The 144,179-nt window shown below is 38.0% G+C and overlaps 1 protein-coding gene and 1 non-coding gene across 3 annotated transcripts; one reads left to right on the top strand and one right to left on the bottom strand.

Annotated features, from left to right (window-relative positions):
* Positions 1-25,895: 25,895 nt before the first annotated feature.
* On the top strand, positions 25,896-139,651 carry LOC149812122 (putative cyclic nucleotide-gated ion channel 19). Of its 2 annotated transcripts, XM_089993641.1 has the most exons (14): positions 26,861-26,977; positions 27,101-27,242; positions 28,309-28,809; positions 67,569-67,745; positions 70,834-70,932; positions 71,884-72,024; positions 78,430-78,678; positions 85,183-85,449; positions 98,091-98,236; positions 98,484-98,561; positions 134,995-135,124; positions 136,707-136,953; positions 138,491-138,687; positions 139,302-139,651. In XM_089993641.1, the coding sequence occupies exons 3-14, from the start codon at positions 28,312-28,314 to the stop codon at positions 139,404-139,406; spliced, it is 2,334 nt and encodes a 777-aa protein (XP_089849767.1). In that variant the 5' UTR covers positions 26,861-26,977; positions 27,101-27,242; positions 28,309-28,311; the 3' UTR covers positions 139,407-139,651. The 2 variants fall into 2 exon arrangements, with proteins under 2 accessions (XP_089849768.1, XP_089849767.1); XM_089993642.1 differs by lacking the exons at positions 26,861-26,977; positions 27,101-27,242 and adding an exon at positions 25,896-26,194 and having other exon boundaries at positions 138,491-138,653.
* LOC149812123 (small nucleolar RNA U3) lies at positions 115,485-115,700 on the bottom strand. The gene has a single exon (XR_016428672.1). It is a non-coding gene; the product is annotated as a small nucleolar RNA U3 (small nucleolar RNA).
* Positions 139,652-144,179: the final 4,528 nt, after the last annotated feature.

Genomic DNA, 144,179 nt, shown 5'->3' with positions numbered 1-144,179 from the left:
ATATTTTTAGGATTTAATCATGTTCATAATCATATTAGGATGCTTTAGGTTTAATTTTGTGCTCATTTGATTTCATTTAGTGCATAAAACCTAAGTTTTTACCAAAATCTATTTCTAAAAACCCTGATTTCAAGGCCATAGTCTTGCTATCGGGGGGCAATTTGGTCATTTGACCTAAATTTCGAAATTCCTAATCCTAATTTTCATATTTTTAATCATGTCATAGCATATTTGGTTTGAGTTTATTCCATTCAAATTTCAAAACTTGCATTTTATCAAAATATCTTTCTAAAAACCCTAATTTCAAGACCATAGTCTTGTTATTAGGGGTATTTTGGTCATTTTGACCCCAATTTCGAAATTTCATATCTTCTCTTTCATATTTTTTCAATTTTATCAATTTTGATTTAAGGGAATCATGGAAAAGGCTTATATCTAGCAAAATCCAACAATTTCCTGATATTGTTGGATAAATTTAGAAAAGCCAACATATTTTCATTAACAAAGTTTTCTAGTTTTGCAGGTACATTGAAGACTTTATTTTTTTCATGTATTTAAATTTCAATAGTGATGTAACTTGTAATTAAACTTTGGAATAAGAATTTACATTTCCTGCTTAGCTTAGGCAGCATTGCATATAGTTTTTTTTTTATAATGTTAATGTGTGATGGATGATGATTCATGCATATTTTTACAAATTCACCATGGTCTACACGAATGGCACATGCACTAGCTTTTATGAAGTTTATAAACTTGGTGGAATTCGTATTTATGGCCATAGTCAGAATATGAATGATACTCAGATTTATGATCTTCACATTAGCCACATTCAGCCTACACTCTTAGGCTAACTTCAAAAATGCACTGCATTTCTCAAAAATACAAAAAGTATTTCTCAATTCCTCCAATCCATATTCATTCATCTCATGCATTTGCCAACTCCAATTCAAAATCCAAGTCAAGGAAATTGAATTCCTCAAAATCTCCTAAGTCTTATAGCAAAAATCGATTTTCCTAAAAGCATTGAATTTCAAAGAATATTTCAAATATTTCCCAAGTTCCAAATTCAAATTTTCTAAGTTAGAATTTCAATTTCCAAGTTTGAATTCAGAGAAACCAAGTCTCTCAGAGTCTATTTTCACTAAATGTCAAGGATTCCTCAAAATCGATTTTTATTTCTCTCAGAAGTATATTTCAAATCCCAATTCACGATTTTCCATGTGATACCTATTCTAAATATTTCAATCATTCAAAGCAAACATCATGTTTTCAAAATGTGCATTTTCTGAAAATTCATAGCACATGCCTGATTCTATGTGCATTTAGAAATTAGAATATGATTTAGACAAGTTGAATAGAGTGGAGCGTAAGATTGATCATTGGTTCAATTACCCCTGTTAAAGGTGGCAGGAACGGTTGAACCTCGTACCGACAGGCGAGTCCCATTCTACGAAATTTTCCCGCATTTTAAAAACGGAGGCGAGTTGTTTTCAAAATCTTTTTCAAAGGTCAGTTTGATTCGCAAAAGTTAAAAAATTTGCGATGATAACAGAGAGGCAAAACAAAGAAATTACATCTAAGACCTTATGAAAAAAGTATTTCAGAAAACCTCTAATAAAGAACAACTTAACCTAAAAACCACCTATTCTCAACACTCCCCCTCAAGCTGGAGCATAGATATCTATCCTGCTCAGCTTGTCACATCATCTGGAGAAATTAGGCCTAGCAAGAGGCTTTGTAAACATATCTGCAACTTGGTCTTCAGACTTTAGGTATTTTGTAGTGATATGACCAGCTTGAATCATATCTCTTACATAGTGACAATCAACCTCAATGTGCTTTGTTCTCTCATGAAAGACAGGATTGTTTGCTATATATGTTGCCGCTTTGTTATCACACATCATGGTCATTGGAGAAGAAACCTTCACCTGGAGATCATTAAGAACAGTGCGAACCCATATCAATTCAGTAGTTGTTTGGGCCATAGCCCGATATTCTGATTCTGCACTCGACCTGGAAACCACATTTTGTTTCTTACTTCTCCATGAAATCAAGTTGTCTCCCAGAAACACACAGAATCCTGTGGTAGACTTTCTATCTACTACAGATCCAGCATAGTCAGCATCAGAATAAGCTACTATCTCCAGAGTTCCACCTTTCTTGAACAGTAACCCCTTTCCAGGAGAGGATTTTAGATATCTGAGAATCATTATGGCTGCATTTCAGTGTACCTCAGTTGATTTGTCCATGAACTGGCTAACTTTGCTTACTGCTAAAGCAATATCGGGTCTGGTCACAGTTACATATAGTAACTTCCCTACTAGGGAGCGATAGCGTTTGCTATCAACAGGTTTTGACCCTTCTTCAACCAACTGAACTTTATGGTCCATGGGAATATTTGCTGGTTTAGCTTCCAACATGCCTGTTTCCTTTAATAAGTCAAGAACCTACTTCCGTTGAGACAGAACCATCCCTTCACGGCTTCTAGCAACTTCTATACCCAGAAAATACCTGAGTGAACCAAGGTCTTTTGTAACAAAGTGTTTGTGAAGATGAGCTTTTGTGGCTTCAATAGCTTTCACATCATCTCCTGTAAGAATGATGTCATCCACATATACTACCATAACAACTATGCCAGAGCTAGTTTTCTTTATAAAAAGAGTATGATCTGCTGCTGATCTGTTAAAACCAAAGCTTGACATCACTTCAAACAACTTTTGAAACCATGCACGAGGACTTTGTTTCAAGCCATAAATTGCCTTTCTCAATTTGCACACCTTATGACACTCCCCCTCAACCTCAAAACCTGGAGGTTGTTGCATGTAAACGGTCTCGGAGAGATCCCCATAAAGAAAGGCATTTTTCACATCTAATTGACACAAGTTCCAGCCATGCTGAACAACTGCTGAGAGAACAAGACCGATGGTACCCATCCGTGCAACAGGAGAAAACGTTTCAAAGAAGTCAATTCCATATGTCTGGGTATATCCTTTCGCGACTAATCTGGCCTTGTACCTTTCAATAGAACCATCAGATTTGTACTTCATTGTATATACCCATTTACAACCAACAATGTCAGCATCTGCTGGGGAATCAACTAGATCCCAGGTATGCTGAGATACCAAAGCTGTCATTTCTTCTTGCATAGCCATCTTCCAGCGAGTATCAAGTGCTGCCTGCTGATAGTTCAGAGGAATGGTTTCAGCAGACAAGGCTGAAATAAAAGACTTCATCTTATGTCCAATTCTGGCATGGGAGACAAAATGAGCTATGGGATATAAGGTGCATTGTCTTGTCCCTTTTCGTAGAGCAATAGGCCTGTTATCATCATCCTGAAGAACACTATTGTCAGTAGAACTTACCTCAGGAGAAGAAGAAGATGAAGGCTCTTGCGGAAGTGGAGCTCTACGCACATATACCAATGGAGGATTATTAAATCTGGAAGAGGATGAAGTTTGGTTCGGTAAGGAGGGCACAGATTCCAAAGGAAAAGAAGGTATAGGTAATGGAAAAGACTCAGCTGGATCAACCTGCAGTGGAGAACCGGAACTAGAGTAATATGGAGAGGATTCCAGGAAAGATACGTCCGCACTGACATACTCTCGGCGAGAAATAGGATCATAACATCGATAGCCCTTCTGATTTTTCGGATAACCAATAAATATGCATTTTGTAGCTTGAGCTGCTAATTTATCACGATCAGGGCCAAGTTTATGAACAAAACAGACACATCCAAATATTTTTGGTGAGAAAGAAAAAAGTGGGGCATTAGGTTTTAGGATATGTAATGGAATTTGATCACCCACAGAAGACGAAGGCATGCGGTTGATCAGATAGCAAGCAGTGGTAATCGCATCACCCCAGTATGACGCAGGAACATTGGATTGAATCATAATGGTCCTTGCAACATCAAGGAGGTGCCGATGTTTTCGCTCAGCCACCCCATTTTGTTGAGATGTATAGGCACAGGAAGTTTGGGGTTGGATGCCATGATCTTGGTAAAATTGTAACAGATCTTTTTATTTAAACTCAAGAGCATTATCAGTGTGAACAATCTTGACAATAGATTCAAACTGAGTTTTTATTTCAAGAATTAGGGATTTGATAAGACTTGGAACTTCAGATCGTTCTTTTATTAAAAGTACCCATGATAACTTAGAGAAATCATCAACAATAACAAGATAATACCGACACTGAGTCCTAGTAGGAATCTTACTAGGACCCCATACATCTGCATGAAGAAGTTCAAAAACTTTATTACTCGACTGACTCTGACTCAACGGGAACGAACTTCGATGATGCTTGCCCAACTGACATGCTTCACACTGAAATGATGTGGTGGAAGGAATCTGAGGAAAGACCGACCGAAGCTTTGACAATGAAGGATGACCAAGACGACGATGCCACTGAACAGGGCTGAATGAATGGTCTATTGCAGCATGAACAAAACCCATTGGATAATGTAGGTAGTAAATTCCATTTTCTTCATAGCCTCCACCAATCTTCTTCCCCGTCAGCAAATCCTGAAAATGACAACCCATTGGATCAAATATTACTCTACAATTTTGTTCTTTTATAAGGCAACTAACAGAAAGTAAACTTTGAGGAAAGTTTGGAGCATGAAGAGCATTTTTCAACTGTAATGAGGAGGATATAGAAATATTTCCCTGACCAACAACCGGGGAGGAGCTCCCATCGGCTAATGAGACTCCAAGTTGAGCCTTAATGACCTTTAGATCTGAAAAAACACGAGAATTTCCACACAAATGTCTGGATGCACCAGAGTCAATAACCCACTTACTATCATTCGGATGGAGATAATTCCCGGTTGAATAGGCAATACCAGCTACAGGAGAACTGGAACTCAAAGGTCGGAGAGCAATCAACTCATCATATTCCGCACGACTAAGGGTGATACTACTTTCATTTGCAATGATATTCTCTTGTGCATTAGTTGCCTCAATAGTAGTAACATGAGCTTTAGGATTATATGACTTTGATGCAGAAGAGATTGGCCGACCATGCTTATCCCAACAACGATCTTCTAAATGTCCAGATTTTCCACAAAATGTACATTGAAGCTTTCCTCTGCCTCCCATACCACGTCCACGTCCTCTGATATTCTGAATATTTCCACGGCCATAACTAGATGGGGCAACAAGAGCAGATGTCTGAGTCACAGGCTGAGATTGTGGCAGAGATATCGCAAGTCTACTTAGACAATTGTAAGCGTCAGCAAGAGTGGGAACATCTGAACCAGTCAACATTTGAACTTTTGCAACAGAAAAATCTGAAGAGAGACCTGTAAGAAAACGAGCAACCATGGTTTGTTCTTGATGATCCTTTTGCTTCGAGCAACACAAAGGCCGGTGAGCATTAAGTCTTTCAAACACAGCTTTGACAAAGGCATAGTACTGGGCCAAGGTCTGATCTCCCTGTTGCAAGTTATATATTTCCTGTTCGACTTGTAGGACACGACTCACATTCGTTTCTTGTGAGTATGTATCACGAAGATTGTCCCACATTAGTTTGGCTGTATTATAGTAGATCAATCCATCTGCAATATGGGGTTCGACACTGTTCATGATCCATGACATAACTATGTCATTATCTTCATCCCAAGTAACATATTTTCCCAATTTCTCAATGGGTTTGCCTTCCAACAAAATATGTTTTCGACGATGTCCAGATACCGACATCATAAAAGTTCTGGACCACCTAGCATAGTTGGTTTCATTCAACCTAACAGAAGAGCCATACGAGAAGGGGTTGGCAAACGCCTTATACTCCCCAATATGTTCCATTTTGGAATCACCTTTCGACGTTTCAGCCATATAAAAAAAAACTCACTTGAACAACAAGTGTTCAAGGGAAAAAAAATTTCTTCAACTCAGCAGGAAACCACTCCTACTGTTCCACAAAATAAAGATCAATCCAGCAGGAAATCACATTTGCTATTTTCCATGACAGAAGAGTAACTTCAACACTCGACACAACAGGGAGTTAAAAAAATAATTCCAGTTGCTGTAGTTACCACAGAAATCCTGATCCTTGCTGCACCCAAACACATCACCACACATGATAGAATGCAGTCGCAAGACACAATGTTAACTAAACCTGTTGTTCTTCAACATATACGACATGACATCCAGTAAATATCACACAAAATCAGCTTCTGCAAGAACTCAACACTTACGGCCACACAAAAAAAAATTTGTTGCTCCCAAACAGCAGGAACACACTTCGACGAGGATTCAGCACTCCCGACAACAGAAAAAGAATTCTGTTATTTCCACCCATCAGGAATATCCTTCGACAACTTATGAACCAAAACACAACTCGTCATAGCAGCAGCAAGACTCGGCACCACCAGGTCGCAGCAAACTCCCAACAGCGTAGGTAGTCACGAGGAGAGAAAACAAAAAAAAACAAGGAGATACGACACCCACAATAGGCATCCACGACGAGCACGAGGAGATACGACCCCCACAGCAGGCATCCACGACCAGCAGATGATACGACACCCACAGCAGATGATACGACACCCACAGCAGGCATCCACGACCAGCAGAATGCCCAAAAAAAATATTTAAAGTGCTGACCTGATTAGAACATTACTCAGCGTGATCGAAGTTTGATCATGATCATGAAAGCCTCCATGAATCGACTGAGTTCTGGTAGAGCACGATCACACTCCCACTTCACAGTCGATCACGTTTCCACGATCGACTGTAGCTCTGATACCATGTAGAAGATGAACCGAACCTGAGAGAGGGAGAGAGAGAGAGAGAGAGAGAGAGAGAGAGAGAGAGAGAGAGAGATACAGCTGAACAAAGAAAACAGAAAACTCGATTCCTCATTAGGGCTTCTCTCTATATTTAATAGAGAGAGGCAAAACAAAGAAATTACATCTAAGACCTTATGAAAAAAGTATTTCAGAAAACCTCTAATAAAGAACAACTTAACCTAAAAACCACCTATTCTCAACATTATCTAAGGTGTCAAATTCACCACTGATGAAGGACAAAGAGATAGCCAAATACTGCAGATATTATAGAGTTGTGGGTCACGACATTGAGGACCACTTTATCCTAAAGCACATCATCAAAGACTATTTAGATAGTGGAGAGTTGTTGGTCAATGAAGAATAACCAGAGTCGAGCAACAATGATCGCACCACAAAAGAAGCAATTCAGACTTATGAAATAAGAGAAAATTGGTTCTTCAGAAAATATATGAAGTAAGGGCCATCTGACAATGTGGTAATCTATGATCCACAAGTTCTTACATGCAGTAATTATTCCAACCCAATATCCCTAGTTTTCCAAATCTACTACCAAGGAAGTATGAAAGTACAAGGAAGACATGCTTCATGGGAGAATAAAAATATTTCAAGAGAGTTTTCTCAGATAAGTGTGATTTGTCTAAACTTACGAGACAACAATCACATTAAGGTTCATCTCCTAACATCCATCACAGAAGAGGATGACCTTTCTGTACAGTCTCCATTGTCTAAAACTAAAGGGCAGATTGACATACCGACAGTTCGGCTGAAGTAGGAAATGATCTCATTATTTAGCTCAGTCATGAATGTGGCACCTTTTAGTTTGGGCCGAGTGTCAGCTAGAGACTTCTCTAAAAGGCCCAAAGTCTTCATACCCAAATAAAGGATTGATGACTACTACCTAAAAAGTCATCTCATGTATCAACATATACAAAAATATGGTAATAGAGAGATAATTGCTTTGCACAAAGAGTACCAATATTTTGAAGGACTAGAAAAAAGTCAATAGAGTATAAGAGAGCCTCTCCCAGCAATGCCAAAAGTGATGACCCAAGGTATAGGCTACAAAGGACCTGAACAGAAAAGGGGCAAAAGAAAAAAGATCACATGAGTTCTAAAGGATCATTTCAAAAAAGAGCCAACTGTCATTAGCTTAATGGAGAGTCTGATTGCATATGAGAACACGGGATTGACACTTTTTCTACATCAACTCAAACAACAATTTGAGTCCTTTCATCTCTCCTTCTAGAAAAGAACAGCGTGCTCAGAAAAGGCAACCATATGTCATGGCAAAATCATAATGGTATGGAGGAGGAAAGACCTACATAAGTCATCATCCCATGGCCCAAAGTATGACTTCAAAACCTGGATCCTATAAAATAGTCTTTTAAAAAACAAATAACAAATCAAAAAACAAAAAATCCCCAAAAAATGATTTTTTTAAATAAAAAAAATAAAATATTTTAAAAATCTAAAAAAATAAAAAACACAAAGAAAATTCAAAAAGATTTTTATTTTTAGGGTCCAAGCTATCCTCTTTTAATTGCAGTATCATACTATTCCTATTGATAAGACTAAGAAAGCTTTTGTCAAACCTCTTTCTTTGGTTTTTCTAATAATTTTCAATGATGTCTTTCTGTTGAAATCATGTGTGAGCATATCAAAGGAGTTTGAACCTATCTGAAACCTAGCGATAAGTCATCATAAAGTCATCTAAAATCCAAATCTCTTAGGCAAGAAGGGACCTTTAGCAGTCAAGCATACAAATAGTCACTCTGAAACAGTTCAACCTCGTTTGACGAGACCTAAGTGGTCACTGACCCAACCTCATTCGGTGTGACCCAAAATGGACTTCACCTGTCAGTTGTCTTGGACACTGGCTCGACCTCATTCGACAAGACCTATAACGGTCTTCACACCACAATTATCCTTGAACTCATCTCACCTCATCTGGCAAGACCCTGAACAGTTTTGACAATCTAGTTCACATTGATTCTAATAGTCATAGGAGGATGATAGAGCTTCATTATGATGCTAGGCATATCATTGAATGATCATTAAAGGTCAGAGATCTTTTCTCAAAATGGATCCAACTCTCTTCAAGATGGTCCTTCATATAAGCATATCCCTACACACGAGAGTCTATTATATAGATTTTAATTCTTAGAGAAAAATAAGGTAGTGATACAGTGACGCTAATAAAGTTTAATCCAAAAATTCTAACTCATGAGTCTATAAAGATGAATTATAAGGGCATAAAATTATTATCAATACATGAATGTAGATCCAATAAAAACTCACCTAGGCAACCAACTCTCCAGGAAAGAGGTTGGGTGTTAATATCATCGATGCTAATTTGTTTCATAAATTGGCCTCCTGAGGAGCCATTTCTTTTAACTCGATAGGAAAAATATTGAAAATGCATGAAAAATGAGAAAAATAAGAAAAATGCAAAAAGAAAAAAATACCAAAAAAGAAAAATCAAAGTACAAAAAAACAGTAGTGCATTTAGGTTGACACCTACTCTGAGCCCATGGCGAGGTGGCAGGCTCTGATCATGAGGTTCTCTTAGGGGTAGATGTTAGAATAGAAAAGTGTGTGCTAGGAAAAAAACAGTATTTACTTCTAGACCTATGATAAGGTGTTAGACTCCAATAATGTGACTTTTGAAGGCAGAAGTTGGATAGCTAGGGGTACCCTTCATAGATCAAGAAGTTATGAGACCCATGGTTGTCAAGCTTCAAGTCAAAGGATGAAAAAAGTAAGGAATAAACTCTTTTTGAGCTAAAAACAAAGACTTCAAAAAACTTATCTAGGTGTAAGAGGTGTACTTGAATGCATTCACGTCAAACTCTAATTCTTTAGAGTTCAAGCCTTAGTGGGAACCATTAGACTTAACATGAATGCCTTGATACCTAATTCCATATCCTTATAACTAGTCACTTAAGAAAAACAAGGTAGAATTAGAAGAGAAAAATAACACCTGAGTGTCGCTATCTTAGACCAACCTGAGAGGAGGAAAGTCTAAATTATAGGAATCTCAAGTGTATAAATCAACTTGCTAAGAAGGTTTTAATTTTTGAAAAAAAAAGCAAAAAACCCTTGACTTTATATGATCAATAATTTATAGTTGTTATAGGCTATCCACTATACTATAAATGCATGAGTCTTACTGCATATCATAAAAGTTCAATGCATTCATCAAAGAGTCTAGACAAAGGGATCCTGAGTCTAAGAAGTACACAAAAATATATGCCCTCTCTTCGGTGCTACCTTACCAAAGTATGCTTTACTCACCTCACTGGGGCAGAAAGTCTTACTTTTAAATTGATTAACTTAGGAAGGGTATCTTCACCGTAAGGCCTTACTAAGGCATCTAGTAAGGCCTTAGTAAGGCCTTACGGTGAAGATACCCTTCCTAAGAACCCTATCCATGAGCCCACAAGAGGTGTAGGACTCTTGATGTTTGTCTCCACAAATTCTCAAAAGAAAATCATCAAAAGACATCAAAAATCAAAATGAGCCTAAAATGCATGAAAAGGAGCTACATTCTTCTTATGCTACTCATGCCTGAAGTCCAATATACTCTCTCTCTCTACTATAAATAAAGTGGTCTCTGAACTGGTCTGACTTTGTTCGGTGAGACTCATAATGGTCTCCACTTTTCACTTCTTTCCTTTTTCGACATTGGCACTGAACTCATTCAGCAGGACCACCAAATGGTCTTAGTAATCTAGTTGTCCATGCACTAACACTAACCTAGTTTGTAGGAACTACCAAATGGTCTTGGAAATCTAGTTGTCCCTACACTAGCACTGACCACGCTCTGCAACACCACCAAATGGTCTTGACAATTCAGTTTTTCTGACTCTAGCACCGACCCCGCTCAGCAAGACCACAAACAGAAAAACTTGGTTCACCTCTTGATATTGGCCCGACCTTGCTCGGCGAGATCACAAACAGTTTCAAAAACCAAGTTGTTCCAGCACTAGACTGACCTTGTTTGGCTGGACCACCAAAACGGTCTCGATAACTCAATGGCACAAAAACATGTCCAGTCTCCACATGTGTCTACTTCTTTGTCATAAATCAAACCACATCGATTAATGCCAAAGAAAGGCATGTGGAAACACTTCAATTTTGAACATGTCATTATAAAATTCTGCTAGCTTAAATTTTTTGGCTTCAAAATGGCATCTTCTAGACTTTTATTTAAAATATCAATTAAACTAGAGGATCTTAGCTTTCTAACAAGCTAAAAATCAAATCAATATGATATCAAAGTAGGAAATTATGACAAAAACAATGTAACTTGTTCACTAAAAATCTTGTTTTCAGGTAGGTCTACTTTGAGTGTATTTTTTACTACCAAATTTTTGAATTTGGTTTTGCACTTAAGAGATAAATTAAAGTTGGGGATGTTATCTTTACAACACATCAACGGTGCCTCAATCAGACATTTGGATAGAAAGTTATGGTGAAAACAAGTTACCATGTCATAATGGATCTGAAGTACGACCTGATTTAAGCGTGGAGATTTAAAATTACATTATCCAATCTATAAGAAACCTCTAGAAACCTCATCCACATGTGCCATTTAGATAAAAACTTCTCAAAAGCCTATTTTTGTCTCCTTGGAGCCCCCCAAAAAATAGAATCTTATCCTACTCAAAGTCCAATCTCAAGTAGAACTCTTCTTCGATGACTCATTCTTCATAAGGATAATAACAAATTCATTTGGGTTGGATTCAAAGTCAGTAATCCCTGAATCCATATCCCATGAGAAATTCTTATAAATAGGGGTAGCCCTATAGTCTGATGGATTAGAAAATTTGCAAATCTCATACCTAAGTGTTGGCCCTCGAGTAGAAGCATACCCAAGCTCTGCCTGCACTATGCTCTGAAGCTATCAGAGAACCATCGTACCTATGTAGAGGTGCTAATGGATGAAAAGGAACATAAAAACTAAACGAACCCTCGAGTATGAAAAAAAATATACTTTTCAGATCAATTTGTCTCTTTTTATGTATTTATTTATTTTTATTCATTAACACATACATATTTTTTTATTTTATTGCAACTTAGCATTTCTCTGTGGTGTGATTCATGCTACAAAAATTGATAAACTTATTTGGACTTTACCTTTCCTTTGGACAAAGGATAGTCAAGACTTGAATACGGCGTCCCCACATCTTTCAAAAGAATTTTGGGTAAGACAAAACTTTTCCAACTTCCAAATTTTTATAAACATATACCCAAGCTCATTCTTCTATATCTTCATTTGATTTTTGGTTTTATCTTTCAACATTACCCTCAAGTTGGTGAATGAAGATTAATCATGCCCAACTTACTAACCAATTAGGTAAATTGGTCTCAACTAAGTGCCTTTACAAAAATATTAGCTTGCTAATGCTTGTTTGGAACAAACTTAGTAGATATTAACTTTTGCTAAAAAAATTTACACAAAATGACAATCAAGCTCTATATATTTAACGGGTTCATGAAATACCAAGTTTGCTATAATCTGTAATGTTGCTTGATTGTCACAATATAAACTAGTTGTTTGAGAATGAGGGCATCTCAAGTGATTAAGTAAACAACCATGTGACTTGGCTAATACCTACTACCATAACACGATACTCAGCTTTTGTTGAGGATCTTGATACACATGGTTTGTTTCTTGGTTTTATAGGCGAGGGTTGTCTCCAATAAAGGTACAAAATCTTATGGTAGAGCAATTTATAAAATGGACAACTTGCCCAGTCTGAATTTATAAAGCAAGACAACTACTTATCACTAATGTCATGTAGTAGGATTTCTCGCCCTGGTGCATTTTAGATATTGAAGAAGTTTCATGGCTGCTTCCTAGTGTGCATGTCGTGGTTCCTGCATAAATTGGCTTAAGATGTAGATTAAAAAGGTAATATCTGAGCATATTATGTCATATACGTAAGTCGCCCAACAAATCTTCTATATTCAGTTGGATCTTTAAGGACTTCCCCTGTATGGTCCAATTTAAGATTTTTCTCCATTGGTATCTCATAGGGTTTGTGATCGAGATATTTGACATCTTTTAAAATCCCTAAGGTGTACTTTCTTTAATTGAAAAATATTCTATGTTTAGAATGAGCAACTTCTACGCCTAAAAAATATTTTATTTTGCCAAGAACTTTATTATGAAAACACTTATCCAAGAATCCTTTCAAAAATTTTATAACTTCTTCATCAATTCCTATTATAATGGCATCATATGCATAAACAAACACAAACATTTGTCTATCTTCTGATATCAATACAAACAAATAGGTTGCTAGAGATTGTCTAAAATCAACATGTTTAGCATTTGAAAAGTTAGTTATTTTGAAGCTTGTCTTATGCCTTAGACTTATTTAGTGTCTCCCCCTCACCTGAATATTTTGGTGGCAATTTTATATAGATTTTTTTATTAAAATTGCCATAAAGAAATGCATTATTTACATCTAATTAATGTAATTGCCAATAGAATTTGGTGGCAATGAAAAGTAAGCAATGCATAGTAACGAGTTTTGCTACCAGTGCTAACGTGTCATGAAAATCTAACCCTTCTTATTGTGCATAGTTTTTATCTACCAACCCGGACTTATACTTCTCGATAGATCCATTAAATTTGTATTTGCTTTTGAAAACCCCTTTTGATCCAATTGATTTTGTTCTTCAAGGTAACTTGGTAAGAGTTCAATTATTATTTTCATCAAGAGCCTTAATTTAAGCTCCCATGGCCTCTTTCCACTTCTTATCCCTTAAACCCATTTGGTAATCTATTGGCTCTTCATGCGAGGAGATGGAAACAAGAAACACTTGGCAGGCTGTTGAAAATTAAGAAAGAGAGCAGTGGCGAAGAGGAAATGATGTTCCCTTCAACTTTGAGGTAGTTGTATATGCATAGAGTGCAGCATAATCACATTGATAATCATTTAGGTAAGTTGGTCTTGATGATGTGCCTAGTTGGATTCATTTTGAGCATTCTCGTGACATGGTTCAATTTCATTGGACTCAGGACTTGGTTATAAGGAAGGTTTAGCATGATTAAGAAATTTCTCATCAGTATTAGACATCTTCAATGTGTCAAGAAGGTTTTGATCTTCGTTCACAAGAATTGATAGGACAGAGTCATGGACTTGGTGATTGATGGACAATTTAAAAGGAAATATTTTTTTCATGAAAAATCATGTCACGGCTCACAAAAATAAATTAAGCTTCAAGATCAAACACTTTATACCCTTTTTGACCAAAATGATATCAGACACTTCTATAAGCGCAAGCATCAACTTTGAGCTTAGAGTGAATATTGTGAGCTAGACACCAGCAACCAAAAACTATCAAATGTTTGTAGTTTAGTTTTTTGTCATAAAAGACCATGACTTTTTCAGTTTTTTTTACCCAATTAATAAGATAGACTATAGTAAGAATGCATTCTTCTCAAAACTTGATAGGCATATTCAGCACAGATGCACAAATACTACAAGGCTTTTAAATATATATATTTATATTTTTTCAAAAAAAAAACTTGAGAAAGCAAAAAAAATATAGAAGTCATCTTTCGACCTAAATTACTAGAGTTGTGAAAGACAAGAAAGTTGACCAAAAGGATGTTGCAACCTCGTCAGAATGTTGCAAGATGAATTTTACAGGAATTGACACAAAGGAGAGAAGGAAAAGGGTTAGGGTTTTAAAAGAAAAAGAGTTAGAATTCTAACAAGAAACAAATAGAAAAAAAGAACCACAATGATTCTATATATGAATCAGAAAGCATACGAAGGTGAGAACCTTCACAAAATAACATTGAACATGATTTGTAAAGGTCATACTATATTTGTGAATGTACGTTATGAGTATTTAGTTAAAGGAGGTTCACAGATTTTGAAGACATTCACAAACATGGTTTTTGAAGGTCATACTATATTTGCAGACGTACATTGAAAAATATAGTTAAAAGAGGTTTGCACATTTTGAGGACATTCACAAAAATGATTTGTGAATATCGTATTGTATTTACGCAAGTACTTCAAGAGTATTTAGTTAAAGGAGGATCACACATTTTGGGTGACATTCACAAAAATGATTTGTGAAAGTCGTACCATATTTGCGAATGTATGTCGGGAGTGTTTAGTTAAAGAAGATTCGTACATTTTGGGTGACATTCACAAAAATAAATTGTGAAAGTCGTACCATATTTGCAGATGTACATCAAAAGTGTTAGTTAAAAGAGATTCACACGTTTTGGGTGACATTCACAAAAATGATTTGCGAAAGTCATACTATATTTGCAGAACAAAAATATTCTAAAAAAGTCAAGAAACAAAGATTTTGGATACGGAAAGAATTTTAGCAAATTGTGAGGCATTTGGAAGAGAGCATCATTTTGTTATTTTCTATTTATTTAAAGTTACAGCAAAAAATGTGACCTGTCTTTGAGCTATATTCGCAACTCATGGGGCTGAAGTGAACACATAATAACCATTTTTGGTTCCACATGCCCAAAGTTGAACACAACTGAGCATTACAAAACTGAAAGCAGTGCTTGCTACAAGAGATCGCTCCCTGACAACTCAGTTCCACTCATCCTCTATGTCATCCCATCATCATACACCATCTGGGGTCTCATTGGTGCAAGTTATTTCAATCAAATCCTGACCCTATAGATGAATTCAGGAAAAATGATTTAGGTCACAGTTCATCATCCGACGCTTCACACATATCAATTTGATAGAAAATAACCTTTGAATTCTATTGTTTGACACACAAAATATAAAAATTTTAAATTAACAAAAATTGGCATTTTTATTGTCGTTAATTTTTGAACTACCAGAAAATCCTATACACAGGTCAGATTCTGGTGATTCAAATGCTGACATTCACTAAACTAGCCATGTAGATCACATGGGTCAAATTTGATAAAAACAATTTGCATCAATGAGATCCCTAGATGGGGTGCTACCATAAGGATGACATAGGGAATGAGGGGATCCAAATTGGCTCTTGGCCCTTCTTTCTCTTTCTGATGCGAAACGCCTCTTCATATTCCCGTCCAGGGAGTTCATCGGGTATTGCTCCAGCGCAAGGACTGCCTACAGACTACAGCAAACAATGTAAGTCACTTCCTTGAGCTGGCTTATCCATTCTCAACCCTATTCCTCTCTTGGACATGCAAGAATAAATTCCCACTGTTTCCCCCTCCAGTTCCCCAAAGTTTCAAACCCAATCTAGGACACGTGAGAAAGATGGTTCATTTTCATATGAAAACGGTTGTTCTAGTCTAGCCTTATTCGTGAAATACCAAATGTCGTTTTATTATTTTTCTTTTGGGGATTGAACATCCAGTGTGTATTTGATGTAAGGTTCCACTTTCCAAAGCTTTGGTGCAATTAAGCCCCAAGGAGGGTGGGGCCATGGCTGCTAGATGGGCAGTCAAGGTTCGATTCTCATGGGTGTCGCCCCTCTGCCCAAGCCAATGGGTAGCATAGGCCCCAGGGACAGGGGTCCTAACCTTGGAGTTGTGGCGTTGTTGGCATGACGATCATAGGTATGACAGAATGAGCCAGCACAATGAGGTCTTCATGCTGGGTGCAGTTTCTTCGTATCATAAATTCAAGAAAAAAAAACTATGGTGCCACTCTCCATTATAAATGTTGATCGCAGTACAAATAATTAAACATTAGTTTCTACACATAGAAAGTGTCTCCCAAAACAAAAAATAAATCTACGCATAGAAAGTGGACAAATCAATCTGTGGACAAGCAAAATGGAGAATGCTTTTGCCTAGCCAACATATATAACATGAAAAAAAGTTCACCATCAGCATGTATGGATCCCCACCCTGCTAGATAGAAGCCAAAAGGCTTATTGCAGCCACTATGCGTGCATCCTGGTCTATACATATCAAGCCACACTGCCACCAGGGCCTTACCTGCTGACAACCTTATTTAGGAAAAGCTTCTTGTGTAGAGACATTGCAAGTTCAAAACCCAATGGTACGTTGTATAAGTGGTGGGGGTCAGACTAACCCCAGCTTTAGGTTCCCACGAAGGAAATCATTTCTTACATCTAGCTGCCTCATCTCCCATCCTTTGATTGTGGCAACTCTAAGAATCGTTAGAATACTTGTGGTTCAGACAACAGGAGAAAAGATTTCATAGAAGTCTACCCCTTCAACTTGGGTAAATCCTTTAACCATCAATCTTGCCTCTAGACGGTCTAATGTCCCATCAGATTTCAATTTGGTTTTATACACCCATCGGGAACCTACTATGTTCATATTCGACTGTCATGGGACCAAGTCTCACATTTTGTTGACAACAAGAGCCTCAAGCTCTTCTTCCATATCTGCTCGCCACCTAGGGTGAGATAATGTGGCTCTAATACTTTTTGACTCTTTTGAAACCTTGAGCTTAACCTCATGCATCATTATATATTTCTTGGGTTTAGAAATCCTGTTCATACTTGTAGTGACCATAGTTTGAGTTTCATGAGTTTGGTTTTCTCTTCATGAGAAATATTTAACTGAGGATTTTCACCTGATTCTTCTTCCTCAACTATTGCTGGCGGGTGCCCAATGACATCTGAACATTGGTCTTCCTCTTTGGCCTCGAACAAAGGGTCGTGGTAGCCTCATTTGCCATTTAAGATCCGACCCTCACAAGTGGGATCTTTAAACTAAGATCGGGTGCTGTGATCTGACTTTTGGAGGTGCACCATGTGAAAATAATGATGATTTGAGGACGAAATGGGCGTTCACATTGCACTCTGGATTTAACAATGTCTTAAGAATCAGGGCTCCCCTTGTCTTGTAGGAGCAGCTAGTGGACGTCACCATGTGTTGGGACGTTGCAAGTTCGAATACCAATGGTATCCTTTATATCTGGTAGGGGTCTGCCTAACCCAGCTTGCCTATAAAAAAAAGAATCGGTATCAGGGCAGGATCGAACTTAAAAATGATTCAGAGAATCGGCCGATTCAGAATCAAACTGATTGTAGCAGAATTGGCTAATTTTTCACTAAAAGATGAAACGTGTAGTTAAAAAATAAAAAACAATAAAAGTTATTAGCAAATTTTTTAAACCCTTAAAAAATATTAAACCAAGTCATCCCGTGTAGAATCAATTTTGAGCTGATTCACAAACAGGAGAATGCCTGTCAGAAAATTGCAAGTCAGAAAGGAAAAGTGAAAACTTTTCCATTCATTTCAAACAATAGAAAATTCTTTGAAAGAAAAAAAAATTCTATTTTGCTTTGATTTTGACAGGAAAAATTTCTTCATTCGAGGATATGAAAAAAAATCCTATAAAAAATGTTCAGTTTTGAAGGCAGCACTTGCCCAAATCAAAACATTCTAACAATTGTCCAACTCGGTTTTCTCATGTAACACAAACAAGAGAAAACTTTTTATAAGGAAAAGCTCTCATATCAAAACTTTTCACAGACATTTTGTTTTTCCTATGAGATATTTTTTTTCAAAATAGGGCTGTCAACAGGTTGGATACCTGGGGTATACTCGGACCCGCCCAAATAACAAATTATCGGGTTTGGGTTTTGCTTGGTCCATAACCAAATATTCGGGTTTGGGTTGGGTTGGGTTAGGTATCCGGCAAAAATCATAGCCCAAACCCAGCCCGCATATTACATGGGTCAGGTTGACCCAAATATTATTTAGGTCAAAGTACACTTTTTATATACCCGATACAAATCTCATCCATTGACAGCCCTACCTTCAAGCCTCCACACATTATTTTTACCTGCTTTAAAATGTGCCCTAGAAAAAAAAATGTTCAGGTTTGGGTGGGTTGGATGTGATACCCGATACAAATCTCATCCATTGACAGCCCTACCTTCAAGCCTCCACACATTATTTTTACCTGCTTTCAAACATGCCCTAGAAAAAAAAAATGATCGTACTATATGACAAAAATGATGCATTTTTCAAAAAAAACTTATAATTTGCTAAAATTCCATCAATTTTCAAGATTGTAAATGTTGGGTGTTTAAATGATCATTTTAACTTTCACATGGGTGAACCTCATGAGGATATGCAGACTTTTTCAGTGACCAACATTACTATTGATTTTCGATCAAGAAATTAAAGGATAAAAAAGTTTGTATATATTTTATTAAGATGAGAAACTCAACATATATTTTATCAAAATACACGCAGACTTTCTCTTCCTCATAAAATATAGGCAGAGTTCTTTCTCATAAAATATATGCAGACTTCTTCACCCTCACATATATTTTATGCAGACTTTATGAGGTCTTTTTCATAAAATATATGAAGAGTTCTGCATTCTCATAAAATATATGAGGATATACTCATCCTCACAAATATTTTATGAGAAAGAGAAACTTTTTTTATGATATACTTTACTACTTATCTTTAACTCAAAAATCAAAAAGATGAAAAAGTTTGCATATATTTTATGAGAAAGAGAAAGTTTGCATAAAATATAGGCAAAAATGAGAAAGTTTGCACATATTTTATAAGAGGGAGTTCACATATATTCTGATAAAATATATGTGAAGTACTTTCTCATCCTCATAAAATATATGCGACTTTTTCATCCTTTAATTTTTGAGACGAAAATCAGTAGTAAAGTTTGTCACATAGAAGAAAGTCCGCATATCTGCAGAAGGTCCACACAAGCGAATGTTAAAATAATCATTTTAATGCCCAACATTTATGATTTTGAACATCGGTGAATTTTGGCAAATTGTAAGGTTTTTTTAGAAAATGTCATTTTTTATCGTGCATACGATCAACTTTTAAAAAAAAAAATCCGCTTGTATACTGTAGATGATTAGAACACTATAGCTATGATTTGATAGTCAAAATGAGAGAGAGCGAGAGTTTGGTTATATATGAATTCTAACACTAATCAAGTGCACAATTTGGTTACAAAATGATTTTTTTCTGAGAAAGTTTGGTTATAAAAAACTTTGAACTTACAGAAAACCAGATTACAAAACAACGATTTAAAAAATAAAAAATAATTTTGTAATAACGCTGAGGTTATCCACCCGCCTAGCGTTTACTTAATAGAAAAGGAGTGCACATTAAAAATAATCACGATTTAAAAAAAATCTTTCAAGCACAAGGGCGGGTGCGTGGTTGGAACTTGCCCTTTTAGAAAAGTTGCATCATAATTTGGCTGAGAAGTTATTTTCGCCGATTAGAAGACAAACACCCTTATGGGATTATTCAACACAAAGACTGCCAGAATTTTTAAATATCAACCACATCGCCAGTTCATTTCAAACGTAGGATGACCCTTTCAGAACAATGCATCCCGGATAGGGATGGCAGTGGACCGGGGGAAAGCAGGGCCCCGCCCCTCCTCGCCCCATTTGGACCAGGGATGAAGGGTATGAAATGGGGATGGAGGCGGGGACGAAGGTTAAAATCCATCCCCGTCCGGGGGTGGACGTGCACTTTTCCCCGCCCCGCCTAATCCCTGCCACGATCCCCGCCCCAACCACTTTTCCCCGCAATATCCCCGCCCCGCCTCGCCTCATCCCCGTTTGAACCGGGGATGGAGGACATGAAATGGGGATAAAGGTGGGGATGGAGGATAAAATCCATTCCCCGCCGGGGATGGAGGCGGGGGTGGAGGATAAAATCTTGAGGCGGGGCGGGGGTGGAGACCTTGTCCCCCGCCCCCACCCCGCCCCACTGCCATCCCTAATCCCGGAAGTCAGATTCGTGCACACCAGAAGGTTTCTAAAAAAACGCGTGAAACCCGATGTGATGCATAGAATAAAAAAATCTTTAAATTTGTTCGCACCAGAAAATTAAACTGTGCTTAGGTTGCACCTGATCCTCCAAATATGGAGATGGCTCTTGTACCGACTCTTCCCACTTTCTGTTGGCTACCCACTCATACAGACCTAATACAATGAACGTTAGTTGAGTGCCGATCAGGTGAGGGGTGCACCTGACGGTTTACTGTCAGGGTCCCCTCAGATGCTGTTCATCAATGAATGGAATCAAACAATCATGGGCGCTGGATAGTTTAACGTCTCAGATGAGCCTCACGAAAGTCTTGAAAGCCATTTATCATCATGGATGAACGACCCTCAACCAGATCCGAACTCGAGACAAAATGGGCTGGTTCTTGTAGGTCCCACGACACTTGTATTTAAAGGTAACAATATCTCTTGAATAGACTTGTCTTTTTATTCAGACTGTAGATCCTTTCAAGTATGGCTAGAAAACGAGATGAGTTGTTTGTGGCTGGGCTCATGTTTAGCTCGTAAAGAGCTCGTTCTAACCCGTGAAATGGGCTCACCAAGTTGAACACAACCGATCAATGTTCGGCTGGGCTTGGGTCGTATAATTAAGCTCATTAATTAATAATAAATATATTTTACTTATATTTTCTATCACATAAGCCTAAATGGTTGAAGTATTAGGTTTGCAAGCAATAAGTCTAGAGTTCAAATCCCAATACTTACAAGTTTGAAATGATTATTTATTTCATAAACCAGCCAGTTTGAGCTTGACTTAGTAGGTTTAGGGTCTAAATTCTACTATTTTCAATTATAATATATATATATATATATATATATATATTGTAAATGAGCTGCCTCGTTTAGATGGGGCTCTTCATAAGATGAAGCTCACCCGGTTCGACACAAGGAACAAGCCAAGCTTGAACAGCCTCTGTCCCGTTTTTTCGGCTTATTTACCAGCCCTGCTGTTAGGGGTGTCATGTATGTCCATCATGAATGCTAACGAAATAAAAAGATGGGGTCCATCCAAGCAATGAGCACTCATTTTCATTCCTGTCTAACCAGCCAATGCTGGTAAATTTACAATTTTTTTTTTCCTTTGTAGGTCATTTTTTATGCAGCAATGCCACTGCTGATGACCATCCATCTCAACATTTCTGGAGATGAACACCACACCCATCTGAACCCTTTTCCTCTCTCTCTCACTAAGACAAATTGATGATCGTTATGAAATTGGTACAAGTACCTTGCAATGTGAAATTATGCCGCACATTGGGGAACGGAATAATCTTATAGTTGTATTAATTTTTTGAAGGACAATATTGGGTTAGTATTTTTTTATTCTTAAATTTTCTGGTGCGAACAAATTTAAAGATTTTAGCCGATTAACCTCTGCAATTGTATTTACAAAATAATTTCTAATATTATTGTTAACAAAATGCGTGTGATTTTGCAAAGGATTATTTCACATAACCAAACGACCTTTCTCGGAGGCAGAAGTATACAACAAAGTATTATGATACTTTCATGATCGCTTTCGTTGTAGCTCTCATAAATTTTTGGGTTCGAACGATGATTCGATTGCTCGTATCATGCCGTCTACATTCTCTTAAGCCTTTTTGTCCTCATCAATGGCCAGCCTGGGTGACACAAAGTCTCCATATTTATTTTTCATAATTATGAAACGGTTATCTAAGAGACTGATTTTAGCAGAGCAGCATAAGCTGTCAATAACTTTTTTTTTGAGTAATAGTTTTTATACGGATGACGCCCTTTTTTTCTATAAGTGAGAAAGGCGAGCGTGTGCGAATTTCCTCTTGATCTTAGAAGAATTTCAGAGACTTTCAGGTCCCCTTATTAGCATTGAGAAATCATCTTTTATCACCTTTAGTTGTTCTTCAAATCTAGTGAACTATATTCATTTTATTTCTGCTTGGCATTAAAGTTGGGAGTCCCTCGTGTACTCGTTAACTTGCTAGAAGTCTTATTTTTTACCTTCTTCTATTCTAGTGTCCCTGATCTCTTTATGTGAAGCAGGTTATATGTTCCCCTTCCTCCGAACAGGGCATCTCATGTTTGGGGTCCCAAAAAGCACCACGTATTTAAGCATGTACTTCTTGTATTCTCATGTTTGTCAGCATTAATTAGCATTGGAGTTTGATGCGATTGCAAAGACTTAAGTACCCTCTCCTCCATTGGTGTTTGTGCACTTGCATGCTTGTGCAATTGTGCTTGTTCACTTGACGAGTGGAAATTAGCCCGATTTTTGTTATGCACTTGAAAAGCCGTTCCGATATTGAGATACACCGGGGCATGCCACAAGGGCGTTCACTTTTAGCCCGTTACAAATTGGAGCTCTTGCTTTCATGGGTAGATTAAAGCCGATTTTTTTGCAGTGATTTTCCCTTTAAAATGCAGCTAAAACTCCAATCCTGGAGTTGTAAACTTCTTTCAATGGCAGATAGAGTTATTTTAATCAATTCAGTTCTATAATCCATGACTATTTATCTCATGTTATGCTTCAAGATCCCTAAAATCTATCATTCAAAAACTGGAGACAATTATGTGCAAGTATCTTTGACAGGAATCTGAAGAGAAACGTGTGCCTCGATTAATTGGAAGCTTTCAGCCCAAGAGACAAAGGCGGCCTTGGTATCAAGAAACATTCCCAAGCAAATACTTCTTTATTAGCTAAATTTGGTTGGTTTGTTTCTTCCAAGCAAAAAAATCCGTGGGTCAATTTGGTTTCAAATAAATATGGGTTCTCTAGTTTCATTTGCATACCAATCAAAGGAGTATTTCTATCATTTCCAATCATGCTAGATGTAAGATTGGTGGACTTTTAATTAGCTTGATCCTTGGGTGGGTAATTTCCATTTAATTTATATTGTTCAAAATAATATTTCCACCCAATTGATTCGATTGTCTAAGAACATCAAGGTAGACGATATGATCCATTTGGATACGTCTGGGTTGTGTACTCTTGATGAAGCCAAGATTCGAACTACTTATGTGATCGAGCTTCAACTTCTCGAGTACCTAGTACAGAAGGAAACATACTGTACAACAACAAAAGATGCTATGCAGTGAAAGGAAAATAAGGTTTTCAACCCTAAAGCTAGGGATGGCAGTGGATGGGGGAAAATGGGGCGTCCCTCCATTTGGACCGGGAGATTGAGGACATGAAACAGGGATGGAGGCATGAATGAAGGTTAAATTCAAAACTTGTGTGGGGATGGAGGTGGGGATAGACTTATGTTTTTTCCCGTCGTGCCTTGCTCTCGATCCCCGTTAGTAAAATAACTAAAATACCTTTAGGGATGGTAGTGATATGAGGAGAAACAGGGCCCCGCCCCACCTCACTCCGTTTGGACTAGCAATATAAGACATGAAACAAAGATGGAGGTTAAAATCAAAACCAATGCGAGGATGAAGGCAAGGATGTAGGGCAGAATTTTGAGATGAGGTGTAGGTGGAGACCTTTGTTAGGTGTAAGAAGTGAGGGAAGGGAGAATTCAAATATGAAACGTGGGTTTTTTCTCTTTTTTTTTTGGAGAAGGTTGGTTTTGATGACGTGGAATAGTCCCATATTGATTGTGTTTGAGTTTGTTGTGTGCTTTATAACCCGCATGTAAACTCTTACACTTGTTCATGAGAACAAAAGGTTGGGCACGCCTGCCCGCGGCCGGGCCGGGTTATTGGCCCTTTAGAGCCATATCCAATCAAGACCAAAGTATATGGCTCTTCAGATTCTGTAACGGATCTCGACCGTTCGAAGTTCGTTAACGGATCCACGTCTCTTCGGATTCCGTAACGGGTTCCTTCAACACTTTGTAACCATTCGTGGGTTATAAAAATGTGATCAGGGTTGTGGTTACGTATATATGCAGTAACACATATTTCTGAGTAAGAAAGAGTTCTGCGGTTTTCTCTTTCCTTATTGCTCTCTCTCTCTTGAGTTTTCCTGAAGGGATTTTCTGCAACTTCGGTTCGTTGAGGTTGTTTTCGAAGGACGATACGTCAGAATGCACTGGTCTGATCGTCGAGGCTATTGTATCCTGGGGGAAGGACGTCGAACCCTATTTGCACTGTATGTGGGGGCAAAACTTCTCTAACGAGAGTACTTTCGTATGTCTTAGCCTTTTACATGATCTAAACATGTCTCTGTTGTTTCTATTATGTTTTTTGCATCTGTTTGTCTATTTTCTTGTGTTTGAATTTTGGTGTAATGCAGAACCCGACATGCCTACTCTTTGTTTTTGTTTCGATCTGCTGAAAATCATGATTTGTATTCTGCTGCATATTATGATTTATATCATGTTTTATATCATGATGATGATTGTAAAACTGCATGATCTGAATTTCGATCTAACAACCTTGTCTCGGCCTCCGGCCCGGTCCACTGCCATCCCTAACACTAACCAAGATTTAATGGGTCAAGCATCACTATCCTAGAGCGTGGCTATCATGCTTTGTCTTGTAGTTGCTGACCACCTTCTTACCTTGGTCAATTTACAGAAGAGAGGAGTCCGTCTTGCTAACATGTGTTTTATGCAAAGACGATGAGGAAATTAATAAACATCTTTTCATATTTTGCCTCTTGCTCGCACCATTTGGCGCAAAACAGCCTTTTATATTTGGACAATGAGAAATTCCTGATCAACCTTTTGCACATGTTCTATGGAGCTCGAGTAAGCACTCTTTATACTCTGAATTCATTTATGATGCGAGGCTTCTTGCTTTTCAAGTGACTATTCCCTTGCTATGGGAATCACGTAATTTTATACTTCTTCAAGACTCGTATTTCTCTTGGGAGACTTGTTTCTTATAGAATGAATGAGCTCGGAATGCATGCTATATGTGTCACACAGGGTGTCTCACTCGATTAAGTCCAGATGGTTCTTTGCAGATTGTTGGATCCCGCCTCCGCCACCGCCTCCGCCTCCGCCTCCGCCTCCGACAACGACAACCTGGTTAAAGATGAATATTAATAAGTTACAGGCATGTCACATGTGAATTGGAGAATTGGGTTTACTGTCATAACTGACAAGGGGTGAAATCTGTGGTTGGGATGGTTTTCTGAGTATTTTATCAATCATCAACTTGAGTGGAGTCTTTGGTTAAAAAAATAATAAAAACATTAGAAAGTATTAAAATAATGTCAATACGTGTCATCGTGTCTGAAAGTGTCCGATCGCGTCATAAGAGATACGCGGCCACACCACCCATAAAACGTAGTGAGCGTTTTTTTTTCAAACGGTTGACTCTTAAGAGAGAGACACTAAACCCATAAATTAAAAAGGTAGGGGCTGGGGAGAGCTTTCACGCAGATACTGACTTGGGACCGGCAGAAGAGGGAGAGAGAACTGGGGAAGGGCGTTTCAAGTCAACAGATGGAAACGAAGGGAAGTGTGGGGTTGGACCAGTGGGCCGAGAAGGAACTCAGGAAGTCGTCATGGTGTGCTGCTAGCGTCATGTTTTTTTGGACGTTTCTTGCTCCTTCGGCTTCAACTTCTCCCCCCCCCCCACCACACACACACACACACACAAAAGAAACACGAAAGCACAACGAAAGAGGCGCCCCGAGCTATGTTTTGTGTAGTCGTATGATCACAGGTTACCTTCGTAAAGACGAAGAGCCTGAAACTCTTGGTATGCCTTACGAACACCATCACGCTTCCACGTTGCCTTTCTTCTTCTTCTTCTTTTTCGGTCTCTGGTAATGCAGGAGTGGTTTCTCTGGAACAGTTTTTCTGTGAATTCGATATGAAAGTTGGAAACGTTGTATTCGTGAATCTTTTGACGGATTGTGCTTGTTATAGCTCCTCTTTGTTTTTTTTCCTTCATAATAATGTTTTCCTCTTGCTCTATCGGAACTTTTTGCTTTTTCTTCCTTCCAATCGGAGGTTTTGAATGGTGGATGTTTTGCGTTTACGTTTCCTTTTGATTGGTATCTATTGATTGCTTGTTCCTGAACAGTACATATCATAGATGAAGCTCTGTCGATTTTATTTTTTTTCGATTGTTTTTTCTTTTCTTCCTCCTGTTAGTTGCAGTTTGCAGCTTGCGATTCGTGAGCGTGTATTTCCCGTTGGAATTGGACTAATTGTAGAACTGCTAGCGCATCATCGACTAAAACCGCCAAATGATGATTGAAAATTCAAAGCATTTCGTCTCAAACGATCAATCTAGTTTTCTTCTGTTTTCCAATTGATCTATTGTATGACGAATATTGCTCGGAGAATGGAAGATGTAAGTGCCGTAGAAGTAATTAGACATTAGAAGTCACATTTGACTCAATCTTTGTATTCAGAGCGAGTGGAAAGTGAGATTGGGAGCACGTCGCTCATGCAAGTTGCAGAGCATTCATGATCTTCTGACTGACGTTGCATGTTTAAACACAAAGTGGAAGTTGCGGTAGAGCTTAAACTGCAGGTGGAGTATCATTTTGTCTCTTGTAGTTTTCGTTATGCTGGTCTATTAGGAGCGGCATCTAAGTCCTTTCAGTAACATTTTAGGGTCATGACTTGTTCTACCTACCTGTCTTGGTAACTTCAGATCTATGACACCGGCTTGCTGAGCAGCAGGAAGTGATAAGTAGTGCGCATGTCTCCGAAAAAACCACTTATTAAGGTGGATTTCTTGGAGTGACATGAAGAACAAGTAGAGAAGGCCTAATGGTGGAATTGATGAAAGGCAGGTGTGCGCCTGCATGTCTGCATATATGCACCTAACGATCAATTTGTCACTAGAACTTGTTTCAGTGTGATTGTGATGCCGCATCCAAATAGAGAGCTTCCACTCATATTATTCTGCACAGAAGACAAATGTGTGGTATTTCTGCAGATTTCATTGAGTGATTGTACAATTTATACAATCTGTTTGTGACCTTTGGCATGAGTAATAGGACTCAACATGGTTATGCTCTCATATTGAATGAAGAAATATAAAGAATCTAAAATTTTCCTGCCTATTGTGCCGAGGACTTTATGAATTGAATGAGGATTGTTGAGAAAATGAATGTAGGTTGTCCAATATCCAAATGCACTCTGTTAATGTCATTTCCAACTGGAGATATTGACTAACTGATTTACAAGATAAGAAAGCAAGAGAATGCTGGACAATATGGCCAACCTTTCTTGTGAAAACTCTCAGGGTCCACGGAAGAATTTTATGGCTTTGCATATGTTCTGCAATATAATGGAACAGTTGTCAGTATTTGCATTATTTAAATGATAACACATGGCTAGAAGATTATTCAAGTAAAGGATAGTCAATAGAATTAAAATTTTTGCATGCTATACACTATTGTAATAGAAGTTATCAAATGCCAACTAGTGCAAAATTTCTGGGTTCTATGTTTCTCATCGATGCTTATTCGCCTTCTATTGTTGGAGTTGGCTTGTTGAAAAACATTATATTGTTCGTTTAATTTTGTGTCTTATCACTGATGTTCACTGGTTATTGTTTCTTATATTCTTTGTGGTCATTTACGTAAACAACGAATTACCATATATATCATGTTTTTCCTGGTAAGTTTTTGATCTTTGATTTTTATATACTGCTACAACTATTTACAATAGCTATGATCCACTGAAAGATGGATGTGGTTGGTTATTCATGTAGTTGAGAATATATAATATGCTAAATGAGTGTCTTAACTTTGGAAGCATCGACAACAGAACATTGCGTGCTGCAGTAATTTATATTTTCAGTATGCCTTTATTTGATAGTGTTCTCTTTCTGGTCATTGCGTGTATTGTTAGGCTATGGCTGGCACTGAGAAGGACAATGTTCCGATGCTTGGAGATTGGCATAGGTTCAATTACAGAAGCACATCAATGTTCATACCTGCTGATGCCACAACATCTTATTATGAAAATGGTGACAACCTTGTATCTCACACAGCTCCTCTTACGAATGAAAAAAGAACTCCCCTTGTACCTAATAGTGGTCCATTAGATTCCAATGGAAGATTTGAACATTTTTTGCCCTACAGTGGCCCTTTGTATATGGATAGAAAACCTGAAAGTGTGGCTCTCCCTATGAATAGATTGTTAAGTAGTGCAAGTCCAGCAGTCATGGCAGAAGAAATTTATGAAAATGGAGTGACTAATCGAGATGATGCAGTCTATGGCTTTTCTGGAAGGAATGAACATCTAACAAAGTCTGGATTATTGAGAAGATGCGATGATCCGTTCTGCATGACATGTCCTACATATTATGGTGATGCAAACCAACAAAAATATGCAAAGACTTCCTCCAAGGTATCTCTTGCCTTCTCAGAATAAGCTCTTTGGCCAATCATTGATATATTTTGAGTTAATGTTGTGTTTATCTTTTCAGTATGTGTATTAATGTGCCCTTATTAGAAAATTTCAGTCTATTGACCAACTTACCAGTGTAAGGGTAGAAATCTCTGGTTGTCACTGCTACTTCATACCTAGAGATTCAAATGAGTCAGTTTTGGAACAGCTAAATACATGGGCAGCCAGATCTGGGTCCTATCCTCAGCCAAAAATTGCAAAACCTCCATCCTGGATCTGGCCCATTTGCGTAGTCATACATAGGGGTGGCAATCAGGTCGGGTTGGCGGGTCGTGTCGGCGGGTCAGCATACCTCAACACGAACCCGACCCGTTTATTAAACGGGTCGGCTGTGGCAAACACGGACCCGACCCATTTATTAAACAGGTAACCCGACATGACCCGATTAACCCGTTTAATAAACGGGTTGGATCGGGTAAACAGGTTGGCGGGTCAGGTTCGGGTAAACAGGTTGACTCGCCCGCCTAACCCGTTTATTAAACTGGTCAGCCGAGTTGGCGGGTTGGCATACCCCTAACACAAACCCGACCCGTTTAATAAACGGGTTAGGCAGGTCAACCCGTTTATGACACGAACCCGTTTAAGCCAAACTCGAACCCGCCTAAGAAGCGGGTTGGCGGATCGTGTCAGGTTTTGCCACCCCTAGTCATACATTGTCAAGACTCCTATTCCCATTTTCATTTGTTACGTGAATGTTTTGACTCTCATGAATATTTTCACTCTTGTCATTGACTAGATCAAAGAGGAACAAATAATCACAACTCTCTTAGATATTATCTTTGGTAAATCCGCTTTTATTTTCAAGAAACAAAATATTTCTAGAAACATATAATTTGTTTCTTTCAATGTCATAACACCTATATCCTTTTTGGTTTTTGGCATAACCCCAAAACACATAAGGAATGGCTTTAGGGGAGAGTTTATCATTTTTATTGGTAAGAACAAAACATTTGCTCCCAAAAACCCTCAACCTTTTGTAATCGGGAGACATTTTACAAAGTTTTTCAATAGGAGAAATATTTTCAATATTTTTTGAAGGCATTCTATTTATCAAGTAGACCGCCATGAGAGCCGCTTCGGGCCAAAAATTCTTTGGAACATTTTTAGATACTAGAAGAGTTCTAGTGGTTTCAATAATATGTCTATGCTTTCTTTCGACAAAACCATTTTGTTGAGGGGTATATGGACACAATTTTTGCAGTACAATCCCATTTAAATTAAGATAACTTTTAAATTCTTTTGACACAAATTCTCCCCCAGAATCAATTCTAAAAATTTGAATATTGGTTTTAAAATGATTTTGTATATAACTATAAATTTTTTTAAAACAATCAAATTCTTTCGATTTGTGTTTTAAAAAGAATATCAAAGAGTGTCTAATATAATCGTTCACAAACACAACATAATAAGAAACACTACCTTTAGATACGATCGGTGCGGGACCCCATACATCCGAATGCACTAATTCAAATGGATTCTTAGTTATAAGATGTCTTGTTCCAAAATGTAAAGACTTCATTTTGTCAAAAATACAATCTTCACATACAAAATTTTTCCTTTTACAATTTAAGAGAAATGAAAATAATTATAATTTGGTCACACTAGGATGTCCTAGTCTTTTGTGCCAAATTTCTATATCTTTCTTTTCCATAAAATTATAAAAAAGTTATTTTGGCAATTCAAGATTGTCCATAACATAGACGTCTCCTCTTCTATGGCCTTGCCCAATCAGCTTCCCGGACTGGAGATCCTATATTAGACAATCATTAGATGAAAAAACTATTTTGCAATCATAGTCTGCAATTTGAGAAACCGATAGGAGATTTAAATTTAATTTTGGTACTACTCTAATATTTGGTATGTGAAATATGGGTGTTTTTCGATAAATACCAAAACTTTTGATTTTTAAAGAGGTATCATCGTCAGTGGAAGCACAAGAATCATTTGAGTTAGATTTGCATTCGGAATTTCAGATAGTATGAACTCATTAGGGGTCATATGAAATAAAACACCAGAATCTAAAATCCATGAGGTCTTACCTATTAGAATATAAATGAATATGGATCCTTTATTGGATCCATATCCATATCCATTCACATGTTTTATAATATAATATGTATTTTATATACAGGGCATTTTTGTCCCTGTAAAAATGTTGTAACCTTATTTAATATAATCAAGGTATACCGCAACCTATAGTGGGAGGCTGTCGATTCCCAGATAATTCCTCTCTTCTTCCTCATATTTTCTTATTTTCTATAGAAAGTTTCTGCTTACCAACATATTTAATATGGTATTAGAGCAACAAAATTTCTGGGCATGAAAAGTCGTCTCTTCCTTCTCGTCAACGGGTGCCGATCTGCCTCCTGTCGTCCTCTTCTCCTTCTATCTTCAAAGTCGTGTTTTCCTTCTCGTCAACGGGTGCCGATCTGCCTCCTGTCGTCCTCTTCTCCAGATAATTCCTCTCTTCTTCCTCATATTTTCTTATTTTCTATAGAAAGTTTCTGCTTACCAACATATTTAATATGGTATTAGAGCAACAAAATTTCTGGGCATGAAAAGTCGTCTCTTCCTTCTCGTCAACGGGTGCCGATCTGCCTCCTGTCGTCCTCTTCTCCTTCTATCTTCAAAGTCGTGTTTTCCTTCTCGTCAACGGGTGCCGATCTGCCTCCTGTCGTCCTCTTCTCCTACTTTTGTTCACCGAAGGTTTGTCGCACTTTTCTTCTTTCTCTACCTCACGTTTCCCAAATATCCAATATTCTTATCGCAGATCTGAATTGCATTCAGATTTGTTGTGTATTCCAACAGATCTGTCTTGTCTTTCTCTTTCCTCTTAAACTCTAAAACACTTCTGCGTCCCTGTGTCTGTCTTCATCTTCATATATTTCTAATATTAGCGTCTGGCTATCCTGTTTTCTTTCAAATTTGCATCTCATCTTCTAAAAATCTGTTGTTCTCCTTCACCTGCTGACTGAGTCTGTGTGGGTTATTTCATGCTTTCTCCTTCATTCAGGTCCTATATTCAATCTGAAATCAATCACATCATCTTTGCTTTGTTGTTTTGTTTTCAGATCTCTCTTTAAAGCTATTGCTGTTATTTTTTATTCCTCTTAATCCCTCAATATGAGTCTCCAAGGTTTGTCAATAGATACTTATGCCAACTCTTGTCTTTCTTCCAACTTTCTGGGGCAGCTTGTCTCTGAAAAATTAAATTCAAATAACTACCTGACTTGGAAAAGGCAAATCACTCCCTTTATTCGAAGTCAAGATCTTACAAGTCACTTGGATGGCTCAGTTTTAGCGCCTTCATAGTTTATTACATAAGAAACAAAAGAGGGAGAAGGAATGACAAACGTTGTTCGTAACCCTGCATTTGTTGCCTGGATAAAGCGCGATCAGACTCTTGTCGCGTATATCACTTCCATATTGTCTTAAGAGGTGTTAGCTTCTATTCCTGATGATTGTACAACTAAAACACTATGGGAGACTGATGCAGCCCACGTCGGAGGAGGGGTGAAAACAAAGGCCCACCGTGAATCGGTGTGGCTGAATCTCTTTATTAATCTCAAATAGTTTCAATAAACAATGGGGGAAACAAATAACAATAAAGAATTTAAAAGAAAGGCAAGATGCAGGTAATAAAGCATAAGAAAACGCAGGAAGAGAATGATGGCTGAAACTTTCCAATAGTCTCCCCACGCAACCCTAGGAGAGGCCTTTTAAAGGCTATTTACTGGACCCGGGTCGCGGGTCTAGACTTGGATCCGAACCGCGATCCGGGTCAGCTTCTATCTGCAGCTGGTTCTGGGGCGTGCGAACTCCACCACGCCTGGAGTAGGTGCGCAGGGGTACCTCCCTGCGTCGTGGCTTCGTCCCTGCAAGTGAGTCATACACGCGAGGTCGCTCATCTGCCCTTTGTGGCGGATCGGGTGGCACGATGGGCCCAATCGAGTCCTGCCCTGCATCATTCTCCCCTGGTTGGGAAGAAGTCGGCTCTGTCGACTTGTTGTTGCCACAGTAAGCATATAGATCAGCCACGTTGAAAATAGGGAAAATATGCCAATCATCAGGCAGCTCAAGGAGGTAGGCATTCGAACCCAATCGCTGAAGGATCCTAAAAGGGCCATACTTCTTAGGACTTAATTTGCTATAGGTGCCTACAGGAAAATGCTCTGGACGCAGATACACCCAGACGAGTTGACCGACCTGGAAATGGACATCATGACGACCCTGATCTACGAAAGCTTTGTAGGTCTCGTAGCTTTCAACAAGTTTGGCCCGGACTTGTCTGTGAATGTCACGCATATATTCGACGGCATCCGGAGCTGGAGCTGAGAGATCTGACACAGGGGCTAGGTCAACGACATGGGTGGGTGACCGACCATACACTACTTGGAACGGAGATTTACCAGTAGAACGGTTAATGGAGTTGTTATATGCGAACTCGGCTTGGGGCAATACAAGATCCCAAGTTTTGACATTTTCCCCCACTAGGCTCCGTAACAAATTTCCTACGGTGCGGTTCACAGCTTCGGTTTGGCCATCAGTCTGGGGTGATACGCACTACTGAACTGAAGCTTAGTCTTCAACAAGGCCCATAACGATTTCCAGAAGTGACTCATAAAACGCGTGTCACGATCAGAAGTAATTGTGTGAGGTAGACCATGGAAACGGGCAACATCCTTGAAATAATATGAGGCGACTAAAGAGGCATCGGTGGTTCGTTTACACGGGACAAAGATAGCCATTTTGGAGAACCGGTCAACAACTACTAAAATTGAATCAAAATGACGTGGTGTGCGGGGAAGGCCCACAATGAAATCCATGGATACGTGCTCCCACGACCGTTCAGGAATGGGTAACGGAGTATACAGACCACTATTCTGACGATGACCCTTGGACACTTGACACACATGACAGCCTTGGATGAACTTGACAACATCTTTGCGCATTTTGGGCCAAAAGTATCGTTCATCTAAGAGAGCGAACACCTTATCATGCCCGAAATGCCCTGCTAACCCTCCTTCATGTAATTCAGAAATCAACTGAAGCCTAAGGGAGAAATCGGGCACACATAATTTGTTTCCACGGAAGAGGTAACCATTATGAATGCAAAAACGGGGGTCGAGGGTGGAATCTGAAGAGATGCACCCTTCCCAGACTTTGTGAAAATCATGGTCCGTGGGGTATAATTCCTTGCATTGTTTGAAGCCAATGACCTGCACTGACATAGTCATTAGAAGGCTGCTCTTCCTACTAAGAGCGTCAGCCACCTTGTTCAGGGTACCAGATTGATGGCGAAGCGAAAAGGTGTACTCTTGCAAGAAGTTGACCCACTTGGCATGACGAACACTCAACTTCTTTTGACTATTCAGATACTTCAAAGCCTCATGGTCCGTGTACAAGACAAATTCCTTATAAATGAGACAATGTCTCCAATAACGAAGGGCTTGTACCACGGCATAAAACTCAGCATCGTAAGTGGAGTATTGACACCTGGCCTGAGTCAGCTTCTCGCTAAAGAAGGCAACGGGTCTACGATTCTGACTCAAGACAGCGTCAATCCCCACTTTGGAGGCATCACACTCAACCTCAAAGACTGTACTAAAATTAGGGAGAGCTAAGACAGGAGCACTGGTCATTTTTTCTTTGATGATCGTAAAGGCTTTTCCAGCCGCGAGCGTCCAATGAAAACTAGTACCTTTTAGGCACTCCGTGATGGGGGCCATGAGGGTACTAAAATTTCTCACGAAACGTCGGTAAAAAGTGGCTAACCCGTGGAAGCTACGGATCTCTCCTATAGTCTTTGGGGTAGGCCAATCGACAATCACGCAGACTTTTGCGGGGTCGGCCTTGACGCCATCAGATGACACAATAAAACCTACGAACACGACACTGGACGTCATAAACTCACATTTTTTTGCATTGGCATACAATTTTTCCTTCCTCAAAATACCTAAGACTTGACGCAGGTGACTCAAATGATGAACTATAGATCAAGATGTCGTCAAAGTAGACAACAACAAACTTCCCAATACACGGACGCAAGACTTGGGTCATCATGTTCATGAAGGTACTTGGGGCATTAGATAACCCAAACGGCATGACTAACCACTCGTACAATCCATCACGTGTCTTGAATGCCGTTTTCCACTCGTCCCCTTCGCGTATACGAATCTGGTGATACCCGCTTTTTAGATCTATTTTAGAGAAAATGGAGGCACCAGATAACATATCAAACATATCATCCAAACGAGGAATGGGAAAACGGTATTTGACTGTGATGCGATTGATCGCACGACTATCGACACACATGCGCATGGACCCATCTTTCTTAGGAGTGAGTAAGGCGGGTACGACACAAGGGCTAACACTCTCGCGAATGAAACCCTTTTGCAGTAATTCCTGAACCTGTCTTAACAACTCGGTGTGCTCGGAGGGGTTCATGCGATATGCGGGAAGGTTGGGTAGACTCGACCCTGGCACAAAGTCAATGGCATGCTGAACTACCCTTGTCGAAGGTAATCCATCAGGTAGGTCATCCGGCATAATGTCGCGGAACTCCTCTAGAAGAGGGGCAACGTCCGCGGGAATGGACACTGACGAACTCATCACTGGCTTTGCCACCAGGGCATAACAATAGCCATCTTCCTGACAATGGTTCAGGAAAAGCCGGTACGAGAGGCCTGCGAGTCGGGGGACTCGCTCGGGTTTGTCCACGGTGGGAAAGCCGATCTCCTTGATAGGTAGAAGGACTATCTTATGGCCATTAAAGATAAAAGAGTATGTGTTCTTGCGGCCATCGTGAGTTGTCTGGCGATCAAACTGCCAGGGACGTCCCAAAAGAATGTGACATGCGTGCATAGGGGCTACATCACACCACACCTCATCGTGGTAGGGTTCCCCCATGGAAAACCGAACTAGGCATCGCTGAGTGATGGGAACCTCGTTTCCTTTCTTGAACCAGGCCATCTTATAGGGTTGGGACAACTTCTCGGTGTTGAGTTTCAAGGTAGAAACCACACTCTCAGACACCATGTTCTCGCATGCTCCGGTGTCAATGATGACGTCACAAGCGTGCCCTTCACAGTTGCACCGGGTCCTAAAAATGTTATTCCTTAACCATTTCGATGGGGCCGATTCTCGGGGTGTGGTCAACACATGTCGGATGGACAACAAACTTTTGACGTTGCCGTCGAACTCTATAACTCCCCTCTCATCCTTGTCTTCAACTAATGACTCGTCATCACCATCACTCTCACTTGCGGATACAGACTCTACAATTCCTTCAACAAGATGGGTGTTCCGGCTCACGATGGGACACTTGGACGCGACATGCCCTAACTCTTGACAACTAAAACAACGAAGGGTCGACTCACTAGGTTTGGCTTTGGACCGGGTGTGGAAAGCTGGGCCTGACTAGTCAGGTTTGCTAAGGTCTGCTCTAGGCTTTGAATCACTAGGGGAGCTTGCTCCCCTGGTTGGGAAACTCGACTTGGGTCGACTGGTGGGTTCACTACAGGTCGTCCTATATTCTTGCCTCCGCTTCAACTTGTCCTCGATGTTCATGGCGTAACTGCTGGCTTGATCTAATGTCTCAACTGTGACACGACTAAAATCATCAGAGATAGCAGGACGGAGACCCGAAATGTACCTCGTGACCTGCTGACGAGCTTTTTCTCGATCTGCACACGCATGAAAAGACGATGGAACTCCGCGGTGTACTCTGCTACAGTTCGGGAGCCTTGGCGCAGGGTCAGGTATTCCTTGTAGGCTCGCTCGGCGTGATCAGAAGGCACGAATTTTGACTGCATCAATCTTTGCATTTCCTCCCACGACTGTACGCGCTCTAATCCCTGCCGCTCCCTCGATTGTTGTAGCTCCACCCACCATGTCTGCGCTAGGCCTCTCAATCACGTAGATGCTAGCGAGACATGACGATGTTCAACGACGGTGTGATAGTCGAAGAAGAACTGCACTGCATAAGACCAGTCGAAAAACTGCTCCGCGTCGAATCGCCCTGCAAACTCCGGAAGATCCAGTTTCACGCCATAAGTGGAGGAGTGGTCTGGTGCTCTTTGTTGTCGCGGCTCCACCATTCCTGCAGGATGCTCGTTCCAGAAAAGTCGTCGTCCCATATTGCTTCATTGTCTGTAGTGCGGTGTTGTTCGCCGGGATGCTGGTGCTGTCGAACTCTCCCGATGGGGGGTCGGCGGTCAGGGCGCGCCGGTTTCTGCTGACATTGCCTCGGTCTGGTTTGCCCGTGGACGGGCACCATCTGCAGCAGGTATTGTGGTATTGGAATGACGGGAAGTCCAAGGGGGGGTGGAGGGTTCGGGTGGGGTTCAGGTTCCTGGCGGGTAGAGTTGGTGTAATATGGTTGTGGGTTAGGAGTATGGTGTTGGGTCGGATGTTGTGTTGGGTTCTGGGCCAGGGTTGGGTAGACAAGTGGGTTTGGGTATGGGTATGGGTATGGGGCCTGGTGGGTATATGGATGGGTTGACTCGCTCGATGGGATATGGATCGGGCCCATTCCTACATTACTCGTCGGACCCAAATATGGATGGGCTGGATCGAGGTTCGAGTTGTGGGGATAATAGGCTTGGTCTGAACTCGATCCCCGATCCATAAGATTATGGGTCTGGTTTTGACCCGGCTCAAAACCAAACTGGAGCTCCGCCCGGGTCCGATATGGGTTAGGGTCGGCATGAGATCTAATTTGAGGGTCAAAATTATTGGGTTGGTTCTGGTTCGGGGCTGTCCGCGAACCTGAACCAACTAGGTAGGTTGGGTAAGGGGTGTCTAGACCCAAACCCGCTCCCTGAGACCCAAGGGTTGGTCCCAACGAAACGGGTCTGTGCCCTGCTGTAACGAACACCGGGTTGGACCCTCTTGGGTCAGGTCCACCCCAATGGGTTTGGCCCGCTCCCGCTCGTAGAGGTGCAGTCTCGGAGCCTCCCCGCGCGGGATCAGGAGGGAGAGATGGCTTTCTCCTGGTTCGGACAGACAAACCCGGGTCTACAACAGGGCCCAGCGTGACGCTGGGGCCCTGCCGACGTGAATCCATCTGCAGCACCTCTTGCGTGGTGCCTTGCCATGAACCAGGGCCTGCAGGTGGGCCCGGCGCAAGGCTGGGGCCCTGCAGGCTCGGGTTGACCTGCGACGTAGCCACAGGTACGCGTGACCACGAGCCTGGACCTGCCAGGTGGCCTCAGTGCACTGCTGGGGCCCTGCAGGCTCGATCCCACCTGCGATCCCAACGCAGGAGGACGCTGTTTGGGGTGAGGGGCCGTTACGAGGGAGTTACTGCTCATCGGGGCTCCCTAGTGTTGCTGCAAGTTGCTCAGATCAGGGGCGATGGCTGTCGCCGGCAGGAACGCAGTGACGCGACCCTGCTGGAGTTGCGTCGGCTGCAGGGGTGCAGTAGCGCTGAGAATCGAACCTGCGGTTGTGCCCTCGACGAGGTCTGCGCCTAGTATTGCGCACGGCTCTTGGGGTGATTCGAGTGTTGTTACGCGATCTTCAAACCCATCCATCATCTTTGACAGGCCAGCGATATCCCTACTCATTCACAGCATGTTCTCTTGGATTTTCGTCAACACGTCCATGACACACAGTAAGGGGTCTTCGCTGCCAGCCTCCTCACGTTCCTCACCTCGCACCGGATCGGTCCTTGCTTCAAGAGCCATCTCGCTAATGAAGAAGGGTGCGACTCTGATACCATTTTGATGCAGCCCACGTCGGAGGAGTGGTGAAAACAAAGGCCCACCGTGAATCGGTGTGGCTGAACCTCTTTATTAATCCCAAATAGTTTCAATAAACAATGGGGGAAACAAATAACAGTAAAGAATTTAAAAGAAAGACAAGATACAGGTAATAAAGAATAAGAAGACGCAGACAGAGAATGACGGCTGAAACTTTCCAATAGTCTCCCCACGCAACCCTAGGAGAGGCCTTTTAAAGGCTATTAACTGGACCCGGGTCGCAGGTCCAAACTTGGATCCGAACCGCGATCCGGGTCAGCTCCTATCTGCAGCTGGTTCTGGGGCGTGCGAACTCCACCACGCCTGGAGTAGGTGCGCAGGGGTACCTTCCTGCGTCGTGGCTCCGTCCCTGCAAGTGAGTCATACACGCGAGGTCGCTCATCTGCCCTTTGTGGTGGATCGGGTGGCACGATGGGCCCAATCGAGTCCTGCCCTGCATCAGAGACTCTAGCTCAGACTTACTCTCAGATATCAGAAGCTAAGGTGTTATTTCTCAAGCGTGAATTCCAACTTTTGAAAAAGGGGTCAATGACTATTATTGAATTTTTAAATCAAGTTAAAAGCATCACAGATCAATTAGCAATTGTCGGATATCCAGTATCCGATAAAGAAAAAGTACAACAGTCGCTGAGTGCCCTGGGGTCAGAGTATCATGTTTTTGTCACTTCTTTATTGTGTTTACCTACATTGCCCAATTTTGAGGATTTACGTGCTAAATTGCTTCAGTATGAAATGTCTTTGAAAAATATGTCTGATACTTCAGCAGGGCAATCATCTACGCATGATGTTTTTGCCACAGGCATGACAACTGATTACACACGAGGAGATCTTTCCTATAGAGGGGGCGTGGCAGAGGTAGAGGAGCACAAATCCAGGGTGGACGTGGGTTGTTACCTATGCCAAATTTCACTGCGGGTTCTTCAAAGAGTGTTTCCACATGCTATTTGTGTAACAAACATGGTCATATCAAGGCCAACTGTTGGTTTAACCTACAAAATCATAACAAAATTCAAAACCATAAAAATATTGCCGCACCAGGAACCGCAAGTACTTTCCGGGTTAGTGATGATGCTAAGGATCTTCTCTTGTATGCAATGGCCAACTTGAATTTGAAGCAGAATGATGATAGAGTTTGGTATGTGGATTCTGGGGCAGCGACTCATGTCACTGAAAATGCAGGTACGTTCTCTACTTTGACCCCATATTTTGGTAAATCTAATATTGTAATTGGAGATGGGACTCACCACCTTATTTCAAGCGTAGGCAATGTCCTCGTTCCTTTCTCTGAGTCTTCATCCATCCCTTTATTCAATGTTGTTCATGCACCAAATATAAAGAAAAACATTGTCTCTGTTTCTAAACTTGTTGATTCTACCAATTCACTTGTGGAATTTACTCCTACTTCTGTCTTTGTCAAGAATCTTCAAACGAAGCAGACGTTCGCTAAAGGAGAATGACGTGAAAACTTGTACATTTTCAATGAAGATCCAGCCTCCAGTGTCCTGAAGCCTAAGTTCGATCGTGTTTCTAAAGATGTTCTAAGTATATCCAAATGTAATAAGCCAGATCTTTGGCATTCTCGTCTTGGTCATTGTAGTAGAGTCTATTGAAAAACTAGTATCTCATGGTTTTATTTCAGAGTCTGTTTCACCTTCATTGCTGAGGGACAAAATATGTCCCAGTTGTCAGGTCTGTAAGAGTCATGTACTTTCCTTTCATCAAATAAATAAAAGAGCTTCCAGGCCTTTTGAAATAATATGTTCTGATGTTTGGGATCCTGCTTCCAATCCTTTCTCTTCTGGAAGCAAATACTATGTGTCCTTTATTGATAATTTCTTTCGCTTTACCTGGATATTCTTTACGAAACATAAATCATAAGTCTTTCTTATTTTTCATCACTTTCATGCCTACATTAAAACTCAATTCTCCTAAAATATTCAAATCCTCCAATGTGATGGGGGCGGTGACTATTCCTCCAAAGAATTTTTAGTTTTTTTCCAAGATAATGCGATGCATCGTAGAGTTTCTTGCCCGTGCACCCCACAACAAAATGGAATTGCCGAACGTAAACATAGGCATATTGTGGAGAGTGCAATGAGTATGATGCATGGTTATAACTTACCTATTAATCTTTGGACAAAACCTTTTCATACTGCTACTTATGTGATAAATCGTCTTCCTATGCCTATTCTTGAAAATCAGTCTCCCCGTTATGTTCTATATGGTGTACATCTAATTATGATGAGCTATGAGTTTTTGGATGCACATGTTATGTACACATTGATAAATCCATGAGAACTAAATTTCAGGATAAAGCTTCTGTATGTCAATTTGTAGGTTATGCAGACGAGCACAAGGGGTACAGGTTAACATTTTGATGAAAATAGTTTTCTGGGAAATGAAGTAGGTCATGATCGTGAACATGTGGACACAGTTGCTAATTGGTATGACCCATGGCTCAGTGCTGAACTCATTTCACATGTTGCAGAACAATCTACTATGGCCTCTGAAAGCATACATGGTGAGACAATTTCTGATGATGCATTAGACACAGAATGTGTGAGATACAAATGTAATGTCTATATCAGAAGACCCAGAGATCCAACAAATATACCTGCTGGAGAACACGTAAGATTGTCTAATAACAGAGAGGCACCAAGAAGATCAGGCAGGATAAGGCATCCTATTGAGAAGTGGGTTAGTTATGATAACTTTTCTATGGATTTTCAGATTTTTCTATCCAAGATTAAAAAGTAGGATGAACCGCTTGGTTTTTGTCAAGCTATCCAATCCAACAAATGGATTGAAGCGATGAATGAAGAGATCAAGGCACTTTATGAGTGTCAAACATGGGAGATAGTTTGTTGCCCTCCAAATAAAAATGTTGTTGGTTCAAAATGGGTATATAAAATTAAATATAAACTGGATGGTAGCATTGAACGGTATAAGGTACGCCTTATTGCCAAGGGTTTCACTCAAGAATATGGTCAAGATTATGATGAGACATTCAGTCCAGTGGTGAAGATGGAAACTATTCGCATCATACTGGGCTTGGCAATTGAACATGGGTGGACCCTTAGTCAGCTTGATGTTAAAAATGCATTCCTTCATGGAGATTTAAAAGAAGAGGTCTATATGGAATAACCTCAAGGTTATGCAGAGAGAAATCCAAAAGAATATGTATGCAAATTAAGCAGAGCCTTATATAGTTTAAAGCAAGCCTCCAGGTCATAGTTTGAAAGCTTCTCCTCAGAGATTAAGAACCACAGTTTCTTTCGTTCTCAACTTGATTATTCTCTGTTTATATTCAGGGACGGTACTACTATTGTTTTCTTGCTTATATATGTTGATGATATAGTTCTTAGAAAAGGCTCTTCACGCTGCTCTGTGCAAGAAAGGAGAGAACGAGGTATTGGAAGAAGAGTCTGCAGAGAAAAGACGTCAGAGAGAAGTATCTGCGTCTTTCATTCTATTAAGTATATATCCAATATACAATTCTAGGGTACAAAAATACCCTCTAATAACATCTTAATTTATATTACATAGTAATTGGATCTTGACCCGATCCGGTACATGGATCGGGTCGGGTCCTGCATATACATGAGTTGGGTCCAAGACCCAATAACGACTTCTTTTCAGCCTCCCTCAAGTTGTGCATGGTTTTGTACCATGAACAACTTGCCTTTTAGAAACCAAAATCTGTCCTTTGTCAGCCCTTTGGTGAAAATATCAGCAACTTGTTTTTCAGTTCGCACAAACATGGGCTCAATCTTTTTTTCTTCAACCTTTTTCCTAACAAAGTGCTGATCTATATCAATATGCTTTGCTCTACTATGATAGATGGAATTGAAAGACATGTTGATGCGCTTTGATTGTCACACAGTAGCAGTGACCGAGCAATCAGTTCTCCCATTTCTGTTAAGAGGTGTCTTATCCATGTAGCCTCAGCAGTGGCAGCAACCATCAATCTGTATTCAGCCTCAGTACTCGACCTAGCAACCGCCTTTTGTTTTCTACTGCTCCAAGATACCATGTTAGATCCAATGAAGTTGCAATAACCTGGATCTAATTCACTTTTCTTGTATATCAGCCCATCACCAACTGTACCCTTCAGATAACGAAGTATTCGTTTGACTGCCTCCATATGCGATGTATGAGGTTCATGCATAAACTGAGACACCTGATTAACCGAGTATACTATATCAGGTCTAGTAAAGGTCAGGTATTGCAGCATGCCAACTATGCTACGATACTTAGTAGGATCTCCATATATATCCCCTTCTTTAGAACTCAGTTTCTGATGGATGACACTTGGAGTTGCTAACGGCTTACAATCTTTCATCCCCGCCATACTGAGAATGTCCAACGTGTATTTGTGTTGAGTAAGTGTGAGTGCATCACATCTTTTATCAACTTTCCCCCAAGGAAATATCGCAGCTCCCCTAAATCTTTCATTTTGAATCTATGATTTAATAAGTTCTTTACTTCCTCAATGTGACCTTTGCAGTTCCCTATGATGATGATATCATCGACATATATCAATAGAAGAGTAGTGACATCTCGTTCATTGTGAATGGATAATGAGTGATCCAGAAATGACCGAGAGAAGCCGTGCCTTTGTATCTCTAGGGAAAAGCTCTCGAACCAAGAACGAGAAGCTTGTTTCAATCCATAGAGTGCCCTTTTTAGATTGCATACATACTGCTTGGCGTCTCGTTCTGCATACCGAGTGAGTTGTTCCATGTAGACTTCCTCTTTTAAATTCCCATGTAAAAAAACATTTTTTACATCTAACTGGCTCAATGTCCATCCATGTTCAATGGCTAGACTCAACATAATACGAATGGTTCCCATATTAACAACATGGCTGAAAGTTTCATTGAAGTCTTGTCCTTGTTCTTGTGCGAATCCCTTGGCTACAAGTCTAGCTTTATACCTTTCAATGCTCCCATCTGGTTCATACTTTATCTTGTATACCCATTTTGACCCAACAACATTTCTATCTAGTGGTCTAGGCACATTCTCCCATGTCCCACATTTATGTAAGGCTTCCATTTCTTCATTCATTGCTTCGACCCATCTTCTAGAACCTGCAACTTGATAGAACATGAGAGGCTCATCCTCTTTATATATGGACGTCAAGAATAACTGAAAATTCAATGAAAAACTTTTATAGCTTACCCACCTGTTAAGCGGATGTCAAATCCGTGAGGATCTTCTGATATTCAGTGTCTGTGGAGCGGGGTCAGAAGGACCCGTATCTGTAAAAGGAATGGATGAGGGCTCTTTCTCTCGCCGGGTGTATACAACACCCTTATACCTTTTTGGCTCCAAATCTTGTGTGGCAATCTCTTCTGTTTGAGCTGCATTTGCTGATTCTTGGTATATCTTTTTCTGACTAGAGTCTGCTGGGCAATCTTCCTTAGCACTGGAGAAGAGTTCTGAATTTAACCATGGATAGTATACCTCGACAGTGGGACTTGAGTCAACAACATGAAGACTTGAATTAGCCGGCTGATTATCAAAATTCATTTCGTCAAACTACATTTCTCGATATTTTGACGCGTTTGCTCAATGGATCATATCTCCTATATCTTCTGTAGTCTTCAACATATCCCACAAACCTGCACTTTAAGGTTTTGTCTTGAAACTTATGTCTGAATGAACTGTCAATGTGAACATAGCAAATAGACCCAAACACACGTAATTTATGATAATCAGGTTGTATGCCAAATAGAGAAAAATAAGGTGACTTATTTTCTAAAATGATCATGGGCAGTCGATTTATCACATGAATCGTGGAGTGAAAGGCTTCAGTCCATAGTGCTACAGGAAGATTGCTCCCGTGCTTCATGCTCATTGCACTCTCAACAATATGTTGATGTTTTTTCTCAGCAATCCCATTTTGTTGAGGTGTATGCGGGCAAGACACTCTTCTCTTTATCCCATTATGCTGAAGAAAACTAACAAAGTCACTAGAGGAGAATTCACCTCCTCCATCACATTGGAAATTGAGAATGTTGGTAGATGAATGGTTTTGAACAAAGGAATGAAACTTCTGAAACAATCCAAAAACTTCTGATTTGTGCTTCATGAAAAATATCCAAGTATAACGTGAGTAGCTATCAACGAAAATAATGTAATATTTACTGCCAGAAAGAGAAACAACTGGGGCAGGACCCCAGACATCAGAACATATGACATCAAAGGGCCTTGAAGCTCTCTTATTAATAGAATTGAATGGCAAAACACGACTCTTACATAAATGACAACTAGAACACTTTATATCAATGACTTCTGAACTCATACTAGACTTAGGAATGAGATTATTCGAGACAAGCTTTTCAATAAAATGACGACCAAAATGGCCCAGACGACTATGCCAAAGTCTTGGCTTATTACATTCAGAAATGACAAACACAGATTCAGAAGGAGCGAGAAATTGGTGTTGGTGAGGCTTCAAGGATGAATGGGTAGAATGAATAGAGGAAGGATCTTCTTGAAAGATGTACATGTTGCCCCATCTTTTTCCCTCAGCGAATGTCTTCCTCGTGCGAAGATCCTTAACAAAAACAGAAGAGGGAGTAAATTCAACTGAGGCATTAACATCATCAACAAGTTTTGAGACAAATACAATGTTCTTCTGAATATTAGGAGCATGAATAACATTAGAAAGATTAAGAGAGGACTTGGACATGGGTATAATGGCATTTCCAATATGTGAGATGGAGTGATGAGAACCATCTCCCGTAACTATGCTATTCTTACCAACATAAGGAGTAAGATTCAAGAGTTTACCCGCATCACCCGTGACGTGAGTCGTTGCTCCGGAGTCGACGTACCAAGTGCCTTTATCATTTGGCTTCATATTCAAGTCTGCCAAGGCTTCCAACAACAACTCTTTTACTTCTTCATCCCTCCTAGCCTCCGCTTGTGGAGCTTTTCCCTTGTTTTGAGGGTTGAACCAACAATTTTCTTTAATATGCCATTTTTTATTACATAAAAAACAGGTGGGAATGGGCCTTTGTCCTTGTATATTGGGCGTAAGAAGTATACCACGACCCCCAAAGGTATTTCTCCCTTGTCTTCCCTTTCCTCGTAAGAAGTTTGCTCGACCTCTACCATAAGTCATCCCTGTGGCCAGCACATCTTGGGTTCCTGAATACCCATGAGAGTCCTCAGAAGATCCTTTCAGAGTCATTTCATACTGCAATAGCTTTGCACGAAGGTCTGCAAACTTTGAAAGCTCTGGGAGACACAATAGAGTCATCGTCAAAACATGATAGTCTGGCCCCAACTCACTCAAGGTTTGCTACACCTTATCTTTATCACTGACTAGACATCCTACAATATCCAGCTGATCTGTGATGCCTTTCATTTTGTTCAGGTATTCCATAATAGACATTGAATCTTTCTTCAACATTTGAAATTCTCGCTTTATAAACATGATTCTCGCCTCAGAGCAATCATCAGGAATGACTACAAGTACCTCCTATGAGAGTGTTGAAGTGATGTATGCCACTAACGATTGATCTCTTTTTATCCAAGCAACATATTTTGGATTTTTGAGAAAAACAGTAAATTGCGCACTTTTATCGTCCGTGTTTTCTTGCGAAGTGAACTCTGGCGGTGGTGAGACTGATCCATCTAGATGACCAGAGAGGTCCTGACTCCTTATAAAAGGAAGAATATGCCTTTTCCAGGTCAAGAAGTTGGTATTATTCAGTTTTTCAAAGACTAATTGTCCGAGAAAATTAGAGGAAAGTCCTGACTGTGGATGAGGTGAATCCATTTGAAAATTAGAGGAAAGTTATGACAGAAGTCAGCACAGAGAAAGCAATGTCTTGACAATAGATATTTTGTTTAACTTTGGCAAGGAAAGAAACAATATTCAGATGGGGAATAGAAGCAAATGATTAAATATATGATTTCAGAACTGTGTAAGACACACAGTGGATCTGAAAAAATACTCAGATTTACTAAAATATGAAAGGTGAATGGGAAAAGCTCGTGCAGACAAAAGAAGCGAGATAAAATAAAAAGGAATAGAAAAGAGAGACAAATAAGGGAAACTCGGTTTCTGCATGATGCAGGGGTTAGAAAGGAGAAACGAGAGGAGAAGAACCACCGTGACTGAGCAGGTCACGTGAAAGGACAGAACTCGGTTCGGCTTCTGCGTGAGAGGAAGAGAACAGAAGGAAACAGAACACATAAATGCGATATCAGATCTGAATGGGTTTCAGATCTACAATAGAATAACTTGACAGAAAGAAGTTATTCTGTCGACAGATGACATCGTTGGAGAATAGTAGAATAGCTTGACAGAAAAAGAAAAAAAAAGGAGAAGTGTGACCTATCGACGATGAGAAGGAGTCGACTTTTCACGTTGAAAGAGCAAAATCCAGACAACTCTTCATGCCAGGAAGTTACGCTGCTCTGATACCATCTTAGAAAAGGCTCTTCACGCTGCTCTATGCAAGAAAGGAGAGAACAAGGTATTGGAAGAAGAGTTTGCAGAGAAAAGATGTCAGAGAGAAGTGTCTACGTCTTTCATTCTATTAAGTATATATCCAATATACAATTCTAGGGTACGGAAATACCCTCTAATAACATCTTAATTTACATTACATAGTAATTGGATCTTGACCCGATCCGGTACATGGATCGGGTCGGGTCCTGCATATACATGAGTTGGGTCCAAGACCCAATAATGACTCCTTTTCAATAGTGATCACTGACAATGCTCTAGACCATATTCAACGAATTAAAGATTTATTGAGTATGCAGTTCAAAATGAAAGATCTTGTGGAACTGAGGTATTTTCTCGGTGTAGAGGTGGACAGATAGGGTGAAAAAATGTCATTAACTCAATGCAAATACACTCTTGATCTGGATAAAGCAGAAATGATAGATTGCAAGCCTCTGTCTACACCCAGTATTATCAACCAAAAGCTCAGTATTTGTGATAGTGAATTATATCCTGATGCAACCAAGTATCGTAGTTTGGTGGGTATGTTACAGTACCTTACTTTTACTAGACCAGACATTGTATATTCTGTTAATCAAGTATCCCAGTTCATGCATGAATCGAGGACTGGTCCCATGTTTGCTGTTAAACGCATTCTTCGTTATCTGAAGGGCACGGTGGGTGACAGACTCTCATAGATACAATCTTCATGAAAACACCAAAACATGACATATTGGCATATACAGATGTAGACTGGGCAAGGGATCCAGATAAGAGAAGGTCTGTCTCAGAATATTGTGTTTTTATTGGAGAAAATTTGGTCTCATGGAGTAACAGAAAACAAAAGGCAGTGGCAAGATCTAGAACAGAGGCATAGTATAGATCTATGGCAGCTGCCACAGTAGAAGTGACCTGGATTAGACATTCGCTTATAGAGATGTGAGAGGACATCTCAAGTTCGACACTTATGCGTGATAATAAAAGTGCTATACAAATCGCATTAAATCCTGTTCATCACAGTCGGACCAAGCATATTGAGATTGATCAATACTTCATCAGACAAAAAATAGCAGACAAAGAGATTGAACCGATTTATGTGCCTTCAGAAGACCAAGTTGCTGATATGTTCACAAAAGGTCTCACAAGTCACCGCTTCTGGTATTTGAAAAACAAGTTGCACATGGTCCAAACCCATGCACAACTTGAGGGAGGGTATTAGAATATGAATGAATATGGATCCTTTATTGGATCCATATCTATATCCATCCACATGTTTTATAATGTAATATTTATTTCCTATACAGGGCATTTTTGTTCCTGTAAAAATGTTGTAACCCTATTTAATATAATCAAGGTTTACTACAACCTATAGTGAATATAATGAGGTTGTCGATTCCCAGATAATTCCTCTCTTCTTCCTCATATTTTCTTATTTTCTTTAGAATGTTTCTGCTTACCAACAGATTTAATATTACCATGGTTCACTTGTTGATACGGCCATTCCTGAATAAGGAGATTGAGCTTTAAACATAGGTTGTAATGTCTCCATCAATTGAGTTAAGGAGAGTGAATCGATGCATTTGGAGTTGTCCACTTTACTCATTTCAAACCGAAACCACTCTTTTTTCTTCTTCATAATCATCCTTCTTTCTTTTGGGGCAAAATGGTTTGATGTGTCCCAGTTCATAACAATGGTAGCAAATAATATTTCTACCTTTCTTTGGCTGATGATCACCCCTCTTTTCATATTTGTTGGGGTTTCTATCATTCTCATTTCTTACAAAATGAGGTGGTTTATAACTCTTCGTATGATTTCTGGGCTTTGACATAGCAAACACGGATTCTTCATTCTTAGAAGTGGATGACTTTTTCAACTTATTTTCTTTCATATTTAATTCTTCAAGTGTGTCAACTATGGAAGAAACTCCTCCTCTATGAAGAAGAGCGGACTTAGTTCCTTCAAATTTGAGCCTAAGCCCATTTATGAATTGATAAAAATGCTCCACTTTGATTTGATTTTCACGGAGCTCAACATCTTGTGGGCAATGCCACTTTGGCTCAAGAAGAGCCAATTCATCTCAAAGGAGAGATAGTGCATTATAATACTCTCTTATGCTCATCTCTCTTTGAGTCATTGTCCTCACTTTATTTTGGACATTACTGTTAAAACATATGTAATAATACCATAATACCCGATAGGGGTATTATGGTCATTTCACAAAGTACCCCATAGGGGTACTTATTTTGTTTCCCTTATTTTACTGTTTTTTATTTTTATTTTTATTTTTTAAAATGTATTTTTTGGATACCGAAAAGGGCCCCCACAATAGAGTCGTTGGGGCCCCCAACGGTCACATATGTGACCATTGGGGGCTCCCAACGACTCTATTGGGAGCCCCCTTTGGTCTCCTTTTCTTATAAATAGGGGGAACCCCCCATGTATGTTGTATTGCTCTTGAGAGCTCCTCTTCAATAATAGTGATATTATTTTTCATGTGTGTAGCCTTTTTATAAGGCCCTTTGTATATCCCTTAGTGGATTTCCTCTCTTGTGCTTGTTGCACTTGTCCGTGTGGGACATTGTGAATGCTTTAGCATTCTTGGTTTCTTCCGCTTATTTCATTACATGGTATCAGAGCCATACGATCTTCTAAAGGTAAAATCTTGTCTCTCTCTACTTCCTTTCTTTCTCACATCTTCATTGTGTAGCAATGGAAGTCAAGATCGATCTATCATTCAAACTCAATGGAAAAAATTACATGATGTGGGCATCCGCAATGAAGAATAATCTCAAAGGCAAGAAGCTTTGGGGTTATGTAATGGGAACCGTTCCGGAACCCCAACTTAAGCTCACAAAGATGGAAGGAGATCAAGAGAAAGCACTTGAAGGCGATGCTCGTCTCAAGGCCATTGAAGACTATAATCATCAAATGGAAGATTGGGAGAGCAACCATGCAAAAATCCTAGCATGGTTTATGAATAATGTCGAACTCAAGGTATGTGCAAATATTGCAAAATTCCGTCGGGCAAATGAAGCTTGGTTTTTTATGAAGGGTATGTTTACCCAAAAGGATCTTGCAAGAGCCTATTTCTTGCAAGAAAAAGTTAGAACCACAAAACAAGGTGACATGAGCATACAAGATTACTATAGTGCTCTAAATCCTTTGTGGGATGAATTGGCTCTTTTAGAGCCGAAATGGGTATCTATGGAGGATGTGGTTCTAAGACAAAAACAAATGGAACAAGATAGATTGTTTCAATTTTTATTTGGGCTTCGTCCCGAATTTGAACAAATGAGATCCTCACTTCTCCATAGATCCACGTTTCCTCCCTTAGAAGAGGCTATTGCCGAGATTACTCAAGAAGAGACTAGGCATAGCATGGGTAAAAGCATAGAGGAAGTTCTTGCCTTATCTAAACCCGGCAATCATGTTAAAACATACAAACCACCTCATTTTGGTAAGCAAGGGAGTGGTGGAAGAAAAATGATTATATGTCACCATTGTTATGAGCCGGGACATATTAAACCCGTTTCCCAAAGCTAAATGGGGCATTCAAGCCAAAGGTGGCTTCCGTTGAAGAATCCACCACCAAAGAAGATGACGGCAAGAACGGGGATCTCAAAGATACTCTTGGACAAATCTCCTTGGCTCTTCAACAAATTCTAAAGGTCACTTCTTCCACCTCCGGTGCCGCCATTGCCTCATCATCACCTCCCGGTACGTACTCTTGGATTTTAGATTCCGGAGCCTCTTTTCACATGACTCTTCATTAAAATGCATTAACCAATGTGCACGCCAATTCAAAATTATCTTGTGTCTCTACGGCCGATGGAACTTTTCTCAAAATAAATGGTATTGGAACTCTTGATTCTAAAAATATTCAAAATTTTCTTGTTCCAAAAGTTAGAATAGTTCCTAAATTAAATCTTAACCTCTTTTCCGTTTCTCAAATAGCCGACCATGGATGTGAAATATCTTTCTCATCCCAAGGGTTCTTTGTGCAGGATCTCCGGTCCGGGAAGCGGATTGGGCAAGGCCATAGGAAGGGAGACCTTTATTTTATGGATGACTTAACACTTCCAAATACCTCATTTTGTACTTATGTCCAAGACAAAAATATTGAAACTTGGCATAAAAGACTTGGACATCCAAGTTACTCTAAAATATATCTTTTTCCTTTTGGAAACAAGTTTTGTAAAGAAAAAGATATCAATTGCAAAGATTGCATTTTTGGAAAAATGAAGTCTACTCCTTTTCCTATTAGAACCTTTGTGACAACAAGACCTTTTGAATTGGTGCATTCCGATGTATGGGGACCATCTCCGGTTTTATCCAAAGGTGGTTATTCGTATTATGTTACGTTTATTGATGATTATACTAGATACGTATGGATTTATTTTCTTAATGCTAAATCGGAAGTTTTTAACTTCTTCAAAGAATTTCATCCAAAAGTTCAAAATCAATTTCAAAGTCAAATATCCATTCTTAGATCCGATTCGGGTGGAGAGTATTTATCAAATGATTTTCAATCATATCTAAAACAACATGGCATTTGTCATCAAAAATCTTGCCCAAGGACTCCTCAACAAAACGGTCTAGCAGAGAGGAAACATAGACATATTTTAGAAACCACTAGATCCTTACTCATTTCTAAAAATATTCCTAAAAATTTTTGGGCCGAAGCCGTGTTGACCTCCACCTATTTAATCAATAGGATGCCATCTTCAAAATTGCATAACATCTCCCCTTATGAAAAACTTTTCAATATGACACCCGACTACAATCGTCTTCATATTTTCGGGTGTAAATGCTTTGTTCTTTTGCATAAAAGAGATAAATTGTCACCTAAAGCAATAAAATGCGTATTTTTAGGATATGGTGAAAATCAAAAGGGCTATAGATGCTTTGACTATAAGAACAATAAATTATTTGTTTCCAAAGATGTGACGTTTTTAGAAGAGGAAAATGGATTTGAAATTTTGGAAAAACCAAATGAAATTGATTATATGTTTATCAATGATCTTTTAGAAGACTCAAATGATGATCTTTTGAGTCATCCGGAATCTTTAGAAAATACTCATGATAATGATGTATCACCAACTAATGGTGACAATCTCCAAGTATACACTCGGCGTGAGGAAGCACAACCTATTAGTGCTTTAGAAAAATTCTTGCGGCTTAATGAACCCCTAGAAGAAACCTCTCTTAGGCGTTCTTCTAGAGAATCCATTCCACCAAATTGGTTTGTCTCATATGAAACTCTCTCACCTAAATATAGAGCTTGTCTAATTGCCTTGCATTCTTACTATGAACCTTCCCACTATAATCAAGCAAAAAATATTCCTCATTGGGTTGACGCAATGAAAGTTGAACTAGATGTTTTAAATAAGGCTAAAACTTGGGAAATAGTTCATCTTCCTCCAAATAAAAAAGCTATAGGATGTCGATGGGTCTACAAAGTCAAAACAAAAAGTGATGGTTCCCTAGAACGTTATAAAGCTAGATTAGTTGCTAAGGGATATTCACAAGAATATGACATCGATTATGAGGAAACTTTTGCCCCCGTGGCTCGCATGACAAGTGTTAGAACTCTAATAGCAGTAGCATCATCTAAGAAATGGCCTATATTTCAATTAGATGTTAAAAATGCCTTTCTTAATGGTCAGTTGAATGAAGAAGTATATATGGACCCTCCGTCGGGAATTAATGTTAACCAATGTCAAACTCTTCGGTTATTAAAAGCTTTATATGGTCTTAAACAAGCCCCTAAGGCTTGGTATGATAGATTTAGTGCTATCATGTTAAAATTGGGATTTCGTTCATGTTATACTGACACTGCTCTCTTTGTTAAACGTGCAGGTAATAGTATCATCATCCTTCTGCTTTATGTTGATGATATGATCATCACTGGCAATGATGAAAGTGGTATTCTTAATGTTAAAAATATGTTAAAACATAATTTTGATATGTCTGATCTGGGTTTTCTTAGGTACTTTCTTGGTATAGAAGTAGCATACTCTCCTCGAGGGTATATACTGTCACAGATGAAGCTTGCTGCAGACATATGTTCCAAATCTGGGATTTCAGATGACAAAAAGGTGGAGACTTTCGAGGTTATCAATGCTAAACTACGACTGGAGGATGGAGTTCTGCTGGATGATCCTACGCCCTACAGGCAACTCATAGGCTCCCTCACCTATCTGACTATCACCAGGCCGGATATTGCTCATGCTGTGCACTCTGCAAGTCAATTTCAGCATGCTTCTACATCTGTGCATATGAGTGCTGTGCTCCGGATCATTCGATACATCAAAAATACTTTGACTAAAGGGCTATTCCTATCCTCAATCTCTTCCTTAGACTTACTGGCTTATACTGATGCTGACTGGGGAGGAAACCCAAATGATCGAATCTCAACTACTGGCTTTTGTGTTTTTCTAGGAGATTCGCTAATTGCTTGGAGGTGCAAGAAACAACAGAAAATCTCGTTGTCTTCTACTGAAGCAGAATACAGGGCTATGGCAACCACTACAATGGAGCTTGTGTGGCTTCGAAGTCTTCTTCAAGATATGGGAGTCGAAATTACCGGGGCTTTGAAGCTTTGTTGCGACAACAAAAGTGCCATCTATATTGCCAGCAACCACACCTTTCATGAAAGGACTAAACATATTGAGATGGACTGTCATGATGTACGTGATGAATATCTTCGTGGGACAGTCACTCTGCCATATGTCACTTCAGAATATCAACTTGCAGATTTCTTTACCAAAGCCCTGCCTGCTCCTCGCTTCTTGTTCCTTCTTGGCAAACTTTCGGTCATTCCCCTGTAAAGTTTGAGGGGGGGTGTTAAAACATATGTAATAATACCATAATACCCGATAGGGGTATTATGATCATTTCACAAAGTACCCCATAGGGGTACTTATTTTGTTTCTCTTATTTTACTGTTTTTTATTTTTCTTTTTATTTTTTAAAATGTATTTTTTGGATACCGAAAAGGGGCCCCACAATAGAGTCGTTGGGAGCCCCCAACGGTGTGACCGTTGGGGGCTCCCAACGACTCTATTGGGAGCCCCCTTTGGTCTCCTTTTCTTATAAATAGGGGGAACCCCCCATGTATGTTGTATTGCTCTTGAGAGCTCCTCTTCAATAATAGTGATATTATTTTTCATGTGTGTAGCCTTTTTATAAGGCCCTTTGTATATCCCTTAGTGGATTTCCTCTCTTATGCTTGTTGCACTTGTCCGTGTGGGACATTGTGAATGCTTTAGCATTCTTGGTTTCTTCCACTTATTTCATTACAATTACATATATGCGTAATATCCTTAAATCTATACATGTCTTTAAGGTATTTCCAAGCATCACTAGCGAAGTCAAACTTCGCCAAACTAGAACATTTATGAATGTCCTCACTATTGATGAGCTATCCAATCATTTTGGAATGACCCATTCTCCATTCCTTCCACCTTTTCTCGTATTCGGAAACGACTTTAGCCATTTCCTCTCCTTGAAGCGCAACTTCTTTTTCATTCTCCAACTTTATAAGGATGAGTTTTGGCCCTTTGTCGGAGCCGTCAACTAACCCCTAAAGCCCCTTTTCCTATATTTTATGTTTTACTATGGATGCCCACATCACATAGTTGGTGTCATTTAAGCGTATGGGAATGGAGACAATCACTTCCTTCTCATTCTCCATTTACAATAAACGGTAAACAAAAAACAAGAGAAGGTGAGAAAGAGAGGAAGAGAGAAAATGAATGTGATACAAGGCTTTTTTTTTTGGAGATGGCCCGCTCCCCGATGCAACAACCAGAATTTTCCCAAGTCTAAGATCCTTCTTTTGATCACGATCTTCTTTCTAGCAAACGTCCTTTGGAACACCACCAAAGCTCTGATACCATGTAATGAAATGGATCAAATCCGATACATGTGCAAGAACATGTAAGAACAAACTCTCAATCAAGTTGAATGCTTGATTGAATCACCAAACTACCCACACAAGGCTCTTACAAATGTTGATATTGCATAAATTCACTCATAAGAGTGTTAAAGAATACAAGGCCTTTAAGGCCAATTTATAGAACAAGTTCACCATTGGGGGCAACCCAAGGTGACTCTTGGGCTGCTCCTAACAGTTAGAATTATGACCGTTGGGAGCAGCTCCAACAGTCACTTGGAGCTGCTCCCAATATTACAAAAAACTAGAAAGCAAAAAAGAAAACAAAAAAAAAGAAAATAAAAAAGAAATAAAAAGGATTGTCAGCCCCTATTTGGCTGATGCCTATTACAGTGAAAGTACCGAAATACCCTTGATGGGTATTTTGGTTTACAACACTTTAAACATACATATACATATATGTATATGTAAATCTGTATCTTAATATATATACATATCTTAACAAGAACATAAATTAGATTCAAGCAATATCTTTAGTGAAAAATGTAACAACTATCTCATGCTTCAATTGATTATTTATGCATTCTAAGAATAAAAATTTATGTAACACGAGATATTACATTCTATAAATCAATAAAGTTGTATGATCTAATGCAAAACAGTAGAATGCATGGATTCAATGCACATGCATGAATAACTTATTAAGTTATTATCAGATTTTCTTTGTGTATGCATGTCCCTATTTAATGCACACATTTTTATTTCTCTTTTTATTACCATAACGTGCGGATACTCAAAACGGGTAAACAAATTCTCTAGTTCAAGTTGGATCCCCAGTTGTAGCTTAACACACAAATTGGTATTTTAATATTGGGTTTCCTACTTGGCCCTCGACCGACTTCAGGATTCAGCACCATTCATCGGAACATTATAATTCAACATCTAATGTCAGGACAGTAGGGAATTCAACATCTACTAATGTCACTTTCTTGGTATACCAATGACCACAACTGCGTCTACACACCACCCTCATGCAAAGTGGCAGAATCTCCCTAAAACCGTGGCCAGGACGTGAACCACCTAGTTGGGTTCAAGGGTACAATCGCATACAAAGTTTTAGTATCCTCACGGTTCCCCAAAATTGTAGTCTAGAATTCCCACACTAAAGAAGGGACATCTGGGAGAACATTAATTACACTATTTTCTCATTTATCTTTTCATTTAAATAATGATTTATTTCAATTCTTTGTTTTGCCATTCAACATGCGAAACTCATCACAAGACCATGACCTGTTATGACATGAAACAATGTAATTAGTTTAAAACTATTAAGTTGATTTTTGTGATGCATAAACTAAACATGGAGCAACACCTGCTCAAGGCCCACACAGCCTACAATGGTTCACTTTTGATCACCGATGCATCTAATGCAAAATCCATAATGAGCATGCCTCTTATGCAATCATTCAACATGCTCTCAAACGCATATTCATACACACTAACCAAGAATATACATGAATAACAAATTTCACATGCATATGATCACACGATTGCAAAAAATACAACTTTCTTTTCATGATTCATCTCATACTCGCTATGCAACATTCACATGATCATGCAAGTGTAACAACAAAAATTCATATTTCAGGATTTACATTTTCATTTCATGCATAGGTAAGTAAACAACATTTTAAAGGTCATAATCATGCATGACCTAAAATTCCTTTTTGCCATTTCGGCGAGCCTGGGGTGCAAAACTCATCCACCGGGTCCAAGCCATGCTGCCCGCACTGGGACAGCAGTGGTAGACACATGAGTACGTTTCAATACTCATATGCAAACATGCATATCAGTCCACTATGAACATACAAAAATTTGAACCTGTACAGACATACACTTATGCATATTTCACATGTATCAATCTACCATTTATCATGTATAGAATCTGTACTATTAACACATGTAATTTTGGTCATAAACGTGCGCATTTTAGCATGTAAAACGGAACCCAACTATGGTCATCCAATACATATGAATCTAGACAAAAATCATGAGCATCCAACATGCAGTCATCTTGAAAATGTAAATCTGAATATACATGTAAATATGCACATGTATGTAAATCTGGACATATATGTAAATATGCACATTCAACGTATATATATCTAAGTGTTTAATATGTCAAAGACTAAATATGTAGCAAGTACAAATTCTGAATATGTAGACTGTGTAAACCAACTTATTTACCATGTATGAACTTGGACTTTGTAAATCAGTCCAAAACTCTTTTTCTTTTACATATGTATATACCTTTTTTTTTTTACAGGGACCCAGCCTGAGCCGAACCAGTTGGCTAGAACTGGACAACATACTATTCTATCCCAGCCGACACATTGTCCTGTCCCAAAAATATCGCTTTTTTTGACGCTTAAAAAAGAGGACCGGAGAGCTTCAAAGCTTCGGAGAGGACGATGGCTTCTTTCTCCTTGCCTTCTCCTTACCTTATTTTCCTCTTTTCGCTTCTCTCTGTCTTTCCTCTCTCTCTAGTTCATGCCCCCCTTCTTTTTTTCTTACTTTAAATAATGAGAGGCCCTAGAGGTGACGCCCCTCTAGGGTTTCTCATTTGGGGGCTGGGGATAAAAAATACTTTTCTACTTTCCCTCAACTTCCCCTCCTTTTTTGCTACTTTATTTCAAACTTCCTTTTTCCACTTACCTTCTTTTACTTTTATTTGCCTTTTTATGTCCTTGTTTTAAGGTTAAAGTAGATTCTTCTAGAGGCTTACCATAAAGCAACTTTTGAAATTCAGAATTAATTTTTATTTAATATTAATTTAATTATTTATTAATAAATAATTATCGAGAAGCTTCCATAGGGTATCTTATCCCTTTGGGCCCTTTTTAACTTTAATTTGAATATAAAAATGAATTTAAAGCTATATTATCGTTGGGTATGGGTTTGGATCTGGATCCAAGATCCAAATCCATATACAAACCCCAATTGAGTCCTGGGCTGGATGAACTCCAGATTAATATGGGTCTTGGTCAGAGTCCAGATCCATATTAACTTGGATCCAATACTTTGGATTCAGCCCGATCTAAATCCGAACCCGGACCGTCGAGGTCGTCCCTTTATGAAAAAAGGCGATTTTCGGGCCAACTGTAACTTGGATTGGGAAAAGTAAAATATCGTTGGACTCGAAATTCCGAGACACATCCAACGACATATACTTTGAATTTTGCTTTCAAATTTCGCCCGAATTTAGCCCAAATTTTGCTTGAATTTAAATGTCTAAAATAAAACTTCTTTACACCTTTTGATTGGCTCGTTTAGACCTTGTCGATGAGACCTGGATCGATTCCAGACTCAAAGGACATAGGCCTATTATCGAGGTTTACCCGATTTTTCTTCTATACTTAGCCAAATTTTCGAAAAACACAAATTCAACTAAGTGTGAAAAACCTGATATTACAACACAAGTATAGATTATATGGATAGTTACTCTAAGAAAAGCCTCACACGAGTATAAATTGCTAAGGGGCATTAAATAGTTTTGCTTTCTCTTTCAAATGTAGTAACTCTGTGCACGAGTATAAACTGCTAATAAAAATGTGCCTAATAAATTGCCTTGCTGTTTAAGTTAATCAAAATTTTCTCCTTGCTGCATGAGGTTAAACCGCATAGTAATTATTAGGTCATTCTTATATATGGCTAAAAAAATATGGTTTGTTCATGAGCATGAAAAATGTCAAGGAGTTGTTAAAGAAGCGTCAAATGTTTGAAATGAAAAATGCCACTGAAGACAACAATACAAAATTAAAGCACTCCAAAATTTATGCAAATATCAATTCTTTGTAAAAAAAAAGAAGAAAAGAAAGAAACATTTATTCATAGCTTGGATAATTTGACTTCGGTATTGTTGATGACATTAGTTATAAGCTAAACGTCTTATAAAAATGTTAGTGCGCTCTTTGGGAAGCTTCTTTTAGTAGATAATACAAATTCACTGGTTGCTAATATTATAGTTAAAGTTCTGACTTGTTGAAGTTGGATTCGCGTGTTTGATATTGTTCATAGACCCGACTAAAGTATGCACTACTTATAAGCTATGGGCCCAGATCCATGTCAACACACTTTCAAGTTCGAATCCAGCTTGAGCCCTTTTGAGGATCGAGTCCAGATCCATTATTTGTCAACACTGAATCCAAAGAAAGAAAACACATTCAAATCTCATGCCCTTTGGTTAAGTAAGTGAAGATCCAACTCAGGCCCTTTCGGGTCCAATAAGAAAAGAAACAGATCTAAACTTTATGCCCTTTCGAGAAGTGAGTTAAGATCCAACTCAGGCCCTTTCGGGTCCAATAAGAAAAGAAACGGATCCAAACCTCACGCCCTTTCGAGAAGTGAGTTAAGATGCAACTTACGCCCTTTCGGGTCCAATAAGAAAAAAACGGATTCAAACCTCACGCCCTTTGAAGAAGTGAGTAAAGATCCAACTCAGGCCCTTTCGGGTCCAATAAGAAAAGAAATGGATCTAAACCTCATTCCCTTTCGAAAAGTAAGTTAAGATCCAACTGAAGCCTTTTCGGGTCCAATAAGAAAAGAAACAAATCTAAACCTTATGCCCTTTCGAGAAGTGAGTTTAGATCCAACTCAGGCCCTTTCGGGTCCAATAAGAAAAAAAAAAGATCCAAACCTCATGCCCTTTCGAGAAGTGAGTTAAGATCCATCTCAGGCCCTTTCGGGTCCAATAAGAAAAGAAACAGATCCAGAAGTGAGTTAAAATCCATCTCAGGCCTTTTTGAGTCAACTAAGAAAATAAACAGATCCAAACCTCATGCCTTTTCGAGAAGTGAGTTAAGATTCAACTCAGACCATTTTGGGTCCAATAAGAAAAGAAACAGATCCAAACCTCACGCCCTTTCGAGAAGTGAGTAAAGATCCAACTCAAGCCCCTTTAGGTCCAATAAGAAAAGAAACAAATCCAAACCTCATGCCCTTTCGAGAAGTGAGTTAAGATCCAACTGAAGCCATTTCGGGTCCAATAAGAAAAGAAACAGATCCAAACTTCACGCCCTTTCGAAAAGTGAGTTAAGATCCAACTCAGACTCTTTCGGATTTAATAAGAAAAGTAAAATAGATCCAAACCTTACGCCCTTTCGAGAAGTGAGTAAAGATCCAACTCAGGCCTTTTCGGGTCCAATAAGAAAAGAAACGGATCCAAACCTCATGCATTTCGAGAAGTGAGTTAAGATTCAACTCAGGCCCTTTCAGGTCCAATAAGAAAAGATATAGATTCAAACTTCATGCCCTTTCAGAAATTGAGTGAACATTCAATTCAAGCTGTTTCGGGTCCAAAAAGTAAAATAGATCCAAACCTCACACCCTTTCAGAAAGTGGATTAAGATCCAATCCAAGTACTGACCGCAAGTTTTCGGTCTCTCTAAGATAATAAAGAGGGCAACTTAATTCTGAAAAAAAAAATTATGGATACAGGGACTACTACTCAACCAACATCTGTAGTTGAGAAAGAAAGCAAAGAAATAAAAAAAAGGGAAAAGAAAGAAAAAAATGCTTCCCTTAGGCCTAGAATTATGAATCAAAATTTGACTAAGGAAGGCTTCTGCTATTTGGTGTTAAGGGATGCTTATTTATAGATGACTTTCTAAGAGATAAGTAAGTGTAACGACCGAAAATTTAACCCAAATTTTTAAATTTTTTTTATAACAGCGAAAAAATTCAAATTAATTAGGATAAACATTTCAGGCACATCACAACAATCATCAAAACAATTATCATTCATTTCATTAATAAAAGTTTAAAACATAAGATCAGAGTTCAGAACACTGAATAACAATTAACAGTAACTAAATTAAATTTTTGACATCCCGGGAACACAATAGATCATATATCCTAGTCCACACATCATCCCACAACCACTCTTTATCGTTTACTCTTCTCTTGAAAAATAGTAAAATAACTTGTGTCAGACTACAACCAGTCTGCGTAGAAGAATACTGTGATTTTGCAGATGTACTATATAACTAGTATGCAATGTAATTGAATAGCTACGAATAATAAAGTATGATACTAAGAATGACATAATTGAACAAATAACAAGAAAATTAATCCATTGCATGTTACAATGCTAACTCACTAATTAGTATAACATGAATAATCACATGATCAAATAAATAATCACAGATTCAAATAATTCATCACATGCTCAATTAACTAATCACATGTTGTAAATAACTAATAACAAGTTCAAGTATAAAGCTTACAATTTTTTTTTTCTGACTGATATACACAAAAAGTTCAATTTAATGTTTCTCTTGAATTATCCCGCGAGTACTCGCAGGTCAAGACAACCGTAACAAAAGAGAACATTCAGAGGTTTATTATGCATTGGTATTTTATTAACCTGAATGTCTAACTGAAACTGAAATCTTAAGGGAGCGGTTGAATAACTGAGAGAACCTCTCAAAGGCACAAAATAATAGGATGCATCCCTAACTTCTGTAGAAGAACTTGGAGCTACCACCTAGGATAATTTTGTAGTCCGGGTCCCCTAAATCTGATGACTGGGGACCAACACGCCATTGGTACTCGAAACAAGAAGCACATGTCTCCGGAGTTGTGTATCACCTATCCTCTCCAAGATAAGCCCGTATATGAGTGGGTTGCTATCTTATTAATTTGTATTACCCGATTTATTAGGGTTTTCCCCAAAGTTACCAGTCGAGGAAGCGAGGCACTTTCAAAAATTTAGGAAGCGAGGAAGCGTGGGACCACTTAGAAGAAAATTCCGAACCGTCTCGGAAGCGAACCAGAAACGACCTAGGAAGCGAACCGGAAGCGAGGGGGAAGCGAAAAAATGAAAAAATGAGAAAGCGAGGGGGAAGTGCGCTTCCCAAAAAAGGGGGACACTTCTCCTCATGCTTTGGAAGCACGCTTCCTCTTTTACCTAGGCACTTCCGGTAACTCTGGTTTTCCCTGATCTGAACCCAGTAGCTAAAAGACAATGTAGTTTCCTAAAATTTGAATCATACCGCCGGAGTAGTAGATTCCCAACCATTCATACCTTAAATAGGTATGTTACCCAGTTTTTTATCCATTTAATTGGGCAGGCTCACCTAGAGTGCTTTGGTACCTTAAAACCGGATAAGCACAAATGCCTCGGTACCTTTAAATCAGTCAAGCAATAATTATTTATTTCAATTTACTTGTGTAATCATTTTATATCTCGAGGGGCTCTTATGGAACCCTCATGCACCAGACTTGGCCGTTCATGTGCTAGCATCAAACCGACCGACAGGCTCGGTTAATAGATCATATTTTTTTTAAACATACCATTAGATTTTGAGTTTGCAGCGTCCCAACACATGGTGATGTGTACTAATAGCTCCTGCCAAACAAGCGAAGCCCCAGTTGCTTCACTTAATGCATGCAGTGCATAATTGTATCCATCATAGTGAGCACATACTTAATTGTTTTTATATACTCACAAGTTCGTGCAGAAAACTGTATTACAAGCTTGCTTCATTCATAGTTAGGATTGTAGCAACTACATATATGTTTTTGTGCTCTAGCATGTACAAACATATATGTCACAAACTGAGCGTGTATGTGCGGCAATATGCAATCAGAGACATATATATTCTAGTCCTGAAATAAAATATAGCCAGAGACATCTACATATGCTCGACATGAAGTAGAATATAGTCAGAGTAACACTATAAAACCAGTATAACTGCTTCATGTACACAGTAATGGGTGAAATGATGGGTGCAACAACTATGTAACCAATCGAGTGTGTGTGTGTGTGTGTGTGTGATTAATATATATATATATATATATATATATATATATATATATATATATATATATATATATATATATATATATATATATATAGTATGCCACATGTTCCTTTTGTCAACATTACTCAATCTCTCCCATGTAAACAATTGCATATCCCTACCGCAGTCAAGGGTGAACAACTATCGCTTTCTGCCAATTTTCACACCTCACAACGTGTTCACTAATGTTAAAACCATGAGTACTTGTGTGTTTGGTTTCTGACAGATCCATTATAAACTTCTTATGCTAAACCAAACTTATCTGAATCATAATACAACAGCTAAGGAAAGTATGATCCAAAGTGTAAAACATAAACTCTTCTAATAACTATGATTGCATGATCTAACCGTATAATTAAACATCTTAGAAAAGAAAAACAGGATCATGTTCTTTAGCAAGAGCATACAGGCCCATTGTGTCAAAATTCTGAAATACACTTAATGGTTCTTAAGTTATAACAAAAATATCTCCTACAATTCTTCATTTGTCACTAGAATCAAAATCATTTAATAATTGATGTTGGCATATGATTTCTAGAGAATGTTTATAAACAAAGTTAACAAGACTTTTTCTTCCATTTAAATACAGTGTCTGCATAACGACATTAATATTAACCATTAGAATAGGCATTCTAAACGTAATGCAGAGAGAAAATCGCCGAGGTGTTTGACAGCCATGTTCCAGCCCAGGACCTGTCATACCGAAAAATTCTGGTATCGACCTGCAGGTTTTCAAATAGACCACAAAACCTTTATAGGCTTTGCAGGTATGAATCATTGATATATATATATCCTTACAACCTTGGGACAGAGAACACGGCGAAGGCATAGGGATCCTACCCACTCAAACACGGTGAATCAGGAAGTTAAAAGTTGGATTTTCGAAAATCAGTACACGAGAAATCCATTATTCGGTATTTAACACATACACAGTTCCGAGATTCATCGTTCACACAGTTTAAACCCATGCAAATGGGTTGTGCTGCCCTGTCTCACATCTTTGAAACCAGTACACTACGAAAATCACAATAAACCCTACCTTTTAGAAGTTTTTTCTCTCTTTGCCGTGTTTTCTTGCAGCCGTGCGCCCCCTTCTCCAATTCATGCACCAAAGAGAGAGGTAACGAGTGGAAACGGAAGTGAAGAAGAATTAACGAGTGGGAGAGGAAGAGAGAACGAAAGAGTGTGTGTGGAAGGGGGTTTTTAAAAGATGTGAGGGAGAGAAGATCGGAGGAGATCGTGGGGGAGAGGTGGTCGGTTACCCACTCTCCCTCATTCATTTCTGGCTGCATGAAAACACACAGCCCTCTCTTTCTAATCTCAAACGTAAATCCTTTTTAGGGTTTGCGTGTGCTCCTCGTTTTTAACTTTAACGTTTGTTTTTTTTCTTTTTCACTTCTCCTCTTAACCTTGAATGTATTGTTTTTAACGTGAACCATATATATATATATATTCACTTTTCATTTAACGCACCAGTGGGTGTGGGCTTGGTTTGACCGAACTCGTGATTCGTGACTCACTTATAGTTGGGTCCACGTTTTGGGCCTATCCAGATCCATCCGTGGATCTGGATCTTTTAATTTTCAAGGTACTAAATTTTTTGCTTATGAACCCAAATTAGATTTCTATGGATCTAGATACTTTATCTTGGATTCCAAGTGACTTGTTATGGATCCAAGTAAAATTTTAGTTGGACTCTACCCTATTTACCTCTCTGGTGTCCAGGATCCAAATAAAGAAATATGGATCCAACCATCGCCTGTGCTATTTACGGATCCCTCTAAAGTATTATAGGTCCAATATAGATTTTTTTCTTATTAAAAATCTGATTTAAACTCCGCGGATCCACTCAATTCGTCCTATATCCAATATCAAGTTTGATCATGATATTGAGGATCTAATACCAGAGATCCCATCCATTTGACCAAAATCTATTATTAAATATCAAATTTAATGTTCGTGATCCGATATCTAAGATCCAAATGGAATATCGAAGATTCGAACAGGATATTATGGATCCGATATTGAAGATCCAAACAGGGTATCCAAGATCTAAATAAGAATAAAAATTAAAACAATGGAAATATCCTCGTATCAGCTTATGAATATGAAATTCGAGTTTATTTATCCAATAAAATTTACAGGTATTACAGTAAGTGTCCTTGTGATGATGTTAATCCGAAAGGAATCTCAATTAATTGGGTTTCTAACTAGCTCAAAAGATGAGAATCTTACAAAAAGATGTTGGGTCTCACATTTTCTAATCTTAAACTAGGTAACCTAAATTACCAATGTTATGGATAAACATATAATTAAAAATAAATAAATAAATACAAAAAATACAAAAATGTTGGGCACTAAAAGAAACCTCAAAAAATAGGAAAGCACACCTAAAAAAAAGAGGGTGTGAATCCTATAAAATGTTGGAGATTTCTCATAAAAAAAGGGAAGAGTCCAAAAAGTGAGTTGATTCCGCACGGTAAAAAAAAATACGAACCCAGATTCAACAAATTATATCCAAATTATGGATCAAAGTTCAAACCCAAATAAAATGGGATTTAAATATGAATAGATCTTGTGTCAACTCTACAATCCAAATGAATAAAATTTATTTAGCAAAAAAAAGAAGAAGGGCTAAATAAATAAAGGCGATTTCTTTACATTTGAAATTACTTTCAAACATAAAGAAATCTAGGGGCAAACTGTTTGCACAATATATATATAATATAATATATAATATAATAATAAATAAATAAATAATTTAAATACATGTATAAGTATGTCAAAATTATCAAATATACATTCATTTATACTTGATAAGATAAATACGCATTTTATGATAAACTCTCTTACTATGCTTGCTGGTTACGGTAAAAGAGGGTAATCTGTGCTGGTTTCAGTAAACCTCATTTACCATGCTTGCTGGTTACGGTAAAATAGGGTAACCTATGCTGGTTGCGGTAAATCTCTCTTACTACCTTTGCAAGTTACAGTAAAAGAAGGTAACTGATGCTAGTTTCAGTAAACCAGTCATCATGAGATGCTAAACTTAAGGGAACAACTCTATAAAAGAAAGAAATTACACAAGTTAAAAAAAAAGGAGAAAAAGAAGAGATAGAGAAAAGGAAAAAATAAGTTGCCAAAGTAAGAGTGTATTCAAGGGAGCCCAAGAAGACGCGAGGATCCAATCAACTCTCAAGCCCTCATCTTCTTTTCCCTTTATCTTTCTCTTTTTTTCTTCTTCTCACTTGTAATCTAAGCTCCGGGAATCAGAGGCTACGGTAAAGGTGAAGAGATCCCAAAATAAAGTTCAAAGTTTCTATATCTCAATTTGAGTGTTAAAAAAATCAACGCTCCAATGGCTCATTTTGCCTGAAAAAGTGATCAAGTACTTTAAAAGATGTCATTTCTTTTAAAGGTATTGTGGTTATTTCAATCAGTTGGATGCAAGAATTCGACGGTTAGTATTACAAGTTTGATGCCCATGTTCCAATCTACCTTGATGGATGATTGTACCCTTGCACCATTACAAAAATGCATAATAACACAACCGAAAACATTACATCCCTTACAAAACAGAGGTTTAGAGAGAAGAAAAGGGGTTTAGAGGGTGTCAGTCACAACAAAGGATAAAACAGCAGCAATGGTAGTGATGTCCGCACTGTATCAGCAGATGCACAGTAACAGAGGAATGGTCGTATGATGTATGGGTGGTGAGAGAATGGAGAAGGAAATGAGTGGTACCTCGGATAAATGGTTCAGCCAAATGAATTGAAGTGACTTTGATGCCATCGTGGCTTGAGGGGAGTTTAAGATGGTGACTTCAAAGGAGGGGAGGTCCTTTTGTGGCCCAAAACTTCCTCTTGTATGCAAGGCTACCACACTATGCTCTATTAAAAAGAGATGCTCTAATGTGCTCTTTATGAACACATTATAAATAAATGTATTTACAAAAATGCCACTCCATAATGGCCCATTTAATATGCACATGTACTGTTAAGATGTATGTATCTTTATAATATACCTAAAAGGTATACCTAGGTATGCTTTAGAAATACCTAAAAGGTATAATGAGAAATACCTAACAGGTATACCTAGGTATATTATAAAGATACATACATCTTAACAGTGTACAATGAGAATAAATGCAATATTTATTATATCAAATGAAAGGAAAAACTCAAGACATCATAGAAAATGAAACCACATGGGTATAGGGCATATAAAACACCAAAAATCTCATGAATATTCAGTCAATAAGATACACCCTGTATCGGGATGTATTGACATCATATGATATGTACATTACAACACAAATATATTCCCTAAACTAGTTTGAGGGTGCATTTATTTATTATTTTCCCTTTAAAATGTGTTGTATCGTTGCATATTGTATGACACTGCTTCTGCAACACTGGTTAGGAATTAGGATAGTCACTAGCAAGGTTAGTGTCTTAAACCAGGGAACTAAAACTTGTGATTTAAGCCATGAACTTTACCTTTCTTGAACTCGATTTGTGATCGTAATATCCATTTTGTAGCAGGTTGTGGGGATTGTGTTCATCATTGCTTGTGTATGGTTTTAATGAATAAAAAACAGTGTATACGTTGTTCTTTTCCACTCCTATGTTGGTATGCAGTTCAAGTTCTTTATCTTTCCTTCATTTGCATATTCTAAGTTTGTTTAGTTTTGTTGTTTGATATACAGTTTGGGGAAGCGAAGAATTGGGCAACGAGATCTATATCTTTCATTCATTCATGCATTCCTGGTGTCATGAATCCTCATGCCAAGGTCGTGCAACAGTGGAACCAATTTTTTGTTATTTCATGCATGGTGGCTATATTTATAGACCCACTATTCTTCTTTGTGTTGTCCGTGCAACAGGTGAATCTCTATACCATGCCTTATTTGAATGAATTTGTTCACATTTATGTTACATTTGTTTTCAGCTTTGTAAAAATTTAGCTTCCTATCATGATCACCATGATTAATAAATTGGCATGATTGATATATATTTGGTACTTGCGTTCTTCATTTGCAAATAGGGCTGAAACAATGGTGGATCAAGAAAATGATCATTCATTCATTTAGGGTCATTGCATACTAAAACCCTTTAGGGTCGTTTCTTGTGTTTAATATAAAAAAATATAAAGTGGATAAGAATTTCCTTATACATGACTCTACTTGACATAAAATAGCAAAACCGATGAAAAGATAGAAATACCCTGTATATAACAAAAATAACAAAATTGCCTCTGCTCTGTCTATGTACATAATGAACTGTAGTACGCATGCTACATACAAATGTTTTCACTCTCCTAAACTGGAGATGGTGCAAGATGAATAATCTCTAGTTTAGAGATTAGAGAGTGAAATTGAGGTGTAGGTTGGCCCTTTGTAAAGAAGTCCACAATTTGTTGCATTAATCTCACAGTAAGCAAATGCCCAATGTTCTTATATTTTTGAATAGAGATAGGGATTCATTTAATTGGAAACATAAACTTCCAATTGTTTGGTTTCTTTGGATTATGGTCTTTTGTAAAGTTCTTATTATCACTAATACATTGGAGGGAGCCATAATCCTCTAGTGTTTCTTATAAAAAAGAGACCAATGTTGTAAAAACATATCAGAAGTTCTGAACCCGTATCGGAAGGGTCAGGGATATGGGCTTATCGTATCATATCGTAAGGTATGAAAAAAAGCACTTACAAATTTATGAAAAAAAATCACAAAAAATCAGAAAAAGTTCAAAAAAACAGAAAAATTTAGAAATATCATATAATACAAGAAAAAAAAGAATTTAAGCATTGAGATCAATTGAACATTGATATGTGATTAACATCAGGTAAAGTTTATTAGTCATTATATAAAATCATAAACATAGACACCATAAGATTACACATTGTGTAAAAACAACAAAAGTCAACATCGTCTTCATCTTCAAAGATAAAGTGCACATGCACATACACAAGTCCAACTAAGGGACAATACAAGAGCATTAAGGCACTACACAAGCACTAAGTGCATACAAGACATTAAAGAATTTAAAAAAACACAAGAATATAAAAAATATACATTTTATTGAGCATGAATGCTTAAGAGAAACATTAGAGAATGGAGGGGAACAAAACCCCTATTTATACACAAGAGGTAGTCTCAATAGAGCTATTGGATTGTTCCAAAAGCTCTATTGGCTAGCCAACTCTATGTTGACTAGTCAAAAAAGAACCCAACAACTCTGTTTGGTATTTGACCAAACAGTCCTTATAAAAACAGAAAAGGGCAAAAAGAAAAGAATAAAGTAAAATTTCTAATGTGCCCCTAATGGGCACTTCCTAATACAGTACTTGTGAAATAATAAAAATACCCCTAAAGAGTATTACCTATTACATAATTATAAATAGAATATATATATGTGCAATATGAAACAAATATATATATATATATATACACACAACTTAACAATCTTGTAGTGAGCCATGTGGCTAATCATCTTCATTATTTGGTGGTGCGGTCAGTGACTGTAACTATGCCATTGCTTGTAATGTCTGTTTCCTTCTATTATTCATATCCTTAATTTCTTCTATACTTGCTCACCTCTCAGCTTATGCATCATTTTGAGCCCTCTGACGTGGTTGCATTCCTAAATTTGGAAGGTCTACAACGTGTTGCTTCATACAATGAAAGCCCTTGTGAATTATAAATGACAAAACCTACATTTCAGAGTCAAATACGCCCTTTGACCCTAAAAAATTTCACAATATCACCATGCTGGGTCGTCAGCAAGATGTGAGCATCAGCGAACCATTGATAAATTTAATCACCATATACACAATTAGTTAAAATAACCATTGATAAATTTAATCACCATATACACAATTAGTTAAAATAAATTATCACTACATTGCAAAAGTCAAGAGTTTATATATATATAAAGGGTAATGTTTGCTACCCTCGTGTGTAAGGAACCCTCTAGTGAAAACATATAATATTTTCATTTCTTTCAGATTTTGTGCACATCTGACCCTCTAGATGTGATCTACATATTAAGTTTAGTAGAAACTGACCTTTGGATCATGTTTTTTGACATATGTCAGATTTTACAAAGGTTAAAAAATCAACAACCTACAATGTATCAGATTTTGAAACCTCAAAAAAACATATTTTTACATGAAAAAACTATAATCCAAGGGTCGATTCCTAAAATTTTTCTATGCTGAACACATCCATGAGGTCAGATTTGGTCAAAACAACATCCCTCTATGCATTCCAACTAAGGGGTTCCTTACCCACGAGGGTAACAAATGCTAGCCTATATATATAAAATCTCATAGTCACAAATATTGGTATTGGCTATATCTCATGATATTATAGATTTGGTGATAAATCTAGGGGCTTAAAAAATTAAAAAAATATAAAATAACAAAAATGAGTAAGAACATATCATGTTTAGACAATAAAATACATATAATAAGTAAAACATGTAAAGGAAAGGAAAAAAATATATTTAAGATGTAGAAAATAATTAAAAACCATGTGGTGCTCATGTCCATCTGATAAGTATTCAGAGAGTAACAGATTTTTCTATGTATTTTTCTACTGCTGGGCTTCAACTAGTTTTTTTGGGAATCTGATGCTAGTCGGGGGCTGTAAAACTGAGCTTATTGTCCATGTTTGGTAGTTGGGGTCTATTGAGGCTGATAGAACCAGTTGGAATTTTTGGTTTCATGTGATGGAGAGGATACAAGGTTTTTTCCTACTCTCATGAACAGGCGACAGTCATGCTATTAAGTCTAAGTGTACTTTGATTAAACCTTGAGTGTGCAGCAGGACCTCAATCCAACACTGCCACTTATTCTCAAAGTCCATACCCTCAAGACAAAAGAAAATAAATGATCTGAAGGGACCTTTTCACGTATTCTGAGTCATTTTCTGATTCTGTATTTAATTTTATTCTTTTTCAAATGTCAGGATAACAAGTGTATAGTTCTTAATTGGACCTTGGCAACATTTCTTTCATCTGTGAGGAGCCTGACAGACTTTATTTACTTGCTACACATGCTTCTGCAGGTGTGCTTACTTTTCAACTGTTTCCCTCACATGGGTGATTCTTTTTGCATCTTGCTTCCTTAATTTTTGGTTAAGTATTGTGGTCCTATGACATATGACAAGAAATTATGAGATTTAACTGCTAATGATTTGTCTCTATATGGGAAATATTTCTATAGTGAGATATTTGCATATCTAAGTCTATGCATTGAAGCTATGAAAGATCTAAAGTCCCATAGTTTTGTTTGCAATAATAGTAGGAATGTCAGATATGCAATGATTTCTAGTGGCGTTTGTTAGATTTAGGATGTATATAGGTCATTCCTTTGTATTGTTTGCATTTTTCTGTATTTTTTCATGTATTTATTTTTTTGTATTTTTAAACCCTTGTATGCAAGAGTATTTTTGTATTTTGGGTAGCATCTAGCTATCCGTTTGAGGCTACTAGCCATTAGAAGCCCTACAATGGCTAGTCTTTCTCTTGTATATGTAGAGGATTAAGGCCTCATTTCATGTAGGCTTTTGCTAAAAGCATTTTGTGAAGGAATTAATAAAAATTATTTATTTTAATTTGTTTGTGTACATTCTTAAGATATTTGGGGTTTTCTTGAATCCCAATATCATTTTTAGTTTTTTACATTGTATCAAAGTCAATATCCATTTGATTTGGCTATTATCTTGAAGCAAATAACATTAACGCTGTCTGTTATTTCTTCAACTTGCTTTTTGTTTTGTTACTAAGTTTCTTGAGTTTAAGTTTTACAACTTTTTGTTGGTTCCCTCCCTCCCCTAACCCTCGTTGAGGAATCTCAAATATACACTTCATTGAGGCTGTTCATAATTTTGGTTCTAGTAAATAATGCCCTTGTCTAGAAGATGCGGTTCAAGCTTTCTCCATCTGGTTTGCTATGCATGTGACCAAATATTATTGAAAAATAGTTTTTGATTACTGCTTATGCTTCATATCTGCAGTTTAGATTGGCATATGTTGCTCCAGAATCTCGAGTGGTAGGCACAGGAGATTTAGTTGATCAGCCAAAAAAAATTGCTCGCCATTATATTTGTAGCCGGTCCTTCTGGATTGATCTGTTTGTTGTGCTTCCGCTACCACAGGTAGTTTTTACATGGTTCTCATGTGGAATTTTCTACTTGAAAGTTGCAACTATTATGATTTGAAATGTTTTATTATTGATGATAGAAGAAACTGTTGAACTTTGTGTATTAAGATGACATGCATGATGCCGTTTTGTTTTTCCTTGAATCTTTCTCTCTCTCTCTTGTCATCCCTGGTGTATAGGAAATCTGAATCTCAATTATACCATGAACCATAGTCACCCTCATTGTTTTCGACAAAGTCTTTCTCGAGGTTTTTTTTTAACTGTTTTTCAGGAAAATCTTGGAAGTATTAAATAAAGATAGAAAAATTAAATAAAATGGAAAAACAAATAAAAAGTCCTTAAAATAGAACATATAGAAGTAACAAGAAAAATAAGTGAGTAATAAGTAACAACTTCCTTTTGTTTCTTCCTTTTCTTGCTTCCTTCATTTCCTACTGTTGTCAACCTCGAGTTCCCTCTCTCTTCCTTTGTTCTATTTCGCTCTTATAATTTTTTTTTCTTTTTTTGTTTAAATTACATAACTCTCTTAATACTTTCGTGAAGAACAAACCATAATGAGATATGCGGAAATACAAAGAGTGCTATAAGCACTTGCAATGTCCTACAATGAACAAACAAAAGAGACAATAACCAAGTCCACAAAAGGACAACACATACACAAGCCTTGAGATAGGCAAAAATATAGAAGTTTCTTTATTGAAAAGAGAGAGAGAGATCTCAAGCATAAGAATTACAAAGGGGTTCACCCCTATTTATACAAGAAGAAAAGAAGAGGAATTGAGGCCACATGGCCTCAAAAGGTGTGCCAAAAAGGGGGCTCCCATGGAGTCGTTGGGAGCCCCCAACGACTCAATGGTGGGGCCCCTTAAGTGGCTTAAAGAAAGAAGAAAAAAAAGAAGAAAAAATAAAATAAATACAAAAATGATAAAAATAAAAAAGAGGAAAAAAACAAGTACCCCTATCGGGTACTGTGTGAAATGACCATAATACTCCTATTAGGTATTATGTTGTTCTAGGAAATATATATATATATATAGATATATATATATATTGGTACATATATTTTAACCCCCCCCTCCCTTAAACTTTATGGGGAGATGACCGAAAGTTTGCCAAGGAGAAACATGAAGCGAGGAGCATGAAGGGCTTTAGTGAAGAAGTCTGCCAACTGATATTCTAAAGTGACATATGGAAGAGTAATTGTTCCTCGTAAATATTCATCCCAAACATAATGACAGTCCATCTCTATATGTTCAGTGCGCTCATGGAAAGTGTGATTGCTTGCAATATAGATGACACTCTTGTTGTCACAACATAATTTTGAAGCTTCAGCAATATCAACCCCCATGTCTTTGAGAAGACTGCAAAGCCAAACTAATTCCATTGTTGTGGTTGCCATAGCCCGATTTTCAGCTTCAGTAGAAGAGAGCGAGACTTTGTGTTGCTTCTTGTATCTTTAGGCAATTAAGAAATTTCCTAAAAAGACACAAAAACCGGTAGTTGAGATTCTATCATTAGGGTTACCTCCCCAATCTACATTAGTATAAGCAAGAAGATTTAAGAAAGAAGATGAGGATAAAAATAGCCCTTTATTTATGATGTTTTTGATGTATCGTATGATCCAGAGCACGACGCTCATATGCACACTTGTAGGAGCATGCTGAAATTGGCTTGTAGAGTGAACCACATAAGCGATGTCTGGTCTTGTGATGGTTAGGTAAGTGAGAGATCCAATGAGCTGTCTGTAGGGTGTGAGATCTTCCAGAAGAACCCTGTCCTCCAACCTTAATTTGGCATTAATGACCTCTGGAGTCTCTACCTTTTTATCATATGAAATGCCAGACTTAGTACATATATCTGTAACAAGCTTCATCTATGACAAAATATATCCTCGAGGAGAATATGTGACTTCAATGCCAAGAAAATATTAAAAAAAACCTAAATCAGACATGTCAAAATTATTTTTTAACATGGTTTTAACATCAACAATACTATTTTGATTATTCTCAGTGATAATCATGTCATCAACATAAAGTAATAAGATAACAATACTAGTACCTGCACTTTTAACAAAGTGAGCAGTGTTAGTATAACAAGAATGAAATCCTAATTTAACCATGATATCACTAAAACGATCATACCAAACCTTGGGGGCTTGTTTAAGACCATACAGGGCTTTTAAAGCTTAAGAGTTTGACCTTGTCCAATATTAATTCTGGGTGGTGGATCTATATATACTTCTTCATTTAAATTCCCATTTAGAAATGCATTTTTCACATCGAGTTAATATATAGGCCATTTTTTGGTTGATGCGACAACTATTAGAGTTCTGACACTAGTCATTTGTGCTACATGAGCGAATGTTTCCTCATAGTCAATTCCATATTCTTGTGAATAACTCTTTGCTACAAACCTAACTTTATATCTTTCTAGGGAACCATCACTTTTGGTTTTAACTTTAAAGACCCAGCGACATTCAATAGGTTTTTTATGCCGAGGGAGTTTGACTATTTCTAAGTATTAGCCTTTTTTAGTACATCTAATTCTATTTTCATTGCTTCAACCCAATGTGGTAGAGTCTTAACTTGATTATAATGAGTGGATTCATAATATGAATGTAAAGTTATTAAACATGCTCGATAATTGGGTGCTAAAGACTCATAGGATACAAACCTATAGGGTGATATTGATTCTCTAGAAGTGTGCCTAATGGGGGGCTCTTCTGAAGATTAAGAAATTTGAGAATTTTCCTAGGGCACTAATAGGCCTTTCTTGATCTCTTTGGGTATAAACATTAATATTTTCATTATTAGTACCATCACTTGGTGGTGACATATCAAAATTGGATACTTCACAAGTGTCCTCTATATTTTCAAAATGATTCATAGAATCATCATTTATGTCATCAATAAGATCATGTAAAAATATATAATCAATTTCATGTGATGATTCCATTTTTTCAAAACCATTCTTATCTTCTAAGAAAGTTACATCTTTTGAAACATAAAGCTTGTCATTTTTGAAATCAAAACACCTATAGCCTTTTTGATTTTCCCCGTAACCTAGAAAAACACATTCAATTGCTTTTGGATACAACTTATCTCTCTTATGCAAGAGAACAAAGCATTTACAACCAAAGATGCGAAGGCGATTGAAATTGGGTGAGAATTTAAAAAGTTTTTCATAAGGAGAGGCATTCTTTAATTTTGAGGAAGGCATTCTATTGATTAGGTATGTTGAGGTTAGGATGGCTTCAGCCCAATTTTTTTTTGGAATATTTCTAGAGACAAACAATGTTCTAGCGGTTTCTATAATACGCCTATGCTTTCTTTCCGCTAGTTTGTTTTGTTGTGAAGTCCTAGGGCAGGATTTTTATGACGAATTTCATTTTGTGTTAAGTAATTTTGGAATTCATCAAACAAATATTCACCACTGGAATCGGTTCTCAAAGTAGATATATTACTTTGAAATTGGTTTTGAATTTTTATATGAAATTCTTTGAAGAAGGAAAACACTTCCGAATTATGACTAAGGAAATAAATCCAAACATATCAAGTAAAGTCATCGATGAAAGTGACATAGTAAGAGTAACCCCCTTTAGACATGACCGGAGATAGGCCTTAAACATCCGAGTGCACCAATTCAAAGGGTCTTGAAGAAATAAATGTTCTAGTTGAAAAATGAATAACTTTCATTTTTCTAAAAATAAAATCTTTACAATTAATGTCTTTTTCCTTACAAAATTTGTTTTCAAATGGAAAAAGATACATTTTTGAATAGCTTGGATGACCAAGCCTTTTATGTCAAGTTTCAATACTTTTCTCTTGGACATAAGAACAAAAATGATTTGTGGGAAGGTTTAGATGATCTATATAGTAAATGTCCGCCTTCCTATGACCTTGCTTAATTCGCTTTTCGGACTGGAGATCCTGCACAAAGCAACCATTAGATGAGAAAAATATTTCACATCCATGGTCGACAATTTGGAAGACCGAAAAAAGATTTAAATTTAATTTTGGAACAACTCTAACTTTGGGAACAAAAAGATTTTGAGAATTTTTGGAGTTTAAAGTTTCAATGTTAAAATTTTTCAAAAAGTTCCATCGACCGTAGAGACACAAGAGCCTTTTGAATTGGTGTAAACATCGATTAAAGCATTTTCATGAGGGGTCATATGAAAAGATGCTCCGGAGTCTAAGTTCCAAGAGTACGTATCGGGTGATGATGTAGATGCAATGACCGCACCCGATATGGAGGAAGTAGCTTTAAGGATTTGTTGAAGAGCCATGGATATTTGACCAAGGGTCTCTTTGAGATCACCATTCTTGTCTTCATCTTCTTTGGTGGTAGATTCTTCAAGAGAGGCCACCTTAGGCTTGAAAGTTCCATTGAGCTTTGGGCAAACGGGTTTAATGTGACCGGGCTCATAGCAATGATGACATACAATCATTTTTCTTCCTCCACTGTAGTTTCCTTGTTTACCAAAGTGGGGGGGGGGGGGGGCTTGTAGGTTTTTACATTATTGTCGGATTTGGAAACAACAAACACTTCATCAACATTCTTAGTCATCCCAAGCCTTTTTCTTCTTGGGTGATTTCGGCAATAGCATCCTCTATAGGAGGAAAGATGGATCTATGGAGAAGTGATGACCTCACTTGCTCAAATTCGAGACGTAGTTCAAATAAGAATTAGAACAATCGATCTTGTTCCATTTGCTTTTGTCTTAGTTTAACATCTTCCATTGCAACCCATTTTGGCTCTAAAAGAGCCAACTCATCCCATAGTGGGTTTAAAACACTATAGTAATCTTGAATACTTGAATAACCTTGTTTGGTGGTTCTAATTTTTTCTTGCAAAAAATAAGCTCTTGCAAGATCCTTTTGGGTATACATACCCTTCATAAAAAACCAAGCCTCATTGACCCGACGAAATTTAGCTATATTAGCACATACCTTGAGTTCAACATTGTTCATGAACCAAGCAAGGATTTTTGCGTGATTGCTTTTTCAATCTTCTACTTCCTTTTGATGATTTTCAATGGCTTTGAGGCGAGCATCTCCCTCAAGAGCCTTTTCTTATCCACCTTTGATCTTTATGAGATCCAATTTAGGTTCCGGAATGAAACCCATAACATACCCCCAAAGTTTCTTGCCTTTGAGGTTGTTCTCTATTGTCGATGCCCACATCATGTAATTCTTTCCATTGAGTTTGAAGGATAGATTGATTTTTGCTTCCATAATACCACCAAGAAGTGAGAAGAAGGGAGACAATAGATGAAAGTATATGTACCACGCTTCCTCCTCTAAGAACCAAGTGTCTCTTATACCATGTAATGAGATATGCGAAAATACAAAGAGTGCTATAAGCACTTGCAATGTCCTACAATGGACAAGCAAAAGAGACAATAACCAGTCCATAAAGGGACAACACATACACAAGCCTTGAGATAGGCAAAAATATAGAAGTCTCTTTATTGAAGAGAGAGAGAGCTCTCAAGCATAAGAATTACAAAGGGGTTCACCCCTATTTATACAAGAAGAAAAGGAGAGGAAGGGAGGCCACATGGTCTCAAAAGGTGTGCCAAAAAGGGGGCTCCCATGGAGTCGTTGGGAGCCCCCAATGGTCACAATTGTGACCGTTGGGGGTCCCAATGACTCAATGGTGGGGCCCCTTAAGTGGCTTAAAGAAAGAATAAAAAAGAAGAAGAAAAAATAAAATAAATACAAAAATGATAAAAATAAAAAAGAGGAAAAAAACAAGTACCCCTATCGGGTACTATGTGAAATAACCATAATACCCCTATCGGGTATTATGGTGTTCTAGGAAAAATACACACACATATATATATATATATATATATATATATATATATATATATATATATATATATATATATTGATACATATATTTTAACAAGATAATCTTTATGATTTTTTATCTTTCTAAAATAACCTTTAATGTTTTTCGAAAAAGTAGAAATTTGTTCTGTTTTTGAAATGTCCATACTGTCCCTGTTCAAAAAAATAGGCCCCATCGCGATCCATTTGTGCTCGATTTGGGTTTTTGCTAAATCTCCGCCAAATGGATATCATTTATCCATGATTTTTGGACAATGATTCAATTTTGATGTTTCTGCAGGAGTTTCAGAGGTTTCTGGTAACGTGAAACACTTTCTGAATTTTTTCCATTCAGTTATTTCTTATTAATGCCAAGCTTGACTGTGCTATTAATTTAACATGCCTTAGAATGTTCTTGTGGATATCTAAACAATGATTTTATCATGTAAAACATTCTTGATGTTTATATGCAGTGGATACCTAAGAATGCGAATGCCACTTATATTCTGGTTATCAAAGATTTCCATCTCTAATTGTCAAACTTTGTGCTTCATTTTATTCAGATTATGATTCTGGGGCTCTTGCCGAAGTATGTTAAATCTGAATCAGCCAACTATGCGAAGAATCTATTAAGAGCAGTGGTTCTTCTTCAATATTTTCCAAGAATGTATAGGTTCATTCCTCTGCTTGGTGGACAGTCTCCAAGTGGCTTCATATTTGAGTCAGCATGGGCTAACTTTGTCATTAATCTTTTAATTTTTGTATTGGCTGGGCATGTGGTTGGCTCTTGTTGGTACCTATTTGGTTTGCAGGTTTGGTTTTAATTTTAATATGCTTTGATGTGGTTAGTTCTTGTATTTATTTTCTTAGTTTTGAATAGATGTTGCTTTTTATAAATATATTCCAATGATTAATGAGCTCTTCTAATTTCTTATTTTGATAATTGTGCATTATGCTGTTAAAATATGTTGTACATATATATATTTATATATATAGATCCCGACACATACACATATATATATTAATTATATATATGTCTATGTGTCTATCTACATATATAAATATATATATATTTATATCTTTTGTAAATAGACCCATATAGGGGTAAAACAGTCTTTTTACTTCTTATCGCATATTGTAATTTTTCTCCTTTTTCTTTTATTTCCTTTTTTTTCTTTCTTTTTTATTTTCTTTATTCTTTTCCTTTTCCACCTTGGAATGGGCCCCACCTAGGAGGACGTTGGAGCATCCAACGGTCATATTTATGACCGTTGGAAGGGCTCCAACGTCCCTCTAGGAGCCCTTCCAAGGCCTCCTCTTTTGTCTATAAATAAAGGGGTTTCTCCCCATTGTAAAGCATGCTTCTTTGAAGCCTTTTGAGTGAAATATATATTTTTCCTCTTCTTTTGGGTGCCTTACCACTTTAAGTGGTTGTGTTGTTCTTTTGCCCATTAGTGGCTATTTGTGTATGTGCGTGCTCTCTTGTTTTGCTCTTGGAGACTTCATCCTGCACTTCATTACATGGTATCAGAGCCTTGGTTGATAAAGCTTCATCGGATCTTCTTTTGACAAGTAATATCCTTCTCTTTCGTGCATTTATATTCCTCTTCTACAAATGGCCAACAAGGATACAAAAATCGACCTCTCATTCAAATTGGATGGGACCAATTATCGCATGTGGGCGGCCGCCTTGGAAAACAATCTCAAAGGTAAAAAACTTTGGGGTTATGTATGTGGAACCATTCCGGAACCACAATTGAAGTTGACTAAGTTTGAAGGTAATGAGGAAAAAGCTTTGAACGAAGAGGAAAAAGAGAAGGCTATTCTTGATTACTCTTCTAAATTAGAAGATTGGGAAAGTGAGCATGCTAAAATTTTAGCATGGTTCATGAACAATGTTGAATTAAAGATTTGTGCAAATCTCGCCAAATTCAAGAAGGCTAATGAAGCTTGGTTCTTTATGAAAGGCATGTACACTCAAAGAGACCTTGCTAGGCATTTCTTCCTACAAGAAAAGGTAAGAGCTACCAAACAAGGTGATATGAGTATTAGGGACTACTATAGTGCCCTATCTTCTTTATGGGATGAACTTGTCCTTCTCGAACCCCAATGGGAAGGTAGTGCTATTGCTATGAGGCAAGAGCAAATGGAAAAAGAAGATTTTTCCAATTTATTCATGGGCTTCGCCCCGAATTTGAGCAACTTAGAGGATCCCTTCTCCATAGGGCCTCTACTCCTCTAAGTGATATTTTGGCCGACTTATGTCAAGAAGAGACTCGTTTGGCATTAAAACGAGATGTTGATGAAGTTCGTGCCGTATCTAGACCCGGCAACAATGTAAGGCCATACAAACCACCTCATTTCTTCAAAAATAATGGTGGTGGAGGAAGGAAAATCATTTGCCATAATTGTAATGAACCGGGCCATATTCGTCCGGATTGCCCAAGATTTAAAAAGAAGGTGGCCTCCGTTGGTGAAGCTCCTCCAAATGAAGACTCAAAGAAAGATGGTGACATAAAAGAGTCTCTTGCTCATCTTACCGAAACTCTTTAACAATTCATGAAGATGAGCTCCTCTCAGTTTTCTTCTACACCATCCACTTCCGGCGCTGCTATCTCCTCCTTCCCAGGTATGACCTCTTGGATTCTTTATTCGGGTGCCTCCTTTCATATGACTCCGAATGCATCACTCTTATCAAAAACAAGTCTCAACAAATTTAAATCTTTTGTCTCCACTGCCGATGGAACATCCTTGGATGTTGAAGGCATTGGGAATCTTGAGAAAACTTATAATGAAAACAAAGAATTTTTTGTTCCCAAAATTCGAATTATTCCAAAACTTAATTTAAATCTATTTTCCGTTTCCCAAATTACCGATTTTGAATGTAATGTCACTTTTTCACCTACCCATTGCTATGTGCAGGATCTCCGGTCCGGGAAGCGGATTGGGCAAGGCCATAGAAGAGGGGATCTTTATTATATGGATTTTTTGTCATTGCCAACCAAATCATTTTGTAATCATGTTCAATCCAAAGATATTGAGACTTGGCATAAAAGACTTGGACATCCTAGTGTTTCTAAATTGTATCTCTTTCCTTTTTTGGAAAAATTTTGTAATACAAATACATTCACATGCAATGATTGTATCCTTGGAAAAATTCATTCGCTTCCGTATTCTCATAGTAATTTTGTGTCAAAAAGACCTTTTGAACTTGTGCATTCCGATGTATGGGGACCGGCACCCGTTCTGTCCAAGGGAGGCTACTCTTACTATGTTAGTTTTGTTGATGACTTTACTAGATATACATGGGTATACATTATTAAAAATAAATCCGATGTCTTTAATAATTTTAAAGAATTTCATATTCTTATTCAAAACCAATTTCAAAACAATATAGATATATTTAGATCTGACTCTGGAGGAGAATACATGTCTAAAGATTTTCAAAATTATTTCAAAACAAATGGAATTTTACATCAACGATCTTGTCCTAAAACCCCACAACAAAATGGTCTTGCGGAAAGAAAACATAGACATTTAATTGAAACTACAAGAACACTTTTTGTTTCTAAAAATGTTCCTAAAAACTTTTGGGCTGAAGCTCTTCTTACCGCAACATATTTAATCAATCGTATGCCCTCTGCTTCTTTAAAAAATGTATCACCTTTTGAAAAATTATTCAAAATTACTCCAGATTTTAATAGATTAAGGATATTCGGATGTAAATGTTTTGTGCTTGTTCAAGGACAATATAAACTATCACCTAAAGCTATTGAATGTGCATTCATTGGATATGGTGAAAATAAAAAAGGTTATAGATGCTATGACACTCGAAATAATAAACTCTATATATCAAGAAATGTAAACTTTCTTGAAGAACAAAATGGATTTGATGTTCACACATCTAGAGAAAACCTTGACTATTCCTTCCTATTTGATCTTGCTCCTAGAATTGAAACACCAGATGCAAGTACTTGCGATAATACTTGTGATGGCATCTCCCATCATAATGATATACTCCAGCATGGTAATGATTCTCAAGTTGAGAATCTTAATGAAATGAATGTATATACCCGGCGGTCAGGAATTGAACATCAACCTGCTCTTGAAAGATATTCTCAAGATCTCTCATTAGAAGAACCTATTAATGCACCTAGGAGATCTTCTCGTAATGGTAGACCTCCACAAAAATTTGTATCTTATGAATCTTTCTCACCTAATTATAGGGCTTGTCTCATGTTAATTCATTCATATCATGAGCCTACTTCCTTTAAAGAAGCTAAAGATCATCCACATTGGATTGAAGCAATGAAAGTTGAATTAGAGGCTCTTAACAAAGCTCAAACTTGGAGTATTATTCCCCAACCATTAGGAAAAAAGGCAATTGGGTGTAGATGGGTATATAAAGTTAAAACCAAGTGTGATGGATCTCTTGAGAGATACAAAGCTCGTTTGGTTGCAAAAGGCTATGCCCAAGAATATGAAATTGATTATGAGGAAACCTTTGCTCCCGTAGCTAGGATGACTAGTGTGCGAACTTTAATTGCCTTAGCCTCCATTAAACAATGGCCTATATATCAACTTGACGTTAAAAACGCCTTTTTAAATGGAAATTTATATGAAGAAGTACTTATGGATCCTCCGCCAGGTCTTGAAATTGGTAAAGGAAATATTCTAAAGTTAAATAAAGCTCTCTATGGTCTTAAACAAGCACCTAAAGCTTGGTATGATCTTTTTAGCAAAGTAGTTCTTGATAATGGTTTCTCCTCATGTTATACTGATACTGCTTTGTTTGTTAAAAATTCTAATGATCACATTACAATTCTGTTATTATATGTTGATGACATGATTATCACAAGTAATGATAAGAGAGGTATTAACCTTATTAAGAATATTCTCAAAGAAAAATTTGATATGTCTGATCTTGGTTATCTAAGATATTTTTTAGGTATTGAAGTTGCATACTCTCCCAAAGGGTATGTCCTCTCTCAGATGAAGCTTGCCTCCGACATTATTGACAGATCTGGACTGACTGATGACAAGAAGGTGGAGACGCCAGAAATAATCAATGCCAAGATGAGAGCTAGTGATGACACTCCTTTAGCTGATCCCACACCTTATCGTCAATTGATTGGGTCGCTCACATACTTATCCATCACTAGGCCCGATATTTCTCATGCAGTTCATAGTGCAAGTCAATTTCAGACTGCTCCCTCCACCATTCACATGGCTGCTGTCATGAGAATTATCAGATATTTGAAAGGCACCATAACAAAAGGATTATTCTTACCCTCTTCTTCACCTCTTACTTTACTTGCTTATACTGACTCTGATTGGGGTGGTAACCCCGATGATCGTATTTCTACCACAGGGTATTGTGTGTTTCTTGGAGAGTCACTTATCTCTTGGAGGTGTAAGAAGCAACAAAAAGTTTCACTCTCTTCTACTGAAGCAGAGTATCGTGCGATGGCCACTACCACCACGGAGATCGTATGGTTAAGAAGTTTGCTTAAAGATATGGGAGTCTCATTCTCAACTCCCTCTAAGCTGTGCTGCGACAACAAGAGCTCTATCTACATTGCCAGCAATCACACCTTTCATGAAAGAGCAAAGCACATTGAGATGGATTGCCATTATGTTCGTGATGAGTTCCTACGAGGCACCATTCAATTGCCTTATGTTCCAACCGAGTACCAGTTGGCGGACTTCTTCACCAAAGCTTTGCCATCGCCTCGTTTCTTCTTTCTCCTTAGCAAACTCTCGGTGATCTCACCGTGTGTTTGAGGGGGGGTGTTAAAATATGTTGTACATATATATATTTATATATATAGATCCCGACACATACACATATATATATTAATTATATATATGTCTATGTGTCTATCTACATATATAAATATATATATATATATATTTATATCTTTTGTAAATAGACCCATATAGGGGTAAAACAGTCTTTTTACTTCTTATCGCATATTGTAATTTTTCTCCTTTTTCTTTTATTTCCTTTTTTTCTTTCTTTTTTATTTTCTTTATTCTTTTCCTTTTCCACCTTGGAATGGGCCCCACCTAGGAGGACGTTGGAGCATCCAACGGTCATATTTATGACCGTTGGAAGGGCTCCAACGTCCCTCTAGGAGCCCTTCCAAGGCCTCCTCTTTTGTCTATAAATAAAGGGGTTTCTCCCCATTGTAAAGCATGCTTCTTTGAAGCCTTTTGAGTGGAATATATATTTTTCCTCTTCTTTTGGGTGCCTTACCACTTTAAGTGGTTGTGTTGTTCTTTTGCCCATTAGTGGCTATTTGTGTATGTGCGTGCTCTCTTGTTTTGCTCTTGGAGACTTCATCCGGCACTTCATTACATATGCTTGATCATCATATGGTTTGCTCTGTGCTTAACAATGCTGACTGTATCGTAAAGATTAACTTGGAATTTGCTTTTAGATGTCAAGTTTTGTTATTATTTTATCATACTTTGTCATCTTTTGCAAAATTATGATTCTCTCTCTCTTGCTATCTATAGGTGTAATGTATACATGAGTGATATAACCTATATACTCACTAAATCATCAATCATCAATCTGCTTGAGCAAGTCTGATAATCCAGAAATATGTATTTTTTCTTTTGGGTGCTCAAGATCACACAGCAGTCACCAGACCACAACATGTGGGTTGTATTGTGTTAAAAATTTCTGTGCTTAGTACTAAAAAAGGTACATTTTGTCTTGAATATGAACTTTCCACAAGTTGATAGATGATTTATCTTTAAATGTATTCATATTTCTGTGATCATCTGTATCAGTAGATGTATAAGCTACATTATTGCCAGAAGGTCAATTTTGTTATTATTTGCTCCTTATTTAATTACCTTGTTGCTAGTTAATGTTTCACGTATGTAGGAGCTTAGTCATCTTTTTAGGGTTGGGGTGATTGGTAACTTCATACATAGACCTGAATGGAAGTATTTTAACCCTTTAATTATTATTCTTGCTCCTCCTCTTAACTTATATTCCACATACATGTTATATATCCCTTTTTATCACCTTTCCTCTTTTGCCTTTCTCCTGACCACTAAAGTATAAGAACTAAACATGGTACCAAGCCCCCATCTTTCAACGCTCCCCCTCAAACTTACTGTATAATTTGCCTGAAGCATGAAATTATGATAAAAGCAACAAATACTTCTTTCCTCAATGGATCATTTTTTTGTAGTTTGATTTTAGTATACTATGTGATGATTTTGATTGTCATTTAGTCATTCTCTAGTAGATTTTCTATCTTCCATGGCATGATTTAGCCTGCCTTTATTTTATGCAGAGGGTTAACCAGTGTCTCCATGATGCTTGCAAAGTCTCCAACATACAAAATTGCACTAGGTTTATTGATTGTGGACGCGGCAACAATATTAAGAACTTTATTAATAACACAAGTTGGAACCTTTGGAGTAATAGTTCTGATGCAAGCAATTGCTTTAGTACATCCAGTGGTCCTTTTGCGTATGGAATATACGCGAATGTTGTTCCTATTACCACACAAAGCAGCATTATCACAAGATATATTTACTCTTTATTTTGGGGTTTTCAGGTAGCTTACTGTTTTATTCATCTTAAGCTTATCCTATTTTTCTTTCTTTTGCAGTCTTTTTCTCGTACAAGTATGATCAGTTACATGTTTTTTCATGCTATGGTGAATTTGAAATAGGAACCAGTTATTTACTCATTTGAAGCATGCCTTGTGAAAAATTCACCATTTGATTATACTTGTGTTTGTCAAGTTTGTTTGTGGCTTATAGTCCCACCGAAGGCATTATCAAGGGAAATGGAAACAAGATTTGTGCAATAACCATCAGTTCCTCCATGACCTCAATTAACTGATGAATGAACATCATCATAAAGAGATCAATAAAACTACACTATGCAATTATTTTCTTGGATATGAATGCTTTGAACCTCACCAAGGACATGGCATTGGATAGAAATGATTGGAGGAGAAGGATTCATGTGGAAGACCCAGAATGATTTTCTTTTTTGGTTCATATCTCCGACACCAATTGTTTTGGGATGAAGGCCTAGTTGTTGTATGCAATTATGAGATAAGAAGACATAGATTACCCACAAAAGTATGTGACTACGTAATTCTGTGCTCCCTTAATCTCATGTAGTGAAATCATCAAAAGTTAGTTGATAGAAGATATAACCCAAACATCCTTTGTAAATTACTTAAGTATCAACTCATGCAATAAATAAATAAATAATTATATATATATATATATATATATATATATATAAAGATTTACCAGTCACTAATATAAAAAATGATGATATATGGCAGTTGGTGTGTAATAAAGTATGCTGAATTACAAAACAAAGTGCAAAAGAAAGTGCACAAGTACATACATAAGTTCAAGAAAGGACAATACAAAAGGCACAAAGGCACTACACAAGCACAAAATTCTTACAAAGACTTCAAAGAGTCTAAAACATAAACATAAGAATGTAAAAATATTATCTTTGTTGAATAGAAATGCTTAAGAAAAGCATTAGATACAAGAGGGGGCATCAACCCCTATTTATACAAGTAATGGACCTTGGGGAGCTCCCAATAGAGACGTTGGGGGCTCCCAACAGTCATAAATATGACTGTTGGGATGCTCCCAGTGACTCTATGGTCTTTTCTTTGTTCTCTTCCTTTTCTTCAATAATATCCAACTTATGACTTTAAGTCATTTTCCACTTTTGAGAGTTTTGTGTGTGCACATTTAGTGTTTGTGCTCTTGGTTCTAGTGGTCACTCTTAAAGAGTGCTTTTTGCTCTATTGGTGCTTCCGCCTCTTTTCATTACATGGTATCAGAGCTCGGTTGGTGATTGGGCTTTTTCTTTGTTATCTTGGAACGTGTGCCCCTTAAATTTTTTGAAGAAAGGAAGGATATTTGGTGCCGATGGAACGTGACTCTAAAGTGGAGCTTTCTTTTAAGCTAAATGGGTCCAACTATCTCATGTGGGCCTCCGCGATGGAAAATCATCTAAGAGGTAATAAACTTTGGGGTTTTGTTATGGGAACTACTCCTGAACCCTCTCTTGTTCTCACCAAAATCGAAAATGAGGTTGAAAAAGCTTTAGATGGCGATGAACACATCAAAGCTATTAATGATCATCAATCCAAAATTGAGGATTGGGAAAGTAACCATGCCAAAATTTTGGCATGGTTTATGAACAATGTAGACCTTAAAAATTGTGCTAATATTGCCAAATTTAGAAGGGCCAATGAGACTTGATTTTTCCTTAAGGGTATGTATACTCAAAAGGGTCTTGCTCGACAATTTTTTTGTCAAGAAAAAATCCGTTCCACCAAACAAATGGATATGAGTGTCCGGGACTATTTTAGCTCTCTAACCCCTCTTTGGGATGAACTTGCTCTTTTTGAACCTAAGTGGGTGGCTCCGGAAGATATTGAGTTAAGAAGGGAACAAATTGAAAATGAGCACTTTTTTCAATTTCTTCATGGTCTTCACCCGGAATTTGAACAAGTTAGGGCATCTCTTCTCCATAGAAGCAAAGCTCTACCTATTGAAGACGCTCTTGCCGAAATATGCCAAGAGGAAACTCGACTTGGCTTAAGTGTTAAGAGTGATGAAGTTTTGGCCGTTACTAGGCCCGAATCAAATGTTAAAGCATATAGACCTCCTCACTTTAACAAAAATAGCATTGGGCCTAGAAAGGGAATAATATGCCATTATTGTAATGAACCAGGGCACATTAGACCGGTTTGTCCCAAACTTAAGGGAAAAGTAGTCGCGGTTGGAGAAAATTCTCCAAAGAAGGAAGAAGAAAGTGCCAAAGAGGGAGATATCAAAGAAACTCTTAATCATATCTCCGAAGTTCTCCAACATCTTCTCAAGACTTCTTCTTCAACTTCCGGAGCCGCCATCGCCTATTCTTCATCACCTCCAGGTATGTGGATACTAGACTCTGGTGCTTCTTTTCATATGACATCTCATAAAAATTCTCTTTCAAATGTTTTTTCCGAACCCATATCCTCTTGTGTTTCAACGGCAATGGAACATCATTGAAAATTGAAAGTATTGGAACACTTGATTTTAAAAACTTTTTCGTTCCTAAAGTAAGAATCGTTTCAAAAATTAATTTAAATCTTTTTTCCGTTTCTCAAATCACCGATTATGGATGCCAAGTCTCTTTCTCACCTAAAGATTGCATCGTGCATGATCTCCAGTCAGGGAAGCTGATTGGGCAAGGCCATAGAAGGGGTGATCTCTATTTTATGGACTTTTTGACTCTTTCATCTAAGTCATCTTGCAATCTTGTAAAAGACAAAAGTATTGGAATTTGGCATGAGAGACTTGGCCATCCAAATTTTGTAAAAATGTCTCTTTTTCCGTTTTTGAACAATACTTGTAAAGACAATTACATGACTTGTAAAGATTGCATTTTTGGGAAATCTAAAGCTACTCCATTTCCTCAAAGAAGTTACTTTACCACTCGGCCATTTGAACTTGTTCATTCCGATGTGTGGGGACCTTCCCCTGTTTTGTCTAAAGGAGGTTTTTCGTATTATGTGGTCTTTATTGATGACTTCACTCGATTTACGTGGATTTACTTCCTAAGTCGCAAATCCGAAGTTTTCTCCTTCTTTAAAGAATTTCATGCAATGGTTAAAAACAAGGTTTTAAAACCCAGTGACTCGGGACTCGACTCGTTCTTTATTGACTCGTGACTCGGTGGGTCAACTCGGTGACTCAGACCGGGTTTTGTTAACTTTTGATTTTAAAAGAAAAACATTATATAATTTGTCTCAAACCATGTTTTTCAGTAAACAAGAGATGTTTTTTGGCTCCATGCAGAATCTTGGGTTGAACTGAAATAAGGAGATCGTAGCATGTGGATAAATTGTTCATTAATGAGCAATAAGTTGGAAATGTGGAATGAAAGAACACAATTTATTCCAGTTACATAGATGCCTTTATGCATTAAAAATGCACATGCCTATAAAGAAAAGATAAATTTTTGTTGGACGGTTGAAGGGAAAGTTTTATAGGACGACTATTAGGCCCGCTTTACTATATGGTACGGAATGTTGGGCTGCCAAGAGACATCATATTCAAAAAATGAGTGTAGCTGAGATGCGTATGCTGAGATGGATGTGTGAAAATACAATAAAAGATAAGATTCGGAACGAGGAGATACGTAAGAAGGTAGGCGTTGCACCCATTGAAAATAAGATGAGAGAGAATCGTTTACGGTGGTTTGGACATATTCGACGAAGGCCTAATGATGCTCCAGTTAGAAGGATGGAGAAATGGGAAAATATATTAGTTAAAAGAGGTCGGGGTAGGCCTAGGAAGACATGGATGGAGGTGATAGGAAAGGATATGAATGCTTTGAACCTCACCGAGGACATGGCATTGGATAGAAATGAATGGAGGAGAAGGATTCATGTGGAAGACCCAGAATGATTTTCTTTGTTGGTTCATATCGCCGACCCCAATTGTTTTGGGATGAAGGCGTAGTTGTTGTTGTTGTTGTTGTTTGTGATAAGGCAAGGTGAGGACAATTGGTTCTGATTAAAGAGGTATAGCCTATATGAGATACAAAGAAAATATGAAGTCTGAAAGGACAAGAAAGAAGCACCAAGTAGATGTTGGAACTCTATGGATGTTAAGGCCAAAGTTATGTATGACTTTGTTCCAGTTTCTTGTCTATTATGCCTTCATAAAGATGGGGCAAAGAGGAAAGGTGTGAGGAGAAAACCAAATTCTTCCTTGTTATATAGTCATGTTAGTAAAGTTTAAAGCAAAATATTAAATGCATTTATGCAAAGAAACTACAAAAAATATAATTGTGTAGAACATAATAAAAGCAACAATCTACTTGATCATAAAATATTAATTAGCTATTGTTGAATCTGAAGATTGTCCTGCCTGATGCTTCTAGAAATAGATTCATATCCAATAACATTTACCTTAGATCATAGTCACATATTGTCTTCTTTACATATTGAAGACATTAAGAAAGTAACAACAATATTCTCAATAATATTACAAATTTTTTTTATTCTGAAATACTCAAAAAATCAAATTTTAAACATTCCAGAACTCGTCCGAGTCACAGCCGAGTCTTCGCAGACCGAGTTTAGCTTGCTGGGTTGACTCGCTGGAGGGCTGAGCCGAGCTGAGTCAGCCGAGTCACCGAGTTGACTCGGCGAGTTTTAAAACCTTGGTTAAAAATCAATTTTTGGGAAATCTATCTATTCTTAGGTCCGATTCAGGAGGCGAATATATGTCCAATGATTTTCAAAGCTATTTAAAAGAAAATGGAATTTGTCACCAACGCTCTTGTCCCAACACTCCGCAACAAAATGGTCTTGCGGAAAGAAAGCATAGACACATAATAGAAACTACAAGAACGTTATTAATTTCAAAAAATATCCCAAAATCCTTTTGGGTCGAAGCGGTTCTAACCTCAACATATCTTATCAATAGAACTTCTTCATCCTCTTTGAAAAATTTTTCTCCATTTGAAAAACTTTACAATATGTCTCCCGATTATAAAAGACTAAGAATCTTTGGATGTAAATGCTTTATTCTAAATCACAAAAATGATAAACTTTCTCCTAGGGCTATTGAATGTATTTTTTGGGGATATGGCGAAAAACAAAAAGGTTATCGATGTTTTGACATACTTAAGAACAAACTTTATATCTCAAAAGATGTCACATTCCTTGAAGAGGAAAATGGTTTTTCACACCAACCAAATGAAAATATTGATTATTCCTTTCTATTTGACTTGTTGCCTCAAGAAAACATCATAGATAATCATATTGATCCTAGTGAATCCCTTAGCGAAGATCATTTTGAACATCCAAATGATGATCAAAACTTAGAAGAAAATGTTTCAAGTCAAATACAAGTCTACTCTAGAAGAAATGAAAGGAATCCTCCTTGTGCCCTTGAAAAATTCTCTCAAAGTGAGTTAATCGAAGAAACCTCCTAAAGAAAATCAAATCGTATTTCCAAAGTACCAAATAGATTTGTTTCTTATGATTCTTTTTCCCCTAACTTTCGAGCATGCCTACTTGCTCTTCACTCCTTTTATGAACCATCTCATTACAATGATGCTAAACAATATGCTCATTGGAATGAAGCTATGAAACTAGAACTTAATGCTCTTAAAAGGGCGCAAACTTGGGAAATCATTGATCTTCCCATTGACAAAAAACCCATTGGATGTAGATGGGTTTTTAAAGTAAAAACTAAGAGTGATGGTTCATTGGAAAGATATAAGGCTAGGTTGGTAGCCAAAGGATATGCCCAAGAGTATGGGGTAGATTATGATGAAACTTTTGCCCCAGTTGCTCGAATGACTAGTGTTCGAGCACTTATTGCTATAGCCTCGGTTAAAAAATGGTCAATCTTTCAACTTGATGTCAAAAATGCCTTTTTGAATGGTAATTTGAATGAAGAAGTTTATATGGAACTGCCTTCAGGTATGAATTTAAATGGAAAAATTTTGAAATTAAAAAAGGCCTTATATGGACTTAAGCAAGCTCCTAAAGCTTGGTATGACAGGTTTAGTAATGTATTAATCAACTTAGGTTTTTCGTCTTGCTATACTGACACTGCTCTTTTTGTTAAAAGGACAGGTGACTCCATTATTATGCTTCTGCTGTATGTTGATGATATGAGCATCACTGGGAATGACAAAAAGGGAGTAAATGATGTTAAGTCTATGTTAAAAGAAACTTTTGATATGTCTGATCTTGGATATTTGAGATATTTTTTAGGAATTGAAGTGGCTTATTCCGCGCGAGAATACTTCTTATCTCAAATGAAATTAGCTGCAGAAATTTGTACCAAATCAGGAATATCTGATAAAAAGAAAGTTGAGACTCCCGAAGTTATGAATGCAAAACTGAGACTTGAAGATAGTGTTCTTCTTGAGGATCCAACCCCTACCGACAATTAATCGGATCCCTCACCTGTCTATCCATCACACGTCCAGATATAGCTCATGCGGTTCATGCAGCAAGCCAGTTTCAGCATGCACCTACTTCGGTTCATATGGCGGTCGTAATGAGAATTGTGCGATATATCAAAAATACCATCTCCAAGGGACTCTTCTTATCCTCTTCCTCATCTCTTGAATTGACTGCTTTTACTGATGCTGATTGGGGAGGAAATCCCAATGATTGTATCTCAATCACGGGTCTTTGCATTTTTTTAGGTGAATCTCTCATTTCGTGGAGATGCAAGAAGAAGCAGAAGGTCTCACTATCATCTATTGAAGCTGAATATCGGGCTATGACAATGACAACTATGAAAATTGTATGGCTCAGAAGTCTCCTTGGTGACATGGGCGTTCCCATTTCCACTCCCACCAAGCTCTATTGTGATAACAAAAGTGCGATATACATTGCCAGCAATCACACCTTTCATGAGCGGACCAAGCATATCGAAATGGATTGCCATTATGTTCGAGACGAATATCTCAAAGGGACCATCACATTACCATATGTCACTTCAGAATATCAACTGGCTGACTTCTTCACCAAGGCGCTCCCAACTCCACGATTCATGTTTCTTCTTGGCAAACTTTTGGTCTTCTCCCCGTAAAGTTTGAGGGGGCATGTTAAATTATGTATATATAAATATATATATACATATACTTATATATATACATTCGTATATATATAAGTATATATATGTATATATGTATATATGTATATATACATAATATATCTATTTTTATTTTTCTGTACAAACCAAAAACCCGATAGGGGTGTTTTGGTAAATCCACATGTACCTTTTCCTTTTTGTTTTTTTTTTCTTTCTTTTTCCCCTTTTTTCTTTTTCTTTTAACTTTTTCAGTTTTTGTTTTAAAGGACCATAAGGGGCCCCACCTAGCTAGTCGTTGGGGCCCCAACAGTCATATTTATGACCGTTGGGGCTCCCAACGACTAGAAGGGAGCCCCCTTTATGGTCTTCCTTTAAGCTCTCCTCCTCTATATATAGAGGAGGCTCCCCCTTGTAAATGTATTGGGTTTTCACCCTTCTCTTCCTTTTCTTCAATAATATCCAACTTATGACTTTAAGTCATTTTCCACTTTTGAGAGTTTTGTGTGTGCACATTTAGTGTTTGTGCTCTTGGTTCTAGTGGTCACTCTTAAAGAGTGCTTTTTGCTCTATTGGTGCTTCGGCCTCTTTTCATTACAAATATCTAGCAGTGCCTCCAAAATCAGCATCACAGAAAGCTCTCAACTTTTTTCCAGATTAGGAGAAAAACATTCCATAGTGCATAGAGTCTCTAACATACCTGATGATCCTGAGTACAACTGCCAAGTGAACTGATTTAGGAGCACTTATAAATTGACTCACTACATGAACTGCATAAGTTAAATATGGTATGGATATAGTCAAATATATAATACTCTCAACTAACTGTCTGGATACTATAGGATCCTCTAGCTCGACACCATCAGTTGCCCTCATCTTCAAGTTTGCCTCCATAGGAGAATTTACTCGTTTAGTGTCATCTACCAATCTTGCTTTCACCACCAAATCTATAGAATACTTATGTTGGGACAAGTGCAATCCCCTTGAAGAGTAGGCTATCTCAACCCCAAGAAAGTACTTTAACCGTCCTAAATCTTTTATCTCGAACATAATGGTTAGCTTGTTGGTCTCTTCAATCTTCTTTATGTAATTTCCAGTAAGAATTATATTATCTACATAAAAAAGCAATATACATTTTCCAAAAGCTGAGAAAGATACAAACAAAGCAGGATCATGATGACTCTCTTCAAAAGTAAGTGATCTCACTGCTGATATAAACTTCTCAAACAAAGCTTGAGGTGCTTGTTTGAGACCATATAGAGCTTTGCAAAGCCTACATACTCTGCCTTTTGGATCCGAGTATCCTTGTGGTAATGCCATATACACTTCTTGTAAATCCTCATTCAAGAATGCATTCTTGACATCTAACTGCCAAAGATTCCACTGCTGCATGGTTGCTACTGCTAGCAACTTACAAATGATGGTCATATGAATCACAAGAGCAAAATTTTATGCAAATTCAATACCAAAACGTTGATTGTACCTCTTAGCTATCAATCTGTCTTTATACCTCTTCACTGACTCATCTGCCTTTTTCTTTACCTTGTACACCCATTTGCCGCCAATACTATTTTTCTTTGGAGAAAGTTTTACTAGTTTCCATGCCTGCATTCTTTTAAGTGCATTCATTTCATCAACCATGGCTCTTTGCCACTCTTCTCAACAGAAGAATGGATTAAGGCTAAGAAAGCATGATGATGAGGTACAAAGGACTCATAGGACACAAAACGAGACGGAAGTACGGAGGGTCTAGAACTTTTATCTACTTGACAAGAAGTAGAAGGTAACTCTAAGTTTTGTTGTTGTTGTTGTTGTCTTGGATCAGCTGTCGCATGACTGAGATCAAAATTGACCTCTTTAATTCCTTGCTCTTCCACTTGATCTAAAAATGAAATTTCAATCACATTTTCATGTCTCCTTGAGTAGGTTTAACGAAACCTATCTCCTCTAGCTAGAACTTTCTCCCCTTGACACTCGATCCTCTCTCTCTCGCCTTTCCTTTCTTCGAAGGGAACCAAAAAGGACAAGTCAACTTTATTTTTTGTCTTTTCTCCATATTGACTAAAGTATAACATATTCTCTTGAAAAAAACATGTTTGGATACCCACACTTTTGACCTTCAGAAAAACCAAGAAAGCAACATTTGACAATTTTACGAGATAACTTGTCTCTGTATCTGTCAGCTAGCAGAACAAAACATATACAACCAAACACCTTAAACATATCATAGTTTGAAATTTTTTTGTATAGTTTCTGAAAGGGAGATATGCCTTTAAGTATTCCGAAAGGCATACAATTTATCTGATAAATGCTCAGTTTAACTGCATCAACCCAAAATCCTTTAGGTACTTTTTCACCAAACTAAAGTGCTCTTGTTTTTTTCAAGATATGCCTATTTTTCCTCTACACTATACCATTTTGCTCAGGAGTGTAAGGACAAGATTTTTGGTAAACCACACCTTTCTCTTGTAGAAATCTTTCAAACACATAGCTAATGTATTCACCACTAGAGTTTTAATTTTAGTTGCAAATTGATTTTCAACCATCGTAAAAAAGTTTTTAAAAATTTCAAAAAGATCACTTCTATTTTTCATAAAGTATATTCAACTAAACCTTGTACAATCATTTATGAAAGTTACAAAATAGGATGATCCTCCTTTTGACACAACATGAGAAGGACCCCATACATTAGAATGTATCAAATCAAAAGGAGTCTCTGATTCCCTATCACTAGACTTGAATGGCAGAACATAACTTCAGGCTAATCTACAACTCACACAATCTTTAACATGATTTGACATAACTAGATTGGATTTTCCAAAACTTCTCGAGGATAGTAAACTTTGCAACTTAGAGCTGAAAATATGCCCGTCTCCGGTGTCACAAAATAGACTTATATAAAATTGAAGCTCCACATGCGGTTCTAACTTCCTTATGCTCCCTCGTATCAATCTAGTCCAGGTAGTATAAATCTCCTTTCTTATGGCCAACCCCAATCTTCTTCTCTAACAACTGATCCTGCACAACACAACCAACAGAGGAGAAAATAACATTACAGTTAAGGTTGGTAATTTGACTTATAAAGATACGATTCATGGCAAGCAATGAAACATGATAAACTTGAGAAATATTAAATTTACTACCAGAAAAAGAGTCATAAGTAATTGAGCCTACTTTGGAGACAGACATAGAAGAATCATCTGCAGTGAGAAAAATGCCACTGCAGGGACGACAATTAGCTAAGCCAAACTCATGAGGTGTGATATGGCATGAGGCTCAGAGTCTATTAGCCAACCAGAGGAAAGACCTGAGATACCTGAGCAAGCAGTATTAGAGAAGGAGGCAAGAGTGTCAGTAGAAGGGCCAACGACTGACTGGAAAAAAAAACTGCAGTTGCTGGATCTGATGCTGAATCTCTTGTTGAACTTGCTATAGTCTCTGAAGCTGCCCACTACCCATCATTTTTCTACCAATCAAAACAGAACCACCTGGTTGCTCATCCTTGGGCATTACATCCTCACTCTCACTAGACGCTGTATATGCACTATCTTTTTTTTTTTTTTCTGAGAATGGGGCAATAATTCTTTATATGACTAAAACCCTTACAATAGTGACACTAAACAGAGCTAAGGTCACCTCTTTCTCCAAATCCCATCTTCCCTCGTCCTCTAGGTCTTCCACCTCCTCTTCCACCCATTCTGCCACCCATCTGCCTGAATACAACCATGACATTATCCCTAGAAGAAAAAGATCTAAGAGACTATCTTAGTCTCTTTCGCAATCAGCTTGAGCAATGACTTGGGTCATAGATGGTAAGTGAGAACAATGCAAGATGGCATTCCTTTTCCCATCAAATTATGGTCTAAGATCCATGAAAAACTCAATGACCCTGTTTGTCTCCCTATGCTGATCAAGAAGCCCCAAACAAGTTTGACATGAAGTGCAAGACACATTTTGTACACTTCTCACATTTCTTCTATCCCTCCATCAGTGCAAGAGCATTCCAGATCCTCTGCTATCATAATAAAATTCTTCTATTGACTTGCTTCCTTGGTGCATACTTCTCAACTCTTGAGTGAGTTGATAATGTCATGCCCAGTTCTTTTGCCTATAGACTTGTCTAAGATAACTCCAAGCGTCTTTTGCCTCATGGAATTTCGAAATGTTCATAACAATTCTCGGTTTCAAGGACCCAAAAATCCAAAGCTTAACTCTTGCATTGTTGATGACCCATTCCTCTATAGACTTGTCAAAACCCTCATCAGAGACTTTAGGTTTTGTTTTTGAACCATCTAAATAGCCTCTTAATCATTTTCCAACAACCATCACTTCCAAAAAATCAACCCAATGTACATAGTTTATCCCATTTAACTTGACTAAGATAATTTGAATCCCTTCCTTCTCCATGATACTACTTACAATGAGTATCACAAAAAAAATGAAAAGCGTTTAAGCTTACCAAAATCCAACAAGAAGCACTTCAAGAGTCAAGTGGAAGGCACAAGGCATAAATGAGAACCGCAAAATGCTTTTTATACCTATGAAATACTGAATCCACACAAGGCACAACCCAAACACATCAACCAAGAGCAATCAACACTTCAAAAATACTGAAAAAGGCTTACCGCAAGCTATGTATGCCCCAACCTTTGTTCAAAACCTCTCCAAAACTTCAAAACAACTGACCCAACCTCTTTTTTTAAAATTCTATGTCAAAACTGACCTGAATAGGGTTGATTTGAGCTTTCAAAAATCGAAAATTGAGCCAGGTACAACTGAAACTTCCAAGAAATCCAGAAAATCTTAGAAAAATCACAAAAAATCCAAAACAAGACCAAATCCAATGGGGTTTGATTTGTAGAACTGCTAAAATCAAACCCTAGCAAGTAGAGAAACCAAACTAACCAAAACTGGTCTGAACAAACCAGTCGTTCCTCCAAGGATGACATCGGACGACCTCTCCTCCTTCTCGATTCAAAGCCTCCTCTCCCCTGCACATTCTAGCTCTGATACCATGTTAGAAATCAAAGGAAATAAGAGTAAGAGGAGTTAGGGTTAGAGGAGACTCAACAAAAGAGAGAGAGAACAAGTTAAACTGTTCAATCTCATGAAAGAGGAACATTACACACTAAAAAGGGTCGACCCCCTTGAGTACATCAAAAAGAAAAGACTGAAAAGACTAGTATACCCCCTTCTTATTAGGGTATGTACATAATAGTCAAATAAGGTTATCTTACACTACTATGTCTTATACTATATTACAGACTTTCAATACTATACACATATATGTAAATATATATATATATATTTTAACATGGTGATGGAGAGAGACTGCATTGTTTTGTAATTTGACATCTTAAACTGACAAGTTTTAACAGACACGGATGAGCAGAGTTGAATAACTGTTGTATTTGTATACTCATTTTCCGATTGATGACATGTTCATTTTTACTAGAATATGGCTTTCAAAAGTCAAAATCTTGTTTCTTCTATGAAATTGAGAAGGAAAACTTGCATGCTTAGCTACATGAAATTAGAAGTTTACCAGATCTATCTATTATGTTTTATTATTGAAATTTTCTCTCTGGCCTTGTCACAGCAAATCAGTACTCTAGCTGGAAACCTAGTTCCCAGCTCATTCTGGGGGGAGGTTCTTTTCACCATGGCGATAATTGGACTGGGTCTTTTGCTTTTTGCTCTGCTTATCGGAAATATGCAGAACTTTCTCCAGGCTTTGGGTCGAAGGTAGGGCAGCCTTTCATATGATTATGCATATTTATGATAAATTTTTTATAAAGATCACAAGGCAATCTATAGTGTGATTTGTTGGATTAAGTAAATGAGTTTATGTCATGATATTGTGTTAGTGATTAAAGTAAAAGGTAACTGCAAATTTGGCTGGGGGTTTCCACATTTATGTTGAGGTGTATCTACTTTTATTTTCCTCAAATATTAAGCATGCTTGTTGACATTGAGTTTTTTGTTTTCAAAGGAGGCTTGAAATGCAACTAAGGCTCCGTGATGTGGAACGATGGATGAGCCACAGACGCTTACCAGAAACATTGAGGAGGTGTGCACTGGTACTTAAACATAGAGATAATTTGTGTGCCAAAATGATGCAATTAGATTTCATTCATCTCATTCCTTACTTTTCATCCGCAAACCACTTCTTGTGCATCCCAAATATTAATAATTTTTATTGGTACCTGTATGTTCTTCCTTTGGACTTCAACGTGCTAAGAGCTAGCAGCGTATTCATAAAGAGTTAGCTGCTTTTATTTTACAATAAATTTAATAGTTCATGAACATGATTGCTATTACATTTATTCGCATAAATTAATGTTGCATACCCTTGTGTTTTTTTGTTTCTTAATCTCAGGCAAAAAAGATGCAAGTATTTGAATTTGTATGACTGTTCAGTGTTTACAAATGATAGTGGGGTTTGAAATCTTATTTCAACCTGTTCTGACCAGATATTGGACACGGGCATTTTATTTTAAATTTTCACATTAGCTTGTATTTGTCTTAAGATTTCTAGATGCAGTAGCTCCCATACTTTTTTTCTAATACATTATTAATTCTAAACATCAAAGCTTATTGAGTTATTTGTAAGCTCTGTGGAGGATCTTACAGCTTTAAATGCACCTTAGGGTTAAAATCAAAGCAACTTTCTCTATGAGAAAAGTCTTTTTCATCTCTGAATTAAACTTGGAATGCATGTGATGAGAAGTCAACAACCTAGCTTTACTGAAATGAAAACAAAATGTAGAAATTATCTAATTTTAGGCCTCATTTGGGCGACAACCAAAACCAGGTTGACTATGTCCATGAAGTGTTTTGTTGTGTCCGTGAAGTATGTGTGTTGTGTCGTGTCGATACTGAATACACATGCTAAATGAATTGTCTGTGTGACATTGCCATGAAATCCCTTTCTTGGATAAGGTGGAAGAGGGGTTAGAGAGAAGAAAAAAGGCCAATTCTGATCCTATTCCTTCGTCAGCTGAATCCGGCCACCAAAATTTAGAGTCCTTATTTGAGTTGTCATCTTCCTTAATCCTCAAGTATGTAAAAGCTCTAGAACTTCGATCTCTCCTCATTTTGTATCCTATGAGTTTTTTTCTCCTCAACATCGCATATTTTTAGCATTAATCTATTCTTATGTTGAGCCTGAGTCTTATGTAGAGGCAGCAAAAAAAGATGAGTCGCTAAAAGCGTTCATACATACGCACGCAATGCTCAGTTTTACGTGGTTCGACTCAAGATGAGTCTACGTCCATGGCCTCACAGATTTTCTCTCTCTACTTTTCTTGAGAGATGAGAGGTTCCTTTTAATATGAAAATTCTGTTACAATTTGTTTGGTTCTTTAACAACCTTATCACAATCCGATTGCATTACAATCCTTTCCATTTGAGGCTTCTTCATTAGGGTGGAGTCCTACTGGATGAGTCTTGCCTTATCTTTCTGGCTGAGACCATTGCTAGATGTGGGAGTCTTCTTTGCATGAACCGGGTCACCATTTGGAGTCTTCCATAACCTTATCGTGTATTACATTTGAGATGCCTCCACCATTTGATGTGTTGAGCTGGATCTGGGTGGAATCGAGAGGCTGATCCAACTATTCCTTAACAGCCCCTGTCAAGCTCAACAGTCTGGCGAGAATGTTGAGCTTGTCTCTAAAGAAGGAAAACCGGTAGGATGATAGGGGCTTGACCATAGCATCAACAACTTGATCGGTGGATGATATGTACTGAACTTGAAGATGTTTCTTAAGAACATGATCCTGGATGAAGTGAACATCAATGTCAATGTGTTTGGTACGATTATGAAACGCCGGGTTAGCAACAAGGTATGACGCACCAACATTGTCACACCATAGGGTTGGTGTGGAAGACCATGAAACATGAATGTCCTTCAAGAGATATGTAAGCCAAAGAACCTCTGTCGCTGTATTGGACAAGGATCTTATTCTGCCTTAGTACATGAGCGGGACACCGTGCCTTGCTTACGTGCAGACCATGAGACCAATGAGTTGCCAAGAAACACAATAAAACCCACTAGTGGATTTTCTATCATCTATGTTGCAAACCATGAATAGGCATGAATTTGCAATTGATTGGAACGGGGAACAAGGAGACCAAAATTAAGAGTATGTTTCAAATAACGTAGAATCCATTTAACTATTGTCCAGTGGATTGTGGTGGGAGTGTGCATGAATTGGCATACTTTGTTGATAGCAAAGGCAAGATTTGGTTTTGTCAAGGTAAGGTACTCTAGTGCACCCATAACCTAATAGTAGTGAGTGAGATCTTTTAGAGTCTCACTGTCATGGACAGACAACTTTATGGACGTAGCCATAGGCATGCAGACTGGCTTTGCTCTTGTCATGTCTGTTCTGTCCAATAGGTCCAACATGTACTTTTGCTGGGAAAGAAACAACCCATCATGGTGAAAACGAGATTCAATGCCTAAAAAATAGTGCAAAGAACCCAAATCTTTGAGAGCAAACTTAGATCCCAGCTGATTAATGATATGGATCACAATATCAGGAGAACTACTGGTGATGATGATATCATCCACATAAATAAGAATGGGTGCAGTAATAAGATCCTTGTGAAAAATAAATAAGGAGGTATCAACACGAGAGCTCACAAAGACAATGTGTGGAAGAAAGTTGCTCAAACGTACCAGGCTCGTGGAGTTTGTTTGAGTCCATATAGGGCTTTCAATAATTTACACATGTAGTTCGGATGTCGTCGATCCATAAACCCCTGGGTTTGGGTCATATAAATGTATTCAGATAGAACACCATGTAGGAACACATTATGAACATCTAACTGACGAATAGGCCAACTGTCTGAGACATCAATAGTAAGGATGGTACAAAGTACGAACAATGGGAGGATTCACAACAAGACTAAAAGTTTCAAAGTAGTCACCCCCGTCTTCTTGATTGTACCCCTTGGCGACAAGATGGGCCTTGTATCTTTCCAGGGAGCCATCTGCTCTATGTTTGATCTTATAGATCCATTTGCATATGATAATATTGGTATGAGGTGGTGGAGGAACTAAGACCCAGGTGTGGTTTTTAAGAAGGGAATTAAACTCATCAACCATGGCAGAATGTCATTGAGTTTGTTTATTTACTTGGGTGAAACATGTGAGTTCAAGGTCCTGATTGAATCCAATCAGATAAGCAAGATGAAGAGGATAATGTAAACACTCCAAAATTTTCAAGTTCATTTCCGTACACCCCCTTTCACAGATGCCAACCCCTTTAGCACAGTGTAGGAGTCTAACCTCTAGGACCATTCCAATTTAGGTGTCATTTCACCCCATTTTTACTAGAAAAGCTACCATTTTGCCCCTAGGTAACCTTAGGTCCTTGTCAGTTAGGCCCAACCAAACTCATTGTAAGCTTAGAAGAGCTAGAATATCAATCATTTCTAGCTCCTCTGAACTTACAATGAGTAGATCCTGTTCATTTCAGCTAAATTTGGTTCATTTCATGTGAAATGAGCTCATTTCTAGCTCAAATTCAATCTAGTTGCCCCAGAATTAGTCAATTTTGGTTGATCCTATTCCTTTGTGTTTAACTTGAGCTCATCAGGTGTTCAAGTGGTCCAATTTCAGTTCAAACTTGTTTTCCCTTATTGTTGGAGTTTATTTTAGCTCAATTCAGTTTATTTCAGCTAGAATTGAACTAACCCTAGTTAACCTAGCTAGGATTTAATTTGTTTAAGCTTCAAATTAGTTCATCTTAGTTCAGTTGATTGTGGTTTTAGTTCTAACCCAGTGTTTTGTTCACTACACCTAGTACCTATGTCACATGGGTGCGGGTGCGGGTGCGGGTGCGGGTGCAACACGGGTGCGGCACAATTTTAAAATTTTTGGACACGGGGACTCGGCAAAAAAAAAAAAATATATATATATATATATATATATATATATATATATATATATATATATAATTTTATTTTATTTTTAAAATGCCACAGGTGTCTGGGCAGTCACAGACTGTGACTGTGCACAGGCACAGCACTGTGCACTGTGCACAGGCACAACACTGTGCACAGTGCACACTGCAAAGACTGTGCACTGTGCACAGTCACAGACTGTGGTCTGTGACTGTGCACACTGCAAAGACTGCACAGTCACAGTGCCTTTTTTATATATATATTTTTTAAATAAAAAATATAAAAAATTAGTTTTTTAGAGACATTTTTGGACTCGGTCAAAGTTGACCGAGTCCAAAATGTGGACGGACTCGGCCTGGACTCGTTGACCGAGTCCGACTCGGCGTTGACCGAGTCCGGGCCGAGTCCGAAGCCGCACCCGAGTCCGCACCCGTGTCGGGGCGTGTCGACTCGGGTGCGGCACCTCCTTAGCCGAGTCCGTGTGATATAGCCTAGTACACTCTTGTTGCTAACTTCACTCTATAGTGAATTTCTCACCATTTCACTTAGAATTGTGTCTGTTTTCAATCATCTTGTCTGGGAGTCTAGTTGAGATAACGTCTTCTTCTTAGTTCACTTGAGTTCCGGAACCTTAGAACCTCGTTCAAGACAGTTTAAACCTTGTTTTTCTAAGTGTCACTCTTCACTCTACTTCACTATCACTATCCACTTACATTTGTTTTAAAGTTACCTACTAGTGAAATTTTAAAACTTAAAAAAACAAGGAGATTTTAGCCTAGCCAGGGCGTGGGACCTAGAGAGGGCCCCACTCTGAGGTGGGCCCCACCTCATGCCCCTGCCTAGGAGGGCAAAATCATCTATGTTCTTGGTCATTTCTCAATCAGGGGCAGAATGGTCATTTTTTTAGTGAACATGAGTGGGTACTTTTGAGAATTTTTCATGGTTTTCTAGCTGATATCCTGTTTTCAGTTCCAAACCCCAGAAGTTGTAGTGATTTTCAGTAAGAACATGGTTTTTAATTGCCGAAATCCTGCCTTATCCCAATTTATTCTATTTTATCAAATCCTAGAATTGTGTAGGGCCCACCACATAGAAAGGCGCCACCTGGGTTTAGCCCAGATGAACCTAGGTTAGGTAGGCTTGAACCCACTCTACAACTGGACCCACCTTGTGAGCGATTTAGAGGGACAATTTGATCAATTTCTAAGCTAGGGGTAATTTCTAGTCTAGACTCAGATCAATTTTGTTATCTGATACTTTGTCCGTATCCGAGATCCAACCCATGCATCAATTTAGACATTGGATACCTGATTTGATCCAACATCTGATCTGATATTCATTATCCGTTTCCTACTTTGGACCTGGATCTTTTATCCAATCTGCTTTGTTATCTGTATCTAAGGTCCAATTTGTTTTTCTGGACCTGGATCCTTTCATTTGGTATCCAGGGTCCACCCATCACATTTACTATCTGGGATCAATTTTTTTATTCTTATCTAATATCCAGGATCCGTCTCTACCATCTTATCTTGATCCAGGATCCGTCTAACAAATCCTATCTTTGATCCAGGATCCAACTTATCCTCTCTATCATATCCGGGATCCGCTTCTACAAGCTCATCATTGATCCAGGATCCATCTTATTCTCCTTGCCTTATCCGGAATCCATTTCTAATGTCTTATCTTTGATCCAGGATTCGTCCACCACCCGTGAATTTGGATCATGTCCATTGTCTGAGATCCGAATCTATTTGCCATTTAAGACTTGTGACCCAGATCTGGATTTAAGTTTTCTTTTGATCCAATATCTCAATCTAGGTTCAAAGTCTATGCTTTTTAAAGTTAAAATTATTTTAACTTGAACCTAGTGCTTTCAAATTCCAAGGTTTGATATTTTGAAATCATTTCCAAAGCTAATTTGTGTTCATATCAAATCTAGATCAGAGTCCGTCTATTGATTTGAATCTTGATAAATCCGGATCTCTAATGGATTTAAAATCTAGATCCATCCTAGATGGGGCCCACCTAGGTGGCGCCATCCTTTGTTTTCTCATTTCTTCAACTCTTCCAAAATTTCTTTTTTAAATCTTTTCCTAAAATTCTTTTTCAAAACAACCACTGCCTTTTTTCAAAACTTTTTCGTATTTCCATAATTTTTTTTTATTATTTTGAATGATATTTAGGGCAAATGCCTCCCTCCATGGAGGACGCCACCTTAGAGGTGGGTCCCCAACGTGGAAGGCCAGCCCTCTCTTCCTCTACTATTTCCTTTTTTTTATTATTCTTGTCTTTTTTCCCCAAGTTCCTAAAATTTTCTAAAATTTCCTCTTTCTTTTTTACTTTCTTTTTACTTATTTCATTTGGGTTTTTGGTAAGCTTCCCACTAGGAGATGCGTAAGTCAAGGAGGAAGGGAGGTTGACACCTCCTTTTTCCTCCTTCACTCCCTTTTCTTTCTTTTCTTATTATTTTTTTTGTTTTCCTTTTTTTTGTTTCTTTTTGGTTATTTTGTTCTTTTTTAGTCAACCTCCCCAAGGAGGTTGACGTGGGAAGAAGAAGACCCCCACATGGGAACCGACTCCTCCCCTTCTCTCTCACTCTTTCTTTTTCTTTCTCCTTCCCTTCTTTCTTTCTTTCCATTCTTTCTTTTTTTTTGACAGCAATATAAAGGTGTAAGGCTCCACGTCGACCGGAGGAGGCTTCTTTTTTATTTTCCTTTGTTGGTTTGTTCTCTCTCTCTTCCCAACGTGCTCTCTTTTCCTTCTCTTCCTTGTCTTCTTTTCTTTCTTTGTTGCAGCAAGGAAGCCGTGAAGACCAACAATCATCCAACTCCTCCTTGGTAGTCCTAAACACCATAACTACTCTCCTTAGCTAGGCGGGGAGGAGTTCCAACCCAGCCAGCTTGACCGACCTCCCTTTGTCTTGTGCAACCCTTGTAGCCGGCTAGCACCATCAACCGGCCAGGCATCTTCCATTGGGTGCTCTCCACACAGCCAGCTGTTTTTCATCTTCTTGACGCAGCCGGGGTGTTGTCCTCCATAGTCCCTCTTCTTCTAAGTTGCAGCCAAAGGCCAGCCACCTTCTTCATCAAGTGGCATCCATTGGAGACCAGCCGCCACCTTTTTCACCAAGATATAGAACAACATCAACCAGCCGGCTTGTACTCAAGTGGAGCCTCTTCTCTCCAAACCGCCCAAAGTCTAAAGCTTTCTTTTACAAGAAGAGGTGATTTCCTCCTCCTCTTCTTTTCCTTATTTTGGAAAAGCACAGGGAAGGATTTAAATATGCGATTTGATCTTTATTTTGAATTTCAAAGCAGTTTCTCAAAAACATCGATCAAAATGAGTTTTTAATGCAATTTTTTTATGGATCATGCATAAAAATATATGTATAAAATGCAGAATTTATGCATGATCAAATTCTCCCATGCTTATCGTTTGCTAGTCCTCGAACAAACTGTCCCTGAATAACAAAAAACAAAAACAAAAACAAACTAACAAAGCAAAAACCTAACTCACTTTTGTAGGAATCATGGTTACATTTAGCCTATGCAACAAGCCCTTTAAATCCCTGGGTTACCCCAGTGGACGAGTACGGTCGCGTGAGGGTTTGCAGCGATGCTACCCACAAAATCTCTGTCATTTATGCATAAAGATTTCAATTCAAGAGTCATTAGGCAGTTAAGGAGTTTGTTTTCACAAATATTTCATGCCATTACACTTTCAAAACATAATTAGAGCCTTTAAACGCCACCACAGAATAAAAACTTTTCCTTTACTTTTCTAAATATCGTAATCATTTATGCTTTATTCTCGAAAAATCAAATGCACACATGTCATTGCTTATTTCTCCTCACTTATATGTTTTCTGCACAGGGTTCTCAAAAATTATTCCTAAGCAATGAACTTTATCTTTATGCTGTTGATTTTCTTTCTTTTTCTTTTTTCAAATTTTTCACACTTTTTCTTTTTTTTTTCAATTGAGCACTGTAACAAATTTTCAATTTTTGTGACCCATGTAACGAGATTTGGGTCAATGACTCCCAAGCCAGACGACCTTAGGGCACCCGATATAAAGTATCCCTCAGACTTAATTGCTCGAGTCACTAGACTTTCAATTTTCATAGTTTCACATATAGCTTTCTTCTTGTCATGTGCAATGTCAACATCTATTAGGCTCTCTATAAAGTCTATGTAGCGGACTTTCGGGCCGATGACTCTTAAACCAGATGGCTTTAGGGCACCAGGTGTAAATACCCCGCGGACTCTACTTGCTCGAACCAAATAGTCTACATATATCAACTTAGGCAAAGAAGTGATTTTCTTCGTTATCTTTTTCGATATGCGAATCAAGCACTTCAACTTGTGTCCGAGCCCAGTTGCTGGGGAATATGAAGAGATCAAATAACTAAACATATGCTCTTTTTCACTTTTGAGATCTTATTTTCAATGTCGTTCATTTGCTTAGTTTTCAAAATAAACCGTGCATATTCATACTTGTGATTCAAAATAAAACTCTAACATGCATCTATCGCCATTTATTTGAAATCCATAAAAATGACCACATTTTCCAGATTAGTGTCAGAATTTTTTTTCGTGGTGCTTAAAAAATTCTCTAGAATGTTAGATTGTGTAAAGCATTCATATACGTTAAAAATCATTTTTTAAAAGCCTAATTTTTATGAGTTTTCATCAGTGTAAATACATGGACAAAAAGAAAAAATTGGGTGTGCAAACTACAACAACAACAACAACAACCACGCCTTCATCCCAAAACAATTGGGGTCGGCGATATGAACCAAAAAAGAAAATCATTATGGGTCTTCCACATGAATCCTTCTCTTCCAATCATTTCTATCCAATGCCATGTCCTCGGTGAGGTTCAAAGCATTCATATCCTTTCCTATCATCTCCATCCAAGTCTTCCTAGGCCTACCCCGACCTCTTTTAACTAATATATTTTTCCATTTCTTCATCCTTCTAACTGGAGCATCATTAGGCCTTCGCCGAATATGTCCAAACCACCGTAAACGATTCTCTCTCATCTTATTTTCAATGGGTGCAACGCCTATCTTCTTACGTATCTTCTTGTTCTGAATCTTATCTTTTATTGTATTTCCACATATCCATCTAAGCATACGCATCTTAGCTACACTCATTTTTTGAATATGATGTCTTTTGGCAGCCCAACATTCTGTACCATATAGTAAAGCGAGCCTAATAGTCGTCCTATAAAACTTTCCCTTGAACTGCAATGGCATTCTACGATCGCACAACACTCCAGTTGCACTTTTCCATTTCATCTAGCAACCTTTATCCTATGATTTACATCTCCATCAATTTCTCCATACTTTTGAATGATAAATCCCAAATATTTAAAACAATCATCCACCGATATTTCTTGCTCACCAAGCTTCACTACACTCCCATCACTATTTCGTTGCTTACTAAACCGACATTCCATATATTCTGTCTTACTCTTACTCAACTTAAAACCTCTTGCTTACAATGTCTGTCTCCATAATTCTAACTTAGCATGAACCCCAACTCTAGACTCATCAATCAAAACAATATCATCAGCAAACAACATACACCACGACATATTTTCTTGAATTGATCTCGTAAGCTCATCCATCACTATAGCAAATAGGAAAGGGCTTAAAGCAGATCCTTGATGTAATCCAACCGTTATAGGAAAATTGGTTGTCACCCCTCCACAAGTGCGGACATTGGTTACTACTCCTTCATACATATCTTTAATTATACTAATGTACTTGAGAGAAACACCTTTGTTCATTATTGTCCACCAGAGAACGTTCTTAGGTACTCTATCGTATGTCTTCTCCAAATCAATAAAAACCATATGCAAATCTTTGTTCCTCTCTCTGTATCTCTCAATAAGTTGTCTAAGAAGATGTATAGCTTCCATAGTTGATCTTCTAGGCATATAACCAAATTGATTTTCCGATATCATGACAACATTCATCAACCTATACTCAATCACCCTCTCCCAAAGTTTCATAGTATGACTCATGAGTTTTATACCACGATAGTTTATGTAATATTGTATATCACCCTTATTCTTATATAGAGGCACCAAAGTACTCTTCCTCCACTCATTAGGCATCTTATTTGTCCGCCAAATCTTGTTAAAAAGATTTGTCAACCATTCTAAACCTTTCTCTCCCAAGCATTTCCAAGCCTCGATAGGTATACAATTTGGGCCAACTGCCCTTCTTGATTTCATTTTCTTCAAAGCCTCTGCAATTTCTTTCTTTTGAATCTTGCGCATGAAGTCATGATTCATCCCATGAAAAGGAATGGAGAAGTCTCCAAAATCCTGAGCATGACTTCCATTAAATAGCTTATCAAAATAATCTTTTCATCTCTCCTTAATCTCTTCATCTTTGACTAAAACCCTTTGCGTTTCATCTTTGATACATCTAACCATACCCAAATCTCTCGATTTTGTATCTCTCATCTTTACAAGCCTATAAATATCCTTCTCGCCCTCTTTGGTATTCAACTTGTCATAAACCTCCTTATATACCTTATCTCTCGCGTTTCAAACTACTTTTTTAGCTTTCTTCTTTGCTATTATATACTTCTCCAAATTCTCATTATCATGACTCTTAGATTTCTATAACACTCTCTTTTAACCTTAATAGCTAATTTGACATCCTTGTTTCACCCTGATGTATCCTTACCTAGCGGTGCACCGCCTTTAGACTCACCCAATACCTCATTAGCCACCTTTCTCATGCCACCAGCTATCTTATTTCACATTGTTTCTGAATCCTTCTCGAGACACCAATCAGCTTCCTTAACTACCTGCTCTACAAACATTCCTTGTTTAGCTCCTTTTAGTGCCCACCACTTAATTTTAGGATCTATCCTATGTCTATCCCTTTTGCGGCATTGTCTAATTCTAAGATCTAAAATTAAGACTTTATGTTGTATAACTACATTTTCTCTCGGTATAACCTTACAATCGATGCAACAACCCCTATCTCTGTTTCTAAGTAGGAAAAAATCTATCTGACTCGTATTAACCCCTTTTAAATGTTACTAGGTGAGGCTCCCTCTTCCTAAACCAAGTGTTTGCTAAGATCATATTATAGGACAAACCAAAATCTAAAAATCCTTTCTTCACTTTCGTTTCTTTCTCCTATACCATAGCCTCCATGGATACTCTCAAATCCATCTCTACTAATGCCTACATGTCCATTAAGGTCACCGCCGATGAAAAGCTTTTCTCCATAAGATATCCCTTGTACTACTTCATCTAAATGTTCCCAAAATTGACGCTTAATAGAATCATTTAAACCTACTTGAGGTGCATAAACACTAATAATATTAATAATATCCGTACCTAATACTAATTTAATAAGTAAAATCCTATCACCTTTCTTACGGACCACAACTACATTATCTATAAACTCACGACTCATAACAATCCCTACTCCATTCCTATTCCTATTTATTCCTGTATACCAAATCTTATATCTGTAAGATTTTGATATATGTGGGCTGTAACAAGAGAGAAAGATAGAGAGGGAAATAGGAAAACCTGAGAGAGAGGAAGAGAGGAGAGATAAAGTGGGGCGCAGAATTAATCTCCTCCTTTGTATCATTCTATTTATACTCAAAATGTACATTTTACAAAATACATAATAAAAAAGGAATGTAATTACAAGTATGCCACCGCCTAGAGGCACGTGCCTTAGGCGGTGTTATGGATTGGATCAAGATCTGATCCAATCCAAATGTGTCTTCTTAACAGCCCCCCTCAAGTTGGGCATGGGGATGAATCATGCACAACTTGTTCTTCAAAGTCCAAAAGTGCTCGCCTGTAAGTCCTTTAGTAAACAAGTCTGCCACCTGTTGTGATGTAGGAATATATGTTGGAGAAATGACCCCGTCTTCAACCTTTTGACGAATGAAATGTTGATCAATCTCTATGTGCTTGGTACGACTGTGAGAGATGGGATTGAAAGCCATTTTAATAGCACTCTGATTATCACAAAGGAAGGAGGAGCTGGCAATGGGAAGTAAGAGTTCTCCAAGGAGGTGTCGTAACCATGCAACTTCAGCAGTGCCAGCAGCCATGGCTCTATATTCTGCTTCTGTGCTTGACTTGCAAATGGCCCGTTGTCTTTTGCTACTCCAACAGACGAGATTGGAGTCAAGAAAAACACAGTAACCCGAAACAGACCGTCTCTCATCTGGATCACCCCCCCAGTCAGCATCAGTATAGGTATAAAGATGATGTCCATCCAAGACATTTGAGGACCTTGTGTAAACGAGGCCATCTCCAATAGTAGCTTTGAGATAGCGTAAAATCCGCTTAACTGCTTCCATATGCTCTTCTGTGGGAGCATGCATGAATTGAGAGACCTGATTTACTGCATATACTATGTCAGGACGGGTAAAAGTGAGGTATTGCAACATGCCAACAATACTTCGATAAAACCGAGGATTAGGATATGCATCACTTCCATCAAGAGCACGCAACTTGGAGTTAAGAACACTGGGAGTATTTATGGGTTTGCATTGCGACATCCCTGCCTTGTTTAATATGTCAAGAGCATACTTATGTTGAGTGAGAGTCATCTCATTATACTTTCTATCAAGTTCAACCCCCAAGAAGTATCGTAGCTCGCCAAGATCTTTCATTTTAAAAGCCTCTTGTAGGACCTCTTTAACATGAGCGATATGAGAGGAAGAGTTTCCCGTGAGTACTATATCATCCACATATATGAGAAGCCAAGTTACAGTTTCACCTGACCGATATAAGAATAAAGAATGATCAAGAGCACTTCGAGTGAAACCAGCCTGCTGAATATGGAGAGAGAACCTGTCAAACCATGATCTAGATGCTTGTTTGAGCCTATATAATGACTTCTGTAATTTGCAAACCCATTGAGTAGGATCACTTGATGCATACCCTGGAGGTTGCTCCATATATACTTCTTCTTTCAAATAGCCATGAAGAAATGCATTCTTCACATCCAACTGATATAAAGGCCATCCATATGACACTGCCAGTGAAAGAATAACTCGTATTGTCCCCATCTTGACAACTGGACTGAAAGTTTCATCATAATCCTCACCATACTGTTGAGTGAATCCTCTGGCAACAAGACGGGCTTTGTATCGATCAACACTGCCATCGGGTTTATATTTAATCTTATAAACCCATTTGGAACTCACTACATTTTTCCCGTCTGGTCGAGGAACAAGAGCCCAAGTTTGACATTCATGCAAGGCAGACATCTCCTCATTCATGGCATCAATCCAACGTCTATCTTGAGAGGCTTGATCATAACTCTTGGGCTCCTCATTTTTGTTCACCTCTGTCATAAAGATCTGAAAATCTAAAGAAAAATTGTCATAGCTGACCCACCTGTCAATTGGATGTCTCACCCGTTCTGATCTGCGTGGAAGAACATTGGTTGTGTCTGAAGCACGGATAGAGGGAAGCCTTCTACTATAGGTCATCCCTGAAAAATATCCAGATGGTCGAGGATCACATGTGGATGGTTCTGAATCAACATGGGATGAGGCAAAGGAAGTGTCATGACATATTGGAGCCGAAGATTGATGTGGATCACCCTGTGGAGATAAGATTTCAGCACTTAGCCATGGATCATAAGTCTGAGGATCAGCATTGGATTCCACAAATGTGTCTGTCGAGTCCTTGAATCTGAGTTCATCAAAAACAACATGACGGGAAATGTGTACACGCCCAGTTTTGGGATTGTAACATCTATACCCTTTATAACTGTCAGAATAACCAATAAATCTGCACATAATAGCCCGATCCTGAAATTTGTTTCGTAAAGAGACATCAACATGAACATAACAAATACACCCAAAAACCCGCAGCACATTGTAATCAGGGTGTTCATGATGTAAAAGGAAATATGGAGAGTTTCCTTCAAGTAATGACAATGGCAAACGATTGATGATATATACGGCAGTATGGAAAGCTTCAGTCCAAAGAGTCATGGGGATGCCAGTATTATGTAACATGCTTAATGCAGATTCAACTATATGTCTGTGTTTTCTCTCTGCTATGCCATTTTGTTGAGGTGTATGTGGACAGGAAATCTGTCTAGTGATCCCATGATTTAGTAAGTACTCAGTAAATTCTTTTGAGATAAATTCTCCCCCACCATCACATTGGAAATGCACAATATTAGAGGAGTATTTGTTGCGGACTAAGGCATGAAATTGAGTAAACAAGTGAAACACTTCGGATTTATGCTTCATAAAATAAATCCAAGTGTATCGAGAGTAAGAATCAATAAAAACAACATAATATTTGCTCCCAGAAGAAGAAGAAAGAGGAGCTGGTCCCCAAACATCAGAATATATTGTCTCAAATAATTTGGATGCTCGTTTATTTATCAACTGAAAAGGCAAGGCATGGCTCTTACAAATATGACAACTAGAGCACATGTCTGACTCATTGACAGGACTCAGACTGGACTTGGGGATGAACCCATTCTTAACAAGATCACGAATAAAAGAATGACTGCAATGACCTAAATGGCCATGCCAAATGAATGACCTATCATACTCTGTTAAAGCAACAGGATGAGGACTAGGAGAAGACGGAACAGAGACACTTGACGCAGACACTGTTGGAGCTTCCTCAAGAACGTAAATATTGCCCTTGCGAATACCCTCAGCGAATGTCTTCTTGGTTCGAGCATCCTTGACATAAACAGAAGATGGAGTAAATTCAACAGAGGAATTAGAATCATCAATAAGCTTAGAGACAGAAATAATATTTTTCTTGATATTTGGAACAACTAGAACATTTTTCAAGGGTAAAGAACAGTGAGTCAAAGGCACTTGTGCATTTCCAATGTGGGATATCTTATGATGGGATCCATCTCCTGTAACAACTGAGCCTTGAGCTAAATAAGGGAGAGCACTAGAAAGTTTACCTGCATTATCAGTCACATGAGTTGCTGCACCAGAGTCCACATACCAAGTTCCTTCCTCATTCTGTTTAAAATTGATCTTGGACATAGCAGTCATAAGAATTTGTTGTACATCTGGAGGAATATGGTTGCCTGGCACATGTGAACTCGTCTGCGTGTTATCGCGTCGAACCCCTTTGCCTTTATTCTGCGGATTGTGCCAACACTCAGACTTTACGTGTCCCTTTTTGTTACAATAAAAACAAGTAGGGATCCTCCGTGGGATATTGCCCTGTGTGGTAGCCTGAGGAGTAGGAAGGATTCCTCTTGTCGTCCCTGGTTGCACATGGAACCCTCTAGCACGATTCCCTGGATGAGAATAAGTGTTTGTAACAAGAACATTGTGTTGACCATGCGGCAATAAGTCCTGACGTTGCAATCGGCTGGCTTCATGTTGAAGCAGTTTTGCCTTGAGATCTTCAAATGAGGGAAGGGAAGGCAACACCTCTAAAGCAGTACAGAAGACATCGAAATCAGGTCCCAACCCACTTAGGACTTGTTGAACTTTGTCTTTATCGTTAATAGGGTGTCCCACAATGGCCAGTTGATCACTAATATTCTTCAGTTCAGTCATAAACTCCAAAACTGATTTAGTACCACGCTTGCAATCTTGAAATTGCCTCTTAAGTTGAAGAAATCGGGCTTCAGAAATTTGGGAATATGTTGTGGCTAAGGCCTGCCACAACTCCATTGCAGTGAGATCATCATCAATCCCTGCGAGCACTCCATCTGAAAGGGTTGATGTGATATAAGCAACAAGAGCTTGATCATGTGCCGACCATGTATCATAATCCGGATTAGGCTCAGTTAATGTGCTTTCAACTTCCCCGGCAGCATTCTTCACATCAGTCACATTGAACTCAGGTGGTGCAGGAAGAGAGCCATCAATGTGGCCATAAAGCCGATGACTCTTGATAAAGGGGATGATTTGACGTTTCCACGTCAAATAATTGGTTTGATTGAGTTTTTGAGAGATAAGTTGAGAAAGAAAGCTGGAAGAGAGGGCAGCCATAGAGGGATTTAAGGTAAAATTAGACGAATTTGGGATTTAGGGTAAAACTAGGGCAAAATTTGAGAAAATTAGGGGCGGATTGAAATTAGGGATTTAAGGTTGAAAATTAGGGCACAGTGGAGACAAAAACAGATGGTGTTTTCGGAGTAAAAGGAGATCTTCACGGTAAGAAAGAAGAAGAAGAGGAGAAATAGGGTTATTTGGGAAAAAGAGGGATTCACGGCAAGAAGGAGAGAGGTTTAGGGATTTTGGGAGAGAGGAACTTACGATCAAGAGAGGGATCCCGCACGATATGTCTTCAGCCCGAACCTGGCTCTGATACCATGTAAGATTTTGATATATGTGGGCTGTAACAAGAGAGAAAGATAGAGAGGGAAATAGGAAAACCTGAGAGAGAGGAAGAGAGGAGAGATAAAGTGGGGCGCAGAATTAATCTCCCCCTTTGTATCATTCTATTTATACTCAAAATGTACATTTTACAAAATACATAATAAAAAAGGAATGTAATTACAAGTATGCCACCGCCTAGAGGCGCGTGCCTTAGGCGGTGTTATGGATTGGATCAAGATCTGATCCAATCCAAATGTGTCTTCTTAACAATATCCCCAAGGTTCTATCACTTTTGCTTTCTCACCTACCCATTTGGTTTCTTGTAGACATAAAATATCAATCTTTCTCCTACACAACTCTACCAACTTACCAGTTAAAGACCCTATGTTCAAAGTGGCTAACCTAATTTTATGGTCTTGGACTAACTTCTTTACCCCCACCCGTCCAACAAAGTGAGTCAACCCTTGCCTATTTGACACCACACTTGGGCGCCGGTGTGACGCGTCGCTTCTGGACGACGACCTAACAACCTTTGCCCATTTATCACTGCCTCCGGGCCTATAGAGTACAGCGCGTCGCTCAGTAGGGAATGCCCCAACGAATTTCTCATATTGGTTCATATTCATAGGGTATGACTAAGTTTGTATGCTGGCTGTCACTGGTTTACCGCAACCCTCCTCCTTTATCCGGGCTTGGGACCAACAGTGTATAACTAAACAGTTATACATAGGGGGAGTTAGGGGGGGGTCTGTCAGACAACCTCAAGACCTTCACTGGCCGATCGAGTCGACCAAGGGAACGATCCTCCGCAACTGAAACAGCCTGAAGGCTGCGCGCAGTCGGCATTCACGCTCAGGTCAAGAGGTCATGCTTCATCTTACAGACTTGGATCTCTGACTCCTTAAGACTTAAGGATACAATTGTACAACCTATAGAACAAATCCTGTGCAAACTACACCCTCCCCCATTCTTGAATGTCACTGTCCTCCGTAGCACTCTCCTATGCTTACATGAAACTAGATGAATGCACACTATGAAACAAAAGATATGCAAGGGAAGGAGTAGAAGTCACCTAATCCATGCCATGAAATCTGTCCTGTCACTTGTAACTCATAAATCATATCAAAAAAATAAAATGTATACATGATCTATTATATATGCTCAGAAATCAAGGACAAAAGAAATATGCAAAAGACTATAAAGAACTACAAAAGAAATCAACCTAAATACTAATGGTACAACATACATACACTGCCCACTGCCTCACATATCAGCGAGGTCAATGACCTCGATGTCTTGACTAATAATGGCCTCAGAAATATAGGGCTTTAGCCATTGCCCATTGACCTTGAAACTGTTGCCCGTTCGTGGGTCCAAGATATCAATAACATCATGCATAAAAACTTTTTGGACTATAAACGGCCCATCCCATCTAGACTTCAACTTTCCTGCAAATAGCTGGAGTCACGAATTGAAAAGCCAAACTTTTGACTAGGCTCAAATTGTTTCCTCAAAATATGCTAATCATGAAAATGCTTAGTTCGAGCCTTGTAGATTTTGGCGCTCTCATACGCATCGTTTCGCAACTCCTCGCGCTTACTCAATTGGAGCTTTCACTCTTTGCCAACTTGGGCCATATCAAAATTAAACTTCTTAATCGCCCAATATGCTTTATGTTCCAATTCAACAGGGAGATAACATGGCTTCCCAAAAATCAATCGGCAAGGGGACATGCCAATCAGAGTCTTGAAAGCAGTCCTGCATGCCCATAATGCATTGTCTAGGCACTGAGACCTATTCTTTCGGTCTGGCCAGACTGTCTTTTCAAGAATTCGTTTGATCTCTCTGTTAAAGACCTTGACCTGTCCACTCGTCTGCGGATGGTATGACATAGCAATCTGATGATGTACTGAATACTTCCTGAGTAAGGAAGTAACATGCACATTCTTGAAGTGCTTACCTCCACTAATCATAGCTCTCGGAACATCGAACCTACTAAAGATGTGCTTGATAAATCTAAGCACTTCTTTGTGATCATTGGTTCGGGTGGCCACGATCTCGACCCACTTAGACACATAATCGATTGCCATTAAACCTAACGAAGGCGGGAAGGGACCCATAAAGTCGATGCCCCAAACATAAAAAATTTCAACTACAAGAATGTTAAGAAGGGGCATCATATCATGCTTGGAAATGCTCTATGTCGGCTGACAGTGTAAGCATCTCCTACAGAAATCACGAGCATCTCTATGCAGTGTTGGCCACCAAAATCCAGATTGGAGGACCTTCGCAACGGTCTTCCGACTAGAAAAGTGGCCTCCAAAAGCCAAAGAATAGCAAAACTCCAGAATGGATGCAAACTCATCATCGGGGACGCATCTTCAAATCATCTGGTTGGGACATAATTGAAACAACTCTGGATCCTCCCAGAAATAATGTTTCGCTTGCACCATAAAATGATCTTTCTCATTCTTGTTCCAATGTTCAGGGAACTCTCCAGTCACCAAGTAGTTGATGATGTGTTAAATTATGTAATCAACCATGTAACCTAATATATATATATTATATATATATAAGGTAATACATATACATATATTAATATATATGTATATGTATCTACCTATTATATATATATATAATATATATTTTTCTTTTCAACCGTAAGGGTATATTTGTCATTTTACACATTCTCTTTTGAGAATATGTATGTAATTTTTCCTTTTTCTTTTTTCTTATTCTTTTGTTTTTAGCACATGGAGGGGCCCACTCAATGTGATCGTTGGGCCCTCCAACGTTTATAATTATAACCGTTGGAGGGGTCCCAACGATCATATTGGGAGCCCCTCCAAGGCCTCTCATTATGTATAAATAGGGGAGTTCCCCCTTATGTTTTTGTATGGCTTTGAGTCAAAGCCCAAGCTCCTAATAAAGTTCGAATATTTATTTTTATGCCTTTGGTGCATTTGTGAGAGTTTGTGATTTTGTGTTTTTATGCACAAGTGTTGTAAGTGTTCTTTTTGTGCATGTGCTATTTTTTATAAAGAATATTGAAGTCTTGATCATAGTATCTTGTTGAAGATACTTTCACAGTATGCAAACTAGAGCAGACTTTTGACATGAAGAAGCTGCTCATCTGAGAAGAAATCATCAATTTGTCCCTGATCAGTAGATCTCTCCACAGTCAGTCTGGATAGATGGTCTGCTACAAGATTCTCACATTCACTCTTATCTCGAATTTCGAGATCAAATTCTTGTAGCAGAAGGATCCACCGAATGAGACATGGTTTGGTATCCCTTTTACTCATCAGATACCGCAAAGCGGCATGATCTGAGTAAACGATAACCTTGGAGCCCAACAAATACTAGCGAAACTTTTCTAAGGCAAATACTATGGCTAACAGTTCGTTCCAAGGTTTTAAAACCCCTGACTCGGAACTCGACTCGTTCTTTATTGACTCGTGACTTGGCGGGTCAACTCGGTGACTCAGACCGGGTTTTGTTAACTTTTGATTTTAAAAGAAAAACAATATATAATTTGTTTGAAACCATGTTTTTGAGTAAACATAGTCTCCAAATGTCTGTAAGAATATAAAAACAACTGCAAAGAGCTATAGAGGTTTGCTTGAATAATTGAATTTGATATCTATACAAGCACTTTGACTAATTCATGACTTGAATTAGAGGATTTGGTCACCATGAGTTCAGTCTGCTACTACCTAAGGTTCCTAAAATGGCCAATCATATATGCTAGCTTGTTTTAAAAGTTTTAATTCCCTTTCTAACAAATCCATAAATGTAAAATAGGGATATATGTGCATATTGAAAGTTTACAGAATGGCCAATATCAACATAAATAAGCAATTTTCTCATGTATAAAACTATGCAGGAAATATATTAATGGCACAACTATAAAAAGACTACTAATATTTGAATATGTACAATGCTTGTTCACATAACAAATAGATGATGAAACCTAAATGTGACTTCGCATAGGCACAGTTGACCCTCCATATATAGTGAGAATCATTTCTTTAAAATATTTCACTAGAATAAGTTGATAACACAGGGTGAGCAGTAATTCGAACAACATGGCAATTTTATTCTATGGATTTAAATGCTTTTTTATCTTTAAATGATTTTTATTTTCTTTTTTATACAAAATCTGGGGGTAACCCTTTTTAAAATATATGTACTTATATATTTCGAAATTGTAATTTGAAACTCAAAAAACAAATTTCAAACATCCCAAAACTCGCCCGAGTCAGGCCGAGTCAAGCCGAGTCAAGCCCGAGTTTTGGCAAACCGAGTTTGTCTTGCTGGGTTGACTCGCTGGAGGGCCTAGCCAAGCCGAGTCAACGAGTTGACTCGGCGAGTTTTAAAACACTGGTTCGTTCGTAGTGGTCGTACTATTCATTTGAGCATCAGAGAGGGTCCTACTAGCGTAATAGATGACATAGAGACCTCTGTTCGATCTTCTGGCTAAGAATGACTCCGACCGCATAATCAGAAGCGTCGCACATGATTTCGAAATGTACTGACCAATCGAGAGATCGAAGAATAGGGGTTGTGGTCAGGGCCTCCTTTAGAGATAAAAATGCCTTCAAACATGCATCATTGAAAAGAAACGACCGACCCTTCGCAAGCAGGTTACATAACGGTCTAGAAATTTTACTGAAATCTTTAATGAACCGCCGATAGAAACCTGCATTCCCTAAGAATGATCGCACCTGCCACACTGAGGTCGGTGGAGATAATTTGGCAATGGAGACTCCACTTTGGCCTTATCGACCTCAATCCCTTTTTCGAACACAATATGTCTAAGAACAATCCTCTGTTGAACCATGAAATGACTATTCTCTCAGCTGAGCACAAGATTTGCCTATATACATCGTTTTAATACTCTCGCTAACTTTTGGAGACAATCATTAAACAAAGATCCATACACCAAAAATTCGTCTATAAAGATTTCTAGGACGTATCTACCATGTGGGAGAAAATGACCATCCTGCACCTCTGAAATGTTGTCAGGGCATTACAAAGCCCAAACAACATTCTCCTAAATGCGAATGTGCCATAGGGACAGGTGAAGATAGTCTTCTCCTGGTCCTCGGGGTAATGACCACCTGATTGTATCCTGAACAATCATCAAGGAAGCAAAAATAATGCAGACCTGCGAGTCTCTCTAAGATCTAGTCAATGAACGACAATGGGAAGTGATCTTTCCATGTTGCATTGTTCAACTTTCGATAATCAATGCATACTCGCCACCCTGTGGTAGTCCTCATGGAGACGCTTTCTCCTTTCTCATTAATCTTAACGGTGAGCCCAGACTTCTTGGGGACAACCTAGGTGGGGCTCACTCACTGACTATCAGAGATGGGGTAAATGATCCCCGCTTCCAGCCACTTGACTACCTCCTTCTTCACCACTTCCTTCATATGGGGGTTTAGCCTCCTCTGTATCTCTCTTGAGGGTTTGGCATCCTCGTCCATGATAATCCGATACATGCAAAAGGAGGGGTTTATCCCCTTTAGATCTGCCACAGACCATCCAATCGCCTCTTTGTGCCTGTGCAAAACCTGTAGAAGCTAACACTATTGGGTGCCAGTCAGGTCATCTGAAATGATGACGAAGAGCGTCTAGTCCTTGCCTACGAAGGCATACTTGAGCGAAGCCGGCAGAGGCTTTAACTCAAGTTCGGGCGAACTCTCGATGGAAGGTCTGGTAGGCTTCTTTGCCAAATCAGGGAGTGGTTCGAACTGCCAGGTCCACTGTGCTTTGCCTGTCAATCGATCAAGCAGACCATAGCTCTCTCCCATAAGTGATTCATCATCCTTTTCCTGAGGTGGATCACTCAACGTTCATATCGGCTTTGCTTCCACCAGGTCCTGAACAAAATCAACTTGGAAAGAAGCATATGCTCCTACAGGGCTCATTGCTACATTGAAGATGTTCAACCTCATCTTCCTGTTACCAAATGCGACATCCATTACACCAATGCGGCAATTGATGCACGCTTTAGCAGTAGCCAAGAAGGTGCGACTTAGAATAATGAGCATTTGCCTCACATCATTCACTTATTTCGTATGCAAAATAATGAAGTCAACAAGTAGAAATCCTCCACCTTGACCAAAATATCCTCAATTGTATATACGACCCTCCTGTGCACAGGGGGTTTCAAACCCCCACGTTTTTACCATTCCCAACGTAGCCCTTTTGTGCAAAAAAGTTACTCCTGTGCACAGGGGGTTTCGAATCGGGGTCTTCCACCAAAGAGGCAACGAACCCCACCACTTGTGCTATCATTCATTTCGTTGCAAAGTATATGAATAAAATTGTATCTAACCCTTTTTGTTCAGATTTGGGTTTTATGCAAAACGGCAATGTTTTTCATTTCTACGTGGGCGCATCGTGGGTTTTGAAATAGGGTTGTGGCTCCATACAACCCTGCATCCTACCATAACACCACACCCTCACATGTTTACTTTTGCAAGGAAATTCCCTTTATGTCTCATTGGGACATTTTTCTTGTTGGTGGATCTCTCCTGTTTCCAAGTGGACTTTTCTCCTGTTTGTTCCAACCTTGCACCCTCTCACGTTAAATATGTTTCGGATCTCATGCTATCATCCCGGAACCATCAGATTTTCCATTTGGCCTCGTGAACCAGGTCAGATCGTTGGATCTTGCTAAGGTCCGGATCCAAGTACCCTTTCTAGTAATCGTTACCGGGTTCGCTCTACTAACCCTCAAGCATCAATATCGCATAGAATATTAAAAAAATTTCCTATTATTTCATATAAATGCTTATTTTTATTCATTAAATTTTTTCTTAAAATTCATGGGTTTTACATCCTTCCCCTCTAAAAGGGAATTTCGTTCGCGAAATCACAAACATCAATCAACAAAAAGGTTAGGGTATTTCTCGGTTATTGGCACGTCTTTTCTTTCGCTGGAGTATAATCAGCATAGACTAAATTTCCAGTAGACTTCTTCGGACAAAACTTAACGATATGCCCTGGCTGCTCACACTTGAAACACTTGCCAACATACAGAGGGCAAACTCCGAAGGGATGATCTTTGTTGTATCGTTGACACATTTGCTGGAGATTTGGTTGTTGTGTTTGCCTTCGTTGCGGGCAGTCCTGGTAGCCTTTCTGTCGCTTTTGCTTTTTAGCTGGTGGTGTGAACTTCCTTCCACTAGGATTCTTCTCGCTCGTACTCACATAATTCTTGATCGGTGGTCCAGTTTACTCCTCTGGTTCTTTTGCTCTTCAACCCAGTCTTCTTCCAATAATGTCGCCACCTCGATGGCCTCATCGAGTGATTTTGGCCTTCTAGTGAACACCTTGGTTCTCAAAGTTGGCTTCAACCCACGAGCGAACTTCATTGCTCGATCCTGCTCCATGACGTATACATTTAGACAATATCGCTCCAGACAACAAAACTTAGTGATGTAGTCTGCCAGGGTTGTTGTCCCCTATTGTAGGTCTAAAAATTCTTGCATCTTCTTACTTCGTTCATGCTTAGGAAAATATGCAGAGTTAAAAACTTCTACAAACTCATCTCACGTAATATTTCCATTTTGGAACTTAACCGTAGAGATCATGTCCCACCACTTCTCAGCGTGGTCCTTCAAATGATAGGTACCGAAGTTCACCTTCTGTTCCTCTGGAACATTCATAACATGAAAAATATGTTCTATCTCGCAGCTTCAGGGTCCGTCTTACCCTTAAAAGCAGGAGGATCCATTTCCATAAAGCGGTTGTAAGTGATTGTACCTATGTTCTGCCTATCTTGGGCCACCTGTTGGAGGTTCGCACCCACCTGTTGCATAACTTCAGCAAGGTTGTTCACAGTGTCCATGATATCGTTGCACTTGGCCTTCCATGCCATCTATTAGGACAGAAACATAATATTAGTTAATCGTTAGGTTACACAATCATGCTTGCTAAGTAATATCCCTAGCAATCTTGCATAGTTCTCAAATGCACGATACGCAGTTCAAACAGTGCAACAATAAAATTTATTGGTGCAATAACTCATTATATATATATATATATATATATATATATATATATATATATATATATATATATATTCTTCGAACGACCTCAAGCGATACCGCATAAGGCCGTTATCGTTAGAAAATCACCATTCTAGACGACCAATGTTAGAGAATTTTCACTCTAACACACTATTCGGAGAATCACTACTTCGATATCATAAATAAAGAGTCATCACTCGAATGACATCGTCAGAAAATCACCATTCTAACGACATTGCTGAAGAATCACCACTTTATTAGAGAATCACCACTCTAATGACATCGTTAGAGAATCACCACTCTAACGGCATTGTTGAAGAATCACCACTTCAACATCATTAGGGAATCACCACCCTAATGACATCGTTAGAGAATTACCACCCTAATGGCATTGCTGAAGAATCATCACTCCAGCAGCATCATTAGAGCATCACCACCCTAATGGCATCGTTAGAGAATCACCACCCTAACGGCATTGCTGAAGAATCATCATTAGAGTATCACCACCCTAATGACATCGTTAGAAAATCACCACCTTAATGGTATCGTTGAAGAGTCACCAATTCAACCATTTCATTAGAGAATCACCACTCTAACAACCTTCATTAGAGAATCAACACTCTAATAACATCGTTAGATAATCACCATCCTAACGGCATCGTCAGAGAATTACCACTCTAACAGTATTACTGGAAAGTCACCACTCCAATAACCTTCATTAGAGAATCACTACTCTAATGACATCGCTAGAGAATCACCACCCTAAGGCATCATTAGAGAATCACCACTCTAACAGTATTGCTGAAGAGTCACCACTTCAACAACCTTCATTAGAGAATCACCACTCTAATGACATCGTTAGGGAATCACCACCCTAACGACATCGTCAGAGAATCACCACTCTAACGGTATCGCTGACATCACCAGGAATCTCCACCCGAACCAATCTCATCACACCACGAGCCCCTTCGACTATGGCTGCGAACAAGAACTCCCACAACACTTTCTCAAAAACAATGCCACCATGAAGATCGGCATTATGTTGTCCCTATCTACGAACCTCTCAGGTGTCGACTGCCATCATCGACAACTCACAAGCAATTTGCTAAGCCCACAACTGCATGTTCTCATCACCAAGAACAACTGGGGATCTACAGTATCCTCCAACGGAGAATTCAAAGATTCAACGGACACAGACAAGGCTCTAGCAATCTGTCTAAAAGGCCTAGATCAGGAACTACAAATCTCACAGAAGTTGACACGGGACTAGCTTGAGAAGCTATGTCCTCAAGCGCATCCACATTTCCCTTCCAGAAATCTACACCAACTTTAACTGTAACTCATCTTCTATGTGTCCTCTCATGGGCCACATGATGTAAATTGTCGCACATCTCCTGCATTGCAATAGCCTGCTGGCCTACCACCTGTGTAACGCCCCAAAATCTTAACCAAATTTATGAAGATTTTTTTTTATACAGCGGAAACCAATCATACCATAGGGCTAAGCATTCCAGAACATTACAGGTGAAGCAAGACCAAAACATTCTTTTTATTTCAATATCAATGAAAATTAAGATCAAAGTTTCTCACACTATCCCTGGAACAGTAAATCCAAAAATCTCGGTCGAAGCCTCATCCCGCAACCGCTCCTAACTCCAACTCTCCACCTGAAAATTTATAGGAATTAGACTACAACTGTCTAAGTAGGAAATCTGTAACTTTTAATGTGGTATATCATGAATCCAATATGTGGTATGGGTGTCATGTATGATTTTCGGCACATACGAGAATAAATAAAGGTCTATGCTACGACCGTCAACAATTTATCAGAAGTTAACTGGCAGGTAACATTAATACCAACATTTATATATCTCGCAACCACAATATTAATCCACACAATTATTCAGAGAAATGCAATTATGACAATTCATAATTTAAGTACACATTCATACCATAAGGTGCATCCATTATGCATAAAGAAACATTAAACCATACCATGATGCACAATTTTAGTACAACAAGACATTTAACATATATTGAAAGTTAAACATCACGCATCCACCAAACATATAACAATTAAGGAAACAGATAACATATGCGTGTCTAATGCATAGCAGGAAAATGCATGATTATATGCAATGCATGATTCTTTTTTTTTCTTTCATTTAAGTTCCATCTTTCCATATGCATGCCCTATTAAATGCACGCAACTTTAAGTTTCTCTTTTTAATTATCGTTGTCCGCAGATACACCAAACGGGTACAAACCTCGAGGTCAAGTAGGTTCCCAGGGTAGTTTAGCACACTATTTGTATTTTATTACTGGGTTACAACTTAGCCCTCGACCGAATCACCTTCGGAACATTAGACATCCACATCTAATGTCGGGGACACACCCCACGCCCACAAGTGCCACTTCTTTGGTACCATAAACAACAGCTGTGTCAAACACACCACTCCCGGGTAAAGTGACGGACTCTCCCTAAAACCGTGGCCAAGAGAAAGAACCTCAATATCAGGTTCAGGGGACAAAATTACAGCACACGGAGTTTTTGTATCCTCACAGTCTCCCCAAGACCGGAACTCTAGGATCCTTATTCTCTAGATGAGATATCCCAGAACGTATATTACATTGTTCTTATTCATTATCTTTTTATTAAGAGCCAATTATTGAGTTTTGCAGTTCCACATGCAAAAACAAGGCAAAAGCTCACATCTACCCCTGCGAGAACCATCACGAGACTCCAGCCCGTGAAAACACATCGAACAGTGCAATATAGAACAATAAAATAAAATATGATTTTTGCGATGCATTTAAACAATTAAAAAAAGAGCGAACCAAAGCTCAAGGCTCTCTAGGCCTGTGATGATTCATTTAGACCATCAATGCATCGTATGCAAAAATCATAACTTGCAATTTATGCAATGAGGTCAACCTGCCTCCAAATGCACATCCATTCAAACCAATTTAACAATGTGCATAAGTTACCCCAATCATATGTATGTGTCCACCATCCATGTGCAAGTGCTTTCATATAATCACTTAACACACATGCATTCATCCATAATTTATAAGTACATGAGAACATTTATGCATGATTTTACATGCTAAACACATTGATTTTATGTATGCACTTTCCAAAGCCAACTTTGCAATAATATGTTAATAGGCACCAAATACCTCACATGTTGCAAACTATAAAGCATGCTAACATATGCCAAAAGCATATGCACCCACGCAAATACAAACCCAATCATAAGCATGCCATTTCCCAATCATATGCATCCTCAACCAATACATATCTCCTTTGAGTGTGCACATAAATTACACACGCACATCAAAAATATCACTAACCAAGCCATGGTTTCATTCATAAATGCACAACCAGTACAATGAAATGCTAAGATAACATTTCACGTATTCGCCGGGCAAAAGTGTAAGTTTTTGCATAGGCTAAGGAAGGTAGCTGAGCTTACCAATCCCGGACCCCCATCTTTCGAGCTAAAAAAATAGCCAATTCAGTCCAGCCGACTATATTTCAGCCAATCATAATAAAATTTCACGGACTTCCATGAGAGAAGAATACAACTTGCATAATACCAGGAGCCGATGCCACAAAATGAACACATTCAGCTAATCAATAATGAAAATCCCCAATAATGTTAGATCCTTTTTCCCTCAAGAATGTTTTTCCAAAACCGACTACTCATGGGAAACCCAAATCCAGTGTCTACCGAACACCCTAAGGTTTCAGACCTTGATCATTCATGTGATTACCAGGAAATTATTCTTAAAGTGTTCATGCTTTAATCCATGATATACAACTGCGAAGATTTCACAAAATGATTTATACCCAAATTCTGAATTTAAAACAGAATGGAACCTGCTATACATTTATCTCAACATCGATTTAATGTACTTTTTAATCTAGCATCTTATTAACTTAAACAAGTTGTTTAATTTAGATGGCATGCAGTGCAGTTCCCAACAACCTGATTTGTGGTTCAAGTTCATCTCCAGATGCTGAATCTTATCATCATGATGAACAACAAGATACCATCTCAAGACACAAATGAAATTGTTATGTAAGACCAGAAATTATAGATAAAGCATGTCACGATAACAAATTCAAAATATATAACTATCACATTGTGGAAGCACCCACCCAACGCTTGGGCAGGACACTTTCCGAACCGGCTACCAACCTGAAAATCTAAAATCTCAGAATGTAAGATCAGCCGTGTCATACCCGGTTTGGGCCTACACCATAGTTTTTATCCAGCTAGTAAGGTCTATAATTCAGAACAGACATCTGTTGTCAGGGGGTTCCCTGCTGATCCTCGTAACTTAAAAATGAACATCTAAAGTGCATTATGTAAATGTTTTAGATTTAAAGCATGCAAAATGTATACTTAAGATATTTCAGGAACATAGGCTTAAGAGTGTCACTCTGGTTCCCCAACTATCACCATTGCTCTCACAAACTGCAATTGCAATTAAGATTTCTTTTGAAACGACTCATAACTGGTTTAGTCCAACCCTCAATACCTTAATACAACTAAGAAAATCATAAACTTCATCAGACCCATGCTATAAAATGACACTTCACGATCCTGAAGTTATGATGAACCAAGCTGTTGATATGAAACTTTATCATACATAAACAAAAATTTAACCCAACTGATTCAACTTAGTATAAAACCCATGATCAAGACTACTGTAGTCAAACGAAAACTGTAAAAGAAATACTATACATAAAATAACTTAACATTCATGGGTTTAAATCTGTCAACATTCATGTACACGTGAATCATATTTTCTTTAAGAGAATCGTGCTTACCGCTAAAATCGACAGATCAAACACCAAATTAGGCTAACCAGGTCCTTCTATACTGATTTCCTAAATTAATACATGCCAAACCAAAATCTGTGTAGAGCACGCATGTAAAAAAATCAAGAATTTGCAGTTACAAGTTAAACCCTTATTGTCGTCCGAGTTAGGGCTTCCCCTGTAACCCCAGGGTTCCTGATGGCCTTCGGTTCCTCTTCTTGCATAAAAACAAGAAACCCCCAAATCGCACATCTTGGGTTTAACAGAAATGTCTTCCCCTTTTCTTGACCGACTCACCACACACACAAGATACGATCAACACCAAACACGAAAAGTGCATAAATCCTACCTTTTCCGGTGTTCTTTCCGACGATCAGAGACCGCTATCGCGAGACGATGGTCGGCCGACTCCGATTGCTCCTGCCGCCGTGAAGGGCGCGATTGGGAGGCTGTTGTCGAAGGACGGCCTGCTGTTTCCACAGTCGTGATGCTGTTCCGGCGAGGAGATGTGGTTGTCGCGGTTGGCAAGGTCGCACGCAGGGAGGGCAGAGCCGAGAGGGAGCCGAGAGAGGTGGAACGAGAGGAAGAGAGCGTGAGAGAAAGAGGGCGAGACCCTCTCCCTTCCCTTTTATCGAACAAAGGCCCTCCCTCCGCGAAAGGTGGGGTCGGTTACGCTCCCTGTAACCTCCCCCTCCCCTTTCGATTTTTTGCAACTTCTTTTCGTGTGTTTTATAAAACAAAACCCGGGTCCGAACCGTGACCCGCAATTCTGGATCCACTCTAACGTGGATCCGAGTCGGCTTTAAAGTGTTGGATCCATTGGTCTTCGCAAGGTGGATCCACAGGTCGGATCCAAATGGATCCAAAGGTCGGATCCAAATGGATCCAACTTACAAATCCTCGCATAGTTTACTTTAAATTTATTTGATTTTGACCTCATGCGAGCAAATCTGGATCCAAATAAATCATTATGGATCCAAATAGGATTTCTAAGATCCACCTACGGATATCAATAAAAAAATAGTTTTAAGTTTATTTACCTGCTAGAATTCACGAGTATTACAACCTGGGCCAGATTATGCAGTGTTTCCATAATATCGTTGTAATGGTTTGCCCAAGCCATATGTTTGGGCAATAAAAAGGTCGTTACATCCTTAGTTATAAATTCATGAAAATATAGTATACATTTATATGTTTTTGTCTCTACATTATGAAAACAACATTCCTACATACTTACAGAGCCATCGCGGTCGCTGGAAGAGCCAACCTCATCTTCTAATGGGACCTTGATGGATCGATCTGCCAGCTACAGGGTCATCAGTGTCAGCTTCATCTCCTTTAATGTAAATGCATCGTAAAAGAAACCTGGCAAGATGTTCACATTTGCCCCGAGGTCGAGCAAAACACGCTCGACAATAATGTCTCCTATGACGTAAGAGATAATAGGATCTCTTGGGTCCTTGAGCTTGGGTGGAGTTTGGTGTTGTAGCACTGTACTCACCTGCTTAGTAAGATATATCTTCAGCATATTGAATCGCAACTTCCTCTTTTGTGTATAAATCTCCTTCAGGAACTTTGCGTATGCAGGGACTTGTTGTATGACGTTAAGCATGGGGAGGTTTATCTGAAAAAATCTTAAGCATCTTCATCCCTTGCTTGCTGAACGACTTTGACTTCTCTAATGCCTCAGGAAAGGGGGCTTTGGGTATATAGGATCTGGAAGACCCAGATCGGGGAGCCCTCCCGCTTTTCTGGGGTGTCTCAGTAGGGACCGACTGCTCAATACTAGATCTTGCGCTTTCTTCTACAACCTCTCTCTCTTTATATTGCTTCCTGCTCCTAAGGGTTTTAACCGCTTGAGCCTACTCTTGATGGGCATTTGTCATGTGTAGGCCATGCATCGACTCCTTAACCCTAGGGTTAACCACCGACTGACTAGGCAGTGTCCCTTTGCTTTGCCTGCTTAGCACCTCGACGAGTTGTCCCATCTGCGTCTCTAATTTGGCAATGGATTGCGTATGAGAGTTCAGGTTCACCTTGATATCTGAGAAGGCCTGCAACATCTTGTCCTTGAAGGACTGTCTACAAGCAGGCTTCTGAGATGGAGGTTGACTAAAGGACGATTGGGCTGAAGGATAGCTAGATCTCTTAAAACCAGTTGTATAACCGCCTTGCCTGGGTTGGTTCTGAGAAGGGATGGGTTGTTGTTGTTGTGGATTCTTCGACGAGAAATTGAGATGGTTTTGCCAACCCGGGTTATAGGTGTTGGAATAAGGATTGGGCATGGGTTAAGTGAAACCTTGCGCTACCTGAGCTTGCTTCTGGACAAACTCAGGATACTGTGACGCCACAGGACAGTTAAAAATGTTGTGCTGGGCTAGCACACAGCACACACATCTGTATAGCTGGTGAGGGGTACGATAACAACTAGTCTAATTTTTGGATCAGTAGGTTGACCTTGTTTTGCAACTCAAGGTGTGTCCCTATCTCGAAAATCATAGCCTTCTTTGCTCTATCATGAGTATGTGCAACCCTCTTAGAACGTGAGGCCGAAACGTGGTGCATCGAATTCTTACTAAGGATCTCAAATAGGACCCACGCTTCGTCCTCACTATTCAACATGAAAGTGCTCTCACATGCTGCATCAAGCATCTGACGATTCTTCTCTGTCAGCCTGTCGTAAAAGTACTCCACCAGTTGTCAACGGGGCACCTGGTGATGGAGATACTTTCGACGAAGATCTTTTATCCTCTCTCACGTCTCATGAAATTGTTCTCCCTCAATTTGAGAAAAATTGGTGATGACTTTTTGAAATTGATTCGTCTTACCAATTGAAAAGTATTTCTTGAGAGAGTTAGTAATCCCGCCTGTCATGCGGGTGATCCGTGTTCGATCCCCAGCAGCGATGCAAAAAATTTGATGTAAGTTTTATGAAATAGATTTTTAAATATGTATTTTTGATAAAACGTTTGTGAAAGCTAGACACCAAATAATAAAAGCTGATAATAAAAACCGTCTCACAGTAGGGTTAAGTCCGGGTCGAACTCAAGGAACGGGAGAATAAACTTTGTATTCTACAGAAATTGCAAGCTTTATTGCCTTTGAAAGTAAAAATAAATAATTATTTCAAATGAGAGCCCTACCCTCTGTGGAGGGCTCAACAGCAACAACAACAACTACGCCTTCATCCCAAAACAATTGGGGTCGGCCATAGGGTATGACTAAGTTTTTATGCTGGCTGTCACAGGCCTACCGCAACCCTCCTCCTTTATCCGGGCTTGGGACCGGCAGTGTATAACTAAACAGTTATACACAGGCGGAGTTAAATACACAGGTGGAGGGCTCAAAGAATAAAAATAAATACAAGCCATATTACAAACCCAATTTAAAAAAAATGAATAAACCTAAGCTAAAAGAAAAGAAAAAGAGGTCTTCAATTGCTTGAGCTCTAGTCTCTTTGATCTTTACTGCTTATGTTCCTCACACATCTTGATGTGATCAGTACTTTGAGGGCTCGAAGGGCCTTTCAAGGGATCTTTTAGGGACCTCAGAGGGCTCTTCGAGGGTACTTTTGAGGGCTTATCACACACACAACTGTTTCCCTGCAACACAAAAAGCACAAAAACAAAACCAAGCAAGAAAAATTATCCCGAAAACTAATGTTAGTCTTGACAAAAACAAGAATAAAAAATAATAAAACTAACTATAAAAAAACAAACTAGCATGTAACTACTTAATAACAAACTATGCAACAAACTAACTAAAAACACACTAACATGTAACAACTTAACAAACTAACTCTAATTCAAGAAAGATGTGGACTCAAAAACAAACTAACTTTAATAATCTAATGAAATCTAACTAAGTATAAAATGACTAAACTAATTTTAATTAACAAAAAACGTGAATATGAACAGAATGTGTAAACTATAAGACAAAACTAAAAAAAAAATAATTCTGAATTAAACTAAGACTAACTTGATACTTCTAATAAAAAGCTTGAATCTGACTAATTATGAAATACACTAAACTAACTTTAAAGAAAAGAACATGGTAATGTAAAATGCTAAACAAACAATGCTAAGCTAATTAAACTATAGCTAAGGTAAAAAAATAACTACATTTGAACTATTATATGAACTAAATAATTGCTAAAGAAACATGTGTACCAAGATCTAACTAATTAACTATGCAGCAAGAAAAACATTAGATTAAAAACTAACTAATCACATATTCCTAATCTAGCAAATGAGACTAAAACTAACTTAACAATTATGCCGACTAATGCTGGACTGACATGATTAACAGCAGCCACTAGGCTCGTGTGATCTGATTCTTGCACATAAAGAAATTCAATTCTACTCTATTCAGTGAATAAAAAAAATCTAATTAAACAACTATCTTATTCTATCGATTTCAAGAAAATAAATTAATTGAATATAAACTAATTAAAAATGAGCAAAACGTTGATTAATCTGATAAAATAACAAGACATGTTTTAAGTAATATATACACTAAACTATTAACATGAATAAACAAATGAAATAAAATCTATACTATGATATTTAAAAGAATTAAAAAGAGGACACGACACCCTAATCGGCTACTTTAAACTAGTCTACTTTAATTAATTCTAATCAAGTACTGAATATTAAAAACTATTTAAAACTAAACCCAAGTTAAATCTATCCTAAATTGAATGGAACATAACGTGATTAATGGAAAGAATCTAACTATATGCACCGATTCAATTAAAACAAGAAGATTAGGCACGAAAATCAAGAAAATCGGTTAAAACTAAATTAATCTATTTTTTTATATTTTTTATTTGCAGTTGATAAAAGTGAAACTCATCTAAACTATATGCAATGAATATGCAACAATCAGATTATACTCAATGCAATGGTGAAATATTATTCATGTATGCTAAGAAATAAATAAAAGTATATATAAAAATGCAAACTATAGAGAGACGGGGGAGAAGAAGCAAACCTCTCAGTTTACCTCTGATGGAGGGGTTGAGAAGAAGAAACAGTCTCTCTTTGGGTTGCACGTACCTCCAACAATGGGAATAAGAAGAAGCCAACGATAGCAGAGGTTAGAAGCAAGATGAAACAAAGGAGGGAAAGAAGAAACGAGGGAAGAATTGGTCAAGATCGAAATGGGAGAAAAAGAGAAGAGAGGGAGGAAGACAGAGGGCATGAAATCCAAGGGGAAAGACGCCCCCCTTTATTGAAACAATACTATTTATACTACAAATTAGGTCAAAAACATGTTTTCTAAAAAAAACCAATTAATTTTCAAAAATTCTAAAAACACACTCCTCTAAAAACGTGTTTCATAAAAAAGACACTTCTAAACAAAATAGAAAATGTTAATTGGAATTTCTAAACTAATTAAACTAAAAACTAAAAAAGTCTAAACTAATCAAAACACTACAAAAACACAGGAAAGGATTTAAATATGCGATTTTATCTTTATTTTGAATTTCAAGGCAGTTTATCAAAAACATTGATATTAATGCAATTTTTTGATGAATCATGCATAGAAATGTATGTATAAAATGCAGAATTTATGCATGATCACTCACCTTCTAATTTGGTAAGGATTAGTTTAGGTTCCGGATCGGTTCCATCCACTAATCTCCACAACCCTTTTTCCCATATAAGATGCTTCATAATTGAAGCCCATATTATATAGTTAGAATCGTTGAGCTTAATGGGTTTTATGGTGATATTATCATTGTCATCCATTTTTATAAGGTTTGAAAGAAAGAAAAAAGAAGCATAGATAAAGAGAAAGAGAAAAGAAAGAGTAACGGTGACAATCATGAACACTTTGAATGGAAAATATAAGAGAGCTCCAACACTTTGAAATTTGTAGTGGCATGCTTCCCAATGTTCCGAATACAATTTTTAGCTTGATCACCGAGCTTTGGTACCATGTAAGAATACGAGTTCCTTTAAGGATGTTCACTAGATCATCAACAATGGACACTCAAAGAGTTATACTAAAAATACCGAAATGAACACTCAAAAGAACCACAATAAAGGGTCATACATAAAAACCCACTAAATGGGTTTCAAGAACAAGAGGATTTTTTATTGATTGTAATCTATAAAAAAAACATACAATGAGAGGGGGCAATGCCCCATATTTATACACAAAAAGGAGGATGAGAGGAGAGTCGTTGGGCTCCCAACTGCTCTATTTAGAGCCGTTGGGAGTCCAATGACTCTTTTGTATTGACTAGTTCAATACAAACCAAACTAAAAAATAAAAAAAAAATAAGAAGGTTCCTAGTCTAGTTATGATACATTATTTTTAACAATTATGATAGAACAAACTTACATGTAGGAGATTTCTATTGAGCACAGTACTAATAGAAATTCTATTGTATATAAGCGTATTTTTAAACAAATAATGTTTGACATGGCCATAGAAACAAAGAGAACCAACATGATGCTTGCGAATGTATGATCTTTGCATGCGATTCAATTGCAATTACGGTCATAACCAAGGTTACTGGAAACACTATAGCACTCGGGGAAGCACGCTTCCCCGAAACGCATGGGGAAGCTTCCCATTTCGCTTCCCCATTCGCTTCCCACCCGCTTCCCACTCACTTCCCGCTCGCTTCCCAATATCAGGACATGAATTTTCTTTTTTGGGGAGCTTGGAGCCTATAACATTTTTTTTTGCCCAATATCGGCAAAACTCAATTCCTATTCATTTTCAACTCGAATCCTAAGTCGCTTCCCTCTTTGTTTCCTCTTTGCTTTTGGTTTGCTTCCTAGGTTGCTTCCGGTTCACTTCCCTTCTCGCTTTCGAGTCGATTCCCGATTCGCTTTTAAGTTGTCCCGTGCTTCTCGCTTCCTAAAATTTTACAAGTGTCTCACTTCCCGCTTCCACTTCCTGAATTGCTTCTTGCTCTCGCTTCCTTGATTGGCAACTTTGGTCATAACAACGATGAAACTTTTGCATATAGCAGATTCATCATGACAATCAACTTTCAAATAAAGGTGCACATCTGATATAAGTATTTGGAATGTATTACCAAATATAATTATAAAACAAGGTTGGATTGTTCTTAAGACTATTGCAAGCATGCTTGCTTCATGTGAGACCCATTTCTTGTTTGAAGTGATGCTATGATCAAACTTATTGGGATGGAAATATCCATTTTAGTAGATAAAATTATAATTCTTAATGTTATTTTTCTTATTAAACTTTTCATTTTTTCTAATCTTGTTCCTTTTGTGCAGTGAGAGATATTTATATATTTTTATTTTTTAATATCGTTATGTTATAAGTGCACTCATGGAAAATGATATTGTTTAATTTGTTTCTGAAATTTGATTGATTTTGCTTATCTTTAGGCAAGTCCGACAATATGAAAGGTTCAATTGGGCTGCAACTCGTGGTGTAAATGAAGAAGAACTTCTTGAAAATTTATCTGAGGATCTCCAAAGAGAGATACGACGACATCTTTTTAATTTTATCAAAAAGGTACTTGCCATAATTTGGTTGTAAGAACATTTATTTATTGTAGTGTGCTTGCCACTGCATGAAGTACTGCTACTGCAATTATGAATAACACAACATTTTTACTTTTTTGAACTTCTCTAAAAGAAAGGTTTGAATCTCAGGCTCACAATGGCACCACTATTTCCCTCTGGACACTATGTTCAGATAAGAATGTTTTGCTAGATGGTTTGCAATGTTCTAAACATTTTGCCTAGTGGATGGTAGATGGAACTTTATAATTACAAACACTTCTAGGTTAATAATCTAATATGCTTTGATGTGGTAGATACCATGTGTCAGTTTGAGTTTGTAAAATAAGTCGAAAAAGGTTGGATTTTCAGAATCACATACTAAATCCTTGTTTTCTTGTAGTCTTTGGTATGTAGTCAAAAGCAGTAGGCGGTTAGCCCCTAAAAAAACTAGTCGGGGACTAGGCAGACTAGTCGGTACCCCAATTAAAAAAATAAAAAAATGCACAAAATATATAAACAAACTGCTAAAAGTAATGACAAACATGTATACAACATTAAATCAATCAACAATAAGCAATAGACAAAAAATAGCATGTCTGTTGAACACTGTAAAATGATTATATAGACATATGCTTACACAAAATTCATAAAATGCCTTAACAGGATCATGCTTTTACAATTTTACCGAAACATTCTTTCAGATTTCAGAGAAACATGATGAAAAAACAGAAAATTCTGAAATATAGTTATATATTAACACAAAATTAACTATATATATACTAATACTGTAATACATACAAAAACACATGCTTCAGCTATTAGTGCATATATATATATATCCTCTCTCTCTTTCTCACACTCTCACACAACCAGAAAAGAAGAAGGAGGAGACAAGAAAAAAAAAGAAGAAAATAAGAAAAGGGGGCAGAAGAGGGGAGATAGGAGAAAAAAAGAAGAGGAAGAAGAATCACAAAAGGGGTGCAACAGAGGGGAGATGAGAGTAAAAGGAGAGGAAGAAGAAAAGGAGGCACAAGAGGGGAGACGGGAGAAAAAAAGGTGGCAAAGAGAAGAAGAAGAAGAAGAAGAAGAGGCACTTACTTGGAGGCTGGAGCCACGACGATGGGTGAGGGTGACGGCGGAGAGAGAGAGAGAGAGAGGGTTTATAAACCCTCGGCCCTGGCTATCGTTAAAAAAAAGGAAAAAAAAGGTACAATTAAGCACTGACTAGGCACCTAGTCGGCGCCTAGGCGGGAAAATTGGTACCCCTGATGGGGGTGAACTAGGAATCATACCGATTCCTAGGTTCCCCCTCGACTAGCCTAACTCGGTGCCTAGTAGGCGACTTTGACTACATAGTGTCTTTGTGCAGTTTTTTCTTGTAACATTCATTGAGTCCAGTTTCATCAACAAACCAAAAAGACCAATTTCTTGTAGGATGCAAGCATGTTATTAGTGCCTTGATACTTATAACAATATATATGAGAAACTGTGTAAACATTTTCTCCGTCCTGTTCATAAGCCCATATTGATTCTACTGGCATGTTTTTATCAAACTTTTCCTGTCACGGCATGCTGTTTGCACATATTTGCAGGTCAGAATCTTCACATTGTTGGATGATGATATCTTGGATGCGATTTGTGAAAGACTTAGGCCAAAACTCTACATAGAAAGGAGTCAAATTTTGCTCTATGGTTATGCAATTGAGAAGATGCTTTTCATTGTTCGTGGAAAAATGCAAAGCACATGGGTTCAGTCGGGATATAGTGTTCTTCTCTCAGAAGGAGATGTTTGTGGTGAAGAACTCATCACATGGTGCCTTGAGCATTCAATGCATAGAGGTACTTCTTCCTATACATATTTATTTTGTTTCTTTTCTAAACTTCATATGGTTGAAACTAATTTATGAATTTGAGCTGATGCTCTTCAACTTAACAAACAACATTTTTCTTTCATTCCATATAACATCAGTCTTCTGTACGTAATTTAGAACTCTAATTTTTTATTTCAATACACATAATTTAATTGGGAATAGTAAAGACACACTTGATTTTATGTCAATATATTGGGATTTTTTAAAATAAAACCTAAGTAATATCTCTATTTCAGCTTTGGTCCTTACTCCAATCTGGCATTGGCAGACGTTTGTGGTTTAGCTTGATCCAAGTTGGGTTCTTGAATAATGAGTTTCATATTTTTCAGCTTGAGAGGTTAAGTTGAGTTCTCGTGACCAGTGAATCATGTAGAGTTGAACAAAATGTCCTGATATTGGTTGGCCAATACGTAAGCACACACATGTCGTGACTTATACACGCTTTCCTAGTATCCAACTTTGTAATGAAACTGGATTGTTAGACATAATGTGAAGCATAGGTTTGATGACTATTCTAATAAATGAGGCTTCTTTTGAGTTGATTTTGGTTTATCAGAGGATTATTTTTAGTTTCTTATTGAACTTGTCTTTATTTTTTTTAATCAAAATCTTTGGTCTTATTTGATCAAAGTAGAATGAGGAAATGTATCCAATTACTGATAGATACGAGTCTTTACGTTTAACTTGTGTGTTAGCCAAGTTAGGTCATGCTCTTTTGCTACTCAAATAGCAAGTGCGCTCTCTTAAGGGGCTTATTCTTTATGAAAGAGCATACACATTCCCAAAGGCACAGCCACTTTTGTAGAAGGCCTACTATCCATATCATCCCTTGGTAGTGATGTTACCCTATGTTCCCAGATCTGGGCCAATATATGTACATGATACATGTATGTATCTTTTTTCTTTTTTTGGTAGGTGATGGAGCCATTCCTGTCCAGATATGGATCAACTTTGTTTATGTAGTAGTTACATAGTACATGTATACATATATCATGCTCACAATATATATATATATATATATATATATATATATAGCACAGTTCTCAATGCTCTAGAAGTCCATCCAAGGGGCAGAATTATCCTTCTGCCTACTGCACAAACTTCATAGTATCAATGTAATTTTTTTGTCATATTATGTTTCCTTTCAAGTATGGTATATCTGTAATATTGTAAAGATATGCCAATAATAATATGACCCAAGAATATCACTCTCCAAAGGAAAGATGGAGGTGACAGCTCCCTTTTATCTCCATTCCTACTCCTTTATAGTTTATACATCAACTTGAATGAGTTTTAAAATCAACAAACTGTGAGCTAATTCTTGCACATAGGAATTTTTGAAAAAAATTGTCCTTTAATCCACACAATTGGATCCATGGCCACTTCTAGTGGAATCAATCAAAGTTATTTGGGATGAGTTGGCTCATGAACATTTTTGGGTTTATAGTTCTGTTATATAATTCTTGGTCACATGTTGACCGACAAAGTAATCTAATTTTCTGCAGACGGAAGGAGAATTAATTCTACAGGTCAGAGATTACTTTCAGGCCGGACTGTAAAATGTGTTTGTAATGTGGAAGCATTCTCGTTACATGTTAATGACTTGGAAGAAGTAACTTCTCTTTTTGCTAGATTCCTCCGCAATCCACGAGTTCAAGGAGCTATAAGGTTTAGTACACTGCTACCTTTTGTGGAACACTTGGTATATTTTATAAACTGCTCAAAAGAATTACTTCCGTTCCTTTTCATTTTCTTTTATTTGTTTTCTTGGATGTGAAACTTGATGGTTCCAACCAAAAAAAACTGGAATGCTTGCTGAATTTTTTTCTTTTCTCAAAAAGCAAGCTGAGGGACAGCATGCAGTGGATTCAAACCCATGACAGCAAGACCCCCTTGTTAAAGAGTGTCCCAACTCTCTTGGTGCAGCTGTCACACTCTTGTCACCATATTTAGATTGCAGTGAGAAAGTAAGACATGATTCCCGACAGCTCCTTCAACATGATCATGATTTCATCAAGGGTATATGCCCTATTTGATTTATCATTCATGTTGGAGGGAATCTTGGTCAACTCTGTAAAAACGCTTCTCTGATAACCCACATGTGAAGCCATATTTTTATGGAAGGTGCTTTTATGTGCTTCTCACAAATCTATGTACAACAACAACAACTACGCCTTCATCCCAAAACAATTGGGGTCGGCGATATGAACCAAAAAAGAAATTCATTTTGGGTCTTCCACATGCTTCTCACAAATCTATGTACTTTCATAAAAATTCCAAAATGAACCTATTAATGCCTTTTATTTTCTCCAAAAGGTACGAGTCCCCGCACTGGCGAGCCATGGCAGCTACTCGTATTCAGGTTGCATGGAGATACAGAAAGCGAAGACAATCAATTCGAACCAACAGCTCTATGCCTAATCATTAAACAAATAATATCCCAAGTTAGTCACTAGCTTACGTTGCACGTGGTTTTTGTCAACCTATGTGTGAAAGGATGGTTTGTTAAATTTATTGATGTACTCTCTTCAGCTTGTCAATAATTTTTAGACCCTTATAAATATTATAGCAGAGGTGCTAATTTCACTGCTGCCTTTCTAATTTGTCCTGATAATTTGGAGCAAATAAAATATTCTTTCATGCCATATTGTTGAACCGTGACATTGAACAGGTATCTTTTCTAATGTTTTTTCTTTGTTACATTGATATGGCAAGAACGTGTGTGTGTGTGTGTGTGTGTGTGTGTGTGTGTGTGTGAAGCAACATCATGAATCTCCTTTCCCATTTCAGTATTTAATAACATGGTTTTATTTCCATTTGTTAAATTTCAAGCAATTAAGGTTTTAATTGAAGCAATTTCACTCGCATGAGAATATCAAAATAGTCTATTCCAAGTTTTCTTGGAAACCTTTTGCTACTAGTTTAGATTTGAGTTTTTCTAAACCATAAAATCTTAGTCTTATTTTAATTTTCTATTTGCAATAAAGATGTTTGAAGCTAGGAGGTAGGTCTCTTAAAATTCAAGTATTGTTTTTAAGAATTGATTCTGTTTCATCCTCAATATACATTTTTTTTTTCAAAAGGAAACAACAGGAGGTTAAAAAGAAAGAATTTGTATCTCTACTAAACATATAAAAATAAAAGTAGAAAAGAAGTCTTTTTCCAGTTTTTTCCTTTTTTAATATTTGATATCAGGTTTTAATACTCATTTTAGAGGAACTGGTATTTTTGAAATAATTGGAGATTCTAAATATTTCCCAAGTTCAGCCTGTGTGGATCCAAAGGTAAAATTGGTTTCTAAATCCACAAATCTCTACGTTTTGAGAATAACCAATGAAAACACAAATGTGGGCCCTGGTTTCAAGTTTGGTTTGTTCTCGTTTGTTTAGTTGAACATAAGCGATACATCAAACTTTTTATATAATTTAAGTTTGGGTTTCTATTTTTTTTAGTTCATAATTGTTATGATTTGTAAATAACACCATGTTACGATTCACACTGTGTGACCATCAAGATAGTCACGATATGTAGATATGTAACGATTTGTAAATAACACCATGTTACGATTTACATGGTGTGGCCACCAAGAGTATCACAATTTGTAGGCATTGCTCTGTAACGATTTGTAGAAGCCCGAAGAAAAGTGACACACTCACGATAAGGAATTAACGTGGTTTGGCTATACCGCTTACATCCACGAGGTAAAGCTCCAACTCATTGTTTTGTATATCTCTTAAACAAGATTATAAAGGTATTTATAGCTTCCTTACACTAATCAAGAAGGAAAGTATATCAAGTAATGATTGTTGCCATAGTTATCTTTAAGAGATCTTTTAGGGATAGGAAGTGTGAGCTGGAGATACCAGAGTTATCACCCCCCCTCAAGCTGAGGGGCATATATGTCATAGGTTCTCAGATTGTCAAGAGCATAATATAGAGTATTCTTGGTGATAACCTTAGTAAATATGTCGGCTAATTGCTCGAAATTGCTTGTGAAGGGAGTAGATATCTATTTATTGTGAACTTTGTCTCTCATAAAGTGACAATCTTTCTCTATATGTTTAGTTCTTTTGTGAAATACCAGATTTGCAATAATATGAATGGCGGCTTGATTGTCATAATACATGGGTATTGACCCTTCAACGTCAAATCTCATTTCTTTCATGAGAGCCTTAACCCATATCAACTCACATGTCGTACTAGCCATTGCTCTATATTCGGCTTCAACAATTGACCTGGAGACCACATTTTGCCTCTTACTTTTCCATGCAACCAAATTTCCTCAAACAAAAATGCAAAAACCAGTAATAGACTTTCTATCCAAAGCAGTTTCGACCCAATTAGCATCTGAATATCCAGTAATATCAAGATGATTATCCTTTTTGAAGTGGAGACCCTCACCTGAAGATTTCTTAATATATCTAAGAATTATGTCCACAACTTCTATATGAATCTTTTGTGGCTTGTGCATAAACTTGCTAACTTCACCTACAACGTAAGAAAGATCAAGACGAGTTACACTTAGATAAATAAGTTTACCCACAATTGCCTGATATTGCTTGACATCTTGAAGTAGTTCAGACTCGATTCTTTCGAGTATGTGATTTACTTCTATAGGAGTATCAATAGGCTTTGCTCCTAGCTTACCAGTCTCGATCAACAAGTTGATAGCATATTTTTTTTGAGATAGAAACAATCCCTTCTTTGAGTGCGCAATTTCAATTCCAAGAAAATATTTTAGACTTCCCAAATCTTTAATATCAAACACTTTTTGTAGGTATTCTTTTGCTTCCTTGATCCCATGATCATGACTGCCGGTTACAATTATGTCATCAACATATATTAATATCATAGTAACTTGATTGTCTCTTCTTTTTGTAAACAAGGAATTATCAGAGGTGCACCTTTTGAAGCCTTTACCTTCTAATGCCTTACTTAACTTAGCATACCATGCTCTGGGAGATTGTTTTAAACCGTATATAGCCTTCTTGAGTTTGCAAGCAGTGTTTGAGATATTTCTTTGAGGATGTCTGGGTGGCATTTCCATAAATACTTCCTCAGTGAGATATCCTTGCAAAAAGTCATTTTTAACGTCTAATTGAAACAAATCCCACCTTTGGTTACACGCAATGGATAACAAAATTCTGAGAGTATTCATTTTTGTAACAGGTACAAAGGTTTCAGTGTAATCAATTCCTTCAGTTTGAGAATATCATTTTGCCACCAAACGGGTTTTGGACCTTTCTATAGTTTCATCACTTTTGAATTTAATCTTATACACCCACTTTCATCCTACTACCTTTTTGTCTTGAGGTAGATTTGCAACTTCCCAGGTTCCATTCTTCTCAAGAGCTTTCAATTCTTCCTTCATTGCAGCTACCCACCTGTTATCTTTACATGCTTCTTCATAGGTTTTTGGCTCCTGGTGATCAGATATCTGGGCAAGGTAAGCCACATATCTTAGAGAGATTATTATATTGAACCTGCTTTTCAATCAGATAAATCATAGCCGAAAAAGTAACAAAATCTTGTAACCGACTAGGCATATGAATGGTGCGTTGTGAACGACACAATTGGACCTCCTGATCATGATATAGGGATTCCATGGTTAGTTCGGTTTGACCTTGATTGCTCTAAGTTGGATCTTCTCCAACGGTTATCTCACTATGAGGATCAACATTGGGTAATGTTGGAACATATGTAGTATTTTCCTCATCGCTGATTTGATGATCTAAAAAATAAGGCTTGCTTTCGTCAAATAGAACATCATGTGATACATACATTTTATGCCTTTGGCCATCCTAGCATTTATACCCTTTTTGTGAGGGTGAATAACCAAGAAATATACACTTAATCGCTCTAGACTGAAATTTATTCCTATGAGCTGGGTGTTTTCTGACATAAACAGTGCATCCAAAGGTTTTACAATGTGAAATTGAGTGGTCTCTCGCCTTAAGGACTTGAATAAGAGTTTTAAATTTCAACAAGTGTGTAGGAAGACGATTTATAATATAATAGGTTGTGTGTACTGCATCGCTCTAAAATTTTTCAGGTACATTCATTTGAAAATGAAGTGCTCTAGTTACCTCAAGATGTCGATTCTTCTTCTCAGCGACCCCATTCTGCTGTGGTGTTCCAACACGTGGTTTCATGCATCATACCATGATTGTTTTTAAAATCCATGAATTTGTCATTAACATATTCTGTGTCGTTGTCAGTTCTCAGAGTTTTGATTTACAGTTAAATTGTGTTTTTACCATCCTATAAAAATTTATAAACTTATCAAAGACTTCATCTTTGGTCCTAAGTAAATAGACCCATGTGGATTTTGAGAAATCATCAATGAAAGTCAAATAATACTTATAACCGTTATGCGACACAATTGGAGATGGTCCCGAGACATCAGAGTGAACTAGATCAAATTTATGAGAAGAAACACGTTCAGAAATGGAAAATGGTTGTCGAGTCATTTTTAACAAACCTACATGTTTCACATTCATCACAAAAGGTAAGCCAAGGTTTTAACTTCTGCAACACACGGTTTGAAGGATGCCCCAATCTGTAATGCCATAGACATTTTTCATCTACTCTAGTAACTGTAAAGGCTTTATTCTCTCTTTCAAAAACATAAAGGCCATGCGACTCCACTCCTTTACCAATCATCTTCCATGTCGTCTGATCCTGAAACATGACCTCAGTAAGAGTGAAAATGACATTACAATTTAATGTTTTAGTAATCTTGCTATCAGAGAGTAAATTGGTTGTCAAAGTGGGCATAATCAAGGCATTATCACATCTACCAAGTAGATCTAGTTTCTCTACTCTTTTAATTTGCATTAATGACCCGTTCACAACATAAACATGTTTAGGAGATATGTTAGTCTGCATTTCCTTTAAACATGAAGCCTCCCCACTCATGTGATCGGATGCACCAGAGTCAACAATCCAAGTATTTGTGTCATTAGGTTATAAAGTAAAACAAGAACATGAAGAATGAATACCTGATTCTCTTGTAGCTATTGCCATTCCATTCTTTGAGAGACCATAATCCTACATAAATTTTTTCAATTTTTCAACAGTTAAAAATTCATCCTTACTTTCCTTTGGGTCAGACTGCATCATATTTGCTTGTTGCTTGATACGACTATTTTCTCCCTTGAAGTTGTTTGGCTTCTTGTTTAGCTTTCAGCACCA

This window comes from Nuphar pumila, chromosome 17 (assembly GCF_984573655.1).
Source record: "Nuphar pumila chromosome 17, dmNupPumi1.hap1.1, whole genome shotgun sequence".
Lineage (NCBI taxonomy): Eukaryota > Viridiplantae > Streptophyta > Magnoliopsida > Nymphaeales > Nymphaeaceae > Nuphar > Nuphar pumila.
Note: the sequence above shows the minus strand (reverse complement) of the source record. Positions and strands in the feature narration are given on the sequence as shown.

What these genes read in the sequence shown, in the direction of transcription:
- LOC149812122 (XM_089993641.1), top strand. Translation starts at nt 28,312, where the DNA reads ATGGCTGGCACTGAGAAGGACAATGTTCCGATGCTTGGAGATTGGCAT. An exon ending in ATGCAAAGACTTCCTCCAAG is followed by an intron (nt 28,810 to 67,568) that starts GTATCTCTTGCC and finishes TTTGATATACAG; the next exon opens with TTTGGGGAAGCGAAGAATTG. An exon ending in TTACCAGAAACATTGAGGAG is followed by an intron (nt 98,562 to 134,994) that starts GTGTGCACTGGT and finishes GCTTATCTTTAG; the next exon opens with GCAAGTCCGACAATATGAAA.